The sequence below is a fragment of the Humulus lupulus genome, chromosome 1 (genome assembly GCF_963169125.1).
Source record: "Humulus lupulus chromosome 1, drHumLupu1.1, whole genome shotgun sequence".
Lineage (NCBI taxonomy): Eukaryota > Viridiplantae > Streptophyta > Magnoliopsida > Rosales > Cannabaceae > Humulus > Humulus lupulus.
Genome location: NC_084793.1, coordinates 89,529,723 through 89,673,901, shown reverse-complemented (window position 1 = coordinate 89,673,901; position 144,179 = coordinate 89,529,723).

Here is a 144,179-nt window from a genome sequence, read left to right as displayed (position 1 = left end):
AAATATTTGCCTTTCTTTCTGGCTTTTCCTAAGGCAGTGATCTGATAAAAAATGAGAGTAGCATGATCAACTTGGAGACCAGTCCCGACTTTGAACAGAAAGAAGGTTGTGTCAAAGGTAATGGTAGAGGTATGAGTGGTGGGAATCCAGTTGTTGATGAAAATTTGTGAAGCACGACACAGTAATGAGTAAGATCGGTCACCTTGAGAACCGAGTGTTGTTCCCAAGCCATATTCTGTCCCACCAACTCAGATAAAACCTTATCTTTGTTAAACTCCACAGCATCATTGATAACAGTAGAAGGTATATTGAGAACCTTGGAAATTTCAGCAGCACTAAACAAATACCAATGGCCCCGAACATAAACTTGATCAAACATAAAAGACTTGCTATCAAACAAATCATTATTAAGATTAGCATAGAATTCCCTAACAACCCGAGGAACAAAACCAACAAACCCAGTTAAAGAACCTAACCACCCTCGATCCTCAATATTCTTAAGGACCCCAAACACTCTATGGGAAAAGAAAGAAATTTTTTTCTCACAATTAACATCACGATGCACATAATGCTTCATATTTTTCTCATTGTCATTGAAACAGAAATTCAAAGAGTGATCTATAAAAGATGAACCTGAAGTGGCTTTAGGAACCACTGGTGATTTTGTGCGAATCTCAGGAATTTTCACAGCTTTCTTGCCCTTTGGAGAAACATAAGGGTCCTCTGATGGGTCAGATTCGGCTTCAGATACAACATCATCATCAATAGAGGCATTGTCTTCAAGGGGATCATCATCAGAGGGTACAAAAGCTTCAAATGGGTCAGTTTCAGAAGAGGAACAGGGTGGAGGAATCCTTCGTTCGAAACTTGGATAGAGGAGTGGAACCCACGGGAGAAGAGGCCTTTGGAGTGGAATCCGAAGGATTAGTACCTTTGGACCGAGGGAATTTTCGAGAAGAGGAAACCTGGAACCACCCTTTGTTTTTCTTCTTGGGTGCAAGAACATCAGGAGATTCGGTGGAGTCAGAATGGGTTTTGGTCGAAGCACCTTCATGATCAGAGACATCATCAGAGAGGATGCTTGGACCTTTTTCGAAGACCCAACAACAAAGGCGAGCGGAGCCGCCGTTGAAGGAGGTCCAAATGGTGCTTTGGGAGCTTCGAGGTCAGGAAAGATTGTAACGCCCTAAACTCCAGGGACCGTTACGGTGTGCAATTTGAACAGTGCTAAACTCGCTAATCGAGTCATTGGCCATAATCGTGTAACTAAGTATGATTAGCGGTTTAGGGATTAAATTTTTTTGTTATGATATAACGTTTCACTAAAACGTTTACTGTATACATTGGGATCCCAAAAATATAATTTAAAGGTTCATTACAAGAAAATATAATTTAAGCGGCAAAACAAGGTTTAATCCTAGTTCCTCTTTCAACCCTCGGCCGTGGCGGTCGAACAGCCGCATATGTACACGTCGTCACCTAAGCTCTCCAACTCAAGGATGGTCCATATATCTTTTTCCTTTACCTGCACCACATAGCACCCGTGAGCCGAAGCCCAGCAAGCAAACTCAATATGCTCATGAACAGTAATAACATGTCATCAAATCATAAAGTGTATGCCTAGCAATAACAGCCTTAATCACGCATGCAAATAAGTTCAGACAATGATGGGTATCCAGGATAAGGAATCCTGCCGTCCTGATAACTCTACAAAATAGAGTTATTTTACCACTTTTTATGTGCTAATTGTTGCTTAATTCTTGAGTTTTTAATTGATTTATTAAGTTTTAAAGTAATTTTGAATTTATTGGGTTTATTTTGATTTTATATATTTTTGTGTGTTTTTATAGTTATTTTGTTGTAAAATGTTGTAGTTAATTATTTAAATTATTGTGTCTAGTTAGAAGTAAAAAAACAAAATGTGTGTTTTATTGAAACTAAATGTTAAATTAAATTAAATTTTAATTAATATTTTTAATGAATTAATATGATTTATTGGATAATTGAAAATATTTAATTTTGATTTAATTTATGTTTATTTTGTTAGGGATTTTGGTGTATTTTTGCTCTTGAAAATCAAGAATAATGAAGGAAAAAAAGGGCATTTCAAGGAAAAGAAAGTAAAAATGTGGCATTTTCTCAAAGGCCCAACAGCAAGACAGCCATTTGCCATCTGCCCAGACCCAAGCTGAAGCCCACGCCTATGCCAGGCCCACGAAAACTGCCAGCAGCCCAGCCTTTGGGCCCAGCTCCTCCTGAAGCCATGCACCTCAACAAGCAGCAGCCTCCCGAAGCAATCACGCCCAGCCAATGCACTGCTACCTCACGCCTACCAGCTGCCCTCTTCAGCTAAAGCACCACGTTGCCTCCAATGCTGCCCCCTGCTCCAAGCAGCCGTGCCCTCCACTTGGGCAGAACCAACAGCCTGGGCCCATCTGCCAAAACAGCCACCAGCCACCAAAATGGATGCCATTTCCCCATTTTGAGCCCAACAATGTACCCTTCTCCCTTTGTCTCAAAATACAACTTTTTACTCAAACTTTTCTAAACATTTTACCCCAAAACATCATTATTACACCTTATAATTTACCCTTATTTTCCATATTATAATTAATTAAATTAATTTAATCAATTTAATTAATTTAAATTGATTATTTAATACCTCATTTTTGGCTATAAATAAGGGATTTGGTGTGCATATTTTAGGGAGGTTACCATACCACAAATTCTACACATTTCAAAACCTCTCTTTTCTCTTCATCTTCTTCTTCTTTTTGGTTATTTTTCTATGTATTTTTAGAGGAACAATTTGGGGGTTCATCCTCCAAATTTTCCTATTTATGTTTGTAATTTTTAGTTTGTATTTGCTATTCTAGTTATGAGTTTCTAATCTTTTTAAGATTATTAAGGTGATGATGAAACAATATGTAACTAGATAGTATTTATTTTGTATGTTGATTTCCCATTTTGTGCAACAAAGTTTATGGATTTTCTTCTTCAAATATCTTCTTTCATCTTAAATATCATGTATTTTGGATTGTTAGCACATATTTACACTTTGTTCTTCATTAATGCAAAAACATAATATTCTGTGTAAGATGTGTCATTAAATTGTACACATCCATGCTTAGAACAAAAATATTATGTTTTTCCTTATAAATAATGTTCATTGATTTATTTGTTATTTTATTAGATTGATTTACACTAAATGCTTTGAAATTATAATTTTAAAAGTGAAGATAAATCCTATATTTTTATAAAAACTTGTGCTTAAATAGAATATCTAATTTGAATAAGTGATGGTTTGATTAATTTCTACTATTACTAAAACTTGGGAATCAATGTACTTTTAAATATTATTGAACTTATATTTTGTAGATTCTATTATCTTAATAATCTTTCTTTTACCATCTTGATTTTTACTTTTAATTTATGTTTATATATTTGTCTTTAATATCTTTATTATTGTCTTTTATGTTATTTTTATTGTTACAAATTTTCATCAATCTTTGGAGCTAGGTTAGAATATATTAATTTTGATTTAAAATAGTTTTCTTTTCGATTTTAGACAACTCCTTTGGGTTCGATCTCGTGCTTACACGAACACTATATTCCATATACGATTCGTGCGCTTGCGAGTTATAAATATTTAAAAGATACCTGTTTTGGGTCCATCACCTCCTAAATGGATGACTATCAAGACAATCCTAATCAGATAATTGATTGATAAGCAAGTCACCAATGCAAACCAATCAAGTGACCATAGAGTCACTACTGTGGGTACCACTCCCTTAGCCATGTGACGAAACAGTCACCTAGGCCTTTGGCCCTGGCCCTGAGTAACTAGTCATAGACTAGACAAGTGCTTATAATTTTCATCGAACTTAGGGTTAGTCCAGCATTAACGCTCCATATGAGTCATTCAATGCAGATGGTCATCGAACTTAGGGTTGGTCCAACATTAATGCTCCATATGAGTCATTCAATGCAGATGGTCATCGAACTTAGGGTTGGTCCAACATTAATGCTCCATATGAGTCATTCAATGCCGATGTCGATTAGATCTAATCTTTTATCGGCTCTGCGTTCATGACGCATATGAAGCCTCTGACTCTTAGGTCAGTAACACACGACCAGTGCCCAGTACCGTTGTTGAACTTGACTAGTAAGTCACAGCTTCACACACGGATCTGACACCATTGCCGATTCTGATTAGTAAGTTAGTGCCACGCACAAGTAAGCAATGCTACTGGGCATATATCATATGTCAAATATCCAAATATAGGGCATTCAACATGCTTACTTAACACTTGCTAGCATAATTAGGATCATGCACAAACACAGAGACTCAAGCTCTGATCAATCTCATATTTAACATTCATGGTATGCCCTAACCACATGTTTCTCGTGCATCACATGCATCACATTTAAACACTCGATATGCCTCAATAATAACCATGCATGTCATATACAGGGTGCAATTTTCTTACCTCTTTTCCAAGCACAGGTTACAAATAAACAAGCCAAAAGCACGATCTTGATTCCAAGCCCCTAGTGATAACCTAGTCACAACCATAATATAAAACCTCATCAAAATGAGTAAATAAATACTTCCAAACCCAACCCAAGCCTCAGGGACGTCAAATCCCACTCAACACGGTAGTAGGATCGATCCCAGGCCCTTAGAGTTAAGTTCCCATGACAAAAACACAATTCTGGCAACTTTTTCCTTTAAGGGTCGCGGCCCTCCATGCACCATGCCGCGGCCCGCCCCCCTGACAAAGCCCTCCTCCTTCTTCAGCAAGCTTGGGCCGCGACGCCCTAGAACAGGGCCGCGGCCCAACCTCGAACCAGCCATTTTTCCTCATTTTCTCCTTTTTAAAACCTTCCAAAAACCTATCCAAACATCTCCAAACTCAAAAATCAAAGTTCCCAAACATCCCCATGATCCAAAACCAACAAAACTCAAGCTTCAATTCAACCAAAAACTCATCAAAACTCAAAGTCCAATTCAAGCTTAAAACTTTAAAAACTTGAACTTAAAACTTGGATTACATTCGATTTAGTTGTTTCCCAACTAAATCCTCATGCTAATAAGCTTCTAATCTTCCCTAGGATCGCTATGCCTTGATCCTCGCTTGAATCTGAGTCCTAGAACTCAAGTTTCCTTCGAAAATGCGATCGGGAGACAAAAATGGGACTTAGAGGGAGAGAGAACGTACTGAACGGTCTTTTTATTTCTTAAAAGGTTACTTCAAGCTTAAGTAGCCTCAAACAAATCTTAACTCCCGGGGTCCCGAAAACGTCCCTGGGGCAAAATAGTCAAAACCTCCAGAATTTCCCCCTGATCTTACTAACTCTCAATTTATCATCAAATATTTATTCCCATTACCCAATAACCCGGTAATGCACTAAATACCCCTTGACTCACTCCGAGTCAAGAATAAATCGCATTGTGACTTTCCCACTAGCTTACCTCCTAGGATCGTTTTGTACTGAGTAACCGTAGCATAACCAAATAATATAAAGCACCACACACATATCACATATATGCCAAATATGCCCGAAATGGCCAAAATATGAAAATCACCCAATTAATTAGAAATGGGTTCACATGCATATTTAATACACCTAAACATGCATATTATCATTTAATCACATAATAAATCAATTATGGCCCTCCTGACCTCCTAATCAAGGTCCTAAACCTTATTAGGAATTTTGGGGCATTACAATTATCCCCTCCTTACAGAAATTTCATCCTCGAAATTTATCTGAGCCGCCCAGAATATAAATTACGCACAACTGATTCTAGTTTCCCAGGTCGCTCCCTCAACCTCACTGCAACTGTAACATACATTAACCCAAGGTATAACTTTGTTACTGAGAACCTTATTCTTTCTGTCTCATATCTGGACTGGCTACTCCTTACAGGATAACTTAGCCTCAAATCCCCAGATTCTCATAACTCAACTCATGAGTTTCTTTTAACCCATGTCCTCAGCATGGAAATACATAATACACTATATACAACTGACAGTGCCAAAGATAAGGTCGATCCAAAGTCAACCTAACCAGTCCTATCCAGGACTCAAACTGTTATACTACTCTAGGGCTCAACTTGCCCTTAACTCCTCACCCTTTTCCATGGTGATACTTTCAGGAAGATACAATCTTCTAGTTGGAACTCCATGTTCCTGCTTTTCAATTTAGTAAAACTTTTCCATTTACTCTGAGAAGTAAGCATCCAAGCTCTAACCTCTAATAATCTCAATGAACCATTGAACCACCTAAGGATCCAGATATAGCATCTCACCCATCTCATTTCAATGAACGGGTGATAAACGTTCTCAAACATACCTCATCTCATAAGGTACCTTTCCAACACTGGACAACTCTCTTTCTCTCTCTGATTTACCATCAGTCTGAGAACAATGAATTGTACTGAATCCCATCTATATACTCATCACCTTCCTTAACCCTTCAAAAACCTGGAAGTAACAATAGAGTCTTCATCTGATAAGATAGACCTTGAATTCTCAAGAAGGCATACTTTCTCTCTCACAGAGAAAGCTAAATACTGATCAGCTGTATTACTTGTCCTTTCTGGTAGAAGTGGCTCACTTTAAATACTGGTCCATAATGACCCAATGCCAACTCATACTGACCCACTATCCTGGGCAGTCCCACCGCAAAACCCATCACGATGTTTCCTTATTTCCACCATGGAATACTCAAAGGCTACAATGGCCTTATTGATTTCTGATACTCTGTCTTGACCTGCTAACAGGTTAAGAACTTTACCACGCATTCCATTATGCTCCCCTTCATCTCAGGCCATCCATATAAAGCTTTCAAACTCTGATACACTATCACGATGCCTGAATGAAGAGAATAAGAGAGTAGCATGAGATTCATCCAGAATCTCCCAATTAATCTCAGTGTCGACCGGTGTTTACCGAGTTTTTCGGAAACGAATACAAACAGAATAATAAAAAGATAAGAACTGTAGAAGTGCTGAAATGTAACTAAACAAACAGTGTTTTTACGTGGTTCAGGCGTTAATAAGCCCTAGTCCACGAGTCGATGTTATTATACTTGGAAAGGGATACAGTAAGATGGCTGGTGTACAAGAACTTCACACACTCACAGTGTTTCTCTCGGGTTCTCTTGAAGAAGATGAAGCTAGAGAGATTTTTGTAGAGTTCTCGCTATGTGATCTGTTGGTTGTCCCCCTTATTGTAAAATGAGGGGGTCTTTATAGCTAGGGTTTTGGATTAGGGTTTTTCTCTACGTCCATGAGTCTTATTTACACCAGCCATAAATAGGGGATACAATTACTGTAGTAGCATGGATACCAGACTCTATGTGGGTATATTTACGTGAAAGTATGGGGAATACACAAAGTCAGTCGTCTTTTCCAAGTTGTCAGCAGAACAGTAGGCGAAAAGGTACCCTTAGGCGTGCTGGGATGTGTGCGGCTTTGACCTGTCGGGCGTGTCAGGCGGGATCCTGTGTCAGGTGGATATCATTCCAAATATGCCTCCTCCATGACTCGACCGCTTGGTTTTGTTCCGTGCGAGGCACGGAACTGTTTCCGCGAAGACCACTTGAAGAGCTTCTCCTGGAAGGGGCTTCCCCGAAGGATACCCCTTCGGGAGTCCGGGAGAGTTGACGAGTTTCCGTGTCGTGTTTGCTTGGAAGAGTAATCCGGACACTAAACGGGAGAGGCGAAGCCTTTCTGTCCATCCGCGAGCTCTGGTCACCTACCGTGAAAGACATTGGTAATTCTGCTTCCCCGAGGATATCAATCTAAACGCTATCCGGAAATCTGGATAACATTTACCCCCCAAGGTCACGGAGCTTTGAGAGATCCGGGAGCTTGTACAGTCCTCCGGGTATTTCGGTTTCTTAGATTAGGCGAGGGGCCACCTTCTGTGTTCCCGGAAGGGTTCCTTTTTCCCGCCTGAGTGTTAGTATGAAAAAGAAAGGGAATTTCTTCTGTTTGAACTCAAGTACTCAAGTGCGGCAAGGACCACGCGTCATGCTGGGGATGGTTCTGCGACCAAGACGTGTGCGTGAGGCGACTGGTTGAGTATGCGTGCGTCAGTCATCTGAGTAATGATTTGACGGTTTTTAATGGTACTCCGGGCCCGAGGTGGTATAATGATGGGAAATAAATACTTTATTCCCATCCGAGGAGTCATAAATAGGATCGTCGCTTCCTCTCCAACCGTTGGATCTGATGCACACGGAATGGGAAGATCGGGACCGTCCATTTGAGGAATTCGAAACGACTTCTTCCCTGCTATAAAAACGAGGGAACGGGCCTTTCTTCCTCTTTACGCTTTCAAATCCTCTATCTTTCGGATTTTCAGATTTCCAAACCTTCGAACTCTCAGGCTTCCAAGCTTCCGTTCCTTCGAACTTGCCACTTCTTTTGGTAAGGGATCTAGAAACTTTTCTTTTGATTTGGCAGTGGGCTTATTCGCCGAAGTTCATGGTTTGAATCGCCGTTCGTCTTTGCAGCTTTTACTTCTCGCGATCGTGCTGTGCAGTGATCCGGTTACTCCTTCAACCTCCAACTACCCGAATACCAGTAAGTATTTCTACTTTGCTCTTTCCTCCTAAACCTTAGGTTGTTGGTAGTTGTTAGAGTTGAGGTTTCTGCCATTATCGCCTATGTGCATGCGTGAATAGGGCTTTGGTAGGCATGTGATTGATGTGAGTCGATAAGTAGTCTTTTTTGCATGCTTTGACGATTTGCGTTTGGAAAGTCATTCCTTGTTTTGCTGTTTTAGGGCATAAGCATGAACGCCTTTAGGGTGTCTTTCTCTGGAAAAAACACTTCTTTTGGTGGGCTTAGGCTCGGAGTCTGAGTCTGGTTCCTTGCTGCCCTTCGGGTGGCATGGTGCCAACCCCTCGGCAAGCTCGGTGGGAGCCTCTCCAAGCAGTTTTCGGGGAGGGTCTCCCCGACGCCTTTGATACCACTAGGGTATGACAAGGGTGCTGACTGCTTAGAGTGTTTTCTTCTTTGTTTCTTTTGTTCAGTGACGAACATCTCAAAGGAACAACTCCTCGCTGTGGTGGAGGCTGATTCTGCCCAGGAGAAGGGTTCCCCTGTCGCTGGCGCAAAGGGGAAAGGAAAGGCAAAAGTGGTCGCGGCTAGCCCACCGACTTCCAATAGTTCAATCTGGGAGAATGGACCAGAAGCCGAACCTTTTCAGGAATTACGGCATGCTGGAGCTGTATTCCTCCGAGGCAGGCCTGAAGAACATCCCAGGTCTGATGTGGCACCGTCTGTCGGTGCTAGGCGAGTCGGCTAGCCAGAGTCACGAGGGTTTTGGTGCCTGGAGCTGGGCACACATAGTGTGTGGGGCGCACTTGCCCCTAAGAAGTTACTTTGCCAATTTCTGTGTGAAGGCGGGGATTGCCCCCTTCCAGTTGATTCCCCCCAGCTACAAGCTCCTAGCGGGGTGGTTCATCTTTTGCAAGTCCCGGAAACTGGAAGCTCCTACCTCGAGGAGGTGCTGTACTTCTACGGGTTGAAGTCTCAGCCTATGAGGGGTCATTCAGACAAGGTGGGGTTTTACAGGCTGGAAAGGCACCCGGACGTGATGTGTCCCACCTGTCATACCGCGAGGGTTCCAGACCTCCGGGAGTACTGGTTCCTGACGACTGGCTTCCCACTGAAGAGGGTGCCAGCCCTATCTTTGGTCTTCAAAATCCCTAGTAAGTGCTCCTTCCTCTCCTTTTCAACTTTGCTTCTTTGCGTTTGATTTGCCTTTCGGGAGAATCTCTAATGCTTGTATTTGAATTTTGCAGAAGTCGTTCCGCGGACACCTCGCTGTGCGGAGATGATAAGGAGGTCCAAGTTCTACGAAGGGCTTTCGGAGGAAGAGTTGAAAGTGGAGGGACTTGTGACCTTCGAATCTTTGAGGGAGTATGGGCTACTCGCCTCTTTCCAAAACATCGAGCCAGTGAGTGGCAGGGGGCAAAGTCAGGTGTCAGCTGACATCCGGGAGCAGATTGCCCTGGAGCTGTCCAAGGTGATCACCCAAGCAGCCCGGGACGAGAATACTTTATCTCCTAGTTGGGCAGAGAGGTTCCCCGACCCCCAGCTGGAGGAAGAGGAGATCGAGGCTCGCCACGCCGCGGCTTACCCTAACGAAGGGGCTCCGGGGGATAGTACCTCCAGGAGAGGTAAGACTAGTTTTCGATTGATCCACACCCCCAGCCTGTCTCAGGTTTCCCAGACCTCTCAGATGGGGTTCGATCCCCGCTTCCTTAGGCTAGATCCGCGTAGGATACCCTTTGACAGATATTGCGATAGGTTAGATGAGCTTCTCGGGTGTCTGAGTGACGGTAGTCTGCCAGAAGGTGTCATCATGGTTGACCCTTCTTCCCTCAGCATGTCATTCCCGGACTTCAAGGAGTACGGGAGCTTCCTGGAGCAGAAAGTGGTGTTTTGTTTTGCTCGGGGAAGGCCATCCACGTTTCTCGTGCATGGTCGTCCCTTTCAAACTTTTCTTTTTCTTGTTTCTTGTTCTCTGCTGGCCGACTTGCTTGTGCTTTTATGTTGTTGATTGTCTTGTCTTCCGCTTATCTTCTTTCTCATTGTTTGTTGGTTTGTTAACCTTGCTTCGTATGTTTCTTGCAGAGTATCCAGAAGCCAAGATGTTGGGGAGAGTTACTTTGCTCATTAAGAAGGCTACCACCAGCCAAGACCCGTCCACGAGGAAAGGACGGAAGACCAAGGCTGGTAGGGGGGGTAAAACTGCCACCCCCAAGAAGACAAGTGGCGAGGCGCAAGCGTCTCCGGGGGTAGAGAAGTCTCCTGCCGACGGGCCTTCTGAGACTATGATGGTCTCGAGTAGCAGCAGCGACGGGGAAGGGCTTGTGTTCCCCGTGAAAACAACTGGGGTGAGCAAGCGTCCCGGAGAAGATGCTGAGGGCGCTAAGAAGAAACGCCTTAGACACTCTTCTTCTGGTCGAAGGCAACAACGACAGCAACCACAACTACAACAACAGCAGCAACAAGAACAACAGAGACAATCACCAACGCCACAGCGGCAGCAACAACAACATCCAAACCAGCAGTAGCAACAAGGGCAATTACTTCCGCTGCCGCAGCGGCAAAAGCAAAAACAACAACAAAGGCATTCACCTCCGCCACCGCAGCAGCAAAAACAACAGATCGGGGCCTTAATACCCCGTCTGCCTCCTCCTCCAGCCCAAAGGGAGTCCACCCTTTCGAGGTCTCCTTCTTCTCAGCAAACAAGCCTTCCTCTGCCTGGCCTGAAGTTCCACTTCCCGCAGAAACCAACCCGTTTCCCCGCTGCCCTCCTGGAGGGTGTAAGATGGGCCGATAATTTTTTGAAGAGACGGTTGGAGGCTGAGAAGGCCATTACCCAGGGAAGGGCAGACAACTTGTCTGCCGTGAAGAGAGCTGAGTTGGCCGAGGGGGTGAGGTCTCTTCACCCGGCTGGAGCGGTTTTGGATGGCCCAGCCTTGGAGAAGAGGCTGGTGCCTAGGCTTGGACGTGCATTGGCGCCGTTCGGAGCGGAGATGATGGAGGACATGGCCCTGAGCTTGTGCGAGCTCAATTCTAAGAAATGGGCCATCAGTAGCAGTAAGGATCCGCTGTTGCTGACACATGCCGTGAAGCAGCAATTGTCCGGGGTAAGCCGTCAGTTGTTGTGTTTTAGGATCATCTGTCTTTTGGTCCGGCTTAACTCATTCTGTTGTCTTTCCTTGCAGGCCTCTATGATCGCGGAACGCTCGTTCCGGGAGGTTGGTGCAGTTCTGGTTCAGCTGGAGGAGAGCCAGCTGGCTCGCCAGGCCTTGGAGGCGGAGAAGCAGAAACTGACCCAACAGGCCTTGGAGGCTTCGGAGAAGATTGATCAGGTCCGGCGCACGGCTGAGGAAGAGGCGGAGAAGAAATATCTTGCCAAGTATCGAGAGTACCGGGCCAACGCAGAGAATGAGTTCAGACAGCGGTCGGATGAGATGAAGGCCGAAAACTCCCAGCTCCGGGAAGAGCTGTCCCAAGCCAGGGTGGAGAAGGATACCTTGGAAGCTCGCTTGCAATCAAAAAATGATCTCCTCCTTAAGCAGCAAGAGGAATATTCCACTCTTCAGAGTAAGCTGCACAAGGAGGAGCAATTTCATAAGAGGAGCAAGGATCTCGTGTCTATGCTGGAGTTGGGGCTCGCCGAGAAGGATAAAGAGATCGGGGCCTTGCAATTCACTGCCAGGGGGCATGTGACCGAGAAGCAATCCGTGCTGAGCCAAAATAGGGAGCAGCGCAAGGAGATTGATTCTCGTAAGGGAGAGTGGGATGCCTCCAAGGCCGAGATGGACAAACTAAGGGCTTAATTAGCTGTCGCGGAGGCACAGCTGGCAACCTCCGAGGCGGAGCGCTTGAAGGAGAAGGAGGATGCCGAGGTGATACTGAACAGGACGATTAATATATCGCATGTGGTCCTCATGCATCAACTCTGGAAAGTGAACCCGGAGGTACTAGGCTATCTGGGAGAGGATGCCGACACCATGAGGGAGAAGCTACAGGTGTGGGATCAAGGCCCAGAGGTGTACGTCCAAACTTACAACATTGACGAACGTGCTGGAGCCCCTGAGGCAGGAGATCCCGGAGAGGAGGGGACCTCTGAACCTTCTCGTGACGAAGTTCCGCCTTCCAATGAGCCGACTCCACCAGCCCCAGTTGGAACTGCCGACCTCGAGGCCTTGGACGCGGACACTACTGCCACCCCCAATGCTTGAAGGGGCACTATCTTTAATAATTTTTCATTTGAGTTTTTCTTTGGGGCGAAGCTCCTTGTACTCTTTTCTCATTGCCGACATATTTGCCATAATTATAGCATTCTCTTTTCTTTTCTGCCGAGTTCTTTATTTATCTTTGCGTTTAGGGTAGACTTTTATACGGTAGAAACTGTTGTAGGGGCTCATGAGGTTTTGGTTCCAACGGCCAGAACCTATGCACTTCCCACTTGAAGCTCTAACGGCTGATGTCTTTTCCCACGTAGTTTCTAGGTTACGAAGGTTTCCTGGTTCCAACGGCCAGACTCCTTTCACCGTATTTTAGCTTTCCTAAGGCAAATAGCCAATCCCGGGACTCGTAGTTATACTGTTCGCTGGGATTGCTAAGGTGAGCCGTTCCATGGCTCGGAACGGGCGTTCTTTTGGTGAGTGTCGCTAGACTTAAGGTTAGATCTTTGCGAAGCAAAACTAACTGTTGTTGCAAACCTCATGGTGGCTGACTTCAGGGACCTGGCATGGAGCCCTGCGAGGCAAGGCTCGTTGCTGTCGGGGAAATTGCCACGCCCACCAGGTGTGATCCCGGAGCAGGGGCTTTGCGAAGCAAGGCCTGCTGTGAGTGGGGGATCGACCATGTCTGCTCCTGGAGCTAATACTTGCAATGGTCGAGGAGCTCGCCATGCATTATTTTGTGAGATCCGAAGCTGGAGCCTGCGAAGCAAGGCTTACAACGGTCGCGGATCTTGCCATCTTTCGCCTTGCGGGACCCGGAGCTGGAGCTTGCGAAGCAAAGCTCTACAGCGATCGCGGAGTATTCTGCAAAGGACTTGTCAGGGAGTTGGGGGTGTTTCGGCGTAACTCTCTGAACGTGCCCCAACCCCCAGTCCTGTTCATCGCTGGGCTACACAGGAGATAATTTCCATGATACATAATGGCAGGCATTTCAATGGCAATTTTCACATAAGCACATAATGCACATATGACACGTAATGCAAGCATGTTCATGGCAACAAATTAACCTAAGCTTAACAATTTAAAAACTTCAAACACAATGCTAACACATAAGTGGTGTTCTGTGTACGTTTTGTTCAAGGGGCGTATGGCTAAGCCTTAGCCATGTATACCCCCCAAGTGAGCGTGGGGTCCGGACGTCTCCGGACCGCGTGGTCACTTGTTAAAACGCAGCTTTGAACATAGGGATAAAAAGTGCAGTAAAAGCGGAGTGAATCCCTCCGTGTTTCATTAAAATAGCCTGCTAGGCGTTAGTTTTACAACAGGGAGGATTATTTCCACATTTTTCACTTTTGTTATTTTCACCAAGGACTTCCAACTGGATGGTCCGGGGCCTACTGGTAGTAACGGCGGAGGTGCTCCGCGTTCCAGGCGCGCGGGACTTTAGATCCGTCGAGTCTCTTTAAGTGATACGTCCCATGGCCCACTTTTTCTTGGACTTCGTAGGGGCCTTCCCAGTTGGGTCCGAGGACTCCTACTCCCGGATCCTGCGTAGCAGGAAATACTCTCCGTAGGACAAGGTCCCCAACTTCGAATGCACGGCTCTGGACTCTCGTGTTAAAGTGTCGGGCTATCTTGCCTTGGTACATTTTTAGTTGGACCTGCGACTGCTCCCGGAGCTCTTCGATCATGTCTAAGGACTACTGGAGGAGGGCATGGTTCCGGGTAGGATCGTAGGTGTCTTGCCTGTGAGAGGGGATCATAGCTTCTACTGGGATGACGGCCTCGCAACCGAAGGTCATGGAATAAGGCGTGTGCCCCGTCGAAGTTCTCTCTGTTGTGCGATAAGCCCAAAGTACTCGCGGAAGTTCTTCCGGCCAGTGAGCCTTGCAGGCTTGGAGTTTTTTCTTCAACGTGGTCTTTAATATTTTGTTTACAGCTTCCACTTGTCCATTAGCCTGGGGTCTGGCGACTGCGGAAAAGCTTTTGATAATTCCATGCGAAGCACAGAAGTTCGTGAAGTGTTCACTGTCAAACTGCTTTCCGTTGTCGGACACAATTTTCCGTGGAAGCCCAAAACGACACACTATATTCCTGATGACAAAATCCAGTGCTTTTTTAGATGTGACCGTGTTCATAGGTTCAGCTTCAGCCCATTTGGTGAAGTAGTCTACCGCGACTATGGCGTACTTCACTCCACCCTTTCCAGTGGGGAGGGAACCTACTAGGTCAATGCCCCAAACGGCGAACGGCCAGGGGCTGGTCATTAGGGTAATTTCCGTAGGCGGCGCTTGCGGAACCTTGGCGTACCTCTGGCACTGCTCACACTTCCTGGCATAATCCACACAATCCTTCTTCATGGTTGGCCAGAAGTATCCTTGTCGAAGGATTTTTTTGGAGAGGCTCAGCCCGGAGGTATGATCACCACAGAAGCCTCCGTGAACCTCATGGATGATGGCGCTGACTTCGGTTCCGGCAACACACCTAAGGAAGGGTATGGACAACCCCCTGCGGTAAAGCTTTCCATCCATAACCACGTATCGGGGAGCTTGATATTGGAGCTTCCTTGCGTCAGCTTTATCAGTGGGGAGCTCTCTGGTGGTGAGAAATCTGAGGATGGGTCCTATCCAGGAGTGGGAATGGTCGATGATGGCATTTATCCTTTGTGTCTCAGTACTGGGGGCTTCTAAGTGCCCGATGGGGACTAGGCCATACTGTTCAATCTCCGGGTCCGTTGCAAGCTTGGCCAGCGTGTCCGCGAATGAGTTCTGGTCCCGGGGGACCTGGCGGATTTGGTAGCCTTTGAAATGCTGCAGTAGGCCGCGGGAGAGAGACACGTAGGCAGCCATTTTTTCGCCTTTCGTCTGGTATTCCCTAGATATTTGGTTTACCACAAGTAGGGAGTCGCTGTATACTTCAATTTTTTGGGCTCCTACTTCTCTGGCCAGTCGTAATCCAGCTAACATGGCTTCGTGTTCTGCCTCGTTGTTGGATGCTGGGAACGCAAAACGGATGGCGCTTTGGAGCTGATGCCCTTGAGGAGATATTAGGATGACCCCTGCTCCAGCTCCTTTTTCATTTGAGGCTCCGTCTACATAGACCTTCCATGTGGGAAGTTCGGGGACAGGATCTTCCGGGAGGTCATTCATTCCCGAGCATTCCACAATAAAGTCCGCGAGAGCTTGACCTTTTATGGAAACACGTGGTTGGTAGTGGACGTCGAACTGGCTCAGTTCCATGGCCCACTTAAGCAATCTGCCAGAAGACTCGGGTTTCTGCAAGACTTGTCGGAGAGGGTGGTTGGTGAGTACTTTGATGGTGTGCGCCTGGAAATATGGCCTTAGCTTCCGCGAAGCAATTAGCAAGCAGAGGGAGAGTTTTTCGATCATTGAATATCTGGACTCGGCGTCCAATAACCTCTTGCTTACGTAATACACAGGGAGCTGGATACGGCCATCTTCCCGGACGAGAGCGGCACTCACTGCGTGCTCAGTCACAGCTAAGTATAAGAACAACGCCTCTCCTTCGACAGGTTTGGACAGAATGGGAGCTCGGGTTAAATGTTCCTTGAGGTGTTGGAAGGCTGCTTCGCATTCGGGGGTCCACTCGAACTTCTTGTTTCCTCGCAACACGTTGAAGAAGGGGATACACTTGTCAGTGGCCTTGGATACGAAGCGGCTGAGAGCAGCTATCCTTCCGGTAACACTCTGGACATCCTTATGCTTCCGGGGGGAAGGCATATCTATGAACGCCTTAATTTTCTCAGGGTTGGCTTCCACTCCGCGGGAGCTGACAATGAAACCGAGGAACTTCCCAGACGAGACCCCGAAAGTACATTTCTTTGGATTCAGTTTCATTCCATACTTTCGGATCACGGCGAAAGCTTCCTCAAGGTCGTCACTGTGGTCCCCGGAGATCTTGGATTTTACCAACATGTCATCCACGTACACCTCCATGTTCCTCCCCAGTTGGTCCTTGAACATCCTGTTTACTAGACGCTGGTACGTCGCCCCAGCATTCTTCAAACCGAAAGGCATGACCACGTAACAGTAGACACCCTTGTCCGTGAGGAAGCTGGTGTGTTCCTGGTCCGCGACATGCATCTTGATCTGGTTGTATCCGGAGTACGCATCCATGAAGGATAAGAGTTCGTACCCGAAAGTAGCGTCTACCATCTGATCGATTCGCGGAAGAGGGAAACAATCTTTCAGGCAGGCTTTGTTTAGGTCCGTGAAATCAATGCACATTCTCCAGGACCCATCGGGTTTCGGGACCAGAACTGGGTTGGCCAACCACACGGGATAGTGTGACTCCTGGAGAAAGCCTATGGACATCAACTTGTCCACTTCGGCTTTAACGGCTTCGGCCCTCACTGGGTCTAACGGCCTCCTCTTTTGGCGAACTGGAGTTGCAGATGGGTCTATGTTGAGTGCGTGGCACGGAACATTAGGATTAATCCCCGTCATATCAGCGTGGCACCACGCCAGGATATCCTGATTATTCTTCACGGTGGCCACGATCTTATCTCGAATGGCCGACGGTAGGTTTTTCCCCACCTGAATGACTTTGGTGGGATCTCCCGGGTTGAGGATCACCTCTTCGATCTCCTCCATCGGCTCTATTGCTTTCTCGATCCCCACTATTGGGTCGAGTTCGTCAAAGTATGCCTCTTGAGCACCCCCAGTTTCTGGTAATTCTTCCGCCAAAGGAATGGCAGCAAACGTCTCCTGGACCGTGTAGACGGATCGGACGGAGACGTTATAACAGCTCCGTGCACTTCGTTGGTCTCCTCGGAGGGTGACTGGAAGTTGAATTTTGCCTAATGGCATGAGTGCATCCCCATTGAACCCTTGAAGCTGGATGGGGCATGGGGTCAGGTCTGTCTCGGTTAATCCGATCGCGTGGAAGGCCGCTTTGAAGAGGATGTTTACGGAGCTTCCGTTATCGACCAAGATCCGTGAGACCTTCTTATTGGCAATCTGGGCTTCCACCACGAGGGGATCGTTGTGGGGGAAGTGCACATGTCGAGCGTCGTCCTCCGTGAAGGTGATGGGAAGGTCCATCATTCGGGGACGTTGAGCAGGTGATTGAACCAAGGCGCACATCTCCCCGGTGTGTTCTAACTCCCTCAAGTACCTCTTCTGGGAGTTGCGGGTGCTTCCGGCAAGGTGCGGTCCTCCAGAAATGGTGGCTACGTGTCCGTCAACGGGTGGCGGAGCAAGGCCGAGTGGATATGGGTTGCCAGGTCCTAGAGCCAACAAGGCAATGGGTGCCTGAGCGGTTGGAGCAGGAAGCGCTGGGAACTGAGACCCGGGAGCTTGGGGGTGACCGGCTCCAGGAGCGCTAGCGGTCCCCCTCTGTCCCGGGGAATATGCAGCTCCGTGAACTACTCCCTGTCCGGGATAGATAATGGGTATCCTCACCCACTGACCGAGGTGTCCCGCTCTTGCCAGGGACTCGATCTCATCCTTCAGCTGAAGGCATCTCGTTCGTGGTGTGCCCCACGTCTCCGTGGAACTCACACCTCTTATTGGAGTCTCGCGGACGCCTTCCTCCGTGAGACACTTTCGGGGGCTTCCTGTAGTTGACCATGTTACAGGTCGCCCGATAGACATTCTCTCGCGAGTCTATCAAACTGGTATACTCCGTGAACTTGGGCTCATAGTCTTTCCGGGGTTTCTTTGAATGGTCTCCCCGGTTGGAGTTTCTTCCGCTTCGTTTGCTCCGCGATTGGCTCAAATTTCGTTCTGGGCCTTCCGCTTGTGGCTGCGGCATGCCAGGAGCGATACTACATCCGGTTTGTACAGCTCCGTACCCAGAGAAATGGGTTTGACTCGGCGTCTGAGCAGACGCGGAAGGCCCATACACACTTGGAGTGAATTGGGCTCCTGGAAGCGTGAGGGCTGGTGCGGGAGCTTGCGAAGCAAAGCTCGGCGCAGTCACGGAAGGCGTTGGAGCTGGGGGAACTCCAAAGGCCTGCTGGTAGGCATCCTCAAGGTTGATAATTACCTGAGCTTTTGACATGAATTCGGACAGCGTTTCTGCCCGTCTCCTTTGCATTTCCCCCCATAGCAGGGAGCCGACAGTAAGGCCCGATTGAAGGGCGATCAGCTTCATATCATCGCTGACCTTGGTCTTTGCAGCAGCTTCCTTCATTATCTGAATGAATGCTTTGAGGTTCTCATGGGGTAGCTGCTTGATGTTGGTTAAGGAACCAACCTCCATGTCGTGGTCGCGGGCAGCAATGAACTGCCTCCTGAATGCGGACTGTAGCTCCTTCCAACTGTGGATTGATCCGGGAGCTAATCTTTTCCACCAATCCTCCGCGGACTTGGTAAGGGTGAGTGAGAAGCACATGCATTTGGCGTCCTCACTGACGTGCGCCACTTGCATCATTTTTTTGTATTTAGCTAGGTGGGTACGCAGGTCTGTCCTCCCCTCATATAATTCTATGTGAGGCATTTTGAAGTTATCCGGGAGGGACGATTCCGCGATCCTCCGAATACATGGTTCCGGGTCTTCCTCCTCAGAGTCTGACAGGGCCCCACTTTGCTTCCGGACCAGCTTGGTCAAGGCAGCAATCTGTTCCTCGAGCCTCTTTGTATCACTCTCCGGGAGGTCACGTCCCCGGAGCTTGTCATTAATATGATTTCGGAGGTCATCTCCGCGAGTCCGGGCCTTTTCTCCTTTGGCCTTTTCATACTTGGCCTCCAACCTTCTTCTTAGGTCCATCGTGGACCAGCTATCTTCGGAGTGCGAGTTCGCAGCCCGACCGTCCTGGTTGACGGAATCACTGGGGCGGTTGTTCCTTCCCCTAGGCCTGGGTGCCTTAGCACCGGGCCCTTTAGGCACAGAGTGCCCCCTTGGGGCTGAAGGTCGTCTGGGCTTAGGAGCGCCAGAGACCTTCAGCGCCCGGGGGGGGGGGGGGGCAGTCGGCCTGGTGATTCACGCCTTTAGGAGGTGCAGGGGCGTCAGTGCGCACAGGCTCCCCAACTTTTTCTTTGCCCTTGTTAGGGGCGGCTTTGGATGGTTCAGCAGCGGCTGGATCCGGCATGGGGGCATCAGCACCACCTAGAACAGAGGCATCCTCGTCCGAGTCGCCTAGATCTCCGAACTTGCTTTGGAGGCGCTCCATCATGCGTTGCATTTTTTCGGAGATGCGTTCCTGCTCAGCAAGCTTGGCCTTAGTGACCACCAGTTCTTCGGCTACTTGGACCAGTTCTGGGTCCTTCTCATAGTAGCAGCCGTCTTTGTAGTAACCGTCTTGGACATACTCTTCTTCGTCTTCTAAGTATGTCGTATCTTCAGTACTGACCCGATCCTGGCGGGATGTCGGGTCTTCACCTTGGTAGTCCAAGGGTTCGTTTTGTACCGCATCTTCCATCATAGTATCGGGGTTGACCCTAGCATTTTTGTCAACCGCGGATTTTCTCGTAGTCACCATCTCTTTAGCACGAAGTGAATACAAAAAACGTACACAGAAAGAGAGCTGACTAACAACTTCCTACAGCTCTCAATGAAAGCACCAAAATGTTTACCGAGTTTTTCGGAAACGAATACAAACAGAATAATAAAAAGATAAGAACTGTAGAAGTGCTGAAATGTAACTAAACAAACAGTGTTTTTACGTGGTTCAGGCGTTAATAAGCCCTAGTCCACGAGTCGATGTTATTATACTTGGAAAGGGATACAGTAAGATGGCTGGTGTACAAGAACTTCACACACTCACAGTGTTTCTCTCGGGTTCTCTTGAAGAAGATGAAGCTAGAGAGATTTTTGTAGAGTTCTCGCTATGTGATCTGTTGGTTGTCCCCCTTATTGTAAAATGAGGGGGTCTTTATAGCTAGGGTTTTGGATTAGGGTTTTTCTCTACGTCCATGAGTCTTATTTACACCAGCCATAAATAGGGGATACAATTACTGTAGTAGCATGGCTACCAGACTCTATGTGGGTATATTTACGTGAAAGTATGGGGAATACACAAAGTCAGCCGTCTTTTCCAAGTTGTCAGCGGAACAGTAGGCGAAAAGGTACCCTTAGGCGTGCTGGGATGTGTGCGGCTTTTACCTGTCGGGCGTGTCAGGCGGGATCCTGTGCCAGGTGGATATCATTCCAAATATGCCTCCTCCATGACTCGACCGCTTGGTTTTGTTCTGTGCGAGGCACGGAACTGTTTCCGCGAAGACCACTTGAAGAGCTTCTCCTGGAAGGGGCTTCCCCGAAGGATACCCCTTCGGGAGTCCGGGAGAGTTGACAAGTTTCCGTGTCGTGTTTGCTTGGAAGAGTAATCCGGACACTAAACGGGAGAGGCGAAGCCTTTCTGTCCATCCGCGAGCTCTGGTCACCTACCGTGAAAGACATTGGTAATTCTGCTTCCCCGAGGATATCAATCTAAACGCTATCCGGAAATCTGGATAACAACCGGATTTCAAATCTGATCCTTATACCACAATAAATTCATATCTGACACTGTTTAATCCTTAGCTAATCTAGCTAAGAATTTCCACTCAATCCTTCCTATCCGTGGTTCACTTAATTGTTTTCCGTTTGATCCTTTCCAAAATGATAATCTCACGCATAAAACTGGCCACCTGGCCCACCCGAAACTCTACTCTAGTTCTGGTCAGATCCTTTAACCAACCTGTTGCATAAGCAATCACTTCTCCCTATCACTGAGGTATCATAACCACTTACAAATTGATTCTGATCTGCAAGAAGACTTAGAACTCTTTCACAAAGTACATATAATATCCTGCCTATCCAAGGAAACTCTTGCCTACCAAGGCACTCCTTGACCTTGGCAAATCTCCGGAAGAAATACATCACAATACCATCGTCCAAGACGATCACAAATCCCATTCAAATAATCCTTTGAATGCTCTGTCCATCTAATTCATCAAGACACTCAACATTAATCAAACTCTCAAACATAACTCAACACTCCCAATGCCCTTATCTTATATAAAAACAATCTTCTATATAACTTTCTCCCTGACCTCTAGCTGGTAATAACCAGATCAAAGATCCACCTTGTAGTATGCCATCTTACTCAATAACTGAACCTTTCATTCTTACAACTCTGCTGAGCCGTTCAAAACAGTGCCCTAGTCCTGAATCCATTCCTGGCACCAATCCAATCACCATTCTATCCTTTTTATGCAAACACAACCCTGACCGATCCCCTGGAAACCCATCCAGAAACTCACAGACTAATCCAGTTGTCATGTTCCCACTGGCACAATCTAAGTGGTATCCACCACACTAGCTAAGAGTTCTATCCATCCCCCTACAATAGATCCTTGGATCTAAATACATATGTCATCAACATACAAAATCCATGCACATTGCCAAATGTCACAAGGCTTTCCACTCTCAAGCCCAAGAGTTACTATCCTTTTCTTTCCATTTAACATTACCCCATAATTACTTAACCAATCCATATCCTGAATCATACCAAAGCCAGTAATAACCAGCTTTATCAAAATCACTGATGAGTCCTTTTTATCATAACCCTACTTATCTCTTAAATCACCAATACAATATTACATTCCCATCACAACATAACCATGTGATCTGCATATCATCTTTATGCTTCTCTATACGCAACAAACAAAGAAACAACATAGCACCAAAGCCAGTCAGCACAATACCAAATCAGAACTAAAATGCTGACCTGCCATCCCTGAGAAACTAGTCTCAGTCTCAATCTCTGACTGTATCGGAACAAACACTCGAGCTGGAGTCAAGCTGTCCATCCCCTTTTGCTCATCCTTTCTTAGCATTGGGCAATTCTTCTTACGATGCCCAAACATTCTACATAAGAAACATGCCCTTGCTTGGCATTCTCCCATATGATGCCTCTTGCACCGAGCGCATTCTGGGTAAGTCTTTCAGCTTTCATTATTGCTTGCTCCAATAAGTGGAGGTACCACTACCTGAGCTTCGTGCTCTCTAGCACTCTTCTTCTCATTTCTTATGCTCTCAACAGCAAGAGCCTTCCCTACCACCTGAGCATAGGTAGAGATTTCATGCACTGGGGCAACTCTAATACCATGAGCTACTCTGGGATTCAATCCCTGAATAAACCTTTCTTCCCCAGCTACATCTGTGGGTACCATGTCAAAAGAAAACTTGGCCAACCCATCAAATCTGTTAACATACTCAATTACTGTTGCATTTCCCTGAACAAGATTAAGAAACTCATTCATCTTAGAAGCCTTGGATGCATCACAATAATACTTCTCATTAAGTAGCTGCCTAAATTCTTTCCAATCCATCATAGCTGTGTCTCATGTTTGGGATACTACCTCCCACCATGTCTGGGCATCATCCCGTAATACATATGTAGCACAAATCACTCTATCGTGACTTACCAGCCTTCAAGAATGGAACTGATCATGCCCATCCATTGCTCAGCTCTAAATGGATCTAGGCCTCCCTCGAAGATTGGAGGGTAATACTCTTGGAATCTTCCACAGAGAAATTCCTATTTGCTCTCAACCCTAGGCTGAGCCAAAACTGGTTCCACTCCTAGCAAAACAAAGGAAGAGGTGTTCCCCAACAGATTTTGATGTTGCTTCAAACACCTAATCACTTCCTCTTGCCTTTGCAATCTCAATTGCAAATCTGTAAACATCTGCTGAAAATTCATAGGAGCAGATGAAGAACTAAAACCCTGGCTGTAACTCCCAGCCTCAGTATAACCACCACCAAGCCTCATTATCTACCTTGGATACATACCTGCTGATTGAATCTTCAGTCAATATCTTGACCCATTAATCATGATGAGCATATCAAGAGCTTTCACCACGGGAGAAATCTTACCATACCACATTCACAAATCCCTGCAGTGCTATAAACATGCCCATGGCTCTAATTCCAGCATGAAAATATCACACCATGCCTCCAATTCCAGCATGAAAATATCACAATTATATATTCATAGAGCAAGTAATCATATGATCACATTCATATATATATATATATTCATGGAGCATGTAATCATATAGTCAAGAGCCAGGCTCTATCAGAATCTCATGCTCCTTAATACAATGTGTAGGTAAAGCATTTACATTCTATTTAAGTAGTTAAGCGCATAACTATAGAAATAGTTACCATTCCCTTAGTGAAGCTATCTTCAGTGACGAGTGTACATGCCTAGCTTGTCTTCAGGAACCCATAAACCTTGGCTCACTCTAATACCAAGTTGTAACGCCCTAAACTCCAGGGACCGCTACGGTGTGCAATTTTAACAGTGCTAAACTTGCTAATCGAGTCATTTGGCCATAATCGTGTAACTAAGTATGATTAGCGGTTTAGGGATTAAAAAATTTGGTTATGATATAGAGTTTCACTAAAACGTTTACTGTATACTTTGGGATCCCAAAAATATAATTTAAAGGTTGATTACAAGAAAATATTTACAACCATCCCATCTAAGCGACAAAACAGGGTTTAACCCAAGTTCCTCTTTCAACCCTCGGCCATGGCAGTCGAGCAGCAGCATATGTACACGTCATCACCTAAGCTCTCCAACTCAAGGATGGTCCAACTTTCTTTTTCCTTTACCTGCACCACATAGCACCCGTGAGTCGAAGCCCAGCAAGAAAACTCAATATGCTCATGAATAGTAATAACATGTCATCAAATCATAAAGTGCATGCCTAGCAATAACAGCCTTAATCACGCATGCAAATAAGTTCAGACAATGATGGGTATCCAGGATAAGGAATCTTGCCCTCCAGAATGGATGACTATCAAGTCAATCCTAATCAGATAAGTGATTGATAAGCAAGTCACCAATGCAAATCAATCAAGTGACCATAGAGTCACTACTGTGGGTACCGCTCCCTTAGCCATGTGACGAAACAGTCACCTAGGCCTTTGGCCCTGGCCCTGAGTAACTAGTCATAGACTAGACAAGCGCTTATAATTTTCATCGAACTTAGGGTCGGTCCAGCATTAGTGCTCCATATGAGTCATTCAATGCAGATGGTCATCAAACTTAGGGTCGGTCCAACATTAATGCTCCATATGAGTCATTCAATGCCGATGTCAATTAGATATAATCTTTTATTGGCTCTGCGTTCATGACGCTTATGCCGCCGCTGACTCTTAGGTCCGTAATGCAGGAGCAGTGCTCAGTACCATTGTTGAACTTGACTAGTAAGTCACAGCTTCACACACGGATCTGACACCATTGCCGATTTTGACTAGTAAGTCAGTGCCACGTACAAGTAAGCAATTCTACCGGGCATATATCATATGTCAAATATCCAAATATAGGGCATTTAGCATGCTTACTTAACACTTGCTAGCATAATTAGGATCATGCACAAACACAGAGACTCAAGCTCTGATCAATCTCATATTTAACATTCATGGTATGCCCTAACCACATGTTTCTCAAGCATCACATTTAAACACTCGACATGACTCAATAATAACCATGCATGTCATATACGGGGTGCCGTTTTCTTACCTCTGGTCCAAGCACAGGTTACCAATAAACAAGCCACAAGCACGATCTTGATTCCAAGCCCCTAGTGATAACCTAGTCACAACCATAATATAAAACCTCATCAAAATGAGTAAATAAATACTTCCAAATCCAACCCAAGCCTCCGGGACATCAAATCCCACTCAACACGATAGTAGGATCGATCCCAGGCCCTTAGAATTAAGTTCCCATGACAAAAACACAATTCTGGAAAAATTTTCCCTTAAGGGCCGCGACCCTCCATGCACCATGCCGCGGCCTGCCCCCCTGGCAGAGCCCTCCTCCTTCTTCAGCAAGCTTGGGCCGCGACACCCTAGAACAGGGTCGCGGACCAACCTCGAACCAACCATTTTTCCTCGTTTTCTCCTTTTTAAAACCTTCCAAAAACCTATCCAAACATCTCCAAACTCAAAAATCAAAGTTCCCAAACATCCCCATGATCCAAAACCAACAAAACCCAAGCTTCAATTCAACCAAAAACTCACCAAAACACAATGTCCAATTCAATCTTAAAAACTTAGAACTTAAAACTTGGATTACCTCCGATTGAGTTGTTTCCCAACTAAATCCTCTGGCTAATAAGCTTCTAATCTTCCCTAGTATCGCTATGCCTCGATCCTCGCTTGAATCTGAGTCATAAAACTCAAGTTTCCTTCGAAAATGCGATCAGGAGAAAAAAATGGAACTTAGAGGGAGAGAGAGCGTACTGAACGGTCCTTTTATTTCTTAAAAGGTTACTTCAAGATTAAGTAGCCTCAAACAAATCCTAACGCCCGGGGTCCCGAAAACGTCCCTGGGGCAAAATAGTCAAAACCTCCAGAATTTCCCCCCTGATCTTATGTACTCCCAATTTATCATCAAATATTTCTTCCCATTACCCAATAACCTGGTAATGCACTAAATACCCCTTGACTCACTCCGAGTCAAGAATAAATCCCGTTATGACTTTCCCACTAGCTTACCTCATAGGATCGTCTCGTGCTGAGTAACCGTAGCATAACCAAATAATATAAAGCACCACACACATATCACATATATGCCAAATATGCCCGAAATGACCAAAATATGAAAATCACCCAATTAATTAGAAATGGGTTCACATGCATCTTTAATACACCTAAACATGAATATTATCATTTAATCACATAATAAATCAATTATGGCCCTCTCGGACTCCTAATCAAGGTCCTAAACCTTATTAGGAATTACCAAATGTACCAAAAATATCCCATTTTGATTTGTGCAGAAAGTCTTCGTGCCCTTGTTTGTGGAGAGAGAAACAATAATTAATTCAAAACAAACTTTTACTATAAGGTTAGAAAATATATTTAGTATAAATCATGCTTTTATTTTCAAAATAAAATAACATAAAATATTTACTCCTATCTCAAAAAAAAATATTTTATTCAAATCAATGAGTGTGTATGAGACTTACAAAATTTTTCAACAGTATTTCTTAAGCATTTGTGTGTGATTGTGAAAGCAGAGATCATTGCCCTGCATGGAAATTTTAGCCTTTTTCAGGGACATTGCCCTATGTGGCAATTTTTTAGCCTTTTTCTCAAAGTGTACCCAAATTAGACGCTTTCACACTACATTGAAGGCAGCCTTTATCAGTGGTAGAGTATATTCTACATAATTTTTGTTACATAGTTCCAACTTACTCAAAGATAGAAATTACACAACAGTGTAGCTAGCTCTATTCTAAGATGGAGCCTGAAAATACTTTTCAAGGATCAAATGCTCATACACTAAACACAAATTGATTTGGAAGAATATTAATTGGAGGGAATGTTTATTTTGATTTTATTTTTTATTTTTTAAAAATGTGCATGATATATATTAACTATAAATTCTAACCTGAAGAAAAAATATACTTTGACAAAATAATTGAGACTTTTTCGGAGGACAAGGACAAGAAGAAATTACGCAACTTGTTCTAGCACAGGAATATGGTACAATAGAAACAAGAATTAATTAGGACACACCCCAAAGGATTTCCTAAGGGAATCAAACCTGACTGTATCAAGTGCTTTTGTAAAAATATCTGCAATTTGTTTGTCCCTCTCAATATATTCTAAGATCAAAGTTTTATTTTCAACAAGTTCCCTGATAAATGATGACGAATGTCAATGTGTATAGTGCGAGAGTGTTGAACAATATTTTTTGAGATATTAATTGCATTAGTGTTATCACAAAAAATACTCAAGGTTTTAAGATCAAACCCATAATCTCTCATCATTTGTTTCATCCATAATAATTGAGTACAACAGCTTCCTGCAGCTATGTACTCAGCCTCAGCAGTTGACAAGGAGATTTAATTTTATTTCTTGCTATGCCAAGAAACTAGATTGTTTCCCAGTTAGAAACATCCACCACTTGTACTTTTTCTGTCATCTGCATTGCCTGCCCAGTCAGCATCACTACAACAAACAAGGTTAGAGTTTGTTTCCTTTGAGCACCAAATTCCATACTCCTGAGTGCCATTTACATAGCGAATGATTCTCTTTACAGATGTCATATGGGATTCCATAGGATCCCCTTGATACCGAGCACATACCTCAACACTGTAGCTAATGTCAGGATGACTGGCTGTGAGATACAGAAGACTTCCAATCATGCTTCTGTACAATGTTGGATCTACTTTTACATCATTTTCATCCTTGGTCAGTTTGACTGTGGTTCCCATTGGTGTTTTGGCATGTTTAGCAGACTCCATCCCAAATTTCTTGATAAGATTTTTTGCATACTTACTTTGAGAGATGAAGGTTCCATCTTCTGCCTATTTGACTTGCAATCCTAGAAAATAATTTAACTCACCTACCATGCTCATTTCAAACTCATCCGTCATTTGTTTGACAAATTCCTGCACTAAGGTGTTAGAAGTAGAGCCAAAAATAATATCATCAACATAGATTTGTGCAATAACAATATCATAATCAACATTTTTTATGAAAAGAGTTTTATCGACTCCTCCTCTTTTATAACCATTCAAAACAAGAAATTGAGTCAATCTTTCATACCAAGCTCTAGGAGCCTGTTTTAAACCGTAGAGAGCCTTTTTAAGTTAGAAAACATGATCAGGATTATGTGGATCTTCAAAACCTTTTGGTTGTTCAAAAAATGCTTCTTCATTCAAAATTCCATTTAAAAAGTCAGATTTAACATCCATTTGGAATAATTTGAAACCAACAATACAAGCAACAACCAATAGCAATCTTATTGACTCAAGTCTTGCGACAGGGGCAAAAGTTTCATCGAAGTCAACTCATTCAATTTGAGTATACCCCTGGGCAACTAGTCTAGCTTTATTTCTTATTATTGTACCAAATTTATCAGTTTTATTTTTGAAGATTCATTTGGTACCAATAACATTGGTATGATTTGGTCTAGGAACCAAAGTACATACCTCATTTCTTGTGAATTGTTCTAATTCCTCTTGCATTGCTTTTATCCATGACTCATCATTCAAAGCTTCTTTCACATTTTTTGGCTCAAAGCTAGATGTAAAGTAATCAAATTGAACCAAATTCACATACCTTTTTCTTGTCACCATACTTTCATCAATATCACCAAGGATGAGATCTGAAGGGTGATTCTTTTTAATTCTGGCATAAGGTTCTCTCTGTATTGAATCTGTGATGATTTCTGGCCCTTCCTTTGTTCGTCGTTCAGATGATGTTGGAATAATTCAGCTTCTGTTGCAACTTTTTCTGTATAAGAAGGCACAACATCACCTACTGTCACAGTAGGAGATTCTGTCTGAGAGGTTTCGGTAATGAACCTATCAATTTCGTCTTCATTGGAATATTAAGAAAAATCTTTTAAATCATCAACAACAACATTGGATGATTCCATAACAGTTTGAGTTCTCATGTTATAAACACGATAAGCTCTACTATTCATAGAATATCCGAGAAATACTCCTATATCACTCTTTGAATCAAATTTTCCGATATTCTCACAATCTCTAAGAATATAGCATATACACCCAAAAACATGAAAATAACTTACATTGGGTATTTTACCTTTCCAGATTTCGTAAAGAGTTTTGCAGGGACCTGGGCGAAGAAACACTCAATTGATTGTATAGCAAGCAGTGAATATTGCCTCTGCCCAAAATTGTTTGGAGAGTTTCTTACTGTTTAGCATTACTCTGGCAATTTCCTGCAAGGTTCTATTTTTTCTCTCAACAACCCCATTTTTTTTTCAGGAGTTTTGGGAGCTAAGAACTCATGAGAAATACCTAGAGATTTACAAAAATCATCATAAACAGTATTCTCAAATTCCTTACCATGATCACTTCTGATTCTCACAATCTTACCTATATTGCAATCCTTTTCAACTCTTAATTTTATGCAAATATTTTTAAAGGCATCAAAAGTGTCTGATTTTCCCCTTAAAAAGTCAATCCAAGTAAAACGAGAAAAATTATCAACACACACAAAGATGTACCTTTTTCCATTAATACTTTCAACTTGAATAAGACCCATAAGATCCATATGCAAAAGTTTAAGATCTTTTGAAGTACTAATTCCTGTAACACTTGTGTGGGAGTTTTTTAATTGTTTCCCCCAACTGACATGATTCACATTTACCTGCAGATTCTTTAACCAATTTGGGTAACCCACGAACTAACCCGGCACTTGCAATCTTTTTCAAACTTTTGAAATTTATATGACCTAGTTTTTCATGCCATAAGTCAGTGGTATTACCTATAGCCGAATGACATGTGAGAGTTGGTGAAAGTGTATAACAATTATCAATAGATCTATATCCTTTCAATACACTCATACCATTTTGATCAATAACATTGCATTCATCACGAGAAAAATTTACTTTGAAGCCTTGATCACAAATTTGACTTACACTAATTAGATTAGCCTTAAGGCCTTCAACAAGCAAACCATTTCTCAATGTTGGTAATCCGTCAAGACTTAGAGTACCTTTTCCAACAATATTACCTGACATACCATCACCAAAAGTTACAGAACCACATTTCAAATATTTGAAATTTGTGAATATATTTGCATCACCTGTCATAAGTCTAGAACATCCACTATCAAAATACCAAGAGTTAGATGCACGAGATTTATGACAAGTAAAAGCAGCAAGATAATTTGTTCTTGTTTTTACAATCCAAACACTTTTTGACGGTTTTTTCACAACCTGTTTTGTTTTACTATAATGATTGAATAATTGTTTTTGAAAAATTCATCATAGTAAAACATCTGGGCTGGATGTCCCCTTCCATTCCACAAAAATGACAAATTGGAATGAACCGATCTGTTTTATTTCTTTTGAGAAACTTGGTCTGTTTAACAGATGTGGAAACAGATTGTACTTTTGTAGCATCACCTGTCTGAGATGTACCTGCAGAGATGTTAGTGGTTGACCGAGAATGAATGTCAGATTTCACAAAAATGGTTTTGCCTTTCGATTTAAAACCATCAGATCCAAATCTAGAAAAATTACCAACTTTTTGTCCTGCACCAATAACATCATCCAAGATCCTAGAATTTGGATTAAGCATTTTAACACCTTTTACCATGTGATTGATTTCATTTGATAATATGTTAATTTCACAATCTTTGGCAATAACTTTTGTTATATTATTTTATAAAATAATGTAATATTATATTATATTATAATATAATGTTTTAGATTAAATAAGTGTGACAAAGAGTGTCATATATTGTAACATATAATAGAGAGTTGCAATATTTAGATATATGAGATATATCCAAATAATGTAACATATTTGGTGTTACAAATTTGTAACTTCAAAACATTACCCTTTATTGTGTAAATTTGGTGTTACACAATATTGAGATGAATTTCATAAAGCCATATGTGAAATGGCTGTTAGAAATATGATTTTAACCCCAATAATGTGTTTTGGGGGTTACAAAATCATTTGGGAGGGTTTGGAACCGTTTGGAAAAACAACACATTTTTAAGTGCTGAAAATGGCCAGTGGCCGCGGCCTGTGGGACAGAGAGTAGTGGCCGCGGCCACCAAAGTCTCTGGTCGCGGCCACAGGCCAAAACTGACCATTTTTTTTTTCAGTTTTTTCAATTTCGTTGAACGGTTCAAAAAACCCAAATAACTTCCAAATCTCATTTTTAATTCCATATTAATCCAATTAAACATTGGTAACAACCATGGGGGTTGGTGGAATTTGAAATTCAAAGGGTGTCTCTAAACTCTATAAATAGGAGCCTATAGCTCACTTGAAAGACACAACATTTCTATCCATTAGAGCACTTGGCTAGAAACACCTTGAGGCTTGATAATTCCATAAAGCATTTCCAAAATCTGAGAGAGATCCCTTAGTGCTTGAGTTAGGGGGAAATAAGCTTTTGGACAAAGGTTTCAAACCTTGTTCAAGTTGGTGATCCCCAACACTCTTCACTTTGGTTGTGTGAGTGAGAGTATCTTATTATTTTGTTCTTGTTCTTATTTTCTTCTATTGTTTTTCTTCTTATCATTCTTGTTATATTTACTTGTATCTTTGCTTAAGAGTTGTAATCTCATCTACATCTTTCTTTCTACTACCTCAAGTTTATTTGTATCTTTTTGTCAAAAGTTGTATTTTCTATTTCAATCCTCTTGTTCTTCTTTCTATATATTTATTTGTACTTTCAGTCATTGAGTTGTAACCTTATTTAATTAATCTATATTTATTTGTAATATATTGCCTAGAGTTGTAATATTCTTACCTATTTCCATTGAGGCAATCTATTTTTTCATAACATTCAAAAGCTTATCCCTTTGTTTATTTCAATGGAAGGTGAGACCATCAAGATAATGAATCAAGACCTAGTGAGGTTGGATAGGTTTGATAGATCCAATTTCACTAGGTGGCAAGACAAGGTGAGATTCCTCTTGACCACTCTCAAAATCGCCTACATTCTAGAATCCACTCTAGAACCTGTCCCAACGCCATCTGACAAGGACACTCCCGAGGAGGTGGAGAAAAGAAGGAAGAGGGAGGAGGACAATCTCCTTTGTAGGGGTCATATCCTCAATGCCCTATCTGATAGGCTCTATGACCTCTACACCGAGACCAAATCAGCCAAGGAGATATGGGATGCACTTGAGAAAAAGTTCAAGGCGGAAGAGGAAGGTACCAAAAAGTTTTTGATATCTCAATACTTTGAATTCAAATTTTTTGGTGATAAACCTATTCTTCCTCAAATTCTTGAATTATAAATAATTGTTAACAAACTAAATTTTTTAAAGATTGAGCTTCCCGATGCCTTTCAAGTTGGTGCTATAGTGGCTAAATTACCACCAACTTGGAAGAGCTATAGGAAAAGAATCATTCATAAAAATGAGGATTACTCTTTGGAGAAAATCCAAAAGCATATTCGAATAGAAGAGGAATCAGTATGTAGAGATAAACTTGTGGAGGGGTCTAATGGAGAGACTTCCAAAGCAAATGCGGTGTCACAACCAAAACATCCCAAAAACAATGGGAAAAAGGGTAACGAGAAACCTTTGGGTCCAAAAACCAACCCAAACAAGTTTAAGGGCGAGAAAGCTCCTTGCTTTGTGTGTGGGAAAAAGGGTCACTATGATAGAGAGTGTAGGCATTATTAAAAACCAACAAGGACCTAAGGTGAACGCAGCTCAAGAGGAAAACATAGTTGCTACCCTTAGTGAGGTGAATGCAGTCCAAGGCAAGGTGAAAGGGTGGTGGTATGATACATGTGCCACCGTCCATGTCACCTATGACAAATCATTGTTCAAGACCTTTGAAGAGTCAAAGGGCAACCATGAGATTCAAATGGGCAATGAGGGCAAATCCAAGGTACTTGGCAAATGTACCATCGAAGTCTTTTTCACATCCGGCAAGAAAGTTACATTAGTGAATGTACTATATGTTCCCGAAATGAGTAGAAACTTGGTAAGTGGTGATTTGCTTGGCAAGCCCGGCATTAAAGCCGTTTTTGAGTCTGGTAAACTTATACTTACCAAATCAAATGTATTTTTGGGAAAATGGTACTCTTGTGAGGGTATGGTTAAATTGTGCACCAATGATGTAACTTTCAATGTTATCAATAAAAATGTTAATTCTGCCTATATTATTGAGTATGATTCTTTATTTTTGTGGCATCTTAGACTATCGCATATAGGTTTTTCAACCATGAAAAGAGTAGTTAAATGTGGTATGATTGCATGCAATATTAAAACAATGGTAAATGTGAAACATGTGTTAAGGAAAAAATGATTAAGAAACCATTTCCTAGTGTAGAAAGATCATCTAATTTACTAGATTTAATCCATAGTGATCTTTGTGAATTAAATGGTGTTTTAACTAGAGGTGGTAAAATGTATTTTCTTACTTTTATAGATGATTTTAGTAGATATACCTATGTGTTTCTATTAAAGCATAAAGATGAAACTTTTGATGCTTTTAAATTGTATAAATTAGAAGTTGAAAATCAACTAAATAAAAAGATTAATGTGCTAAGAAGTGTTGCCGAAAGGAAAAGTAGGACTTATCTAGAGATGATAAATTCTATGTTGCTGTTTTCTAAGTTGAACTTCAACTTATGGGGAGAAGCGCTTTTAACCGCTTGTCACATTCTTAATCGAATACCGATGAAGAAAAAATGAGATATCTCCATATGAGTTATGGAAAGGAAGAAAACCCAACATAGGGTACTTCAAAGTGTGGGGGTGTCTTGCATATTGCAAGAAAAACAAACCTAATAGAGCAAAGTTAGGTTCAAGAGCCATAAAGTGTGCTTTTGTTGGTTATGCCAGCAATAGTAAAGCTTATAGGCTATTAGACTTAGAGTCTAATATTGTGATTGAATCTAGAGAAGTTGAATTTTTTGAGAATATGTTATGTGACAACAATTCTCAAGCTTCAACATCTCTAAAGGAGAATTTGTTATATGAGAACAATTCTCAAGCTTCTACATCCAAAGTTGATTCTCAAGAGGAGAATTCTCAAAAGGATGTAAAGCAACCCTTTGAACCTAGAAGAAGTCAAAGGCTAAAAAATCATAAGAGTCTAGTAGTGGATGAGATAGATTCTCAACGAATTTCATTCTACATGGTAAAAGGAAATAGAGAGGAAGTTATTAGGAAAATTCCTATTATACTTCTCGTTGAGGATGATCCTAAGACTTATAGAGAAGCTATGCAATCGAGAGATAGTGCATTTTGGAAAGAAGCCATCAATGATGAGATGGATTCCATTCATTCCAATAACACTTGGGAATTGGTAGACCTCCCACTGGGGTCTAAGCCAATTGGTTGTAAGTGAGTATTTAGGAGAAAATACCACATTGACGACACTATCCAAACCTTTAAAGCTAGATTAGTAGCTAAAGGGTTTAGGCAAAAAGAGGGTATCGATTATTTCGATACCTATGCGCCTGTTGCAAGAACAACTTATATAAGAATTTTGTTCACTTTAGCTTCTATACACAACTTGTATGTTCATCAAATGGATGTCAAAATGACATTCCTTAATGGTGACCTCAATGAGGAGGTCTATATGGAACAACCCGAAGTTTTTGTCCTACCAAAATATGAACATAAAGTATGTAGACTTGTAAAATCCTTATATGGATTGAAACAAGCTCCTAAGCAGTGGCATGAGAAATTTGATCAAGCCATAATGTCTAATGGGTTTAGACATAACAATGGACAAGTGTTTGTATTCCAAAACTTGTAAGGGATATGTGATCATTGTTTGCTTATATGTGGATGACATGCTTATTCTAAGTAATAGCATGAAAGGGATAGAAGAAACGAAGAGGTTTCTATCATCAACCTTCAAGATGAAAGATCTTGGAGAAGTTGACACCATACTTGGTATTAAAGTAAAGAAACATAGTGGGGGGTTTTGCGTTAGGGCAAGCCCACTATGTTGAGAAAGTATTGAACAAATTTAACTATCTCAAGGTTAAAGATGCCAATACTCCATTCGATCATAGTGTAAAACTAGAGAAGAATGAAGAAAGAGCGGTGGCTTAATTGGAGTACGCTAGTGCTATAGGGAGTCTAATGTATGTTGCCCAATGTACTAGACCTGATATAGCATTTGCGGTAAGTAAACTTAGTAGGTTTACAAGTAATCAAATTGTGGATCACTGGAAGGAAATTGGAAGAGTCCTAGGTTATCTCAAGAAAAACAAAGGACTAAGCCTTCACTACTCCAAATTTCCTTTAATTTTAGAAGGATATACAGATGCAAGTTGGATATCCAATCTTGGGGACGACTTGTCCACAACTGGTTGGGTATTTACACTTGGTGGAGGTGCAATTTCTTGGGGTTCCAAGAAACAAACCTGTATATCTCATTCCACTATGGAAGCAGATTTCATAGCTCTAGCTGCTACCGACAAAGAGGCCGAATGGTTAATGGATCTGTTGATAGAGATTCCCCTAATCAAAGAGAATGTATCTACTATATCGATACGTTGTGATAGCCAAGCGACATTGGCTAGAGCATACAGAGGAGTGTATAATGGGTAGTCTAGATATATTAGTCTAAGACATGGATATGTAAGAGAATTGATTCAAAGAGGAGTCATCTCAATATCCTATGTGAGAAGAAGTGAAAATATGGCGGATCCTTTCACTAAGCCACTAACGAGGGATTTAGTTGTTGAATCATCTCGAGGGATGGGACTTAAACTCCCTAAAGAGATTCACGATTGATGGTAACCTATCTTAACACTAGTTATTCAACTAGTGTTAGGTTCAATAGGTAACAACAAGTCAATCAAGTGAATATTAGTTGTACTCAAAACAAGTACCATCTGAGATATTGAGTACTTGTGTGTTACCAAGTTGAGGGTTAAAACCGAAAGGTTTTTTAATAGAATTCAGCCTTGTGAAGACAAGTATTTTTGGTAACAAAATACTGCAAGAATTCCACCTATATGGGCCTAGGGGTGGTGCCGCCTCTCATGAGAATTGGGAGTATTTCAAGAACATCCATGAATGGAAAGTGCACATGGCCATTAACGGTGAAAAGCGAGACATATAGGTCTCAAGTGAACATCGCAAAGATGTGTGTGTTATCACCGACTTGTTATCATGAAAAGATGGTTCAATGCCTAGTGCAACCAAATTTTCGAAAAATTTTGTGATAATTTCACTATAGTAAAGTTCAAGTTGAAAAACACTTTGCTTTATGCACTAATGCAATGACTCCTATATGAGAGAGTTCTTATTTAATCAAGTGGGGGATATGTTATATTTTAAAATATAATGATTGATTAAATAAGTGTTACAATAGATAACTATTTAATCTAGTGGGGGAATGTTATATTATTTTATAATATAATGTAATATTATATTATATTATAATATAATGTTTTAGATTAAATAAGTGTGACAAAGAGTGTCACATATTGTAACATATAATAGAGAGTTACAATATTTAGATATATGAGATATATCCAAATAATGTAACATATTTGGTGTTACAAATTTGTAACTTCCAAATATTACCCTTTATTGTGTAAATTTGGTGTTACACAATATTGAGATGAACTTCATAAAGCCATATGTGAAATGGTTGTTAGAGATATGATTTTAACCGCAATAATGTGTTTTGGGGGTTAAAAAATCATTTGGGAGGGTTTGGAACCGTTTGGAAAAACAACACATTTTTAAGTGCTGAAAATGGTCAGTGGCCGTGGCCTGTGGGACAAAGAGTAGTGGCTGTGGCCACAGGCCAAAACTGACCATTTTTTTTTTCTTCAGTTTTTTCAATCTTTGTTGAACGGCTCAAAAAACCCAAATAACTCCCAAATCTCATTTTTAATTCCATATTAATCCAATTAAACATTGGTAACAACCATGGAGGTTGGTGGAATTTGAAATTCAAAGGGTATCTGTAAAGCCCCGAATCCTCCGATGTTGTTTAATGGTGGGATTAATAGGCCGGGAGGGCCATACTTGCTTAATTATGCCATTAATTGTTATTATGCATGTATATGTGAATTATATTATAATATGATGTTAAATGCATGCATGTGGGTCCACATTTTAATTACAAGGGTGTGATGGTAATTTGGCCCATTGAGGGTATAATTGTATATTTGTATGCATGTTGATGATATATGTTGAGACCACATTATAATGTGGGTTTGTTCGAGCTATTCGGCATGAGACGATCTTGGAATATTGATTAGCGGTCTAGTCACAATAGGTTTAAGTTCGGGGCTCGAGATGAGTCTCGGGGTGATTTTAAGGATTAGAACGTTGCCGGGAATTAAAAGGTAACGGGATATGAATTATTGGTGTTTGAGATTATGGAGAATAGCGGGAATTGGAGAGCGTTAATTATGATTAACGAGATAGGTGGAAAATACCAATTTTGCCCTTGGGAGCCTTTAGAAACCTTGAATTGACCTAGGGGTATAATGGTCATTTCACCCCTAGGATAGATATATACCATTTTTGAACTGAGAAAGAGGTAGACAAACTGAGCAACTTGGAGAGCCTTCCCGTACCATCCTTTCCTTCATTTTCCTTTGAGATTTTTGAGCTATTCTTGAGGATTCAAGCTTGGGAAGTAAGCCTTGGGAGTTTGGGAGAGTGTTCCTCCATTGAAGAGCATCATAAGCTGAGCTTTGGGTAAGTTTATAACCATTGAAATCCCTGGTTTGCCCTATTTTAGTTCTGTTTTGCAGTTGTGATTTCTAGGTTGAATACTTGGTTTTGTTGGGAGTTTTGGCTAGGGTTCTTATGGTTGTGATGTTTGGGGTATGTTAGGATGGTTTTTGGGTTCATTTGGTATGGGAGAAGCTTCAATCTATGCTCTGTTTTCTCTTCTTTCTACAGCCTTCAATGGCTTACATCTATCCTAGGGGTAAAAAGACCAAAATACCCCTAGGTCTAATAAGGGTTTCTAAAGGCTCCCAAGGGCAAAAATGGTATTTCCCACCTATCTCATTAATCATAATTAACGCTCTCCAATTCCCACTATTCTCGATATTCTCAAACACCAATAATTCATATCCCGTTACCCTTTAATTCCCGGCAACGCTCTAATCATTAAAATCACCCCGAGACTCACCCCGAGCCTCGATCTTAAACCTGTTATGACTAGAACGTTAATCAATATCCCAAGATCGTCTCATGCCGAATAGCTTGAACAAACCCACATTATAATGTGGTCTCAATAATAGGTCACTGACATGCATACAAATATACAATTACGCCCTCAACGGGCCAAATTACCAAAACACCCCTGTAATGAAATGTGGACCCACATGCATGCATTTATCATCATATTATAATATAATTCACATAAACACGCATATAATCATTTAATGGCATAATTAAACAGTTATGGCCCTCCCGGCCTACTAATCCATCCATTAAACCACATTAGGGATTCCGGGGCATTACACATACTCTTCTGCGGTGATGAGGTTTACTGAGTGCCGGAGGGCACGATATCTTTTCACTCTCTCCTCCGTATGCTTCTGACACTTTGTTTTTCTTTCATCTTCTAGAGAGGGTTCTACAGTTCCATGTATCATCGAGACTTATTTTAATGTCTCTTGTGAGCTTGAAGAATTTACGGCTGTTGGGGTGGATGCAACCGATGTTATTGTAGTGAATACAATGATTACTGGTTGCGCAAAAGTAGTGGTGGCATATCCCTTGATGTATTGATTCAGTTAAACATTGCTCATTAGGGCTTAAATATAGTTTTAGAGATTATGACATTCAGAAATCGTATGTTTGTGATCTTTATGAAAAATGCAGAACCAATTTTTGTCCCGACGCTCAGGCGGAGTGATAATTTTATAAGGATCTCGCCATATTGGACGATCTTTATTTTCTTCATATATGAATTCTTGTGGAACGGTGAACTCGTACATAGTAAACAGTGAGGTGTCATTATGAGTTCTTGGCCTCTTATTTCCCATTTGAGCAGTGTTATCGCTGCTTTTTCATTTGTCTCTTTTGGCTGGCGGTGGAGGATTATATGGCGGAGGTTTTGAAATGAGTGCCAACTTCTTTTGTGCGCATTCTTACCCTTCAAAAACCCTGAAAGCACCTTCTGCACGGAGCTATATCTCTGTCATGTCATATGGGGGAATTAAAGTTAGGTTCTTATGTAAAACGCCCATTCTAAGTTCTTACTTAGTTATCTTCTTACAAAGCTTTGAGTTTTCCGACCTAACATCGTTGAAAAGTTCTCACCGTCAATAGTTTGGCGTTGTTTGTGGGAAGGACGGCTATCAAGCCGTTGTTCTTCCATCAATTTTGACAAGAAAAAATACAAGGGCGATCAAAATGCCTACGGGAATCTCATAATGTTCAGATCCACCTTGACAGAGGCCAACTAAAAGCCTCTAGAAGAGATCCTCCGCCACTTGAGAATGGAGGCATGCCAGAGGAACATTCAACCCCTGGAGAAGAGAAGGAGGCATCACTCCCAGCAATCCAACCTAGGGGAGGTCATCGTGAACCATCTATGACCCGGGTGGGTGGCCTAATTATGCACCCTCCTCCTCAACCACCGATTGCACCACGCTCCGACCATCGGGATCTATGCCCCTCTTTGCACAAGCTTGACAATAGTTTGCGGGTGCACTCCGTTAGTCCCAGCTCAAGAACTCTCCTTTACAAGAATGAGATACGCGAGTTGCGCATAAAAAATCAAAGGCAGGAAGCCACAATAGAGAACATGTAAGAGGTGTTGAATGACCTGCTCCAAGGAAGGTCAAGCATGCCCCTTCACCAGCATAGGAGAAAAGCATGCACAAGGGAAAACCACAATACTCGTGGACGATGACAAAATGCAACTCTACGCTTGTTGTACCCCTCGCCCAGAACGTGAGGAAGATTGTACACCAGTGGCAAAACCTGGCGCGAACCCCACCTACGAGAAGTGCGAATCCAAGACTACGCCCACAAGAGCTTCACCTGACTTGAGGGAGAAATTTAACTCGAGAGGGTTGGAGGTAAAAACCATACCCCCTGCAGCTCCCCCGGGGGACACAACAAAATCAAGGGTTCAGTCTGAGAACCCGCAAGACTCCTTAAGCAAAAAAAGGAGGGAACTAGACATTGAAACGGAAAGTTCTCGAGGCAAGATTATCACTACACCTAGGGGGCACAAAGATGATGAAGAATTTGACCATCAGTCGCCCTTCACAAGGGAGATCCAGGTTGAGCAACTCCCCACTTGCTTCCAAGAGCCTCGCATGACTCCGTACGAGGGTACTACGGATCCAAAGTATCACTTAGACTCCTTGAATAACTTGACGAGGTTAAGGGAGGTCAACAACAGAGCAAAGTGCCATTGGGTTGTCATTACATTTAAAGGAGTTGCGTACAAGTGGTTCAAGAGGTTAAGGCCAGGAACAATCAAGTCGTGGCAGCAATTCTCTGGCGAATTTCTTCAGCAACACCATCCAGTCTGTGATTATGTTATGCCAATTACCAACCTCGCTAACATAAAACAAGGCGAGAATGAAATTCTAAAGAGCTATATCCATAGGTTCAATATGGAAGCAAGAAAGCTGGGAAGTTCAACTAAATCAGAACTCAAGATGGCTATTACAGCCAGAGTTCTTCCAGGAAGCAAGTTTTGGGGTAGCATGCTCAAGAGAGAGGTTACAAACTTAGATGACTTCTTCGAAAGAGCACAGTAGTATATATGTGTAGGAGAAGGCCATAAGAACTTGCATGTTGAGGGAAGCAAACCTTCCTCCAATCACCCTTCCACCAATACATTTGAAGATTCTGTATAAAAGAGAACGTCATGATAGAGGAGTCGCTGATCAAGTTGAAAATTGGAAGAGGACTACAAAAAGGCTTCAAACAAGAAGCTAGTAGGATTCATCAAATCATCGTAATCGGCCCTCATAAAGATCCAGATAAGTCGCCTAGCTGATTCCAGAGATCTGGAATTGTCAAAGCATATCGATGAGAGCGAAAAACAAAGTAATTGGCAAGAAAGATCCGACAAAACCACTTAGGAGGTATTAGATCCGACCTCAACAGGCATCCAGCCTTGTGCAGAATATGTGTCTAGCCTCACGAGCGTCAACAGGCACCTAGCCATGTGCAAAATAGGTGCCTAGCCTCGCGAGCCTCAACGGGCATCCTGCCTTGTGCAAATTAGGTGTCCAACCTCATGAACCTCAACAGGCACCCAACCATGTGAAAAATAGGCGCCTAGCCTTACGAGCCTCAATAGGAACCTAGCCATGTGCAAAGTAGGTGCTTAGCCTCACGAGCCTCAATAGATGCTTGGCCAAGTGCGAAACAGACGTCTAGCCTTGTGACAATATATATATAAAACTACTTATAATACATATATGCGAGAGCGGTGAACCTTATGAGACAACATTTGAATCTATAAGGACTATCAACACTTATAGAATCTAAAAAAGTCAAAAGGTCCCTCAAAAGTGACCTCTTCACGAACAAACCCATCCTGCAAAGGGACCATGGTGTAGAAGATGAAAGAGGAGCCCAAAGAGATCCCCATGTCTAGATCGACTGAGTCGCCTTACCAAGGGAACAAGGCCTTGAAAATAGGTGTTCGCAAGGTTTCATAAAGACCATCTCCCTATAAGGAACTCGACCTGAGGGGAGATCACCTCAAAAACCAAAAAAGGTCTCAAAGAAGACGCTTGCAAAAATAGTAATATGCTTAATGACGAGTAGGACGCTTCTCGCAAAAAATAAAACGCATGCATAAAAATATATAAAAGGATAGCGAGAGCCCAAAGGGAAACATATCCATACAAGTAGTCAAGGTGCACCAACAAACAAGAATCGCACGAAGTAGAGAGGTCCCAAAGGGAACCCTTTCAAAATAAAGGGGTGCTAGTAAAAAGCTCGCGCGCATAAAGGCACGTGATAATGCTCTGTCACAAGATAAGCATAAGACGTAGCGGGAGTTGTTAAAAGTTCATCATGAAGAAAACACAAAATCCAGAAAAACCTCTTAGGTAAAATAAGTCAAGAAACATTACAACCAAATCAAAGTAAAAATAAAGAAGCTGCCCACACATGGGACCAAAAGATGGGGCAGGAGAAAACTTCATGGTTTCTCTTCGCGATCACTCCACTCGGCAAACTTAGCAACCTCGCGGTCACCGAATGAGGAGAAGTCGGGGCCAAGATTCTGTTCCATATAAGAACTATAGCTTTCACTCTTTTCTTACTCTTAGATGGAGATGAAGTCTACTCTACAACCGCTCCTATCTTGTGTATGGCCTCAACAGGCTGTTTCTCAAGTCCTCGAATCTTGGAAATAAGCCAATCATTCTCCGCCCCGGCCAAAGGTAGATGTTTTGTCTACATCACTTATACATCAAGGGTATCAATCGATGGGCAAGTACTGATAGACTTCCTGGTCTAGTTGACCCGTTGGTAAAAAAGAAGAAAGAATGGATAAAGCACTCTTCACTTTGAAATCTAACAAGCGCTAGATATGTGTAAAGCACCCAGGGTAATAGCTTAAGAGCACGACCCAACAAAAAACCTTGTCCGAGCGACCCTTCTTTGGCTCTTCGGGTAGAGTACCTCAAGCTTCTTCTTGTGGCCCGACATTTGTACAACAATGACACCATTAGGGTCTATATAATAGAATGATTGGCGTTAATTAAGCTTCAAAGGAGTCCTAAGGATCGCCACTCATGAAATATGTTTTTCCATATCTTGTAAATGGAGAAAAGCAATTGCACCATGAATGTTAAAAAGATGGAACAAAAGAGAGAGAGAGAGAGAGAGAGAGAGAGAGAGAGAGAAAGAAAGAGAAGAGTCTATAAGAATTCCTAAAGGCCTCCCTATAGATTGGGGGGCAAGTGTGGATGCCAAAAATCCACCGGAAAATAGGTCCGGTCCCTTATTGAAGTAAACGGCTAAAGGGCGCTGAAGGTGTCAAGTATGTGATAGAGGCAGATGGTTATTACGTGCCACCAAGAGGCCACGCATTTGTGAGGTTCCAGGCCTCATGAAGTCATTCCATGCCAATGGGAGGCAAGAATTTGTAACTGGTAAAAGATCCACATCACGTGTCTAAGGTCCCTTGAAGGTCCAAAGCAATAACATCTAAAGCCCTGTAAGGTCCACTCTGTTGATGAGTGAGGCCCTAGAGGCCCACTCGTATTGCAAGAATATCACACAAGGCATCAAGCGCCTCGCGCGCACCAATCACCTTGCACGTCCCTGGAGCCTCGCACACACCACGCATGTAATGCCCTGGTTTCCCCAAGACCGTTATGGTGAACGTTGAACCGTGAATTTAACTTGCTAATCGAGTTCTTTGGTTAAAATGTGCTTCTAGGTGTTATTAATAGGTTAAGGTGAAAAACCAATCAAAAGGGAAGGAAATATTTTATTTAAAACATAAAACTGTTCATGGGCCCATAAAAACATTTCCAAGTTGTTTACAATCCAGAATGGTCATTACAGTTTCAAATTTACAACCCGCCGACCTAAGCGACAAAAATAGGGTAAACCGCCTAGTTCCTCAGAGAACTCCTTGGCCGTGGTGGTCAAGCGGCCGCATATGTACATGTTGACGGTAAGAACTCGTCAACGATTGATGGTTAGAAAACTTCAATCTCTATACTGTAAGAAGCTATGAATTAGATAGAAAGAACTCTAAACAACAGGAGAAAACTCAGGCAAGCATGAGAACCAGAAGCATATATTTCATAAGTCTCCTTTTTACATTCAGTTTTTCCAACCCCTTAGCCTGAGGGGTTGGAGCCTATTTATAGGGGAGGCTCTATTGGCCCAGGATACAAACAAGTCCCAGACCACTAGGACGTACATAGGTACTCTGATAAAGTAGTGGCTCAGGGCGTAGTGGTGTCTACCCTGATGGTGTCAGAGTCGTGGCCTTGGACATAGTACTGTCGGCTCTGGCGCATGGTCGGGGGTGTCCAAGTGGTCTCACCACTCTTCGTACAGGTCCGTACCGCCACTACTCCTCAGACGCAGATCATAGGGCCGTGCCTTTGTTCTCTCCATAACTGTACACCCCGTGTCAGCGCACGTGTTCCGTACTCGGTGGTCCTCATCAATTCCCGTTCAATGCTCCATGTTCGTTTGGCATATCAACAAGATTCCCCTAAGTGATCTCATGCCTGTGCCAAGGAGGCTTCATCCTATGCATGTCCTGAGAAGTCAAGGTGCCAAGGGTCAGGGCCGGCTTATGCGGATCACATAGACACGAGGCTAGCAGCAAGAGCGCCGAGGCAAGGCTACACCCTCGCATAGCGAGGGTACCTCGCGTAGCGAGGCTGGTCTTTTTCCCTCCGGTATGGGCATGGCTCGGGCGTCGCAACAAGGTAGCACCCTCGCATGGCGAGGGTCCCTCGCATGGCGAGGGTCCCTCGCATGGCGAGGGTCCCTCGCATGGCGAGGGTCCCTCGCATGGCGAGGGTCCCTCGCATGGCGAGGGTCCCTCGCATGGCGAGGGTCCCTCGCATGGCGAGGGTCCCTCGCATGGCGAGGGTCCCTCGCATGGCGAGGGTCCCTCGCATGGCGAGGGTCCCTCGCATGGCGAGGGTCCCTCGCATGGCGAGGGTCCCTCGCATGGCGAGGGTCCCTCGCATGGCGAGGGTCCCTCGCATGGCGAGGGTCCCTCGCATGGCGAGGGTCCCTCGCATGGCGAGGGTCCCTCGCATGGCGAGGGTCCCTCGCATGGCGAGGGTCCCTCGCATGGCGAGGGTCCCTCGCATGGCGAGGGTCCCTCGCATGGCGAGGGTCCCTCGCATGGCGAGGGTCCCTCGCATGGCGAGGGTCCCTCGCATGGCGAGGGTCCCTCGCATAGCGAGGCTGCCTCTTCTCCTTCCGGGTGCAATGTCACGAGGCTAGGAGCACGGATGCCAAAACAAAGCCCTCACCCTCGCATAGCGAGGCTGACATCCTTCCTCCGAATGTAGGCGAGGCTTGTAGCCTAATGGAACGGGGCGCACGCGGAAGACCAGTTGGGGACCCTCGCATAGCGAGGGTGAAGTTCAGATGGGCAAGTGGATGAGGGCCCTCGCCTAGTGAGGGTGTCTTTCTTATCCCAACTTCCTCACCATCATGCGACGCCCTTTTAGGATGTCTCGTAGTATAGAGCTTCACCCGTGAATAGAATTCACAAGGAGAAATTTCCACATTTACACTTCCCCCCGAGTCTATAAGTACACTTTTAAGTGTGTTTGTAGACTCTTTCTATTTCTCTTGCCTGACATGTACGGCCAACCTTGGGGGACTTAGCCTTGGAAAGTTTCACAACGTCGCTCGAAGAAATACGAAGTGAGGCTTGGAGTTGTGTTTCTTTATAGTATCCAAAGAAACACAACAACCACCTAACACTTGAGGGATCCATGAAAATTCCTAAGATTGCATAAGGACCAATCATCCTCAATCGCAGATCCCGAGGTTACCCATACTCTTGATCTCCTCCTTTCATAGCGAGATAGATCCAATTGCTAGGGAGCATTGACTTTCCCTATGAATACCCCCAAGGCTTGAAGCCACTTCTTCTTTTTTTTTTTTTTTATCGAACTTAAGGGGCTCTGGTAAGTCCCTCTTATTATTGCTGTTCGTGAATTACATATTTTTCTCTGATCTGATGGCGATAATCTTTCTGGTGCACCTTGATTATACTTGTAAGGACACGTTAACCCGTTGGGCTGTTGAGATCCTTTTATATTCTTTGCGCGCGCTTTTTATTATTTTCTTTTTGCGAGAAGCGTCCCTCTCGTCATTAGGCATAGTACTATTTTAGCAAGCGTCTTCTTTGAGACCCTTTTTGCAAGCGTCTTCTTTGAGACCCTTTTTACAAGCGTCTACTTTGAGACCCTTTTTGCGAGCGTCTACGTTGAGACCCTTTTTGCAAGCGTCTACTTTGAGACCCTTTTTGCGAACGTCTACGTTGAGACCCTTTTTGCAAGCGTCTACTTTGAGACCCTTTTTGCAATTTTTTTTTTTTTTTAGGTGATCTGCCCTCATGTCGAGACTTATATGGCTAGGTGGTCCTCGTCCAATTTTAAACTTTGCCAGCGACCCTTCTAGCATGACGTCCCCTTCTATATTGACTCTTCAGAAGTATTAGCAATAGGGTGACTGGAGGAAGGTTCGCTTTCCTCAACATGCGAGTCGTTATGGCCCTCTTCCACACGTATGCACTTGTGTGCTCTATTCGACCCCTCATTGGCTGGGGACTTTACATGAGACTCGTTGTTTCCTGCCTTTAAGTTTGCATGGCCATCCTCCACGCGAATATACTTTTGCGCCCTCTCATAGAAGTCACCTAGGTCAGTGACTTCCCTCTTAAGCATGTTATCCCACAATTTGCTTCCCGGACGCACTCCGGCTGTGATGGCCATTTTTAATTCCCTGCGGGTCAAGCTCCCCACTTTGGCTGCCTCCATGTTAAACCTGTGGATGTAACCCTTCAGACTTTCATTTTCTCCTTGTTTTACATTGGCGAGGCTGGTGCCTGGCATTGTATAATCACGCACAGCGTGATGCTGCTGGAGAAATTCGTTTGAAAATTGTTGCCAAGACCTGACGGACCCCGGTCGAAGTCTCTTAAACCATTTGTATGCGGGCCCTTTCAACGTGACTGCGAAACAGTGGCATCTAGCCCCGCTACTTATCCCCCTCAGCTTCATTAAGTCATTGAATGCGTCTAGATGGTACTTGGGGTCGGTGCTTCCTTCATATGGGGTCATATGAGGCTCCTTGAAGTCGGTTGGGAGTCGAATGGCTTGGATCTCTTTGGTGAAAGGCGATTCATAGTCGAACTCTTCCTCAAGGCTCTGCCCTCCAGACACGGTGACAATCTTACTCCGCAGGCTCTTCATCTCCGTATCGAGGTCTTGCCTCCTCTTCTTCAGGGTGTCCCTCAACATGGATGGGTTGACATCTTCCTTTCCTTTGCCGTCCCGGGGGACAGTAGGAGGGGTAGTTCTCTTATTCGCCCTCTTCTTGTTGAGCTCCTCTCGTAGGTCTGAGGGCGTCCTCTTTGAGGTGACCTCGACGTCATTGCGAGGGCCACCATTGTTCCCTTGCTTTGGCTCCTGGGGTGGCCTCGATGGTCTAGGATGCTCTTGTGGCTTTTCCCTGGGGGTGTTACTGGTGGAGTGTCTGGTTCTTCCGTCGTCTACTGGGACAGTGGTTTCCCGACCCTTCTCTTTCCTCTTGGGCAGAGTCACGTTCGACTTACCTTGCAAGAGGCCATTTAGCACCTCCTGCATGTTCTCCATGGTGGTCTCCAGTCTTTGGTTTTTACGGTGCAGCTCACGAATCTCCTCTTCATAGAAACAAGATTTAGAACTCGAGCTCACGGAATGGACCCGGGGTTGTTTGCCATGTCTACACGTAGAGGGGCCCGGATCCTGCCGGCTGGAGTTCAGTACCTTCGGTGGTTTGGGAGGAGGGAACTCGTTGGCGTTCCCAGGTGGTGCAGTAGTTGTCCCTGGAGGATTCTCACCGGGCGAGATGGCCGGAGACGAGGCCTCCTTGTCATTCTGGTGAACCTCAGGGTCCCTTGGGGGGGTCTACGTCTCGGGGTGGAGGTGGATCCTTCATGGAGGCCTTCAGCTGGACTCCGGTAAGGTGGACCTCCACCTCTCGAGGCTCGTTGAGACGCTTCGAACGTCTAGGCATTTTTCCTTGCCGGAAGTAATGGCAGAACAGTAGCTTGGTGCTTACGTTCCCACAGACGGCGCCAAACTGTTGACGGTAAGAACTCGTCAACGATTGATGGTTAGAAAACTTCAATCTCTATACTGTAAGAAGCTATGAATTAGATAGAAAGAACTCTAAACAACAGGAGAAAACTCAGGCAAGCATGAGAACCAGAAGCATATATTTCATAAGTCTCCTTTTTACATTCAGTTTTTCCAACCCCTTAGCCTGAGGGGTTGGAGCCTATTTATAGGGGAGGCTCTATTGGCCCAGGATACAAACAAGTCCCAGACCACTAGGACGTACATAGGTACTCTGATAAAGTAGTGGCTCAGGGCGTAGTGGTGTCTACCCTGATGGTGTCAGAGTCGTGGCCTTGGACATAGTACTGTCGGCTCTGGCGCATGGTCGGGGGTGTCCAAGTGGTCTCACCACTCTTCGTACAGGTCCGTACCGCCACTACTCCTCAGACGCAGATCATAGGGCCGTGCCTTTGTTCTCTCCATAACTGTACACCCCGTGTCAGCGCACGTGTTCCGTACTCGGTGGTCCTCATCAATTCCCGTTCAATGCTCCATGTTCGTTTGGCATATCAACAAGATTCCCCTAAGTGATCTCATGCCTGTGCCAAGGAGGCTTCATCCTATGCATGTCCTGAGAAGTCAAGGGGCCAAGGGTCAGGGCCGGCTTATGCGGATCACATAGACACGAGGCTAGCAGCAAGAGCGCCGAGGCAAGGCTACACCCTCGCATAGCGAGGGTACCTCGCATAGCGAGGCTGGTCTTTTTCCCTCCGGTATGGGCATGGCTCGGGCGTCGCAACAAGGTAGCACCCTCGCATGGTGAGGGTCCCTCGCATAGCGAGGCTGCCTCTTCTCCTTCCGGGTGCAATGTCGCGAGGCTAGGAGCACGGATGCCAAAACAAAGCCCTCACCCTCGCATTGCGAGGCTGACATCCTTCCTCCGAGTGTAGGCGAGGCTTGTAGCCTAATGGAACGGGGCGCACGTGGAAGACCAGTTGGGGACCCTCGCATAGCGAGGGTGAAGTTCAGATGGGCAAGTGGATGAGGGCCCTCGCCTAGTGAGGGTGTCTTTCTTATCCCAACTTCCTCACCATCATGCGACGCCCTTTTAGGATGTCTCGTAGTATAGAGCTTCACCCGTGAATAGAATTCACAAGGAGAAATTTCCACATTTACAGTACACATCACCACCTAAGCTCTCCACTCAAGGTTGGGTGAGCTTTTCTTCCCCTTTACCTACACCACATAGCACCCATGAGCCAAATCCCAACAAGAAAACTCAATACTGCATGTATATAATATCAAATAGTGATCATGATAATCATACAGAGCTTATAGCCCTGAACAAATGAGTGATTTAACACTTGAGGTTCTGTTAATCATACTAAGGCTTATAGCCTTAATCAGATGAGTGACTGATGAGTAAGTCACTAGCTTAAACAGATGAGTGACTGATGAGTAAGTCACTATAGGGCTCGACACCCATAGCCATGTGACAATTCAGTCACTTGGATCTTCTGGCCCTGGCTCCAATCAAATAAGTGACTGATGGGTAAGTCACTCAGGCTCAACACCCATAGCCATGTGACTAAACCGTCACTTGGGCTCTCTGGCCCTGGCTCTAAGTGACTAGCCTTTGGCTAGACAAGAGCTTTTTAATATTCTTCGAGCTTGAGGTCGGTCAGACATTAAGGCTCATTTTAGTCATTTAATGCATATGTCAATTAGATCTAATCTTTGTAGGCTTGCATTAAACATGTTAAAATAGTCCTTGACTTATGAGTCAATGCCATGTGACCAGCGCTCAGTACTACTGCCGAACTTGACTAATGAGTCACAACTTCACAGTTAATACTGACACCATTTCCAAACTTGACTAATGAGTCAGTGCCATTCACAAGTAAGCAAGATTTGTTAAGCAGTTACAACTTGACTAATGAGTCACAACTTCACAGTTAATATGCCGAACTTCACAAACATGCCAAACTTGACTAATGAGTCAAAACTTCACAGTTAATACTGACACCATTGCCAAACCTGACTAATGAGTCAGTGCCATTCACAAGTAAGCACGATTTGTTAAGCATTTGATATGCAATCAATGTCCACATTTAATCATTCAACATGCCTCATGAATAACCATGCATGTCACATATGGGGTTTAGTTTTCTTACCTCTGGTTCGAGCGAGAATTAATAAAAGAATGACCCTTAAGAATGATCTGTCTTCTAGTTCCTTGGCGGTCAACTAGTCATAACCAATTGGAATCCATTAATAAAGTAAATCAATAAAAGTTCACAATCTAAACTCTCACTCCCGGGACCAATCCCACACTCTCGTGACTCTCAATCCACTCTAATGGGGTAAAGAAACCAACCCCCGAGCCTTAAAAACCACCCCGAGCCCTAAAAATGAGACTTTCTGAAGTTGGCCTAGTGCTAGGGCGCTGTCCCAAGGCAGAAGGGCCCAAATCCCTGCCCTGCATAGCGTTGGGGCGCCAACTTCAAACCAGAAAATTTTCTAGTTTTCCCTCCTTGCGATTTCCCTTGAAACCAACCCTCCAAACCAATCCCAAACATTACCAAAACATCCAATTCAACCCCTTAACTTCATCTACATCACACCCTCATCAAAACCCAAGAAACCAAACTAAAAAAGTTCCACTAATTCCCAACTATCCACATCAAAATCTATAAGCTGAAAACTATAAGAAAAAAAAAGCAAAGCTTAAAGTTAATGGATGATTTCTTACCTCAAGCTGGTTTTGAGTCCTCTTCAATGGATGAACTAAGATCCTAAGCCCAAAACTTTAATTTCCTAGCTTATTTCTTCAAGTTGGCTTCAAAAATTCCAAAGGAAGAAAGGAGAAAGTTGATGAACGTATGAAGAAGGAGAACTATGTTTTGGTTTTAGTTTTCTACAGGTTACTAGAGTCATATATATCCTAGGGGTGAAATGTCTATTTTGCCCCTTGGTCAATAAAATGTTTCTAAAGACTCCCAAGGGTAAAATCATCCTCTTCCACTTATTTCATTAATCATAATTAACGCTCTCCAATTCCCGCTATTCTCGATATTCTCAAATACCAAAAATTCACATCCTATTACCCTTTAAATCCCAACAACGTTATAATCATTAAAACATCCCGAGACTCACCCCGAGCCTCGAACTTAATCCCGTTATGACTAAACTTAATATTCAAAGAACGTCTCATGCCGAATAGCTCGAACAAATCCACATTATAATGTGGCCTCAACAATAAATCACCAACATGAATACAAATATACAATTACGCCCTCAACGAGCCAAATTACCAAAATATGCCTGTAATGAAATGTGGACTCACATGCATGCATTTAATATCATATTATAATATAATTCACATAAACATGCATGTAATAGTTTAATGGCATAATAAAGCAATTATGGCCCTCTCGGCCTACTAATCAAACCATTAAACTGCATTAGGGATATCAGGGCATTACAACTATCCCCTCCTTACAGAAATTTCATCCTCGAAACTTACCTGAACAGCTTGGGATACTGATTCTACATGTCCGACTCCAGCTCCCAGGTCACTTCCTCAACCTTGTTGTTCCTCCACAATACCTTAACCAAAGGTATCGTCTTGTTCCTGAGGACCTTGTCATTTCTGTCAAGTATCTGGACTGGCTGTTCTTCAAAGGAAAGATCTGCCTTAAGCTCCAGATATTCGTACCTCAAAACATGAGTCACATCAGACATATACCTCCGAAGAGCTGAAAGGTGAAACACGTTATGCACGGCCGACAATGCCGGTGGTAAGTCCAACCTGTAAGCTTCCTGACCAATCCTCTCCAGGATCTCAAATGGACCTACAAATCTAGGGCTCAGCTTGCCCTTCTTCCCAAACCTCCTCACCCCTTTCCATGGTGAGACTCTGAGAAAGACATAGTCTTTTACCTGGAACTCCACGTTCCTGCACTTGGGATCTGCATAACTCTTTTGTCTACTTTGAGAAGTGAGCATCCGAGCTCTAATCTTCTCAATGGCCTCTCTGGTCCTCTGAACTGCCTCAGGACCCAAGTATCTCCTTTCATCTGTCTTTTCCCAATGAATGGGAGATCTGCACTTCCTACCATACAGTTTCTCATAAGGTGCAGCCCCAATGGTAGACTGATAACTGTTGTTGTAGGAAAGCTCTATCAAAGGTAGATACTTACTTCAGGATCCACCAGAGTCCAACACACATGCTCGTAGCATGTCTTCCAATATCTGGATCGTCCTCTCAGATTGTCCATCTGCCTGAGGTTAATAAGTAGTATTGAACTTCAAATGTGTTCCCCCATGGCCTTTTGTAAACTCCCCCAGAACTTGGAAGTAAAAGTAGGGTCACGATCTGACACGATTAACCTCGGCGCTCCATGGAGGCGCACGATGTCTCTTACATAGAGATCTGCATACTAGTCAACTGTATATGTAGTCCTCACTGGCAAGAAGTGAGCTGAATTAGTATAGCGATCCACTATAACCCAAATAGAATCATGTTGACCAACTGTCCTGGGTAATCACACCACAAAATCCATCGTGATGTCCTGCCATTTCCACTTTGGGATATCCAGAGGCTGCAATAACCCTGCTGGCCTCTGATGCTCAGCCTTGACCTGTTGACATGTCAAGCACTTAGCCACATATTCAACTACATCCCTCTTCATCCCAGGCCACCAATACATCGATCTCACATCCTGATACATCTTCATGGTGCCTATATGCAAAGAGAAAGGAATAGTGTGAGATTCATCCAGAATCTCTCGCCTCAAAGCAGTGTCTAATGGAACACATATCTGACCCTTGTATCTCAACAAGCCCATTTCAGACACTGAATAATCTCTAGATGCTCCAGCCAAAACATCCTCCCAGATCTTGATCAGCTGAGGATCACTCAACTAACCCTCCTTGATTCTCTCCAACAGTGTAGACTGTAGCGTCATAATGGCCAACTGGCCCACCAACAACTCTATACCAGCTCTGGTCATATCATTTGCTAACTCTCTGGCTATCAGTCTCGCACCATAAATCTGTCTCGGACCCTTCTGGCTTAAAGCATCAGCTACCACGTTGGCCTTTCCTGGATGATGCAGAATCTCACAGTCATAATCTTTTACTAACTCTAGCCAACGCCTTTCTCTCATATTCAAATCTTTTTGCGTGAAGAAGTATCTCAGGCTCTTGTGGTCTATATAGATCTCACATTTCTCCCCATAAAGGTAATGCCTCCATACATTTAAAGCAAAATCCACACCCGCTAACTCCAAATCATGAGTGGGATATCTCTTTTTATACTCTTTCAGCTAGCGTGAGGCATAAGCAATCACCTTGCCTGACTGCATCAGAACACGGCCCAAACCCTGATGAGAAGCATCACAATAAATCATAAACTTCTCCTGATCTGTTGGAAGACTCAAAAATGGAGTTGTAATCAATCTCTTCTTTAGTTCCAGGAAGCTATTCTCACACCTGTCTGACCACACAAATTTCTGATTCTTGCGTGTCAGCTCAGTCAATGTAGTAGCAATCGTTGAGAACCCTTCCACGAACCGCCTGTAATAACCTACCAATCCAAGGAAACTTCTAACCTCAGAAGAATTCTTTGGCCTTGGCCAATCTCTAACTGTCTCGATCTTTGCTGGATCTACCTTAATCCATTCCTTACTGACAATATGCCCAAGAAAAGATACCTGAGACAACCAGAACTCACATTCTTGAACTTTGCAAACAGTCTATGCTCCCTTAGTCTCTGTAGAACTAACCTCAGATGTTGCTCATGTTCTGACTCTGACTGAGAATAAATCTAAATATCATCGAAGAAGAGGATCACTAATTGGTCCAGATAATCCTTGAACACTCTGTTCATCAGATCCATAAAAGCAGCATGGGCATTAGTCAATCTAAAGGACATGACTAAGAATTCATAATGCCCATACCTAGTACGAAAAGCAGTCTTCAGTATGTATCCTTCCTTAACCCTTAACTGATGATAACTAGAACGAAGATCTATCTTTGAAAATACCTTTTTGCCTTGCAACTGATCAAACAGATCATCTATCCTTGGCAAAGGATACTTGTTCTTAATTGTTAACTTATTCAGTTCTCTGTAATCAATGCACATCCTTAGAGAACAATATTTCTTTTTCACAAATAGAACTGGCGCTCCCCAAGGTGAGAAACTAGGTATGATAAAACCCAAGTCTAACAGTTCTTGCAATTGTACCTTCAATTCTTTCAACTCAGCTGGGGCCATTCTGTAAGGTGCTCTAGACACTGGCTCTGTTCCTGGTGCCAGTTCTATCACAAACTCAATTTCTCTGTGTGGTGGAAACCCTGGCAAATCTTCTGGAAACACATCCAGGAATTCACAAACAAGTCTGGTATCTTTTGGTCTCACTAGCATGACTTGAGTGGTGTCAGCCACACTAGCTAAGAATCCAATGCAACCTCCTTGTAATAGATATCTAACCCTCAATACAGAAATCATAGGTATGCGGGGTCCATACACAATACCAACAAACACAAAAGGATCCTCACTTTCAGGCTCAAAGGAGACCATCTTCCTTCTGCAATCAATGGTTGCCCCATACTTTGCTAACCAATCCATATCAAGAATCATGTCGAAGTCAGTCATAACTAGCTCTATGAAATCCACTGACAACTCTCTGCCCTCCACTGTCACTGGCAAAGATCTGACCCATCTCCTAGATACCACTAACTGTCCAGTGGGTAACAAGGTTCCAAACCCCACAACATAAAAATCACAAGGTCTACACAGTCTATCAATAATTCTACTAGAAACAAAAGAATGTGTAGCACCAGAATCAATCAAAATAGTGTAAGGGGTTCCAGCACTAAAAAGCTGAAATGTAACTACTGAGGGAGAAGCCTCAGCTTCTGCTTGTGTCAATGCGAACACTCGAGTTGGGGCCGAGCTGGGTTCTTCGTTTCTTGCCTTAGGGCAGTGTTTCTTGAAATGGCCCACTGCTCCACACAAAAAGTAAGCCTTTGCCCTACATTCTCCCAAATGATGCCTCTTGCATTTAGGGCATTCAGGACGAGTCTTCCAGGCTTCATTACCACCTTGACGACCCATTGAAATACCACGTGGTCACCTGTCAGGACCTGGAACTGGGAAGGTGTCAGGAACCTTCCTTTTCTGCTCAATGGGGCCTCCACCCCTACTAGAACCCACAAAAGGAGAACATGCTCTCCTAAACTCTTTTCTGGCTGCATTCTCTTGCCAGATCTTTTTCTCTGCACTCTCAGCTGTGAGTGCCTTCTCGACCACCTGTGCATAAGTAGTAACCCCAACCACAGTGGTAATGCGAACATCTCAGGCTAGTCTAGGTTGTAGCCCCTGGAGAAATCTCTCCCTCCAGGTCCCATCAGTGGGCACCAGCTCCATGGAAAACTTTGCCAATCGATCAAACTTCAGGGCATACTCAGTCACTGACAAACTTCCCTGAAGTAACCTGATGAATTCTTAAGCATTTGTTGCCCTGATGGCATCATTATAGTATTTTACATTGAACAGAGTCTGAAACTCTTCCCAACTCAGGGCATTAACATTTTTGGTCTGGGATATAACTTCCCACCAAATTCGGGCATCTTCCCAAAACATATAAGTGGCACAAGCCACCCTTTCATTACTAGTCACCCTCATGAAGTCTAGGATGGTGGTAATCATGCTCATCCACTGCTCAGCTTTAGCAGAATCTACACTGCCCTAAAAAACTAGAGGTTGTTGCTTCCTGATCCTTTCATAGAGAGGCTCCCATTTATTTCTAACCTCAGGCAGCAGCCCAGCTACTGGCACCAATATAGGAGGTGCCTCAGATACACTGGCTGCTGCAGGAACCTGTTGTTGTCTCAGGAGGCAGAGTTCTTCTCCCTGCCTCTCTATTGTAGCCTGCAACTCATTAAACAACTGTTGCCAATTCTCAAGTGCTGGCTGTGGAATCTGTCCTTGGTCATTCTCCTGACCTTGATTGTTATTATCCTGGCCTTGATCACCCTGGCCAGCTAAGGAATCTGTCTGTCCTGGATTCATTCTTATCAACTTGAACCTTGCTGAAATAGTCATTACGGCCAGTCAGATAGTAATAACTAAACCTCTTGCCGCCTCACGGTCCAAGAACAAACAGATAATTATCATATTCCACAGTTATACAAGTATACAGATGGATACATGATTACAGCATTTAGCACTTAACATGTATCAAATAATAATTCACAATGAACAATACTAATGAGTATGTTGCAGAAATATCAGTACTATTTAGCACACAGTTGCTGAAGATGCAGTATTCAAGGCATAGGCTTAACATGGTGTCTCATATAAACAGGTCAAGCATTTATACCATATTTAAGCAGTTAAATATATAACTACATAAGTAGTTACCAAACCATGAGTCGAGCTTGTCTTCAGTGGTGAGTGTACATGCCCAGCCAGTATACAGGAACCCTAAACCTTGGCACGCTCTGATACCAAGTTGTAACGCCCTGGTTACCCCAAGTCCATTATTGTTAACGTTGAACCGTGAATTTAACTCCCTAATCGAGTTCTTTGGTTAAAACGTGCTTCTAGGTGTTATTAATAGGTTAAGGTGGAAAACCAATCAAAAGGGAAGGATATATTTTATTTAAAACATAAAACTATTCATGGGCCCATAAAAACATTTCCAAGTTGTTTACAATCCATAATGTTCATTACAGTTTCAAATTTACAAACCCGCCGACCTAAGCGGCAAAAATAGGGTAAACCCCTTAGTTCCTCAGAGAACTCCTTGGCCGTGGTGGTCAAGCGGCCGCATATGTACACATCACCACCTAAGCTCTCCACTCAAGGTTGGGTGAGCTTTTCTTTCCCTTTACCTGCACCACATAGCACCCATGAGCCAAATCCCAACAAGAAAACTCAATACTGCATGTATATAATATCAAATGGTGATCATGATAATCATAAAGGGCTTATAGCCCTGAACAGATGAGTGATTTAACACTTGAGGTTATATTAATCATATTGAGGCTTATAGCCTTAATCAGATGAGTGACTGATGAGTAAGTCACTAGCTCAAACAGATGAGTGACTGAAGTCACTACAGGGCTCGACACCCATAGCCATGTGACAATTCAGTCACTTGGATCTTCTGGCCCTGGCTCCAATCAAATGAGTGACTGATGGGTAAGTCACTCAGGCTCAACACCCATAGCCATGTGACTAAGCCGTCACTTGGGCTCTCTGGCCCTGGCTCTAAGTGACTAGCCTTTGGCTAGACAAGCGCTTTTTAATATTCTTCGAGCTTGAGGTCGGTCAGACATTAATGCTCATTTTAGTCATTTAATGCATATGTCAATTAGATCTAATCTTTGTAGGCTTGCATTAAACATGCTAAAATAGTCCTTGACTTATGAGTCAATGCCATGTGACCAGTGCTTAGTACTACTGCCGAACTTGACTAATGAGTCACAACTTCACAGTTAATACTGAGACCATTGCCAAACCTGACTAATGAGTCAGTGCCATTCATAAGTAAGCAAGATTTGCTGAGCATTTGATATGCAATCAATGTCCACATTTAATCATTCAACATGCCTCATGAATAACCATGCATGTCACATATGTGGTGCAGTTTTGTTACCTCTGGTTCGAGCGAGAATCAATAAAAGAACGACCTTTGAGAACGATCTATCTTTTAGTTCCTTAGCGGTCACCTAGTCATAACAACTTAAAAATTCACAATCTAAAATCTCACTCCCGGGACCAATCCCACACTCTCGGGACCCTCAATCTACTCAAATGGGGTAAAGGAACCAACCCCCGAGCCTTAAAAACCATCCTGAGCCCTAAAAATGAAACTTTCTGAAGTTGGCCTAGCGCTGGGGCGCTGCCAAATGGCGATGGGGCGCTGTCCCAAGGCAGAGAGGCCCGAATCCCTGCCCTGCATAGTGCTGGGGCGCCAGCTTCAAACCAGAAAAATTTCTGGTTTTCCCTCCTTGCGATTTCCCTTGAAACCAACCCTCCAAACCAATCCCAAACATTACCAAACACATTCAATTCAACCCCTAAACTTCATCTACATCACACCCTCATCAAAACCCAAGCAACCATACTAAAAAACTTCCACTAATTCCCAACTATCCACATCAAAATCTATAAGCTGAAAACTATAAGAAAAACAAAGCAAAGCTTAAAGTTCATGGATGACTTCTTACCTCAAGATGTTTTTGAGCCCTCTTCAATGGACGAACCAAGATCCTAAGCTCAAACCTTTAATTTCCTAGCTTATTTCTTCAAGTTGGGTTCAAAAATTCCAAAGGAAGAAAGGAGAAAGTTGATGAACGTATGAAGAAGGAGAACTCTGTTTTGGTTTTAGTTTTCTACAGGTTACTAGAGTCATATATATCCTAGGGGTGAAATGTCTATTTTTCCCCTAGGTCAATTAAATGTTTCTAAAGACTCCTAAGGGTAAAATCGTCATCTTTCACTTATTTCGTTAATCATAATTAACGCTCTCAATTCCCGCTATTCTCAAATACCAAAAATTCACATCCCGTTACCCTTTAAATCCCGGAAACGTTCTAATCATTAAAACATCCCGAGACTCACCCCGAGCCTTGAACTTAATCCTGTTATGACTAAACTGCTACTTAATATTCAAAGATCATCTCATGTCGAATTGCTCGAACAAATCAACATTATAATGTGGCCTCAACAATATATCACCGACATGCATACAAATATACAATTACGCCCTCAATGGGCCAAGTTACCATAATATGCCTGTAATGAAATGTGGACTCACATGCATGCATTTAACATCATATTATAATATAATTCAGATAAACATGCACGCAATAGTTTAATGGCATAATAAAGTAGTTATGGCCCTCCCAGCCTACTCATCCAACCATTAAACCGCATTAGGGATTTCAGGGCATTACAAGGCGCCTCGCGCGCATCTAGCGTCTTGCGCGCATCAGTCGCTTCGCGAGCATCAGATGCGTTGTTCGCACTAGGTGCCTTGTACGCACCTGACACCTTGTGCGTACCAGTCGCCTAACGCGCATCATTCGCCTTGCTCGCATCAATTGCCTCGCTTGCTCTTGGCACCTCGCGAGCCCCTGGCGCCTCGAGCGCACCTAGCATCTCATGCGCATCAGTCGCCTATCACGCACCCGACGTTTGTATGTAGGTCATGTGACACCTCCACGCTGCCTGCAACGCACCTCAAAGGAGCAAAGGCCTCGCATAGTGAGGCCCAACTCGCCCAACTCACCCAGCTACCATGACACCTCCTTGATGCATGTAAGGACGCGAAAGCCCCTCGTGCCTTATGCCGCGAGCTCAACATAAGGACTCCCAACAAATGCCTCAATATAGGGGATACGGGGCTTGCATAAAGGGAACCCACACTATCCTATTGAAGAACCTATAAGTTCTTAAACACTTAGTAGAAAATAACAGTATTTATTGCAAGGACATATTTTTATGACCTAAGACCCACCACGTACAAGGTACCCGGATGAGTACGGGATGTACGACCCTGAGGAGGACAAAGGCATGACTCTGACATTCGTGCCTGGAAAGAAGTAGAAGTATGAGAAGTGGTGGCATGACCTGCATGTCTCTGACCACTAACAAGCATCGACACCACAATCCTCTACTCCACCATGTCATGTGCCACTACCATGACAGTGTACCTGCGTACCTTCTTGTCCCCTAGGACCACCTTGTATCAGGGGCCATTAGAGCCAAGCTATAAATAGACTTCCACCCCTCATACGAAGTGGTTGGAAAATTCATTGTATAATCAAGCTATTAAGCAATATACGAATGTTTACTCCATTTTTTATTTGCACTTATTTTTCCTGAAGTCCATTGTAAGTTCTTATTTAGTTATCTTCTTACTAAGCTTTGAGTTTTCTGACCTAGCATCGTTGACGAGTTCTCACCGTCACCTAGGCTCTCAGCCTACCAGCCCAAGCCCCGCGTGCGTCTGCTACTGCTTCCAACCCAATCCCTGTGTGTGCCCCCACGCTCCTTGAGCCCCAAGTGTGTGTCCCTGCGCTCCCCGAGCCCCTTCACGCGGTACACAGTGCCCAGCCTCCCTCGCGAGCGCTCCCCAAGCCTCGTGCGACTCTGCTGCCATCCCAACCTTCTTTCCCGATGCTCCTTAAGGGAATTTATGCCCTAGACACATCAATCCTAATTTTCATAGGATTAGGTTTGCTTAAAAAACCTAATTGGCAACAAATTATCCATTTAGACTTTTCACAAAGCCCATTAAAATTGTTTTATTTTGAATTAATTGTTTTAAGTCCAAATTCAAATTGGGTCTAATAACTTGTTGGGTTTTAAAACTCAAATTGAATTATCCTTAAAATATTTTAAGATAATTAAAAGTTATTTTAATTCAAAATTAAACTGGATAAAGGTGCAAGAGGACCAATATTATTGTGAATGCCCAAAGAATGAAGATAGAAGATCTCATTTAGGTCTTAGATAATATTTACATTTTTATTGTAAATTTTGCAAGAGTTGTAATCTTTCTAGAAATACCCAAAACACTTGGCTCGCATTTATTTATTGTGTTTATTTATTTAAATGTTTGAATGTATATTAAATATGTTTAATAACATAATCATGCATTATAACATGTCATTCATATTACCCACACAGTATATCTAATTGAATCATACATCTCATATCGAATAGAAATATGTTTGAACTAAGAATGCTCTTTTTGATTATATACATTAAATGAATCATATAATTAATTTAGATTGATATAGAACAAAGCGGTAAATTTATTTTAAGTGTTAATTTCAAGACCTATTTAATAATTAATTTTATGAGATTACAAATGATATTCTAAATAATGAGAACATTTGTTGACTAGATATTTAAGGGCCTATTTAGTAAGATGATTAAATCTTGTTTAATGGTTTAAATGCTTAATGAGATTAGTAATTATTAGAATATCATTTGGTAATTAGTTGGATTAATTTAATTAATTAAAAGTATTGGTTGTTTTGAGAAAACACATATTCTAAAATAGTGAATGGGAGAAGGGGCGATAACAATAACTCCTATGGTTCATTGTTAGTTAACACAAATGTTTCATGGAATGGGCCTCGAGGTGCCTTTGTTTGCATCCCCCTAAGGAATGTTTCTGACTGTGTTATTATTCAAGGTTAACTTCTATATAGAATAGATTTGATGATGTATTTCAAGTTTGACTGACCCTAAGACACAGTCTTGAGTTAAGTCATTAATCTAAAATAATGGGTTACGCTCACAAAGCTTAACTAGGCTTTCTAGCGGACTAGTAAATTTTGACCAAACTAGCTGCTGTTCGTAAGTCAAAAGAGAAAATAGTTGATTTTAAGTTTTCATTTATAAATTTGAGAAGTGTCTCAAAATTAATTTAAGATTAGTCTGACCTACCCTAAGGCTGGTCCATTAATTTTTAAATTAATTTATCGTAGTTTTATGTGTTATTTGAATTATTGTTGCTTTCATGCATCATATTTACTATTCCAAAAATTGTTGATATTCATAATATATGCTAAATTCTATTTTATTTATTTATTTATTTCATCAATGATGAATTCAAACCTTATTACTGCTTTACTTGCAAACGAGAAACTTACTGGTGATAATTTTATGAAATTGAAATCAAACATCAACATTGTTTTTATATGTGAAAACCACAAGTTTGTCTTTACCAAGGAAGGTCCTGAGGTTCCTGCTGCCACTGCTCCTAAAATTTCTAGGGAGAAGTATGATGCTTGGATTTTATCCAACAACAAGGCTAAGTGTTACATGCTTGCTAGTATGAGTGATGTACTTAGAAAGAAGCATGAAGACATGGAGATTTCCTATGAAATATGGAAATCTCTTCAAGCCATGTTTGGACAACAGTCCGATCAATGTAGACATGAGGCTACTAGAACCTACATGAACATGAAAATGAAGAAAGGAGTTTCTATCAGAGAACATGTTCTAAACATGATCAATACATGCATGATGTGGAAGTTCATGGAGCAACCATTGATGAGAGAACTCGAGTTAGTCTGATACTTGAATAACTCACTCCAGCTTTTTCCACATTTACTACCAACTATATTATGCATAAGTTGGAGTATAATATGAACCAACTGTTAAATGAGTTGCAGACTTTTGAATCACTCAATAAGAGTAATTCAAAAGTAGAAGAAACAAATGTTGCTGATTATAAACCTTCCTCTTCAAAAGGGAAAAATAAGAGAAAGAAATTCCATGACAAGGACAATGATAAACCGGAAAGAAAGCCTAAAAAGTCATCCAAAGGAAAGGACAACAAAGAGAACAAAGATAACAAAGCTTCCAAGAAAAAGCAACCCAAAGGGACATGCTTTCATTGTGGAGTTGAGAGTCATTTCTCAGACCTAATAGAAAAGAAGAAAGGTAAATATGATTTACTTATTTTAGAAGCATGTTTAGTGGAAGATGATACATCATCCTGGATTGTTGATTTTGGTACCACTAACCATGTTTGTTTTTCTTTACAGATTCTTAGTTCTTCAAGGGAACTTGCTGATAAAAAGGTGACTATGAGGGTTGGCAGTTGTCAGTTCGTCTCTACCAAAGCAGTTGGAACAACCCGTCTATAATTTGATAAAAATGAATTTCTTGTTTTGGACAATGTTTATTTTATTTTTGGATTTACTAGGAACTTAATTTCAGTTTCTATGTTGCATGAACAAGGTTTTAATATTTCTTTCAATATAATTCGATTGTTATCTCAATATCTAGTATTGAAATATGTTGCATGAACAAGATCTATAATTCGATTCTTTCATGCAAAATCCAATGATGGGTTGTATAAAATTAAGGAAAAAGAGCGATCTATATACAACTCTTAAATGTATAAAGTTGCAAACCCAAGATATATTAAACGTCCAAAAAAAGATTCTGACAGTGAAACATATCTATGAAATTTGAGATTAGGGCATATTGGTTTAGATAGAATAACAGACTAGTAAAGGAGTGACCTTTAAGAGAATTAAATGTTGGTTCTTTTCCAGTATGTGAATCCTGTCTGGAAGGAAACATGACCAAAAGAACTTTCTCTGCAAAAGGTTCAAGAGCCATAGAACCACTCTAACTTCTACACACTGATGTGTGTGGTCCACTTAACATACAAGCAAGAGGAGGGTTTAAATATTTTATCACCTTCATTGACGATTATTCTAGATATGGTTACCTATATTTGATGCAAAAGAATTCTTAAACTTTTGGAAAGTTTAAAGAATTCCAAGCTGAAGTTGAGAAGAAATTAAGTAAATCACTAAAAGTTCTTCGATCTAATCGAGGAGGAGAGTATCCGGATTATGAATTCGAGGACCACCTACGTGAGCATGGAATTCAATCCCTACTCACTGCACTAGGAATGCCACATCAGAATTGTGTTTCAGAAAGATGGAATAGGACGTTATTAGACATGGTTAAATCAATGATGAGTTATCCATCATTGCCACTATCATTTTGGGGCTATGCCATTCAATGTTCAATGTGCATATTGAATGTCGTTCCATCCAAGTCTATGAAGAAGACACCATTAAAATTATGGAATGGTACTAAACTTAGTTTACACCATTTTCGTATATGGGGGTGTCCAACACATGTCCTGAAAGGAAAGATTGGAAAGCTGGAATCTCACACTGAACTCTGCATGTTTGTGAGATATTCTAAAGACACTAGAGGTGGTATATTTTATAGTCCTAAAGAAAACAAAACATTTGTATCGACAAATGCTACTTTTCTTGAATATGACAGTATTAACAACCACAAACCTCGCAATAAGGTTATACTGGGGGAGATAGTCTCAGATCAAGTAATAAGATCACCAAATGTTTCTAATGAACAACGAAAAGAGGAAACCACAAGTTATAGTTAGAACAATAGAGAGCTTCGTCGTAGTGGGAGGGTTGTTAGGCAACAAACTCGCTATGAAAATGAAGTTTAGATGCTTGTGTTTTACACAAACAATGATGATTCATTGACATACAAAGATGCAATGGAAGATTCTAACAAAAAAAAAAATGGCAAGATGTCATGAACCTGGAAATGGAATCAATGCATTCCAATTCTGTCTGGACTCCTGAAGATCTTCCTAAAAATGTTAAACCTATTGGTTACAAATGAATATTCAAGAGAAAAAGAGGAGTAGATGGGAAAGTGGAAACTTTCAAAGCTAGGCTTGTGGCCAAGGGTTACACTCAGAGAGAAGGGGCAGATTATGAAGAAAAAATTTCTACTGTAGCCATGCTTAAATCCATCCGCATACTCTTGTCCATAGATGATTACATGGATTATGAGATATGGAAAATGGATGTTAAGACAACTTTTCTGAATGGCTATCTTGATGAAACCATTTATATGTCTAAACTAGGAGAGTTCATAATTAAAGGTCAAGAGGAAAAATTTTGCAAGCTTCTCAGATCCATTTATGGACTCAAACATGTTTCAAGATCTTGAAATCTGAGATTCGATGACACAACCAAAAGGTATGGTTTTGAACAAAACGTTGATGAACCTTCGGTCTACAAACATATCAAAGACGACATCGTGGTATTCCTAGTTCTTTACATTGATGACATCCTACTAATTGGTAATGAGGTGGGAACATTCACAAAGGTAAAGAAATTGATAGTCGAGCAATTCCAAATGAAAGATTTGGGAAATGCAAACTATGTTCTAAGCATAAATATCCTTCGGGATTGTCAGAACAAAGTTTTGGCTCTGTCTCAAGTGACTTATATAGATAAGGTTCTGGAGAGATTCAGTATGCAAAATTACAAGAAAGGTGATATGCCGACCCATCATGGAATTATCCTTTCTAAAGAGCAGTGTCCTAAAACACCTCAAGAAGAAGAGGATATTAGACAGTATCCCTACGCCTCTGTGGTAGGTAGTCTAATGTACGTCATGTTGTGTACGAGACCTAAAATTTGTTATGCAGTAGGGATAGTCAGTCGTTATCAATCCATTCCTTGATTGAGTCATTGGATTGCAGTAAAGAAAATTCTCAAGTATCTTCAGAAAACTAGAGAATATATGCTTGTATATTCAGGTGGTGACCTGAACCCCACTAAATACACTGATTCTAATTTTCAATCAGACAGAGATAGTCAAAAATCGACTTTTGGATCAGTTTCACACCTGGTGGAGGAGCTGTCGTCTGGCATAGTATTAAAAAAACCAATATCTCAGATTCTACCATGGAAGCCGAGTACATAGCGACTTGTATATATTGTGAAGAGTGTTTTATGAAATAAATAATTGAAATGAATTTTTGCATATATTGTTTGTTTATTATTATTATTAGAATAAAATTACATGAATATCATAAAATTCTCAAATTCGTTATTGTGACTACAATCTTGTATTGACACGAGAGTATTAATATTGTAGGGAACAAATTTAAACAGTTCCTAGTAAAAGAAAGTTATGTAGAATCTTTGGATTAAATACTGTAAGTACGGTTCACTAGTATTATGAATACATGTAATCTAGATCCGGATTACTGATGTAGAAGGACATCTTAGTAGAGGTACTTTGTATAAAGTGGTTATACATGACCAAGACCCAATATGTTATTAATATTTAATAATATTGTTTACTTTATAAGTGTTAATTAAACTTATCAATAAGATGATCATATACAAATTGATCTTAATATTGAAGTTATTATGAACTCCTGATTATGTCATATGAGTTATTTGATTCATTCATTATTGTTTGTTAGAATGATCATGCTGAAAACTTATGTTTTGAGAACTCATTGATGTAACTGGCATAGGACATAATATACAGATATGAAATCTATACCTTTTTTAGAGGATTTGAATAATGGTTCTCTTAAGGTTGGCTTTTGGAGCTGAAAGGTTATTGAGCTCAAATTCATAAATTAATTTATGAATTAACCTTCTCTAGTAAAGTTAATAGTACTTAAGGAAACAAGGTATAATTAAAGAGTTGAAACAGTAATTAATTTCTAATTTTATTATGAACCAGTAATAGAGAATTGAATTGTATGTAGTGATTAAATCGATTGACACTTTTTATATGTTTAAAAGTAGTCAATAAATAAATGTCTATAATTACAAGAGTGCAATCTCATATTTTTAGTGGAATAATATTGACATTAATAATTTAAGGTTATTATATTAAAGAATTTTAATTAATAATCTAAAATTATTACAGCTTGAAATCATGGGTCCATAGGTCTCTGAGATGGCTCTATCAACACTATTCAAGGTAAGAGTTGAAATTAGGAAAAATCAGAAAAAATACATATTTGGAAGAAATTTGTTCTTCAAGATCAAATATGTAATTGAGACAAATTAATTAATTAGTAATTTAATTTTCAAAATTAATAAATAAATTAATTATATTTTTCAAAAATTATTTTGGTATTTTCGAAGATAGCATTTAAATAATTAAGACAATTAATTTTTGAATCAATTAGCTTGATTTATTTAAATAACGTGAAAAAGATATTTATGATAATTCAAATTGGATTTGAATTTGAAATGATATTTATTCTTTATATAATCTGATAAATAAGTTATTAGGTTTAGATATTTTTGAATGAATAATTATTAAATAATAATTGAAAGAAAATGGTTGGAACACATCCCTGATTTAGGGATGTGTTATACACCAACTACAGTGTATGCACTGTAGTTGGCGTGTAACAAGGTCGAAGAATGAGTCTTGAATAATTCTTTTATTTATTTAATTATTTAATAATTGATTTATAATTTGAATTTATAATTTTAAATATTTAATTAATTATTTTATAAATCTATCAGATGAAAATAGTTTCATAATATTTCAGAATAAGCTTTTCACAGAGAAAAAATAGATCGTATTATTTTTCTCTATCCCTGAAAACTGTCTCAGACTTAATATTCCAAGATCTCATGTTTTGGGAATATCTTGTGAATAAAAAAATTTCCCTGCCATTACTCTACGTTCCCACATAGTTCTTGAGGTGTAGAGATATATCGTTGAAGATCTTGGTCTGAGTATTTGAATTATTGCTTTGGATTTGATGTTTGTTGGATATACAAAAAGATAGCGATGATTCTTGATAGTTCTTCAACAGATAAATCCTAACATTTAATTTCTATATGATTAATGAATTGCTTGCTAATGGATACTATTATTTAATGTTTGTTTAAGTAAAATTATTTTGAAATATCTGGGTCCAACACCTCGTGCTTTCTGCTGTGCACTTGGTAAACCAGTTACCAACAAGTTGGAGCTATGTTTGTGTTCGGCATACCAGACCCATTCCTACTATCAAGTTGATGTCGCTTAACCTCTATGACGGCGGGGTATGCCCTGTGTTCTTCCAAGAACGGGTTTTTGTGCATCCCAACTAGTTTCGCTTTATAATATGATGACTTGGGTAGTGAACAAGTCGATGATGGTGTTCTGGTTGGCTGAGTTCTAGTTTTATTTTTTTAGATTCCATCGTCGAGCAATTCAACTGCGATGTCAGTGGCCGCTGCTTTCTCAATTTTTGGGTTGATTTTCTCTTGATTTTTTCGTAATTCAGCATTCTCTTTCTTCAACTCAGCGATTTCTGCCTCCATCTTAGTTTTTTCGTATTTTAATGTTTTGATAGCCTTATCAAATTGATGCTGACTTGCCTCCATCAATCGACACATCTTGTCGACTTGCTCATTGATGTCGATAGTAGTTGACACTGTTGTTCTATTGGTTTATGGTGGCATGGCTTCTCATTCAATCAATTCTGTGTCTAAATGAGCTTCGTTCGTCGAAAAGATTGGTCTCTATTGAACAGAATATTGAGATCAGTAATTGATTCTTGTTTCCAAGTGTTCCCTACAGAAAGCGCCAGTTGTTGATGTCTAAAATATTATCTTTCTATTTTCTAGTAATATTCCTTCTTGAGCTGGCAACTTATCATTCTTCTCCAATCAAGTCCTTAGATCTCTGATGAAAGCTAAGTTGGCTGGGGTTTTGTGCAAGAAATATGTTAGATTTTATGCCCTTAAGCATGTAAAAAAACATTTTATTGATCTAAATAAAAGTATAATTTTATTATATTTGAATGTTATAATTATTTTTTGAATAATTTATATAAATATAAAGAAATTAAATATTCATTTATGAGGATATGATCTTGTATTAGCACGAGAGAATTAAGATCATATACAATGAATAAAATAGTCAGCAAGATATTAAAGTATAGAAACTTTAATGGATGGTTACTAGTAAGGTTTACTATGCATACATGATCCAAGTAGTCTAGATTCAGATTATTGATGTTGATATACATCTTGGTAAATGTGGTGTATATAATAGTGATTATATATGACATGACCGATATGAATTAACTACCTTTATAAACTTAACGTTTCTCATGAAGATTTAATTCTTATCATAATAGATGATCATTTGTAGATTAGTCTAAATCCCGAGTTATCATGAACTCCTGTTTGTGATTATTAGATCTTTTGATTCATTCGTTAAGGTCTCTTAGTATGATGAGACTAGGGACATTTATTTTGGAGATTTAATATCATGCATGGCTGGGAACATGATTTCACAATAATGGAATCCATGCTTTCCTAACGGATCGAATATTGGTTCCCTTAAGGGTTAATTCTTGAATTGAATAGCTATTGAGCTCAAATCTATAATTTGATTATAGAACAATTATTCGTTAGAGAATTAATGGTACATAAGGTACAAGAGGTAACTAGAAGGGTAAAATGGTAATTTTGACCAACTCTAATTAATGAACAATTAATTGGAGGACAAAACTACATTTATTGATTATATTAATGGACTACAAGAGAAAACTCTGTAAATATAATTCTATAAATACTTAGACTGCAATTCCATATTTATAGTGAAGTAACCATGTAATTAATAATAAGATTATTGAATTAAAGAGTTTAATTAATCATCTGGTTTATTGAAGCTTCGTATTATAGGTCCATGGTCCCCAGGTCACCTCTGTCCTACACTGTCAAGGGTAAGGATGTCACAAGGAAGATTTATAGAGAGAATGATATATTGCAAAATAATCAATTTTCCACGGCAAGGAAATAATTATGTGATAATTAGAGCAATTGATTAATTGTGAATTAATTAATTAATTAACTATATAGTTTTTATTTTGAAAAACTTTATGTTAAAATAAATATTAATGATGTTTGGATTAATATTTGAGAGAGTTTAATTATTATCTTATTATAAGATAATTTATTTAAAACTGATAGTTTTTAAGGTAAAGTTAATTTTGAATTAACTAATATTTATTTTGGGATAAATATCTTGTCTTAAAATTAATTAAACAAACAAATGAGAAAATGAGGGATATACCCTTGTGGCTCACACCACTCACTGTGCCAGATAGTGAGTGGCACCACATGTAGATATTTCTCATCTCTGAGATTTGAATTTTGAATTTAAAATTAAAATTTTTATTTAATTATTCATTTTTAGATATGATTTAAGTTAAAGAATTAAAAAGGTTGCAGCTGATCAATTTCTATTTTAATTAAATAAAGATTAATTTATCAGTTAATTTTCTTTATAAACCTGAAAAGAAGCGATTCTCTAAGTCAGTTGTTTCTAGGGTATCATACTTTCTCAAAATGAAAGAAATGATAGAATTTTCTAACCAGAAATTCTAGAAGTTTCTATAGCCTCTCTCTTCTCAAACTTCTCTAGATCTCATGTGTTGAGTACATCTAGAGAGCCTAAAAATCAACCTGTAAATCCTACGTGCCCACACACATCCTTATGTGTTAAAGGAACGACTAGGAAGGCTAAGGTGTGAGCTTTCATAAGGATAGGAAGATCATTGATTTTACAAAAAGACTCTAGGACACTTGATAGGCTACAAGAGATAATCTCTATTTCTTATATGTGCTATTTAATATATCTATATATTTATGATCCTGGCTGGTATAAATAATTTTTTGAAACCTCCTTTCCTACACATTCCGCTATGTATTTTGACATTTTTCTAATTTAATACCAAAAATTGGTAGCAGGGCAGTCTACATATATATATATATATATTAAATGTTGTGTGGGTTCCTTGCATTTTTTATATGTATTTTGATATGTATATTGAATGGATGGATATGCTTTTTTAAATGTAAAAAATTCTGGACACAAGAAGAAAAAGGGACCCGAGCCTAATGGCCCGAGCCAACTGCACACGCCAAGACCTTGCGGTCCAGCCACCACGGCATGCCCCTGCATCCCGCGCACGTCCCTCCTAGCGTGCCCCTACGCCTCGCGTGCGCCACCTAGTTGCACCTCTGCTCGTGCATGCCAGCTGCCTGGCAGCAATCACAATCCCTTTCCGAGTCCTTAGGGCTCACCACTAAAAGTCAGCCTTAACCCTAGGGCACCATTCATGGTACCCAACAAAATCCCTATTTTTCTGTTGATTATCTTTTAGTTAACTTATTTTTTAAATTGTTTGAATTTGAAAATTTAACTATCCTATTTTATTTTTATTAGTCAAATAAAATATCTTTTAGTTGGTTAAGATCTTATCTTAAGTTTAAATAATTATTTGTGTTGTCCATGTTCTCACCAGAGGACATGTGGCATTCATTTTAGGAGTAATTAAGCTCCTCGAGTGCTAGTAAGGTTTCATACTATGATCTGGCCAGATGTGGATGTCTCCAAGTGAGGCCACATCCTGAGGTCTGTCCTCGAGGCACGAATGTCTCCAAGCGAGGCCATGTCCCATGACCCGTCTCCAAGGCGTAGATGTCTCCAAGTAAGGTCATGACCAGAGGACCTTTCAGATGGTCCTCACTCTCTTCACTTGCCAATCCTACAAGTCTAGGATTCTTGTCCTCAGACATAGAGTAGCTGCCAGGTTTCAATCCCTGCAGCAGTGGCCCACCAGAAGATCATTTGACAACCTTTGGCGAGCCTTGATTAGTGGTGTTGAGTTTGCACCCTCGAAAATCGACATTTCCAACAACGTCGTTTGACATGGGTAAACGTGCATTATATCCTAACACAATCATTAATGACCCAAGCCTCTATAAATAGCGTTGGGGTGTCTTCCTTGTGGGGGGTTCAGAATTTTTGCTAGTTAAGCATTGTAAACTCAGAGCAATATATGTGTTGCTTGAGACTCCATTGAAGCTTGCTTAAACAAGCTTCATACTCACTAATACCAAAGACTCATGGACTAGAGCTCTTTTATAGCATAAACCACTTAAAATCTCTGTCTTATTTTCTTCTAGTTTCTGTCAAGTTCGTAGATTAGGTCGATAGTGAAAAAGACAGTCAACTTTTTGGTGTTTTCATCGAGAGCCTGAAGAAAAACGACCATGGTGACCACTAAACAGAATGCACCAGACAATGTAGCTCCTCCCACCAGAGCTGAGGGTGGGGAAACTAGCTATCCAGGAGGATTACGACAAAAACGCCAATTATGACGGCATAGACAACGGTGGCAAGAATTGATATTATGAGGAGGAATATCCTCAGCCCATGGACGCAGAGGACCCACCAGAAGTGGTCGTGCTTCGCGACTAGGTGGCTACCCAGCAGAAAAATCTCAATGCCCAGGGGGGAAATATTGCCGCCCAACAAGAGATGGTTAACGCCATGAGGGCCACTTTGGCGGCCCAAGCGCTATGAGTGGACCCACATGGAAAAGTACCGTCTAGGCAGCCAGGTGATGTGCCACCGGTGCACCCAGCTGCAGTGCCACCTGTTAACGTTGCAGGTGTGCCTCCCGAGCTCTCTGCTGATGTGCCACAAGATCCACCAGCTAGTGTTTCGCTTACGCACCCAGCTGAAGCTGGAGACCCACCTATGTCGCAGGAGCATGGCAAGGGTAGAGTCAATGAAAATCCTCCTTCGGGGCAAAATAAGGTTCGTCTAGTCCCTGAACACAACAAGGCCCCGAGGCTAGCAAGCAAGAAGAAGGGGCAAGAAGCCCAAGGACATTGTCAGGCTGCCAGCGCCCATGGTGCCACAGGCGTTCAACCTAGGCACACCGAGACGGACCTCGCTAGGCCTGGAGGAGGTGCCCCCCATCACCTCACCAGCCTTACAGAACCCTTGGCCTGGGGGCCAACCGGAGGAATGTCTCCATAAACTAAGACCAAGGCCTCAACATCTCCTTTAATAACAAAAACATCGAGTCCGACGAGGAGACCGAAGTAAGGTATCCCGACAATAGTGGTTGCCACCAAGGTCAACCAGACCTACGAGATGGCTTAAATGCTTGTAGGGGTATAGTAGCCTCCAGGAGCAACCCCGGGAGGAAAGGTCAACCAAATCCTCAAGATGTTAATGCTTGGAAGAGAGAACATCTAGCATAGAGTGCCAATAAAGATCCTGACCTTCTCCGCGTGGAATTGGAGAGCTCCAAAATGATTATGCTCAGGATAGCTCGAAGACAAGGTCAAGACTAGGACTCAGAGGATGAGGATAGGTAGCCGTGTGCTCCCCACATAGTGGAAGCCCCATTTCCACGAGCCTTCAAGATGCCCACCATCACCTCTTATGATGGGAGCATAGATCCCACCCACCATCTATCAAAGTTCAACCGATAGATGTCGGTGATGCATGTCTTCGAGGATGCAAAGTGCCGCGTGTTCCCGTTTACCTTGACGAGACAGGCAGACGAGTGGTTCAAGAAGCACAAAACAGGGTCCATTCACTCATGGCACCAACTATCCTCCTCATTCCGAAGACAACATATAGCGGCTAGGAAGGTGAGCTTTGAGCTCAACGCCATGGCTAACATAAAGCAAGAAACCCTCAAGGCCTACATCAAGCACTTTCAGAAGGAAGGCGCTAAGACCAAGACGGTTGACAATGGCTAACAGTTGATGGCCTTGCAGGCAGGCATCCAAGCAGGAACTCCATTGTGGGATGACCTCCAGCAGAGGGGATAGTGCACGCTATACGACTTCATTCATTGAGCACAAGAGTATATAAATTGGGAGGATTCCTAGATTGCAGCGTTTGGCAGACCCGTCGCTTTCCCCCTTACACTCCTGTCCAACATAGTGTGGTGGGCAACCCATAGTTCAGCTAAGCTATCCAGTCAGTTAGATTTAGTACCATGCCTCCTGCTTGCTTCAAAGCTAATCCGACACAATATGGAGCCACACCCACTGGATACAGTGCTTCTCAGCCTGCGTTCAGTGTTGGAACGGAGGCTCTAGCCGAGTCAGCTACACCATGTAGGACCCCTAGTGGAAGTAGGTGCGGGGGCAAAGGCAGGGGCAGAAAGCCCAAGAGAACTAGGGCAGTGTCTATAACACCCTAATTCCTTAGAGTCGTTAGCATGTGATTTTAAAACGAGCAATTAGCTCGCTAATTGAGGTTTTAGGTCAAAAAATGTGATTCAAATAGGGTAAGGACTCATTTATTGAAAATTAAGTATAAACAGTTTGGACATTTACTAAACTCATGAAAATGATACAATGGGATCCCAAAATACTGTTTCAAAATGTATTACAATTCAAGAGTTAAGATACAGTGGACCTAAGCGACAAAACCAACTATTTACAACATATTCCTCAAAACATGCTTCTCCACGCTCTCAAACACATGGTTAATCAACCTTTCCTTTGCCCTTAATTGCACCATAGAGCTCCCGTGAGCCAAGGCCCAACAAGAAAACTCAACACATAACATATAACAACTCAATCCAGTAATACACAACTTGAACAGATAGCAGATTAAACACATAGCGACCTACGCAGGCCTAGGTGCTTTACCAGGCACTAGGTTCATGGTCTTCACCGAGGAAGTGAGTACAACACTCTTAGAGGGTCTCACCCTAGCAGCCTATATTCAGCATGCTTAAAGCCGATCCCGACCTTTGTCGTTCTCCGCCTTCGCCGATCATTCACAATCATACAAGCATGGCATAAAAAATCATAAGCATTCACATAAAGCATTAAACATAGATAATCGAGCCATGCCCTACTCTACGGGCACAAACAATTTCCTTACCTATGTCCTAAGCTAACTGTGTAGTGTGAACCTGAGCGCGGTCCCCTAAACCCGAGCCTTGGCGGAAAAACCTAGTCACAACGCGATAATAATAACATCCATCAAGCCCTAAACCAATTAAGAGCTTCGAAATAGTATTCTAGCCTCCAGGACCTTGAATTCTACTAAACCAGGTTGTAGGATCCTTCCCGAGGCCTATGATTTGGGTTCCCGAGCTTAAAACCCTATTTTGGTCATTTTCCCTAATTTGCCAAGGCCCACCCCCTTGGGTCGCGGCCCGTTGCAAGTCAGAGAGTCTTGGCTCTCTCATTTGGAAACACGGGCCGCAACGCGCCCTGCCTGTGCAACGACGCTTGGGCAAAATTAGAGGCTTCCCAGGCCTCTTCATACACACGGGCCGCAACCCCTGAAGAATAAGGTCGCGGTTATGGCCAAAAACCCATAAATCCTCATACATTTTTACGAGCTGAATTCTCCAGAATCCACCCAAATCAACGCTTAGACTTAGAATTCAGTTTATAGTTCATATCCAAACAACTTATCTGGTCAAAACATCCCAAAATCTAACCCTTAGCCCCACCAATAACCAAAATTAGACTTAAGGTATGAAACTAAAAAAAGCTTAAATCACTACAGTAAAATTCAACATAAATTAGACTAAATCCTTACCTTTACTGATCATCCAACCCTAAGCTAAACCCAATTACTTCTAGCTTCAATCCCCTTTGAATTCCAAGCCTTCTCTCTTGAATTTCAGCAACAAAATGTCTTTAGCCTTTTGAGAGAGAGAGTGTGTCCAGATAGAGAGAGATGAGCTTGAAAGAGTGTGTTTTCTTTCTGATTAGTTCTAGTATCTCACTCAAGTCTATCCTTTAAAAAAATGACCAAAACACCCCTAAGTAAATCCTTAGTCCTTTAATGCCTCCAAGGGCAATCCCGTCATTTGCTACTTCCTGCTAATTCCTCGAATAGTCATATACACCCTCACTTAACCCCAACATACCCAAATAATAGCTAAGTCACTACCTGTTACCCGGTAATCTCGAACACGTACTACATTCTTAAAATACCCCTAGGCTCACCCCGAGTCGGGTATTCGACCCCGTTGTGACTATTCTACTCCCTAGAACCGTCTCGGATCTCACACCACAAATATATCTCCCCAATCCTATGGTCTCAGTCATAACATACACATAATCACATTTACGCCCTCAATGGGCCAAAATTACAAATATGGCCTTATTAACATGAACGGGTCCACATGCATATTTAATTCACCTAAACATGAATTTCTAATCACATAATCATTTAATTCAAGTAATCACACAATTAAATCAATTATTTCCCTCCTGACATGCTAATAAGCGCGCTAAGCCTTATTGGCAGATTTGGGACGCTACAACTATCCCATCCTTACAAAAATTTCATCCTCCAAATTTATTTGAATAACTTGAGATATCGATGGCGCATATCAGAATCAAGCTCCCAAGTTTCCTGTTCTACCTTGTTGTTTCTCCACAACGCTTTCACCAAGGCAATGGTCTTGTTCCGCACGACTTTATGTTTTCGGTCAGAATCTGAACCGGTTTCTCCTCAGAAGAAAAATCTTGATCCAACTCCAGGTTTTCATAACTCAGTTAATGCGTAGAATCAGATACGTACTTCCAGAGCATGGACACATGAAATACATTATGAACCCCTAATAAAGCTGGAGGCATAGAAATCTGTAAGATACCTCTCCAACCCATTCTAGAATCTCAAAGGGGCCAACAAACCTAGGACTTAACTTGCCTTTCACTCCAAATCGCTTCACTCCTCTCAAAGGAGCAACTTTGAGGAGCACAAGAACACCGACTTGAAACTCTACACTGTTGTGTCTAAAGTCTGAGTAACTCTTGTGTCGACTCTAGGAGGCAAGCATCCAAGCACTAATCTTTTCAATCGCCTCATTGTTCCTTTGAACAACTTCAGGACCTAAGTATTTTCTCTCACCTGTCTCATCCCATTGGATGGGAGATTTGAACTTCCTCCCATAGTCACCCTGATAGTCGCCTGATAGTTGTTATTATATGAAAACTCAATCAAAGAGAGATACTTACTCCAAGATCCCCCAAAATCCAACACACAGGCCCACAACATATCCTCCAGTATCTGAATAGTCCTCTCAGACTGTCCATTCATCTGAGGAAGATAGGCAGTACTAAACCACAACTGTGTGCACATAGCCTTCTGCACGCTCTCCCAAAGCTTAGAGGTGAAGGTTGGGTCCCTGTCGGATACTATCGACCTCGGAGCCCCATGGAGTCACACAATCTCCTTTACATACAACTTTGTGTACTGCACCACTATATAAGTTGTCTTAACATGCAAAAACTGGGCTGATTTGGTATACCTATCCGCAATCACCCACATAGGATCATATTGTCCCACTGTCTTTAGTAATCCAACCCCAAATTCCATGGTGCTATCCTCCCATTTCCAATTAAGAATCCCTAAAGGCTGCAGCAACCCTGTTGGCCTTTGATGTTCAGCTTTCACCTGCTGTCAGGTTAAACACTTGGCCACATAATCCACGACGTCCTTCTTCATCCCGGCCACTAATACAGAGTCCTTAGATCTTGGTACATCTTCATCTTACCTAGATTTAAGGAGTAGGGAGTGGTATGAGACTCATCTAGAATCTCTCGTCTGATACCAGAATCCAACGGAGCACAAATCCGACCTTTATACCTCAGTAAACCCACCTCTGAGATAGAAAAGTCTTTAGCCACTCCGAATAAGACATCCTCCTTGTGTTTCCTCAACTGTGGGTCCTCCTTCTGCGATTCCCTGATCCTCTCAAGGAGTGTGGACTGTAGAGTGATATTGGCTAGCTAACAAACTACCAATAATTTCCGCTTTGCTCGTATCTTCAACTAACTTTTCAGATATTTGTCTCGAATTGAATAATTTCCCTGGGCCCTTTTGACTCAATGCATCGACCACCACATTGGCCTTTCTTGGATGGTACAAAATATCACAATTGTAATCCTTCACCAACTCCAGCCAACGCCTTTGGCGCAAATTCAGATCCTTATGAGTAAAGAAGTACTTTAAACTTTTATGGTCGGTGTATATTTCACATTTCTCTCCATACAGATAGTGCCTCCATACCTTCAGTGCGAACAACACCGTTGCTAGTTCCAGTTCGTGAGTGGGATACCTCTGCTCAAACTCCTTCAAATGTCTAGATGCGTAGCGTATCACCTTTCCAGCTTGCATCAATACACACCAAATAGTACCCAAAAATCCTCATGCATTTTTACAATCTGAACTCTCCAAAATCAACCTAAATCAAAGCTTAGATGCAGAATTCAATTTATAGTTCATATCCAAGCTACTTAACTGGTCTAAACATCCCAAAAACTAACTATTCACCCTATCAAAAAGCAAAATCAGACTTAAGGTTTGAAACTAAACAAGGGTTAAATCACAACAATAAAATTCAATAGAAATTAGACTAAGTCCTTACCTTTACTAATGATCCAACCTCGAGCTAAACCCAATTAATTCTAGCTTCAATCCCCTTTGAATTCCAAGCCTTCTTTCTTGAATTTCAGCAACAAGACTCCCTTTGCCTTTTGTGAGAGAGAGAGTGTGTGTCGAGAGAAAGAGAGAGAGAGAGAGATGAACTTGAGAGTGTGTGTTTTCTTTCTGATTAGTTCTAGTATCTCACTCAAGTCTATCCTCTAAAAAAATGACCGAAATGCCCCTAAGTAAATCCTTAGTCCCTTAATGCCTCCAAGGGCGATCCCATCATTTTCCACATCCCGCTAATTCCTCAAATAGTCCTATAAATACTCACTTAACCCCAACATACCCAAATAATTGTTAAGTCACTACCCGTTACCCGGTATTCCCGAACACGTACTACATTCCCAAAATACCCCTAGGCTCACCCCGAGCCGGGTATTCGACCCCATTGTGACTATTCCGCTCCCTAGAACCGTCTCGGACCACACATCTCAAATATATCTCCACAATCCTGTCGTCTCAATCATAACATACACATAATCACATTTACACCCTCAACGGGCCAAAATTACAAATATGCCCTTATTAACATGAACGGGCCCATATGCATATTTAATTCACCTAAACATGCATTTATAATCATATAATCATTTAATTCAAGTAGTCGCATAATTAAATCAATTATTGCCCTCTTGGCACATTAACCAAGGTGTTAAGCCTTATTGGAAGATTTGGGATGCTACTGCATCGGCAGGAAAAGTAACAACCGCCAAGGAGAAGTATGTCTCGTAGTACTCTTAGTAAATGGACTTGGTGGAATCTCAAGAGAACATCTTCTTAGACAAATATCAGCACGTCCACTACCGAAAACCACAACCCATCCTGAGGGACACAGAGAGAGAGAGATCCCAACAATTTTTGTCAGTTCCATAATGACTCGGGGCACCACACCAATGAGTACCGAAAACTCAAAGATGAGATTCAAATCCTCATCAAGCTAGGACATCTGCACTAGTATGCTCGAGGTGGAATATGCTTGGTTCAGGTCTTGGCCGCAGGAGTGCCTCTGTAGCAGGCAACTCCCCAGGCTTTGGGCGCAGTACCCGCAGCCCCACAACAATAGGTAGTCCATGAGCCTCCCCTAGTGACTGGAAGGGTGGGAACTATCTTTGGAGGACCCCACTTGGGGGCACATTCTGGGGCTCCTAGAATAGATATGCGCAAGCCTTGAATCATGATGCTCGGAGGGTCCATTTTCCCAACCACGATCCTTTAGTTGTCGAGAGTTAGATTTCCAATATGATGGTGGCTCGAATCCTAGTGGACATTGGGAGTTCGGTGAACATCCTATTTAAGTCAGCCTACAAGAAGATTGGGTTGACCACGAGAGACCTGTCCCTGTGCACCTTGACTCTATACGGGTTCTCAGGGGAACGACTCATTCTGATGGGGAAAATCAAGCTGCCCGTGACACTTGGAGAAGTGCCTCATCAAGCCTTCAAATATTGTACCTTCGTCATTGTGTAATACTCCTCGGCATATATCGCCATCTTGGGGTGTCCAGCATTGGTAGAATTTGGAGGGGTCACTTCAGTTCTCCACATGTGCATGAAGTTCCCCATAGAGGCAGGAATCAACACCGTTCGAGGAGACCAGAAGGAGGCTAAGCAATGCTACGACGTGTCCCTCAAGCAACCGGTAATGGTGATTGAGGCAGCAGTCTCTGAGTAGCCTCTCCCCAAGGAGAATGAGGTACAAGCTGATCAAGCAGAAGAGTCCAATGAGTTGGACCCTAGAGTTCAAGAAGAGAAGGCTATTGAGCCCATGGAGGAGGTCGAGGAGCTAACTCTTGATGGCTCCCTCACCAACAGGAAAACCAAGGTTGGGAAGAACCTCAAGGGGGAGGTGCGAGAAGTGCTGGTGAGAATTCTCCGAGACAACCAAGATGTATTTGCTTGGTCTCACTCTGACTTGGCAGGAATTAGCCTGAATATCATATGCCATGCCTTGAACATTGATCCCAACGTCGCTCCAATTCGGTAGAAGCATAAGACTATCGACCCAAACCGGGCACTAGCTAAAAGGCCGAGGTGGACAAACTTCTCACGAATGGGTACACCCGAGAGACTCAGTATCCAAAATGGTTATCTAATATGGTCCTAATACCCAAGCCAAATGGCATCTGGAGGACCTGGATTGCTTTCTCCAACCTCAACAAGGCCTACCCAAAAAACGGTTTTCCTCTACTCAAGATAGATCAGATGGTCGATGCCACCTCCGGATACGAACTCTTGTCCTTTATGGATGCATACTCGGGGTACAACCAGATTTCCATGCAACTGCAACCTATCATAGATTTCCCAACCAGCTTCTGAAATGACAAATTAGTGTATTGCTACAAAATGATGCTCTTCAGGCTCAAGAGCACAAGTGCAACCTATCGGAGATTCGTAAATCGTATGTTCAAAAACTAGCTGGGTAGGAACATGGAGGTTTATGGGGATGACATGCTGATCAAATTTAGGATGGCCCATGACCAAGTGAAAGACCCGGTGGAAGTGTTTTCGGTACTTCGTAGGTTCAGGATGAAGTTGAATCCCAAAAACTGCACTTTTGGATTTGCCTCCAGGAAGTTCCCGGGTTTCATTGTCAGCGCTTGGAGAATAGAGGAAAACCTTAAGAATATCAATGCTTTGGTCGATATGCCATCCCCCTAGAAGCAAAAATATGTGTAGAGCCTCACTGGGAGGATAGCAGCCCTAAGCCGCTTTTTCTCCAAGGCAACTGATAAGTTCATACCATTCTTCAACATACCTTGAGGAGGTCAAAGGTTCGAATGGACAGAGGAGTGTGAGCAGGAGTTCAAGCAGTTAAAGGTGCACATGGCTGACCCATCGATTAGCTGTGTCAAAGGGTGCCATTAGTGCCGCCTTGGTGCGCGAGGAAGGTCGTGTCTAGCAACTCGTGTACTATACAAGTAACAGGATCCTCGAGGCGAAATCTAGATACCCGCTTATGGAGAAGTTAACCTTTTTCCTAATGGTTGCCTCTTATTATTTAAGGCCCTATTTCTAGGCACATCCCATCAAGGTTCTCACTACCCATCCCTTGCGGAAGGTCCTTCAGAAGTCGGAGTCATCTGGGAGACTCCTCAAATGGGTGGTCGAACTGAGTCAGTTCGGCATCACTTATAACCTGAGAATTTCCATCAAAGGGCATGCATGGTAGAGTTCATCGCCGAGTGAACAGGAAACCATGAGAGACTTGGGGATGCCCCAGCGGTCAGGCCTACATGGAAGTTGTATGTAGAAGGATCTTCCAATGAGAACAAAGCTAAAGTGGGCCTGATCTTTGTATCCCATAAAGGACACAGGGTCAACAATGCCTAGAGGTTTGGGTTCGATGCTTCCAACAATGACGCTGATATGAAGCTCTTATTGTTGGGATCCAAGTAGCCTTAGGGGTCAAGGCCAAGGACCTCGAGATCTTTATCTACTCGCAATTGGTAGTCAATCAGGTACTCAGAGAGTACCAGGCCCAGGGGACAAAGATGGTCACTTATCTGGTGAAAGCCTAAAAAATGCTGCACAACTTCAACAAAATTTACCATACGCAAGTGCCACGGCAACAAAATTCTAATGTCGATGCCCTGGCTAAGCTTGCTACCACCAAGGACATTGAATTAAAAACATAGTCCCTATTGAATACTTGGCTTCTCTAAGCATCTCAGCCCCCAAGGAGGTAGAAGCGGTCCAGCCCTAGCGTGGCTAGATAGAGCCCATTGTGAAGTATCTTGTCTCCGGGGAGTTACCGCAGGACAAGAAGGCAACTCAGAAGCTGCTTTACTAGGCACCTCGGTATTTGATCATGGATAGTAAGTTGTACATGTGAGGCTATTAATTTCCCTTACTCCGATGTGTGTCCAAGCAAGAGGCCGATCTTAAACTCCAGGAAATGCATGAAGACTTTTGTGGGGACCACGCTGGGGGCAGAGCCTCGCCAAGAAAATCTTTGGACAAAGATACTTTTGGCCCACTATGAATGGTGATGTGATGGACTGCATCAAGTAGTTTTACAAGTGCCTACGTTTCGCCAACATACCCTGAGCTCCTCCAAATGATCTCACTTAGATGACAAGTCTATGGCCCTTGGCAGTCTGGGGCATTGACCTTAGTGGGTACTTGGCCACGGGGAAGGGGGAGTGAAATATGCAATTGTGGCGGTCTACTACACAAAAAAGTGGGTTGAGGTTGAACCTCTTGCTACCATCACCTCCAAGAAGGCGCTGGACTTTGTCATCAAGAATATAGTTTGCTGCTACGGGCTCCCAAGGAAGATAGTCTCCGACAATCGCCTACAATTCAATAGTGGGTTGTTCACAGATTTTTGTCAAAGGCATGGAATGGTGAAGAGATTCTCCTCCATAGCTCACCCACAGGAAATTTGACAGATGGAAGGAGTCAACAAGACACTTAAAGCCAACTTGATGAAAAGATTGGGACAGGCGAAAGGTGCTTGGCCCGAGAAGCTGCCTAAGGAATTGTGGAGTTACTGCACCACTGCCAAGAGCTCCATCGCCTACAGGTATAAAGCCATGCTTCCAGTTGAGGCAACAATCTGCACGCACTGAAGAGATATGTATGATGCAACCACAAATCACACTTTATTATGAGAGTCTCTGGACCTTGTGGAGGAGCTTCGTGAAGCTTCTTAGCTTCGAGTAGTGTCATACAAGCCTTAGGCAGGGACTTACAAGCTTGCCTGACCGAGTAAGGAGTTGTACCCCACGCCTGGAATGCTGATCATCTCCGCCGGTATTACTAGTATGTGACAATTGTACTTTTGTTAAATTATGTAATCATTTTGTAGCCTCCGAGCACAAGTAATGGAAACCATGTAGACAACACGCGATAGATAATTTAAAAGAATCTGGGTATATTTTAGTTTCCTTTTTATTCTATTTGTACTAGTCATAGAGAGCCCGCTCGCTGGCCTGGACAAGTGAACGTAGACTAGTCTTCAATCACTTGGGGGAATAGGGTTAGAGTGGCATCAGAGTATAGTGTCTCACAGAGGATGACCTAGGAAACTAAGCTTGTCATGAGAGGAGTAAGCCTAGTGTCAATATCCAAAGAAGAGAAAAATCTAGGGAACCATGCAAAGTATGGGGAAGTCCATGACTCAAAGATCCTAGTACCACTAGAGAGAACTTGGGTTATCTCCCGAGGACATTAAGCCCGATGAGCCATGACCAAGTTCTTAGATCTCGAGATGGAACAGAATCCCGAGTCATCTGTAATTGGGCCTAAAGACCTAGAAAACTAATCTTTTCATGAGCAGAGTAGGACTAGTGTCATGGGACTTCGAATATTAAAAAAATTCTTGAATCACGATAGCGAACTTAGGTTACCTCCTGTGGAAATCAAGCCCAAGGATCTTTGACTAAGTTCCTAAATCTCAAAATGTGAATGGAAGCCCGAGTCATCCACACTCAGGCTCGAATCCTCAAGTTGCCAAAATTTGAGCTCCATAAGGATAATCCTAGCAATAGAACTCAATGACCTGGGAAGCTAAGCTAGTCAACGACCGAAGTAACCTTGGGACCCCTAAGCTAAGACCTGGGAAAATTCCTAGCGTCGAAAAAATTAAAGTAATGCGAGGATAGACCTGACGTATTCTCCCTGAGGAACGAAAACCACGTCCCAATCCTTGAGATATGAATGGAGTCTCGAGTCATTTGTACTTAGTCACAACCGCAAAACAATCACCCAAGCGATGAGAAATCCAAGTAACGCAAGTATTGAATCGAGGTGTGAACGAAAATCTAACATCACGAGGCCTGGCCTAAGGACGTGAAACTCAGTTGCTTCCTCCAGGGACTTAGAGCCCACGGACAACGAGTTCATGACTTCCACGTGGCAAAGGTCCAAGTAACCGTACTCGGGGGCCGGGCAGAACGCCCAAACTAGCATTTCGAGAACAATGCGCCCTGGGGCACGATTATCTCAGTACATTTGACCTCCCAGAGCCAGAGTGATTGGCACTCAAGGATATCAGATGGTGTTAAAGTTACTCTTGAGGAAAAAGAGCCTAGGAAGCAACACTAAATGCCCAAAGTGTCAATTCTGATATAGGAAACCTAGAACCCTATAGTGGAATGGACCTCTTAAGGCCTGAGTTATAGAGACTTAAGAGCATTGGACCATTAAGTGTTCCACTTGACAAGGCGTTAAAGTTAATCCCGATGACTGCATGCCTGGGAGATAACACTAAACACCCAAAGCGTCTAAACACTAAAAGGAAGATCTTCAAGCTCTAAGTACAATGGACGACCTAGGCACTGTGTTGTTGGGACTCAGGGACATAGGATTGCGTTAAGTGTTCCTACTTGACATCACACTAAGAGTTAGTCCCGAGGACTGCAAGCCTGGGAAACAACACAAAGTGCCTAGATCTATCCAAATACTAAGAGAAGTTGATTGAGACTCGAGTCACCAATATTTGAGCGCAAGACCTAAGTCTCTACGACTTGAGGCCCACAAAATGTGGACGGATTGATGTTTTGGACTCTCGTGGCATTACATTACATTGAGTGGCATGAAATCCTAGCCAAATTAAAAAGACTAAATTGTGTAATTACTTAGTGTGAGCATGTTAGTAAGAAATCAACAATGTCAAGAAAAGTAGTGCAAGTTGCATAAAGGTTAAGAGGTATTTACAATTGAGCTCGGGGGCTTGAGCATTTAATTGTGTATGCCCCAATAAACAAAGGCACACAGGCCTACTTAATAAAACAAAGAAAAGAAAAGTAAAATCACTTCGGGCCCTTGCCCAGAGGAACTTTCGCCACCACCTCGATGACAAGATCCGCTTCGGGAGCACAACCAGCCGCCACGACTTCCTTTTCCTGGACTACCTTGGCCTCCTAGGCCAAAAGGTGCTCCTCGAAAATCATCTGTATGTGGCGGCTCCTCAGTGAATGACAGTTCCATGCCCATGTTACTCTGCCATGCCACAAAATATGTGTCATCTGCCATCACATTGAGATCCCTCTCTAGCTCCTCTGCTTGAAGCCATAGGTTCTCGTTCTCCTGGGCAAGGTTCTCTGCGCGAGAGGCAATGTACACAACTTCTTCTTTAATCTTAGCGAGCTCCTCCTGCACTCTGGCCATCTCGGAGGCGCGACATGAAGACTCCCCGTAGCTCAAGCGGAGAACCTTCGGCTTCAGGCAGAGCTCCTTCCGAACAACAGTGAGGTTCATCGACAACTTGTCATTCCCCTCCTCCACGGTTCGGGTCTGGTCCACTGGATCTTCTAGCAACTTTTCAAAATTATCCTCGAGAAATGACAACTTTGACTGCTCCGTGGCCATCTAGGTCTCCAACTCTAAGGCAAGGGCCTTTAGATCCTCCAAGTCCTTTTGGAGTAGCTAGTGCTCCGACAACGGGACTGCAGTCTCTTTAAGTTATGCCATTTCCTCCCGAAGCTCCTTCAGCTCGAAGGATCTCATGGTAATGATGTCCCCAAGCTGTTGGTTGAAGTCCGCACCCTCACCAAAACAATATTTGTTAGCTCGATGAAGAACTTAAATAAAAATGAGAGTTGAAGATTCGAGACTTATTGTCAGGGTGAAGTGGTGGCTGGCAACTATCAGGGAGATCTCGTTATCACTATCGCAGCGAGCAAAGTTGCGAAAGGGCATGTCACACACGGACCCTGCCAATCTCTGAAGCAGCTTCGCCACAAGTAGAGCCATCCTTTCTCCAACCCTCCCCGTGAGGAGAGTCTCCAGCTCCTCGCGGTTAAGAGGGGGGACTGGACCCTACGGTCTATCTTCCAGCAGGTACTCCGCGGTGACTTTGAAATCCTGATTGCCTTCACTAAGATGGGCGTCGAAGTACTCAACCACCCGTCTGTGCCTTTCTAAGTCTTCTCCTTTGAAGTTCTTGGAAAAGACCACCAGGAGAGGTGTCCTGACCGAAGGACAGTCAGACACCCTAGAAGGCATTTCCTTTCCCTTCTGAGAGGTCACCTCATCTCGAGGAAGAAAGACCTCGAGGTCAATGACCTCATCGGTAACCATTTTCTGCAAAGGAGTACCAATGGAGCAGCTTCCAGAACTACATGAGCCACTTGTGCACCTTGAGAGCGTGTCTCCTAAGAGGACCCATAAAGACTTCAATATCTAAAGGTAAAAACCTAAGTATAACTCAAAGAGATCATACAGGTATGAAGCATGTACGGGGTATGACCCTTAAGACCCCGTATGTCTGATCCTAATATACACGCCAGACAAGTAGTGGTCGTATGAGTGAGGTACATGTTATGGTCCTCACCAACCAATTTCTGACACTCATACTAAGCAAGTAGTGGAGGCACATTCAAGTACTAAAGTGGAGGCGCTCCCACAGACTCTGACCATGTATTGAAGCCGACACCACAACCTTCTGCTCCACTATGACCTGTGCCACAACCCTGACAATGTACATACGTACAATCTTGTCCCTTGGGACCACAATGTATCCAGAGCCATTAGAGCCCCACTATAAATGGATATTCTCCTCTCCATCTAAGGGGTTGGAAAATTCTTGTAATATCAAACTATTCTAAGAACCATATACGAGTTTTTCTTCCATTGTTCACTTGCAATTTTCCTCTAAATTTCTACAAGTTCTTTTGCATTCATTAAGTTCTGATTAATTTTTTGAGTTTTCCATCCATATTTTGTTGACGAGTTTCTGCCATCAACAGTTTGGCGCCGTCTGTGGGAAGGATAAGTGCCAAGCCACTATTCTTCCGTTGATTCTGGTAGGAAAAGATGTTGAGACACTCTAAGCGACTAAAGAGCCACGAGGGGGGGAGGTCCACCTCAACGGAGATCAGCTAAAAACCTCCATGAAAAATCCTCCGCCACCCAAAAATGTGGATGCACCAAAGGGGCCCATGGTTCCTGGAGATGAAAGGGAGGCGTCATCCTCAGCTGTCCAGCCTGATGAGAACCATCCACGATCCGCAACTGCTCCTGCGAGAGAAGCCAGAGAGCTTCTGCCCCCAAGGATGCAACCGGTGCCGAACTCCGGCCGGCAAGATTCGGGTCCATCAATGCGCAGGCCGGACAAGAGTCACCAAGTGCATCCAATAAACTCGTGCTCTAGGTCTCAATTTTATGAAGAGGAGATACGCGAGTTATACCAAAAGAACCAAAGGCTAGAAACCACCTTAGAAAATAAGCAAGAGGTGTTGAACGACCTGCTACAAGGAAAATCAAGCGTGCACCTTCCTAGACAAAAGGAAAAAGGCCAAGAGGGTGGAGAAACCACGATCCCTGTGGATGATGGGAGGACTCGGCTCTCCCCCAGTAATACCCCTCGGACAAAGCAGCGTGAACATCCTGGGAAGGCAAAGCAGCCCTAGAGGCCAGAGCAGAAGAACCACGCTAACCCTCATAATGAAGCCGAAGTCACCTCTAGGGAGGCACCGCCTGACCTCAGAGAAAAGCTTAATAGAAGGAGGTCAGAAGTAAGGACAACACCTCATGTGGCCCTTCTGAAGGGTATAGAAAAGAGAAAGACCGACCCTATCGAGCTGAGGGAGTCCTTGAATAGGAGGTAACAGGAGCTAGATGCCGAGATGAGGAGCCTTCGGAGCAAGATCATCACAGCGTCTTGGGGGTACATTACCGATGAAGAGTTTGACTACGAGTCACCCTTCACTCGAGAAAGTCAGTTGGAACGACTGCCGTCTAACTTTAAAGAACCTCATATGACCCCTTATGAGGGAAATACGGACCCCAAATACCATTTAGACGCGTTCAATAACCTAATGAAATTGAGAGGAATTGATAGCAGAGCCAGGTGCCACTGCCTCGCTATCACGTTAAAAGGACCTGCGTACAAATGGTTAAAAAGACTCCGACTAGGGTCTATTAGGTCATGGCAGCAAATTTCTGACAAGTTTCTCCAACACCATCATGCCGTAGGCGATTATACTCTTCCGGGCACTAGCCTCGTTAATATAAAGCAAGGTGAAGGAGAGAGCTTGAAAAGCTACATCCACATGTTCAACATGGAGGCGGCGAAAGTGGGAAGCCTGACCAAGGGAGAACTCAAGATGGCGATCACGGCCGGAGTGCGCCCAGGCAGTAAGCGTTGGGATAATATGCTCAAAAGGGAGGTCACAGACTTAGACGATTTCTACGAGCGGGCATAAAAGAACATTCTTGTCGAAGATGACCATGAGAACTTGAAGCCATCACTTGTCAAGCCCTCAGCTGCTGAAAGTTCGAATCATGCATAAAAGAAAAGGTTGTACGAAGGCCCAAAAGATGACCATTAAAGGAAGCACAAACACGGAGGTAATCCTAGGCAAACATCCCACACTTTCTACACTGACCTGACACATACTAAGGAGCATATCTTCATAGAAAACGAGAATCAAGTCCCCTTCAAGAGACCCCCACCAATGAAGTGAGATCGGTCGAAGAGAGACCCTAGAAAGTACTGTGAGTATCATAAAGACATTGGCCACATCACCGCAGAATGCACTCATTTAAAGGTTAAAATAGAGGAACTCATACGCAGGGGACACTTGGGGTAGACACATCTGAAGAGAAAATGAAGGACCAGATGATAGACCACCCTCACCACGAGCGCGAGATGTAGCCCCAGAACTGCAAGGAGAGGTGAGGACGATCTTCGGAGGACCAGGATTTAGAGGAGAATCGCGAAAAGGGCGAGATAAGTACGCCAAGGAATAGAGACGAAGCCCACCCTCATGCATGCTAAGCTTAGAACAACGACCCCCAAAAAACATTAAAGGGGAAAATGACTCAGTAACCTTCAGCAAAGAAGACGCGCGGGATGTGCATTTCCCTCACAATGACCCCTTGGTGTTGACTGTTCAACTTGCAAACATGAGGGTACATCGGGTCCTGGTGGACAATGGAAACTCCGTAGACGTCTTATATCACCCGACCTTAGAGAAGATAGGGTTAGGTATTAGGAACCTAAAGCCCTATAACACCTCCCTGAGAGAATTGAAGGCGATAACCTTAGTATACCACTTGGCCATAAAATTCCAAACTCCTGGGGGCGGCGAGTGTGAAAGGGGAACAAAAAGAAGCAAGGGAATGTTATAACACATCCCTTCGAACAGCCATGAGACCGCCAAAACTTATGGCGATGGTAGTCCATGGGAGCACAAACCCGAGAGAGTTCAACCCCAAAGTCACTGAGGAGATTAGAATCGATGGTTGTGCATATGCGCCTATGGAGGAACATCGAGTAAAGCTCCACTTTTAGTATGATAAATCAAAAGGGTTACCATAGTTAGCGCCCCCCCCCCCCCCCCCCCCCAACAACTATGGATTAGAGGGGTAACTTAGATGCCCTGATATTATAGTAAGAACATCGTCACCACAAATACATATGTACTCTCCTTATTTTTAATGAATATGTTTTTTATTGGCATGTCACACTTCTCATTTACGTGAGCACATATCTAACTCTAGTATACATATCACCAATTGGAATTATCAAAGTGCATGAGCAAAATGATCAAAGTGCTCGACGAGATAAATCTCGCCAACCACTTCGAGGGCAGGATGCACAGCCAAAAATGGTTCTAAAAGAAACCTGTTATCCAGATTTCCGGATAGCGTTTAGATTGATGACCTCGGGGAAGCAGAATTATCGATGTCTTTCACGGAGGGTGACCAGAGCTCGCGGATGGACAGAAAGGCTTCGCCTCTCCTGTCTAGTATCCGGATTACTCTTCCAAACAACACAACACGGAAACTCGTCAACTCTCCCGGACTCTCGAAGGATACCCCTCGGGGAGGCCCCTTCCAGGAGAGGCTCTTCAAGTGGTCTCCGCGGAAACAGTTCCGTGCCCCGCACAGAACAAAACCGAACGGTCGAGTCCGGGAGAAGGCATATTTGGAATGATATCCGTCTGACACAGGATCCCGCCTGACACGCCCGTCAGGTCAAAGCCGCACACATCCCAGCACGCCTAAGGGTACCTTTTCGCCTACTGTTCCGCTGACAACTTGGAAAAGACGGCTGACTTTGTGTGTTCCCCATACTTTCACGTAAATATACCCACATAGAGTCTGGTAGCCATGCTACTACAGTAATTGTATCCCCTATTTATGGCTGGTGTAATTAAGACTCATGTACGTAGAGAAAAACCCTAATCCGAAACCCTAGCTATAAAGACTCCTTCCTTTTACAAGAAGGAGGGGAGAGAGATCAGATAGCAAAAGACTCTACCAAAATCTCTCTAGCTTCATCTTCTTCAAGAGAACCCGAGAGAAACATTGTGAGTGTGTGAAGTTCTTATGCACCAGCCATCTTACTGTAATCTTTTCCAAGTATAATAACATCGACTCGTGGACTAGGGCTTGTTAACGCCTGAACCACGTAAAAACACTGTTTGTTTAGTTACATTTCAGTATTTCTACAGTTCTTTTCTTTTTATTATTCTGTTAGTTATTCGTTTCCGAAAAACTCGGTAAACATTTTGGTGCTTTCATTGAGAGCTGTAGGAAGTTGTTAGTCAGCTCTTTTTCTGTGTACGTTTTTTGTATTCACTTCGTACTAAAGAGATGGTGACTACGCGAAAATCCGCTGTTGACAAAAATGCTACGGTCAACCCCGATACCGTGATGGAAGATGTGGTGCAGAGCGAACCCTTAGACTACCGAGGTGAAGACCCGACATCCCGCCAGGATCAGGTCAGTACCGAAGATACAACATACTTAGAAGACGAAGAAGAGTATGTCCAAGACGGTTATTACAAGGACGGCTGCTACTATGAGAAGGACCCAGAACTGGTCCAAGTAGCCGAAGAACTGGTGGCCACTAAGGCCAAGCTTGCTGAGCAGGAGCGCGTCTCCGAAAGAATGCAACGCATGATGGAACGCCTCCAAAGTAAGTTCGGAGATCTAGGCGACTCGGACGAGGATACCTCTGTTCGAGGTGGTGCTGATGCCCCCATGCCGGATCCAGCCGCTGCTGGACCATCCAAAGCCGCCCCTAACAAGGGCAAAGAAAAAGTTGGAGAGCCTGTGCGCGCTGACGCCCCTGCACCTCCTAAAGGCGTGAATCACCAGGCCAACTGCCCCCCCCCGCGCGCAGAAGGTCTCTGGCGCTCCTAAGCCCAGACGCCCTTCAGCCCCAAGGGGGCACTCTGTGCCTAAAGGGCCCGGTGCTAAGGCACCCAGGCCTAGGGGAAGGAACAACCGCCCCAGTGATTCCGTCAATCAGGACGGTCGGGCTGCGAACTCGCACTCCGAAGATAGCTGGTCCACGGTGGACCTAAGAAGAAGGTTGGAGGCCAAGTATGAGAAGGCCAAAGGGGAAAAAGCCCGGCCTCGCGGAGATGACCTCCGAAATCATATTAATGACAAGCTCCGGGGACGTGACCTCCCGGAAAGTGATACGAAGAGGCTCGAGGAACAGATTGCTGCCTTGACCAAGCTGGTCCGGAAGCAAAGTGGGGCCCTGTCAGATTCTGAGGAGGAAGACCCGGAACCATGTATTAGGAGGATCGCGGAAACGTCCCTCCCGGATAACTTCAAAATGCCTCACATAGAATTATATGATGGGAGGACAGACCCGCGTACCCACCTAGCTAAATACAATAAAATGATGCAAGTGGCGCGCGTCAGTGAGGACGCCAAATGCATGTGCTTCTCACTCACCCTTACCAAGTCTGCGGAGGACTGGTGGAAAAGATTAGCTCCCGGATCAATCCACAGTTGGAAGGAGCTACAGTCCGCGTTTAGGAGGCAGTTTATTGCTGCCCGCGACCACGACATGGAGGTTGGTTCCTTAACCAACATCAAACAGCAACCCACTGAGAACCTCAAAGCTTTCATTCAGAGAATGATGGAAGCTGCTGCAAAAACCAAGGTCAGCGATGACATGAAGCTGATCGCCCTTCAATCGGGCCTTACTGTCGGCTCCCTGCTATGGGGGGAAATGCAAAGGAGACGGGCAGAAACCCTGTCCGAATTCATGTCAAAAGCTCAGGGAATCATCAACCTTGAGGATGCCTACCAGCAAGCCTTTGGAGTTCCCCCGGCTCCAACCCCTTCCGTGACTGCGCCGAGCTTTGCTTCGCAAGCTCCCGCACCAGTCCTCACGCTTCCAGGAGCCCGATTCACTCCGAGTGTGTATGGGCCTTCCGCGTCTGCTCAGACGCCGGGTCAAACCTATTTCTCTGGGTATGGAGCAGTACAAACTGGATGTAGTATCGCTCCTAGCATGCCGCAGCCGCAAGCGGAAGCCCCGGAACGAAGTTTGAGCCAATCGCGGAGCAAGCGAAGCGGAAAAAACTCCAACCGGGGAGACCATTCAAAGAAACCCCGAAAGGATTATGAGCCCAAGTTCACGGAATATACCAGTTTGATAGACTCGCGAGAGAATGTCTATCGGGCGACCTGTAATATGGTCAACTACAGGAAGCCCCCGAAAGTGTCTCACGGAGGAAGGCGTCCGCGAGACTCCAATAAGAGGTGTGAGTTCCACGGAGACGTGGGGCACACCACGAATGAGTGCCTTCAGCTGAAGGATGAGATCGAGTCCCTGGCAAGAGCGGGACACCTCGGTCAGTGGGTGAGAATACCCATAATCTATCCCGGACAGGGGGTAGTTCACGGAGCTGCATATTCACCGGGACAGAGGGGGGCCGCTAGCGCTCCTGGAGCCGGTCACCCCCAAGCTCCCGGTTCTCAGTTCCCAGCACTTCCTCCTCCACCTGCTCCGGCGCCCATTGCCTTGTTGGCTCCAGGGCCAGGCAACCCATATCCGCCCGGCCTTGCTCCGCCACCCGTTGACGGACACGTCGCCACCATTTCAGGAGGACCACACCTTGCCGGAAGCACCCGCAATTCCCAGAAGAGGTACTTGAGGGAGTTAGAGCACGCCGAGGAGATGTGCGCCTTGGTCCAATCACCTGCTCAACGTCCCCGAATGATGGATCTTCCCATCACCTTCACGGAGGACGATGCTCGACATGTGCACTTCCCCCACAACGATCCCCTCGTGGTGGAAGCCCAGATTGCCAATAAGAAGGTCTCACGGGTCTTGATCGATGACGGAAGCTCCGTGAACATCCTCTTCAAAGCGGCCTTCCACGCGATCGGATTGACCGAGACGGACCTGGCCCCATGCCCCATCCAGCTTCAAGGTTTCAATGGGGACGCACTCATGCCATTAGGCAAAATTCAACTTCCGGTCACCGTCAGAGGAGAAAGCGACGCTTGTGCCTTCAAGCATAGCACATTCGTGGTGGTCGACTGCCCCACGGCGTATAATGCCATCTTAGGCCGACCGGTCCTGATCGATTGTGGGGCCATAACCTCGATACGTCACTTATGCTTGAAGTTTCCCTGCGACGATGGGCGTATTGGCACCCTCCGAGGAGACCAGAGAAGTGCACGGAGCTGTTATAACGTCTCCGTCCGAGCCGTCTACACGGTCCGAGAGACGTTTGCTGCCATTCCTTTGGCGGAAGTATTGCCAGAAACTAGGGATGCTCAGGAGGCATACTTTGACGAACTCGACCCAAGAGTGGGAATCGAGAAAGCAATAGAGCCGATGGAGGAAGTCGAAGAGGTGATCCTCAATCCGGGAGAACCCACCAAGGTCATTCAGGTGGGGAAAAACCTGCCGTCGGCCGTTCGAGATAAGATCGTGGCCACTGTGAAGGATAATCAGGATATCCTGGCATGGTGCCACGCTGATATGACGGGGATTAATCCCAATGTTGCGTGCCACGCACTCAACATAGACCCAGCTGCAACTCCAATTCGCCAAAAGAGGAGGCCGCTGGACCCAGTGAGAGCCGAAGCCGTCAAAGCTGAAGTGGACAAATTGATGTCCATAGGCTTTCTCCAGGAGTTGCACTATCCCGTGTGGTTGGCCAACCCAGTTCTGGTCCCGAAACCCGATGGGTCCTGGAGAATGTGCATTGACTTCACGGACCTAAACAAGGCCTGCCCGAAAGATTGTTTCCCTCTCCCGCGAATCGATCAGATGGTGGACGCTACTTCCGGGTACGAACTCTTATCCTTCATGGATGCGTACTCCGGATACAACCAGATCAAGATGCATGTCGCGGACCAGGAACACACCAGCTTCCTCACGGATAAGGGTGTCTACTGTTACGTGGTCATGCCTTTCGGTTTGAAGAATGCTGGGGCGACTTACCAGCGTCTGGTAAACAGAATGTTCAAGGACCAACTGGGGAGGAACATGGAGGTGTACGTGGACGACATGTTGGTAAAGTCCAAGACCTCCGGGGACCACAGTAACGACCTTGAGGAAGCTTTCGCCGTGATCCGAAAGTACGGGATGAAACTAAATCCAAAGAAATGTACTTTCGGGGTCTCGTCTGGGAAGTTCCTCGGTTTTATTGTCAGCTCCCGCGGCGTGGAAGCCAACCCTGAGAAAATAAAGGCGTTCATAGATATGCCTTCCCCCCGGAAGCATAAGGATGTCCAAAGCGTCACCGGAAGGATAGCTGCTCTCAGTCGCTTCGTATCCAAGGCCACCGACAAGTGTATCCCCTTCTTCAATGTTCTGCGAGGGAACAAGAAGTTCGAGTGGACCCCCGAATGCGAAGCGGCCTTCCAACACCTCAAAGAACATCTAACCCGAGCCCCCATTCTGTCCAAGCCGGTCGAAGGAGAGGCGTTGTTCTTATACCTAGCTGTGACTGAGCACGCAGTAAGTGCCGCTCTCGTCCGGGAAGATGGCCGTATCCAGCTCCCTGTGTATTACGTAAGCAAGAGGTTATTGGACGCCGAGTCCAGATATTCGATGATCGAGAAACTCTCCCTCTGCTTGTTGATCGCTTCACGGAAGCTGAGGCCATATTTCCAGGTGCACACCATCAAAGTACTCACCAACCACCCTCTCCGACAAGTCCTGCAGAAGCCCGAGTCTTCTGGCAGATTGCTTAAGTGGGCCATGGAACTAAGCCAGTTCGACGTCCACTACCAACCGCGTGTTTCCATAAAAGGTCAAGCTCTCGCGGACTTTATTGTGGAGTGCTCGGGAATGAATGACCTCCCAGAAGATCCTGTCCCGGAACTTCCCACCTGGAAGGTCTACGTAGACGGAGCCTCAAATGAAAAAGGAGCTGGAGCGGGGGTTATCCTAATATCTCCCCAAGGGCATCAGCTCCAGAGCGCCATCCGTTTCGCATTCCCAGCATCCAACAACGAGGCAGAACACGAAGCCATGTTAGCTAGGTTACGACTGGCCAGAGAAGTCGGAGCCCAAAAAATCGAAGTGTACAGCGACTCCCTACTTGTGGTAAACCAAATATCCGGGGAATACCAGACGAAAGGCGAAAGGATGGCTGCCTACGTGTCTCTCTCCCGCGACCTACTGCAGCATTTCAAAGGCTACAAAATCCGCCAGGTCCCCCGGGACCAGAACTCACTCGCAGACACGCTGGCCAAGCTTGCAACGGACCCGGAGATTGAACAGTATGGCTTAGTCCCCATCGGGCACTTAGAAGCCCCCAGTACTGAGACGCGAAGGATAAACGCCATCATCGACCATTCCCACTCCTGGATAGGACCCATCCTCATATTTCTCACCACCGGAGAACTCCCCACCGATAAAGCTGACGCAAGGAAGCTCCAGTATCAAGCTCCCCGATACGTGGTTATGGATGGAAAGCTTTACCGCAGGGGGTTGTCCATACCCTTCCTTAGGTGTGTTGTCGGAACCGAAGTCAGCACCATCATCCATGAGATTCACGAAGGCTTCTGTGGCGATCATACCTCCGGGCTGAGCCTCTCCAAAAAAATCCTTCGACAAGGATACTTCTGGCCAACCATGAAGAAGGATTGTGTGGATTATGTCAAGAAGTGTGAGCAGTGCCAGAGGTACGCCAAGGTTCCGCAAGCGCCGCCTACGGAAATTACCCTAATGACCAGCCCCTGGCCGTTCGCCGTTTGGGGCATTGACCTAGTAGGTTCCCTCCCCACTGGAAAGGGTGGAGTGAAGTACGCCATAGTCGCGGTAGACTACTTCACCAAATGGGCTGAAGCTGAACCTATGAACACGGTCACATCTAAAAAAGCACTGGATTTTGTCATCAGGAATATAGTGTGTCGTTTTGGGCTTCCACGGAAAATTGTGTCCGACAACGGAAAGCAGTTTGACAGTGAACACTTCACGAACTTCTGTGCTTTGCATGGAATTATCAAAAGCTTTTCCGCAGTCGCCAGACCCCAGGCTAATGGACAAGTGGAAGCTGTAAACAAAATATTAAAGACCACGTTGAAGAAAAAACTCCAAGCCTGCAAGGCTCACTGGCCGGAAGAACTTCCGCGAGTACTTTGGGCTTATCGCACAACAGAGAGAACTTTGACGGGGCACACGCCTTATTCCATGACCTTCGGTTGCGAGGCCGTCATCCCAGTAGAAGCTATGATCCCCTCTCACAGGCAAGACACCTACGATCCTACCCGGAACCATGCCCTCCTCCAGTAGTCCTTAGACATGATCGAAGAGCTCCGGGAGCAGTCGCAGGTCCAACTAAAAATGTACCAAGGCAAGATAGCCCGACACTTTAACACGAGAGTCCAGAGCCGTGCATTCGAAGTTGGGGACCTTGTCCTACGGAGAGTATTTCCTGCTACGCAGGATCCGGGAGTAGGAGTCCTCGGACCCAACTGGGAAGGCCCCTACGAAGTCCAAGAAAAAGTGGGCCATGGGACGTATCACTTAAAGAGACTCGACGGATCTAAAGTCCCGCGCGCCTGGAACGCGGAGCACCTCCGCCGTTACTACCAGTAGGCCCCGGACCATCCAGTCGGAAGTCCTTGGTGAAAATAACAAAAGTGAAAAATGTGGAAATAATCCTCCCTGTTGTAAAACTAACGCCTAGCAGGCTATTTTAATGAAACACGGAGGGATTCACTCCGCTTTTACTGCACTTTTTATCCCTATGTTCAAAGCTGCGTTTTAACAAGTGACCACGCGGTCCGGAGACGTCCGGACCCCACGCTCACTTGGGGGGTATACATGGCTAAGGCTTAGCCATACGCCCCTTGAAAAAAACGTACACAGAACACCACTTATGTGTTAGCATTGTGTTTGAAGTTTTTAAATTGTTTCGCTCTAATTGTTAAGCTTAGGTTTATTTGTTGCCATGAACATGCTTGCATTACGTGTCATATGTGGATTATGTGCTTAAGTGAAAATTGCCACAGAAATGCCTGCCATTATGTATCATGAGAATTATCTCTTGTGTAGCCCAGCGATGGACGGGACTGGGGGTTGAGGCACGTTCATAGAGCTACGCCAAAACACCCCCAACTCCTTGACAAGTCCTTTGCAGAATTCTCCGCGAGCTCTGAAAAGCTTTGCTTCGCAAGCTCCAGCTCCGGGTCCCGCAAGACGAAAGATGGCAAGATCCGCGAGCGCTGTAAAGCTTTGCTTCGCATGCTCCAGCTCCGGATCCCGCAAGGCGAAAGATGGCAAGATCCGCGAGCGCTGAAGAGCTTTGCTTCGCAAGCTCCAGCTCCGGGTCCCGCAAGACGAAAAATGGCAAGATCCGCGAGCGCTGTAAAGCTTTGCTTCGCATGCTCCAGCTCCGGATCCCGCAAGGCAAAAGATGGCAAGATCCGCGAGCGCTCTAAAGCTTTGCTTCGCGCGGATCTAGCCTCGCAGGGCTCCATGCCAGGTCCCTGAAGCCAGCCACCATGAGGTTCGCAACAACAGTTAGTTTTGCTTCGCAAAGATCTAACCTTAAGTCTAGCGACGCTCACCAAAAGAACTCCCGTTCCAAACAATAGAACGACTCACCTTAGCAATCCCAGCGAACAGTATAACTACAAGTCCCGGGATTGGCTATTTGCCTCAGGAAAGAGAAAGTACGGTGAAAGGAGCCTGGCCGTTGGAACCAGAAAACCTTCGTAACCTAGAAACTACGTGGGGAAAGACATCATCCGTTAAAGCTTCAACTGGGAAGTGCATAAGTTTTGGCCGTTGGAACCAAAACCCCATACGCCCCTACAACAGTTTCTACCGTATAAATGTCTACCCTAAGCGCAAAGATAAATAAAGAACTCGGCAGAAAAATAAAGGAGAATGCTATGATTATGGCAAAATTGTCCGCGATGAAAAACTCAAAATGAAAAACAATTAAAGATAAAACCCCTTCAAGCATTGGGGGTAACTACAGCGTCCACGACCGCAGCTTCGGGGGCATCTGTTTCAGCTGAGGCTGGCGGAGTCGGCTCATTGGAAGGAGGGATTTGGTCATGAGAAGGTTCAGAGGTCCCCGCCTCTCCGGGATCTCCCGCCTCAGGAGCTTCAGCACGTTCGTCAATGTTATAAGTTTGGACGTACGCCTCTGGGCCCTGATCCCACACGAGTAGCTTCTCCCTCATGGCTTCGGCATCATCTCCCAGATAGCCTAACACCTCCGGGTTCACTTTCCAGAGTTGATGCATGAGGACCACATGCGATATATTAATAGTCCTGTTCAGTATCACCTCAGCATCCTCCTTCTCCTTCAACCGCTCCGCCTCGGAGGTTGCCAGCTGTGCTTCCGCGGCAGTTAGTTGGGCCCTCAATTTTTCCATTTCGGCCTTGGAGGCATCCCGCTCCCCCTTAAGAGAATCAATCGCCTTGCGCTGCTCCCTATTTTGGTTCAGCACGGATTGCTTCTCGGTCACATGCCCCCTGGCAGTGAATTGCAAAGCCCCGATCTCTTTATCCTTCTCGGCGAGCCCCAACTGAAGCATAGACACGAGATCCCTGCTCCTCTTATGGAGTTGCTCCTCGTCGTGCAGCTTACTCTGAAGAGTGGAATATTCCTCTTGCCACTTAAGGAGGAGATCGTTCTTTGATTGCAAGCGGGCTTCCAAGGTATCTTTCTCCACCTTGGCTTGGGACAGCTCTTCCCGGAGCTTGGAGTTTTCGGTCTTAATCCCATCCGACCGCTGTCTAAACTCATTCTCTGCCTTGGCCCGGTACTCTTGATATTTGGCAAGATATTTCTTCTCCGCCTCTTCTTCAGCCGTGCGCCGGGCCTGATCAATCTTCTCCGAAGCCCCCAAGGCCTGTTGGGTCAGTTTCTGTTTCTCCGCTTCCAAGGCCTAGCGAGCCAGTTGGCTCTCCTCCAGCTGAACCAGAGCTGCACCAACCTCCCGGAACGAGCGTTCCACGATCATAGAGGCCTGCAAGGAAAGACAACAGAGTGAGCTAAAGCAGGACCAAAAGACAGGTGGTCCCAAAAAACTAACAACTGACGGCTTACCCCGGACAGTTGCTGCTTCACAGCGTGTGTCAGCAACAGCGGATCCTTGCTGCTGCTGATGGCCCATTTCTCAGAATTGAGCTCGCATAAGCTCAGGGCCATGTCCTCCATCATCTCAGCTCCGAACGACGCCAATGCACGTCCGAGCCTAGGCACCAGCCTCTTCTCCAAGGCTGGACCATCCAGAACCGCTCCGGCTGGGTGAGGAGATCTCACCCCCTCGGCCAGCTCAGCCCTCTTCACGGCAGACAAGTTATCTGCCCTTCCCTGAGTAACGGCCTTCTCCGCCTCTAGCCGCCTCTTCAAAAAACTATCGGCCCGTCTTACACCCTCCAGGAGGGCAGCGGGAAAACTGGTCGGCTTCCGCGGAAAGTGGAACTTCAGGCCAGGCAGGGGAAGATTGGTTGTCTGAGAAGACGGAGACCCCGGAAGGGTGGACCCCCTTTGGGCTGGAGGAGGAGGCAGCCGGGGTATTAAGGCCCCGGTCTGTTGCTTTTGTTGCTGCGGTAGCAGAAGTAATTGCCCTTGTTGCTGCTGCTGGTTTGGATGTTGCTGTTCCTGCTGCTGCGGCGTTGGTGATTGTCTCTCTTGTTCCTGTTGCTGCTGTTGTTGTAGTTGTGATTGCTGTCGTTGCTGTTGTTGTTGCCTTCGACCGGGAGAAGAGTGTCTAAGGCGTTTGTTCTTAGCACCCTCAGCATCTTCTCCGGGACGCTTGCTCACCCCAGTTGTCCTCACGGGGAACACAAGCCCTTCCCCGTCGCTACTGCTACTCGAGACCATCATAGTCTCGGAAGGCCCTTCAGCAGGGGACTTCTCTACCCTCGGAGACGCTTGCGCCTCGCCACTTGTCTTCTTGGGGGAGGCAGCCTTACCTCCCCTACCAGCCTTGGTCTTCCGTCCTTTCCCCGTGGGCGGGTCTTGGCTGGTGGCAGCCTTCTTAATAAGCAAAGTAACCCTCCCCAACATCTTGGCTTCGGGATACTCTGCAAGAAACGTACAAAGCAAGGTTAACGAACCAACAAGAAATGAGAAAGAAGATAAGCGGAAGACAAGACAATCAGCAACATAAAAGTACAAGCAAGCCCGCCAGCAGGGAACAAGAAACCAGAAAAAGAAAAGTTTGAAAGGGACGACCATGCACGAGAAACGTGGATGGCCTTCCCCGAGCAAAACAAAACATCGCCTCCTGCTCCAGGAAGCTCCCGTACTCCTTGAAGTCCGGGAAGAACATGCTGAGAGAAGAAGGGTCAACCATGATGACACCTTCTGGCAGACTACCATCACTCAGACACCAGAGGAGCTCATCTACCCTATCACAGTACCTGTCGAAAGGTATCCTACGCGGATCTAGCCTAAGGAAACGAGGATCAAACCCCATCTGAGAGGTTTGGGAAACTTCAGACAGGCTGGGGGTGTGGATCAATCGAAAACTAGTCTTACCTCTCCCGGAGGAACTAGCCCCCGGAGCCCCTTCGTTAGGGTAAGCCGCGGCGTGGCGAGCCTCGATCTCCTCTCCCTCCGGCTGGGGGTCGGGGAACCTCTCCGCCCAACTAGGAGATAGAGTATTTTCGTCCCGAGCGGCTTGGGTGATCACCTTAGACAGCTCCAGGGCAATCTGCTCCCGGATGTCAGCCGACACCTGAGTCTGCCCCCTACCACTTACTGGCTCGATATTTTGGAAGGAGGCGAGTAACCCATACTCCCTCAACGATTCGAAGGTCACAAGTCCCTCCACTCTCAACTCTTCCTCAGAAAGCCCTTCGTAGAACTTGGACCTCCTTATCATCTCCGCGCAGCGAGGTGTCCGCGGAACGACTTCTGCAAAAATCAAATACAAGCGTTAGAGATCCTCCCAAAAGGCAAATCAAATACAAAGAAACAAAGTTGAAAAGGAAAAGAGGAAACACTTACCAGGGATTTTGAAGTCCAAAGATAGAGCTGGCACCCTCTTCAGCGGGAAGCCCGTCGTCAGGAACCAGTATTCCCGGAGGTCTGGAACCCTCGCGGTATGACAAGTGGGGCACATCACATCCGGGTGCCTTTCTAGCCTGTAAAACCCCACCTTGTCTGAGTGACCCCTCATAGGCTGAGACTTCAACCCATAAAAGTACAGCACCTCCTCCGGGGTAGGAGCTTCCAGTCTCCGGGACTTGCAAAAGATGAACCACCCCGCTAAGAGCTTGTAGCTGGGAGGAATTAACTGGAAGGGGGCAATCCCCGCCTTCACACAGAAATTGGCGAAGTAACTCCTTAGGGGCAAGTGCGCTCCGCACACTATGTGTGCCCAGCTCCAGGCACCAAAGCCCTCGTGGCTCTGGCTAGCTGACTCGCCCAGCACCGACAGACGGTGCCACATCAGACCTGGGATGTTCTTCAGGCCTGCCTCAGAGGAATACAGCTCCAGCATGCCATAATTCCTGAAAAGGTTCGGTTTTTGGTCCATCTCCCAGATGGAACTATTGGAGGTTGGTGGGCTAGCCGCGACCGCTTTCGCCTTTCCTTTCCCCTTTCCACCAGCGATAGGAGAGCCCTTCTCTTGGGCAGATTCAGCCTCCCCCGCAGCAAGGAGTTGTTCCTTCGAGATGTTCGTCACTGGACAAAAGAAAAGAAAGAAGAAAACACTCTAAGCAGTCAGCACCCTTGTCATACCCTAGTGGTATCAAAGGCGTCGGGGAGACCCTCCCCGAAAACTGCTTGGAGAGGCTCCCACCGAGCTTGCCGAGGGATTGGCACCATGCCACCCGAAGGACAGCAAGGAACCAGACTCAGACCCCGAGCCTAAGCCCACCAAAAGAAGTGTTTTTCCAGAGAAAGACACCCTAAAGGCGTTCATGCTTATGCCCTAAAACAGCAAAACAAGGGACGACTTTCCAAACGCAAATCGCCAAAACACGCAGAAAAAGCTACTTATCGACTCACAATCAATCACATGCCTACCAAATCCCTATTCACACATGCACATAAGCAATAATGGCAGAAACCTCTACTCTAAAACCTACCAACAACCTAAGGTTTGGGAGGAAAGAGCAAAGTAGAAACACTTACTGATATTCGGGTAGGTGGAGGTTGAAGGAGTAACTGGATCACTGCACAGCACGATCGCGAGAAGTAAAAGCTGCAAAGATGAACGGCGATTCAAACCAGGAACTTCGGGGAATAAACCCACTGCCAAATCAAAAAGAAAAGTTTCCAGATACTTACCAAAAGAAATGGCAAGTTCGGAGGAACGTAAGCTGGGAAGCCTGAGAGTTCGGAGGTTTGGAAATCTGAAAATCCTAAAGATGGAGAATCTGAAAGCGTAAAGAGGAAGAAAGGTCCTTTCCCTCGTTTTTATAGCAGGGAAGAAGCCGTTTCGAATTCCTCGAGTGGACGGTCCCGATCTTCCCATTCCATGTGCGTCAGATCCAACGGCTGGAGAGGAAGCGACGATCCTATTTATGACTCCTAGGATGGGAATAAAGTATTTATTTCCCATCATTACACCACCTCGGGCCCTGAGTACCATTAAAAACCGTCAAATAGTCAGATGACTGACGCACGCATCCTCAACCAGTCGCCTCACGCACACGTCTTGGTCGCAGAACCATTCCCAGAATGACACGTGATCCTTGCCGCACTTGAGTACTTGATCTCAAACAGAAGAAATTCCTTTTTCTCTTTCATACTTATACTCAGGCGGGAAAAAGGAACCCTTCCGGGAACACAGAAGGTGCCCCCTCGCCTAGTCTAAGAAACCGATTGTACAAGCTCCCGGATCTCTCAAAGCTCCGCGACCTTGGGGGGTAAATGTTATCCAGATTTCCGGATAGCGTTTAGATTGATGACCTCGGGGAAGCAGAATTATCGATGTCTTTCACGGAGGGTGACCAGAGCTCGCGGATGGACAGAAAGGCTTCGCCTCTCCTGTCTAGTATCCGGATTACTCTTCCAAACAAGCACAACACGGAAACTCGTCAACTCTCCCGGACTCCCGAAGGATACCCCTCGGGGAGGCCCCTTCCAGGAGAGGCTCTTCAAGTGGTCTCCGCGGAAACAGGTCCGTGCCCCGCACAGAACAAAACCGAACGGTCGAGTCCGGGAGAAGGCATATTTGGAATGATATCCGTCTGACACAGGATCCCGCCTGACACGCCCGTCAGGTCAAAGCCGCACACATCCCAGCACGCCTAAGGGTACCTTTTCGCCTACTGTTCCGCTGACAACTTGGAAAAGACGGCTGACTTTGTGTGTTCCCCATACTTTCACGTAAATATACCCACATAGAGTCTGGTAGCCATGCTACTACAGTAATTGTATCCCCTATTTATGGCTGGTGTAATTAAGACTCATGTACGTAGAGAAAAACCCTAATCCGAAACCCTAGCTATAAAGACTCCTTCCTTTTACAAGAAGGAGGGGAGAGAGATCAGATAGCAAAAGACTCTACCAAAATCTCTCTAGCTTCATCTTCTTCAAGAGAACCCGAGAGAAACATTGTGAGTGTGTGAAGTTCTTATGCACCAGCCATCTTACTGTAATCTTTTCCAAGTATAATAACATCGACTCGTGGACTAGGGCTTGTTAACGCCTGAACCACGTAAAAACACTGTTTGTTTAGTTACATTTCAGTATTTCTACAGTTCTTATCTTTTTATTATTCTGTTAGTTATTCGTTTCCGAAAAACTCGGTAAACAAAACCCTTATAAAAAAAAATAAGGAAGAAAACCTTGCAAGGCATCTCTCGAGTTCACAAAGATTAGCTACCATTATGAACATCAAGAGGGTCAAAAATTCCTACAGAAAGATCCTCCTAATAAAGGATGATACCTCCACAAGAGGAAAAGCCTCAGAAAGAGCCTCCTAACAAAGGCTGATACATCCACGAGAGGAATGGCCCCAGGAAGAGCCTCCTAGTAAAGGCTGATACTTATACGAGAGGAAAGGCCTCAAGAAGAGCCTCCTAGTAAAGGTTGATGCCTCCACGAGAGGAAAGACCTTAGGAAGAGCATCCACCAATAAGCCTAGAGCGGTCACCAAGCCGTCTAGCCAAAAAGGGTCCTAAAGAGATCCTTGCAAAAATAGTACTATGCATAATGATGAGAAGGACGCTTCTCATAAGAAGTAATAAGCACGCACAAAAGTATATAAAAGGATGACTAGAACCCAAAGGGTCAATATATCCATATAGATACAATCAAGGTGCACCAAAGAGAGACCTATCGAACCCCTTCCATTGGGCTCAAAAGGACCTTAAGCATAAAAAATAAAAATAAAAAAGACCTATCGAAAACCTTTTTTCGGGCTCAAAAGGACCCCAAACATAGAGAAACAAAAGCAAATGATCACATATACATATATATATATATAAAGAAGGGGTTGCAATAATGTGGCAGGACTTAGAAAAGTTCCAACAAAAAAAAACAATAGGCTCAAATGAGCATAGAGCCAAATCGAATCAAATAATAAAAATTGCAGAAGAAAAATCTCAAGGCCTCCCAGCATGAGCATTCCACTCGGCCACCTTGGCGACGGCATGCTCACCAAAGGAGGAGAAATCCATGTTAGGATTTTGCCTACACATTCCATAGAGGGTGCGCTCTATGGAATTGTATTCAATCTAAGACAAATTAACCTCTAGGCGAGTGACCCTCTCCTGCAACATTGCAACCGTGGCTTCTGCTCCCTCAAGATTGGCTTCCAGGCGAGTGACCGTCTCCTGCAACATCATGTCCTTAGCTTCTGCTCTCCTATTACTTTTGACGACGAAGAGGCCTTCGCCAAGGCCTTCTCAAGCTTAAGCTTTGTGTTAGTGAGTTCCCTCTCAAGCTCCTTAACCATGACCGTTAGACGGTCCCTTTTCGTGTTCGACAAAGAAAGGTCCTGCGCCAAGTCGGCGAATCGTTGAGCCACCAGAGAAGCCTACAAGAAAAAAAAAATGATGATGATGAGCAAGCAAAGAACCCAAAACAAAAAAACAAAAAAGAGGAAAGAGTAAGACCAATGTGAAATGAATGAACTCACCCAAGTTGTGGAGTGCACAAGAGTCTCCCCAAGCTCCGACATGGCGAAATTTCCAAGACCTCTCCACTCGGTCTCAGGAATACCCTCGGTGACCCGAGTATACCTTTGGCCATAAGAGGCTGCCATACGACCCACTCAGGGTGTCCCCTCCAAATCAGGGGCACCCGACTGAGCAAGGACGGATGACCCACTCACCGAAGGAGGAGGAGGCGCAAGAACACCGGAAAAATGTGGCACCGACGGACCAAGATTGATGGGAGCATGAGGAAGAGTATCATATTCCTAATAAAAGGGCACAACAAAGCACCCTGGCATGGCCTTCAGATCTCAGGAATGAGAGGCCATGTCACGGTCCATAGAGACCAAAGGAGGGCACCCCTTGGGAAAAGGAGATGACCGGAGTGGGCGTCTAGATTCTGGGGAAACCTCTTCAGGCACCCAATCCGCATTACCCCCGTCTGAGTGAGGCTCGACTAAAGTCACCTTCTTCCTTCGTTCAGAAATATGCCACAATGAATCGGGATACAACACTGTGGATAAACCATAACGGTTAAGGTTGGCCACGGTGAAGAGACAGGCGGCCATCTTTTTAGCAGGGTCAGCATCGAGAAAGGTGTCCACCAGTGCTGCCTCCGACTCAGGAATGTCGGGGACACCCCATTTCTCTGTACAATCAACATAGTTACCAATATGAGCATAAGTTCCAAAATAAAAAATTTAAGGTAAATGGAAGAAAACGTTGAAGTACTTAGTTAGGGACGAGCGAAAGTGTTCACGTACAAAAAAGGGATCTTTCACGAAGAAAAAGTCCTGCTTCTAGGACTCCGGGTTGGATATAGAGCCCTCTATGAGGGAAACCTGGGAATTGGCTTTTTGTAGAAAATAAAAGCCTTTGGATTTAGGGGTTGGGATGAGGTTGTACATAAAGTGCACCTCTTGAGCCGTAGGAGCGCAGCAGTTGAGATCGATGAACGCCATGTATAGGTAGCTTAAGGTCAGTCAGCTACTAGGTGCCAGTTGGAGCGGAGCAAGGTCAAAATGGTTAAGGATCATGACAAAGAATGGGTGTAAAGGAATGGTCCCACCCACCTTGAGGATATGCTCACTCATGGCCACGTATCCATAGGGGGGATTATCAGCCCAACACTTGTTGGAAGGAACATACAACTTCTACTCCTTGCCAATATGGTATTTCTCGGATAACTCCAACAGCCGGTTCTCAGTCACGTTGGACACAATAGAAGACGCCAATGGAGGGCTAGAATCTGGCCCCTCGGGAGATACCTGTCGCCACACTTTCTTCGACATATTGGCAAAATCCAAAGAAAAAGGTGAGGTCAAAACAAGGCACTTTACCCTCCATTTTTTATTTCTAGCAAGAGTTTTCCACCGAGTCGCTGAGAGTGGAAGCACTGAGCAAGGATGAATCAAAGACAAGGGTTGAGGGGAACCCGGGGTGACCTCGTGACAACTACAAGGGGTGAACGGGACAGGATGTTCAGGTGGAAGGTTTCCCTCCATGAACTCCAACTCCATTTGTATATCTAAAGGGTTCACTCTAAGGTTTGCAATGTGGTCACTAAGGTCAAAGGAGAAAGGAACTCCATCACCCATCAAAACTGAATCTATTTCGCTCTCCACCACCCAGATTTTACATCTAAGTTCAGCCATGTGCTCAAGGTGACGTATACGGGTCTGCCTCAGAGTGTCATAGTCTTGGTAATTGTCATTTTCGGGGGACTCCGAGTCTGAAGATAAGTTTACAAACAAGTGTAGGTAAAGGGGGTGCTGCAAAACACAAAGGAATAGGCTCAAAACCTCTAGACATAGGCGCTCTAAAAGACCAACTATGGGGTCCAAGCAAGGGCATGTGTGTAGATAAGCTCACAAGGAGCTCCAGCCAAGGCGACACATCCTGAGTAGTGCTAATTTAGACCCAATGAACATAGGAAAGAAAGAAACTATACCTTGAGTAAGTAAAATCGAGCACCGTCACAGTCGAAAGGAGGCCAAGGGTCGAAAGTACCTTCATGGTCGAAAAGAGGCCAGGGGTCAAAAGCACCGTTGCTGTCAAAAAAAGGCAAAGGGTTGAAGTTATGCGTCTGCAAAAGTGAAGGAGAAAGGTGTTTTAGTCTCCAAGCTCCTATGTCGGTATTGGCATAAAATAAATAAATTTAAATAATAAAAGGGAAAGACAACCAAAATGAGTTTGTGAGGAGTCAAACCTCTTACCTCTTGGAGGAAGTGAAGACACTAAAACCACCAAGCTAAGAAGATAAAAAGTAAATATTATGCTTGAGATGAAGATCTATTTATAAGAACCATAAGCTCATCTTAGCCATTGGATTCGATGCTTGATCAATGGTTAAGAAGGGGGATTAGCACTTGCCTTGGGATCCGCAAAGCACAATGATAGGCTCACATTAATTCTCAAAATCTCATAATATCCTCCAACAACAAAGTGTGTTTTTCTATAATGTCAAAATGAAGAAGCAAGCTAATACCTCAAGGGCATCCCAAAAACATCGCACGTTGAAGTCTACCAAAGAGCCTGAAGACGGGCCTCGCGACCCTGTCTCGCCATGCGATACGCCCACGTGCGTATCAGCCTATGGTCTTGTGTCCAGCACCCATGCAAGATGCCCCTCGCGACCCTGTCACGCGCATCACGTCACGAGACGCCCACGGCCTCGCCGAGCGAGATGCCCTCAAGCGCATTAGCCTGAGGTAAAGCACGCATCACCCATGCGAGACTCCCTCGTGTCCAGCCCACGGTCTCGCGCACATCACTCACGTGAGACGCCTTCGCACACATCACATCTCGAGACACCCACGGTCTCACCACGAGAGACGCCCTCACGCGCAGCCCACGGTCACGTGCACTGCACCCACACGAGACGCCCTCACATCGTGCACCTTGAGAGCATGTCTCCTAAGAGGGCCCATAAAGACTTTAATATATAAATGTGAAAATATAAGTATAACTCAAAGAGATCATACAAGTATAAAGCATGTACGGGGTACGACCCTTAAGACCTCGAGTGTCTGATCCTAATATACACGCCAGACAAGTAGTGGTCGTACGAGTGAGGTACATGTTGTGGTCCTCACTAGACAATCTCTAACACTCCTACTAAGCAAGTAGTGGAGGCACTCCCACAGACTCTGACCATGTATTGAAGCAGACACCACAACCTTCTGCTCCACTATGACCCGTGCCACGACCCTCACAATGTACATACGTACATTCTTGCTCCCTGAGACCACAATGTATCAGGAGCCATTAGAGCCTCACTATAAATGGATCTTCTTCTCTCCATCTAAGGGGTTCGAAAATTCTTGTAATATCAGACTATTCTAAGAACCATATACGAGTTTTTCGTCTATTGTTCACTTGCAATTTTCCTCCAAATTTCTACAAATTATTTTGCATTCATTAAGTTCTGATTAATTATTTGAGATTTCCATCCATATTTCATTGACAAGTTTCTGTCGTCAATAGTATGCTTCATCAAATTATAGTACCTGTCCCGCTCATCCTTCTCCGGGCATGGTCGGAAGCTGTAGATGTACAATATCACAGCTGGAGAAGGAACGGGACAGTTCTGCCTCTTGTAAATAACAAATAGGTCCGCCAGCACCTGATAGCCATTCGGGGACAGCTGGAATGGAGCTATGCCAACGAACATCAAAAGGTCAACATAGTACTGGTGCAGTGGCAGGGTTGCACCAGCTTGTAGATGAGACGCACTTCAGGCCCCGAGGTCATGGACGCTCTCATGCGCTCTCTCGTCCTCTCGCGACAAGCCAACCCACATGTCACAGGTATCCACCTCATGGTGGGTTATGATCCTCTCTAGAGCTCCTCACTGTCTGAGCTTGCTTGAGGTCACCTCTGCCTCAAAACCCACAACGGTACAGGTTTTTTTCGACGGCAAGGGGCCCATGTTCGCCTCTTCATCTGAGAAGTGGTGTCAAAGGGGCCTCTCAGCCGCTGGGGGTGATCTTCCCTTACCACGAGAGCCTGCCTACTCTTTGCTTGCTTTCTCTTCTCGGGAAGTCTTTCTTCCTCTTGGGCCATCTTCAATATCTCGGAGTTGAACGCGTAGAATGCATGTTGGTGTAGTTGTTGAAGCTCCTCGGACATCTGAAACAAGAAACCAAGCAGTTAGCGTCATGAGCCGAAGAAAGATAGGTAAAGCATAATAACCCCTAAGACAACTGCTTGGGATGACGAGAAGGAATATTTCTAAAAGACTAGAGAGTATCTGGGGCCAAAGGATGGCCGTCGGAGGGCATTATCAAAAACTATGAACATCGTAAACCCGAAAAATCACATACATAGTGTAAGGGGCAATTTTGACCGTTTTTAACTTTCAAAATGTGCCCTAAGGAGACACTTTCTTAGTTAAGTCACGAATTCTGAAATAATGGGTTACATTTACAAAGATGCAATTAAGCTTTTGTTGTGGGTAATTGTATCTTAACCGAACTGATGGTACTTCATTTTTACAAGAGAAAATATGAGTTATTTTAAGTTTTAAATAATAAAGATAATATTTTCTTATAGGATATCTGAATTTAATTTAATCAATCATAAGGTGACACTTTATTAGTTGGGTAGTTTTATCATGGAATAGTAAATACTAAATTTATGTGTTTTAATTGTTGCATTCCTGCATCATATTTACTTTTCGAGTCATTCATATTTTTTCAAATCATAATATTTTTGTATTTTATTCAGTTAAATGTCTACACATAAAAATGTTATTATAACTCAATTCAATTGTTATAAATTCAATGATGATAATGATTCTCTCTGATTGACAAACTTAGGACTTGTTCAATGTTTTCGAGATTGTAAAAATGAATTATGTGAGAAATGTCCTCACGAACGTAAACCAATGTAATCCCTGAAGGTTACAAACAAGTATTTTAATTGGATTAGATCTAATGATATTGTTTGTTGCTACATACCCCAGAACATGGGTGATGCGCATAGACAATTGTTCAAAAGATAGAAATCTGCATGTCAAATACGGAATTCTATACATAATATGTATAGAGATATGAGAGATTTCTGAAAAGAAAGGAACACAGGGGAACTTTCTTCTCGTGTGGAGTTGATGGTCACTGAAAAGAAGAGAAAATGTGATAAGTATCTCATGGACCTTAAGAAGAAAAGGATGGTAAATTAGATTTACTTGTCTTTTAAGCTTGCGTAGTGAAAGACGATATGTCATCCTGGATTTTAGATTCAGAAGCCACTAACCTTGTTTATTCTTCTTTACAAATACTTAAGTCATCAAGGGAGCTTGCTGATGGCAAGATGATGACGAGGGTTGGATGTGGAGCACTCATTTCAACAAGAGCATTGGGAACAGTATGTTTATATTTTGGGAACAATTTTTCTTATTTTGAATAATGTTTATTTTATTCCTGGATTTTTAAGAAACTTAGTTTCTTTTTCTATGTTGCATGAACAATGTTTTGATATTTCTTTTGATAATAATGCGATTGTGTATTTCAAAGAGTGGTTTTAAAACTTGTGAAGCGGAACAAACAAATGGACTATATATGCCCAATCCTAATGAACGATCGCTAAATAACTCATAATTATTTAAAGTGGCTAAACTGAAAGGTAACAAAAGACTAAAGGTTTCAAATGAGGATGACACATATCTTTGGCATCTTAGATGGGGTCATATCGGTTGAGACAGAATAAACCGGTTAACAAAATATGGACCATTGAGAGAACTAACTGTTGGAACTCTTCTGGTTTGTGAGTCTTGTCTAGAAGGGAAAATGACTAAATGTCCTTTCTCAGCAAAAGGCAATAGAGATAAAGAGCCATTAGAGCTTGTACACAGCAATGGCTGTGGTTCAATCAACGTACAAGCTAGAGGTGGTTATGAGTACTTCGTCACTTTCATTGACGACTACTCAAGATATGGTCATACTTACCTAATGCTTAGGAAATCAGAAACCTTTGGCAAGTTTCAAGACTTCAAAGCCAAGGCTGAGAAGCAGTTAGGTAAGAATCTAAAACACTTTGATTAGATCGAGGTGGTGAATATTTGGATTTAGAATTCAAAGATTTCATGTTGGAGCATGATATTCCATCCCAACTCACAGCACCTAGAACACCACAACAAAATAGTGTTTCAGAAAGAAGAAACAAGACCTTGTTGGACATGATGATGTCTATGTTAAGCTACTCTTCGCTTCCTCTCTCAATCTGGGGATATGCACTTCAAAGGATGACTTACATTTTGAATGTAGTCCCATCTTAGACCATAAGAAAAACACCACTGGAACTGTGGAATGGTAACAAACCTCGTTGCAGTGAATGAGTAAAACACAATTGAAAGTGAAAAAATCTCTAGATCAGTGTATTGATTTGAGTGTATCTTGTATTATATAAAGCCTGAGTTGATACAAGAAGAAGATGAGTTACAGAGAGGTTACAACGGAAAGTAACAGAATACTAGAATTACAATTGTAACTAACTAAGTCTAACTAACTCAACAAACAAGCTACTGAAGTCATCTAACAGCCCCCCTCAAATTGACGGTTCTAGGGAGAACAATCAATTTGCTACAAAGAGTTGAGTATCTATTTTCCAACAGATGCTTTGTGAGGATGTCTGCAATTTGTGCTCGGATGAAACATGCTGAACCAGAACTTGCTTGCGAGTAACCATATCACGAATGAAGTGAAAATCAATCTCTATATGCTTTGTGCGAGCATGAAAGATGGGATTGACAGCAAGATGAGTGGCGGATATGTTGTCACACCAGATAACCGAAGTTAAAGCAATGGGAAGTTTGAGTTCAGATAATAGCTGCTTGTACCATGTGAGTTCAGCTGCTGCATTGGCCAAGGCACGATATTCTGATTCGGTGCTGCTCCGAGAGACTACTTTTTGTTTTGCCAAAGACCATGAGACAAGGTTGTTACCAAGAAAGACGCAATAGCCTCCTGTGCTTCTGCGGTCGTCAAGACTTGAAGCCCAATCAGAATCTGTAAATGCAGCAATATGCAGAGGGTTCACAGCAGTAAGGGTTATACCATGAGATTGAGTACCATGAAGGTACCTAAGGATTTGTTTGACCACAAGCCAATGTGAAGTTGTTGGAGCATGCATAAATTGACAAGCTCTATTGACAACAAAGGCTATATCAGGACGGGTCATGGTAACATATTGAAGTGACCCGACCACTTTCCTGTAGTCTGTTGGGTTTTCTAGAGGTACTCCATCATATTGCGAATGTGGTTTGCCTACTGTACCTAGTGTTGGAGCAGACTTGCACTCTAACATATCTGTCATAATGAGGAGATCCTTCACATATTTTTGTTGGCACAAGTGCAGCTGTCCAGGAGCATGAGTGACTTCTATGCCGAGGAAGTAGTGCAAGGAACCTAGATCTCGAATAGAAAATTTTTGATGAAGAGTGTGAACAAAAGTATCCAAAGCAGTAGGCGAACTTGCTGTCAAAATGATGTCATCTACATAAACTAAGAGGTATATCACCAAATCAGATTTATGTAGAACAAATAAGGAGCTGTCATTTTTAGAACAAACGAAACCCCAGTGAACCAAAGCTGAACTGAGTTTACAAAACCAAGCCCGAGGAGCTTATTTTAGGCCATAGAGAGCTTTGGACAGCATGCAAACATGAGTAGGATGATTAGGATCAACAAATCCTGGTGGTTGTGTCATGAAAACATCTTCAAGTAAGTCTCCATTCAAAAAGGCATTGTGCACATCAACTTGGCGAATTGGCCAGCCTTTGGACAAGGCTAGAGTGAGGATGACTCTTATAGTGCCTGGCTTAACAACGGGAGAGAAGTGTCAAAATAGTCAACCCCCTCGGTTTGAGTAAATCCATGGGCTACCAAATGGGCTTTGTGTCTATCTATAGTACCATCTGCTTTATACTTCAATTTGAACAGCCACTTGCAGTCGACTATGTTTGTATTTGGAGGACATGGTACTAGTTGCCAAGTGTTGTTTCTTGTAAGAGCAACTATCTCAGAGTCCATGGCTGCTTTCCAAGGAGGAATAAGCATGGCTTTCTTGTAAGTTGTAGGAGGTAGAGTTGTAGCTGTCTTTGTTGCAATCAAGGCCCTCAATTTATGTATGCCATTCTTGGATCTTGTAACCATGGGATGAGTATTAGTACCTATAGGAACCTGCACAACAGAAGCTTCAATGACATTATATTGCTCAACTATAGGAGGGGGTGGGATTGGGACTATAGGAGAGGATATTGGAGATGGTGTAGGGACTGTGTTTGTGACAGGTGACATAGCGGAAGAGGTAAGAGAGGGAGAATTATGAGAATAGGTGGGAAGATGAGGGAGGAGAGGAGGGAACAGGGAAGAAGGTAGGGGATGGGCTGGAAAAGAGATAATGGCAGGTGTTGTGGATGCATTAGATGATAATACAGATGAGGAAGAGGCAGATGTGTATACAGGAAAAGAAGTCTCATCAAAGACTACATGTCGAGTAGTATAGATGCGATGAGTTGGGGGATCTAAGCAGAGATATCCCTTATGACTAGTGCTGTATCCAAGAAATATACAAGGAGTAGATCGATATTGCAGTTTATGTTGGTTATAGGGACGGAAGCATGGAAAACATAGACAACCAAAGGATCTCAATAAAGAGTAGTCAGGAGTTTTGTGATACAAGACCTGAAATGGTGTGCGAGAGTTGAGTAGTTTTGTTGGATGTCTGTTTATGGTGTATACAGCTGCACGAAAAGCATAAAGCTAATAATGAAGAGGTAATGAGGCATGAGCTAACAAAGCTAAACCAGTTTCAACAACATGCCTATGCTTACGTTCAACTCATCCATTTTGGGCAGAGGTATATGGGCATGAAAACCGGTGTTGAATACCATTAGAGTTAAGATAGGAAAGAAATGATTTATATTCCCCACCTTTGTCAGATTGCAGCATCTTTATGGATGAATGAAACTGATTTTCCACTAGAAGTTTAAATTGTTTAAAAATTGCTAATGCTTGATCTTTAGTATGTAAAGCATATAGCCAAGTGAATCTAGAATGATCATCAACGAATAAGATAACATATCTTGAGCCATCAGTGGCTGATATGGGTGAGGGACCCCATAAATCTGTATGTATAAGTTCTAATTGGGCAGAGGCATGAGATTCAGAGATAGAAAATGGTAATTTGTGACTCTTGGCAAGTTGACATGAGGAACAAATATGGTGTTTATTATATTTGAATGATATATTACATTGATGAAGAACAGAGTTTACAATATAGCATGGACATGACCTAATCTAGCATGCCATATAGCAGCTGGAGAAAGAGTTACATGTTGGAAATGAATTGAACTAGTAAAAGCAGTTTTTGGGGAAAGAGTGGTGGCAAGAAGAGCACATTTGTTATGTGAGGCAGAGTTGGTTTGCAAATGTCGTGCAGCTTGTAAAGTGTATAGACCGTGCTCAAGTGTGCCTTGGTGCAGCTGAGTCTTCGTGGCAAGATCCTTGATCTTGTAATGGTCAAAATAAAATTCAACAAAGACATTGTTGTCATGACAGAAACGAGAAACAGACAAGAGATTAGTTGCAAGTTTAGGAACATGATAAACTTTGGATAAAGAGAAAGACTTATTAGAAGTATGCAATAAAGATTGGCCAATAGAAGTGATAAGGACAGTGTTACCATTGCCTACTGTGACAGAATCAGTACCGGCGTAAGAAGAAGCATGGTCAAGATTGTGGACATTTGGGGTTAAGTGGTGGGAAGCTCCTGAGTCAAGTAACCATGTATCATCAGAGAGAGTGTGAGGTGTGGCCATCATTGCAGAAACTGTGGAATTATTCGATGGAGCTGTTGTTCCTGGTGCAGGAAGATTTGGATCAAATCGCCTATAGCAATGAAAGGCATTGTGTTCCGGGTGGAGGCAAAGTTGGCAAGTGACCCGAGAGCCTGGCACATTGGAGTTGTGAGGGGCATTGTTGTTGCGACCACTGTTTGTTGAAGAGGCAGTATGAGAAGGGCCACGATATTGATGAGACCGAGGACCATAAGACATTCTTGAATTTGTAGGGTACCGAAAGGCAACGTCGGCAGCAATTGGTGTGGCTTCATCAACAGAGTTTTGCTGGTCAAGTCTGGATTCATGAGCTAATAGTAGACTAGTGACTTGTTCAAACGAAACTCCCTTTGATTTTGACGTAATTGAAACAACAAAGGAGTTGTACTCAGCATTAAGGCCAACAAGAAGGTATAGAACCTGATCATGCTCCGAGACCTTTTTCGAAGTAGCCGTGAGTTGAGCAACCAAACTCTTGACCTTGAGAACATATTCAATCATTGGTAGAGCACCCTTCTTGATTGTTTGAAGTTGAAGCCTGAGTTGCATGATCCTAGCATTTGATGTGGATGAATAAATTTGGCGCAGAGCAGTCCAGGCAGCGGCGCTAGTAGATTGCCCAACAATTTGGGACATGGTTTCTTGAGATAGTGAGGAAAAGATCCAGGTTAGGATCAAACGATCCTTTCTTCTCCAGGTAAGGAATTCTGGATTAGGATCAGTAGTATTTTCAATTGTTTGAGGAGGTGGAATGGAAAAGCCATCCAAAAAGTCTTCGATTCCATTTGCGAACACAATATTTTCCATCTGCGCGTGCCAAAGCAAGAAATTACTCCGATCAACTTTCATGGGAAGGGTATGGTTTAGGGCCTGAGAGAGAACCATAAACTGTTGTTGTTGAGCGGAAATGGCTGTGAATGTAGAAGAAGTTTCAACTGGGACAGCGGAGGTGGCCGGAGCAATGGAGGAATCTTGGGAAGTGTCGGTCGCCATTGAAGAAACAAGAAAAGGGTAGAAGAAGAAAGTGAAGATTGGTTTTGGCCTGATACCAAGTGAATGAGTAAAACACAATTGAAAGTGAAAAAATCTCTAGATCAGTGTATTGATCTGAGTATATCTTGTATTATATAAAGCTTGAGTTGATACAAGAAGAAGATGAGTTACAGAGAGGTTACAACGGAAAGTGACAGAATACTAGAATTACAACTGTAACTAACTAAGTCTAACTAACTCAACAAACAAGCTACTGAAGTCATCTAACAGTTGCATCATTTTCGCATTTGTGGTTGTCCTACTATGTTCTTAGACCTAAGTCAAGGAAACTTGACTCAAGGTCTGATGTGTGCATATTCGTGGTCTATGCTCCTGAGACAGGAGGTGGTTATTTCTATAGTCTTAAGGACCAAAAGTTATTTTGTTTCCGTAAATGCGGCCTTCCTTGAACACGAATATATGCCTAACTATAAACCTTGGAGCAAGGTCGTTTTGGGGGAACTCGTAGCTGATAAGATTTCATCACCTTCATCATCATCATTAAATGATAAACGACAAACCAAGGAAACCAAAATTCCTGAAAATGAAACCCCAGTACAACGTCGTAGTGGGAGGATTGTGAGAAAACCTGTACACTATGAACATGAGCCATATGTCCTTGTTTATGATACAGACAAGGACAACCCATTGACCTTGAAAGAGGCAATGGATGATCCTGAAAAAGGAAACATGGAAAGAGGCCATGAACCAAGAAATAGAATTGATATATTTCAATTCTGTCTGGGAACTTGTAGACCCACCTGAAGATTTCAGGCCCATTGGGTGTAAATGGATCTTTAAGAATAAAAGAGGTTTAGATAGGAAAGTAGAGACTTTCAAAGTGACACTAGTAGCCAAAGGTTACACTCAGAGAGAGAGTGTGGATTTTGAAGAAACATTTTCTCATGTGGCCATGCTAAAGTACATTCGCATCCTCTAATCCATTGTTGCCACCTATGATTATGAGATATGGCACATGGACGTCAAGACAACTTTCCCCAATGACTATCTTGATGAAAGTATCTATATGGTATAACTAGAAGGGTTCGTTAAGAAAGGGGAAGATCATAAGATATGCAAGTTCCTAAATCCATGTATGGATTGAAGCAAGCATCTAGATCTTGGAATATTAACTTTGATGAGACAATTAAAATATATGGCTTTGAACAAAATGTCAACGAAGCATGTGTGTATAAATATGTCAATGGTAAAGTGATGGTTTTCTTAGTTCTTTACATGGATGACATTCTCCGCATCGACAATGATGTAGAGAAAGTGTCAAACGTGAAGAAGTGGTTAGCTGAAAGTTCCAAATGAAAGATTTGGGCAAAGTGAGCTACATTAAATCCTAAGGGATAGGAAGAACAAGCTCTTGGCACTTTCTCAGGCTAATTATATAGATAAGGTGTTTGGAAGGTTCTCTATGGAGAATTCCAAGAAAGGTCAGTTACTAACTAGACATGAAATTACTCTTTCCAAAAAGCAATGTCCAAAGACACCTCAGGAAGAAGAGGAAATGAGAAGGTATCCCTATGCTTCAGTAGTTGGGAGTCTAATGTATGCTATGTTGTGTACTAGGCCTGACATATGATATGCAATAGGGATTGTAAGTTGTTATCAATCAAATCCTGGTTTTGAAAAATGGATTGCAGTAAAGCACATTCTCAAGTATCTTAGGAGAACGAGAGAATATATGCTTGTATATTCAGGGAGTGAGTTAAACCCTACTGGATACACTGATTCTAATTTCCAATCAGACAAAGACAGTCGAAAGTCAACGTCTGGGTCAGTGTTCACTCATGGTGGAGGAGTTGTAGTCTGGAGAAGTATTAAAAAATCTAGCATTATAGATTCAACCATGGAAGTCGTGTATATAGCAGCTTGTGAAGTATCTAAGGAAGGAGTTTTACTTAGAAAGTTCTATACTGTTCTAGACGTAATTCCAGATATGGAGAAGCCAATAATCCTGTACTGTGACAACAGTGAAGCAATAGTTGTAATGCCTTACTAATCCAGGATCGTTACACTGTGTGTTTAAAATAGTTCTTAACTCGTTAAGCGAGTCATTTATACTTTAAATGTGTCATTAAAGTTAAGAAACGATTTAGGTATTAAACGTGTCATTAAAGCGAGTCAGGGGCGCCACAATGCGAACCCAAAATTTTGGGTTTCCTTTTCTGCGTTTTCTCCAACCCCAAATCACCCAAAACTGACCTAAGCCTCCAAAATATCACCAAATCCATTTTTCTATCCATATTTTGACCCTATATCATCTCATACTATTTGTAAGACAAAACCCAAACCTCAAAGTACTAAGAATGCAGTCAAGAACACCCCAAAATTCACAAATACACGTTGAGCTTTGATTTTTTAGAACTTACCCCAATCTGTGCTGCCAAGAAAAAATTATGAGTTTCCACTTTAGTTTCAGGTCTAGAATAGCTAGGAATAAAGTTCCCATCCAAAGTAACACCACTGAAATTCAAAAATTAGTCTAAAGCTCAAAATTACCCCAACAACACCAAGCTTGAAGAAGAAATCTAAAAATAGAGTAGCTTACCTCTGTAAGAACGAAATCAAGTGCTTGTTGAGGATGATTACAGCTGCTAACCTGCCTTGAACCCTTAACTTCCTCAAAAATCTTCCAACCACACTTAAGAATAACTAAGGCTAAGTGTTGTCCTCTAAACCCCTCAAAGAAGGAAACCGAGAGAGAAGGATAGGAATGAACGTGAATGAGATAAAGTCCAACACTTGGTTCAGTTTTTCTACTTTAATGGTCAAAAGACCATTTTGCCCCTAGCTCAACTTAATTTCAAAATCAAACCCAAGGGCATTTTGGTCATTTTTCCTAAATCACAACGAAACCTCAAAGTGTACCACTAACTCCAAATTTAATCCACCAATCAAAATATTTCTCCCAATTAATTCCAATTACCAATAAATCTCGGTAATTTACCAAATTACAAAAATACCCCTAGGCTTATCCCGAGTCGGGTATTTATTCTTGTTGTAACTTTTCCGCTAATTTTCTCAAAAGGATCAACTTGTGCCGAATATCTCAAATATATCTACATAATAATGTGTTCTCCAACACATAGCATATAAAATTACTGTTATACGTAAATATGAAAATGCCCATTTTTAACAAAAGCGGGCCTTTAAACACATTTAATATACGTAAATATGCTTAAGCAATCATATCATAATATAACTCACATAATTACAAATATAGCCAATTAAATTCACATAATCCACAATTATTTCCAATTATGCCCTCCAAGCGCACTAACCAAGGTACTAAACCCCATTAGGAGTTTTGGGATTTTACAATAGCTAACTCTAAGGAACCTAGAAGCCACAAGAGAGGAAAGTATATAGAAAGGAAATAGCATATGGTAAGAGAAATAGTGCACCGAGGTGATGTGACCGTTATGAAGATAGTGTCGGAACAAAACCTATCAGACCCATTTACCAAGACACTTCCTGCAAAGTCGTTTATGGGTCATGTACGCAACATGGGATTAAGTGAAATGTCTCACTTGATTTAAGCGAAAGTGGGAGATTGTTAGGGTTTATGCCCTCAAAGCACGTAAAAAGACATTTTATTGATTTAAATAAAAGTACAATTTTATTATATTTGAATGTTATATTTATTATTTGAATAATTTATATAAATATCAAGAAAATTTCATATTCAGTTATGAAGATATGATCTTGCATTAGTACGAGAGAATTAAAATCATACACAATGAAGAAAATAGTCAGTAACATATTAAATTATGGAATCTTTACTAAATGGTTACTAGTACGGTTTACTAAGCATACGTGATAGAAGTAGTCTAGATTTGGATTACTGGTGTGGATAGACTTCTTGGTAAAATGTGTTGTATATAATACTGATTATATATGACAGGAATGACATGAATTAACTATCTTTAATTTTTATCATGATAGATGATAATTTGTAGATCAGTCTAAATCTTGAGCGATCATGAACTCCAGTTAGTGTTTATTGGATCTTTTGATTAATTATGGTCTCTTGATATAATGAGGCTTGTGTCTTTTGTTTTGGAGATTCAATATCATGAATGGCTGGGAACATGATTTTACAATAATGGAATCCACACATTCCTAACAAAATGAATATTGGTTCCCTTAAGGGTTAATTTTGCAACTAAATAATTATTGAGCTCAAATCTATAATTTGATCATAGATTAATTATTCGCTAGTGAATTAATGGTACTTAAGGAAAAAGAGATAATTATAAGGTTAAAATGGTAAGTTTGACCAAATCTAATTAACAAACCAATAAATAGTGGACAAAAATACATTTATTGATTATATCAATGGACTACAAGAGAAAGCTCTGTAAATATAATTCTATAAATACTTAGAGTGCAATTCTATATTTATAGTGGAGTAAACATGGAATTAATAAATAAGATTATTGAATTAAAGAGTTTAATTAATAATCTGGTTTATTGGAACTTCGTATTATAAGTCCATGGTCCCCAGGTCGCCTCTGTCCTACACTGTCAAGGGTAAGGATGTCACAGGGAAGATTTATAGAGAGAATGACTAAATTACAAATGAATTAATTTTCCAGAGCAAGGAAATAATTATGGGAAATTGATTAATTGTGAATTAATTAATTAACTATACAGTTTTTAGTTTGAAAAACTTCATGTTAAAATAAATATTAGTCATGTTTGGATTAATATTTGGGACAATTTAATTATTATCTTATTATAAGATAACTTATTTAAAACTGATAGTTTTTAAGATAAAGTTAATTTTGAATTAACTGATATTTATTTTTGGATAAATATCTTGTCTTAAAATTAATTAAACAAACAAATGAGAAAAGGAGGGATATACCCTTTTGGCTCACGCCACTCATTGTGCCAGACAGTGAGTGGCACCACATGTAGATATCGGGAGACATAATATCTTGGCGTAGTATTGTTTGGGGACACACTCTTCTCTCTAAAGGCTTACGTCACCAAGTAGAGAATGATGAACATATTTTTGAGTTTAAAGTTCCTTGGTTGCCTCGTCCTCCATCCTTTATTCCTTACTCTAAAGATATGTCGAATTCTAATCTACTGACCAAACATCTTATTTTAGAGGATAGAGTTGGGTGGATTATGTCCCTTGTCGAAGATTTTTTTAATATGCCTGATCAGGAATGTATTCTTTCCAGTCCTCTGGGTAAGTTTGCTAAATCTGATAGCTGGTTATGGCTATTCACAAGTGATGGTCAATATTCAGTTAAAAGTGGATACAATGTGGCTACGAACTTAGCTTCTTCCTCCCCTTCTCCCTATAAATAATTATTTTCTATTTGGTGGAAGAAATTTTGGAAATTACACCTACCAAAGAAGATTTTACATTTTTTCTGGCAAGGATTTCATGAAATCTTACCTACCTAAGTTGGGTTTTATAAACGTAAGGTGCTCCATAATGGAAATTGTTCTCTATGTGGTTATTCTCAAGAAACTAATAGCCATGCATGCAATCTTTTGGTGTTTGGATTTTTGGAAATTAGTAGGTTTCAATTTTCTCCATACAACTCTTGTCAATATCTCTTTCCAACAAGTCATTTTAAAGGCTTCTAAAGTGCTTCAACTATCAAAGTTTAAATTATTTCTTCAACTATCAAAGTTTAAATATTACTCATGGTCGAGCGGCCAAAGCTCCAACTATTGTGGTTTCAAGGATTAGATCGTTATATGATGAGCACAATCAGGCTTAGCATTCAAGGATTCATAGAGCATCAATGGTTTGTCAATCTACTGAGTATTGGCTTTCTCCTTTAGTGGGTCACAATAAGTTAAATGTTGATGCATCAGTGAATGTTTCTTCCAATAATATAGGTTTTGGAGCGATTATTCCGAATTTATGTGGAGATGTCCTTGCTTGTCTTTCCAAATCACTTTTAGGTAGTATTATTTTTTTATGTTATGCTTTCCAACCTGAAGTAATGTTAACCACTTCAGGTTGTTTAGTTTTGGTTATTAACAAATAGAGGCTTGACTTCATTTTATGTTTTTCTATTTTGATTAATTTGTTTTATTAATGTTGTGTTTTGTATGTTGTTTTGTTTTGTAGGTCGCTCTTCAGTGACACGGGCGGAGTGTGTAGCTGTAATGGTAGCACTGGATTGGAGCCTAATGCTAAGTCTTCCTTTGATTTTTGTTGAATCAGATTGTTTAGCAGTTGTGACTGCTTTTTGCAATCGATCCTCTTTTTGCAATGATTTAGGTTCTTTGTTAGAGGATATTGCAAGTTTGTTGTCTAATTTTCCAGGAGTGTCCATGATCCATGTCCGTCGTACATCCAATAAGGTTGCGCATGGATTGGCAGTGTATGATCTTAGATTGGATGACGAATTTGTATGGCTAGAATATTTTTCTTCCTTTCTTCAAAGCTATTTAGTCTTATAGACTGTATGACATTATAAACTTTTTCAATTAATATATTTCATTGCGACAAAAAAATATATATGTAAGTACTGTGTGTTTGTTAGTTTATGATTTAGATTTATTTAGTTTAGTAATTAATATATATATATATAAAAGAAATAAGAAACTATTCAATAATTTCATAAAATAAAATAAATTAAAGACATATGTTATCCCTATTTCCACCTTCAACACGTGGCATAACCCAACGGATCCATGGGCCCTCTTAAGAGATCCGGGCCCATCCTGAGCCCAATAAACAGGGAAGGAGGAAACCATGGTAGCCCTAACACTATCGAGCCCAACAACACTCAATGAGCACGATCATAATGAAGGAACCAGGACTGAGATTCAGGCCCAACTCATCTCCCGTCCACGACCAACCTACATCTTCTGAGATGCTAATTAAGGTAGCATACTAACTGCTCACTGGAGACGGACTTAATCAAGAATCAAGGGGAGATCTCCGGCACCACGATGTTCACTTTGGAAAATGAACCCGAGTCCTAGTGAACGAACCAAGACTCTGGTAAATGAACCAGGACATTAGTAAACGAACCCGGACCAGACGTCCAGATAGGGCAAGCCTAGTTTTCCCTGATGATGACGTGTTCCCACGAAATCCGGCAGTTGGTCTCCTCAACTAACCTACAGAAGAGGGTACACACGGAACGTACACTATTCCTAGGAAAAAATACTACCACTACTCTGATAGATCTTGTCCCCAAGATCCCCTTAGTAGCCCACCCGGACCAGATCGTGCTAACGTACAATGGGCAGCTATTAGGCTTGGCGAGGCCTAAGCGAGCCCAATGTGTAATGCCCTACTTCCTTAGAGCCGTTACCAAGTGAGTTTTAAGACAAAACAATGTGCAATGAACTCGCTAACCGAGGTTTTTAAAACAAAAGTGTGACTAAACAAAAGTTAAGGCTGTAATCCTTAAAAATGCTTGGTTTCATTGAAAACTTCTATTATTTAACATTTGGGATCCCAAAACAAGGTTTGAAAACTATTTACAACTTAAAATAAGTTTACAGTTGATCCATTATTAAAATCACAGGTTATTACAGCCATTTCTCGAAAATACCCCCAACCAAAGCAGTCGGGCAGGCCAAACATGTACGCGTCGCTTCATGCTCTCCGTACTCATGGCTGGTCGACTCAATCTTTGCCCTTACCTGCAACACAGAGCACCCGTGAGCCAAAGCCCAGCAAGAAAACTCATGCAGTTCATAACATATGCAAATTATACAGTTAATCATATCAGATAGTCCACAGATAAACAGGTCAACCAATAGACTTAAGTGACCCGGCCATGCCGCCCCAGAAGCCTTACCAAAGCCTGGGGTCTCGGTCCTCACCGTAAGGATATCACATGTATCCATGGGGTCCCACCCTGACTACAAGCACTTCACGTGCTAAGTGGTACTTCCGGCCCCACTGCCGTTCTCGGCCTTTCGCCGTTCTCGGCTCCAATGCCGTTCTCGGCTCCTCGCCGTTTCATTCAACTATAATCACAGATAGTCTAACTCAAATAACATTTGAACATATATCAATTCAATCAAGTTTGCACCCTAACATGTAATGCAATATAGGGCCGTGCCCTGTGATCACACTATGGGCCCATGCCCTGTCCTATGGGTGCTATAGTTTTCTTACCTGTCAATTTGATAGCTTTCAACACTTGACTCCTTGAGCACGATCCCACTTGAGCCTTAGCGCACACCTAAACACAGCCATAGGTCAAAGTCAACACCTAACCCCAAGTCCGAAAACCTAGCCTCGGGACCAATCCCGAGCCCCCCGGGAAGTCCTAGACCCACAAAACAAGATGGTGGAATCGAACCCCGAACCCTAGGTCAAAATCCCTCACAAATAGCCTGAAAACCCCTTTCTGGGCATAGGGTAGCGCTACAGCACTCAAAAGAGAGCGCTATAGCGCTACAAGCAGAAACAGCACCACCCCAGAAACAGGGCCTAGCGCTACAGCGCCTAAAGACTAGCGCTGTAGCGCTAGTTGCAGGCAGACAACACCAGTTTTTCTTTTTCAGCAATTTCTTTGAGCCAATCTCAACCCAAACTTCCCCAAATCTTTACCAAACTCAAAATCAAGCTTATAAACACTCTCCACTCATCCCAAGCATCCCAAATCTTCAAACCCAAGCACATTCATCCCAAATCTCAAAATTTACCATGATTAACCCTAAACCCAGAAATTCAGTCAAACAACAAAGTTAAAGGCTTAGAATTCATACCATTGATGCAATTTCGACCTTGATTCATTTCCTAGACCTCCTTAGCTTGCTCTTCCCCAAAGCTTGCCCAGAAATTCCTAAAGTTCCCATCAACTCAGCTCAAAACACAGCTCAAACCAGCCAAACCCTTAAAACTGAAATTTCTAAAAACTTACCTCAAAAGTTGATGTGTTCTTGCTAATCCTTGCCAAATCTTTAAGTATAACCTTAAGATCCTTGATGCTCAGCCTATCCTAGCTCTCCACTGAGCTTTGCTCCAAGAAAAATGGAGAGAAATGGTGCAAGAATGCACAAACCGCCCCTTTTGGAAAACCCCTCTGTTTTCTCTCTTTTCTTTTCCTTCCTTTTTCTTTCTTTTCCACAACCATATAACTCTCTCTATCAATCCCACTAAGTATATAAAGCCTCAATTAATCTATCTCTAAAAATTCAATTGACCAAAATGCCCTCCCTATTAACTCTAAACCTTTTTGTCCAAGTAGGGCCATTTTAGTCATTTTACCCAATTCCCGCTAATCCTCAAGTGTCTCTAATATTTTCCCGCTTGCTTCCCAATACCTGATAAATCACCAAATATGTATTCCTCATTATCAAAGTTAACCTCAATATATTCCCTAAATTTCCTTCTTATACCCCCAGGCTTAACCCGAGCCGGGTATAAATTTCCTCCTTGACTTTCCGCTAATCTGCTCTCTGGGATCGTCTCGAGTCACAAGTCACAGATACATCCACATACCAATGTGGTCTCAACAATCATCATATATCAATACAGTTATGCCCAAAATGGCCAAAATTACAATTATGCCCTTCTAACACAATCAAGGCCTACATGCATACTAATACACATAGTCATGCATCTCAAATAGTCAAATAGTCATATAACATGCTTTAAATCATAATCATGCATTTTACTCATTACAATCAAACATAAATTCCATTATGCCCTCCAGGCACACTACTCAAGGCCCTTAAGCCTTAATAGCGATTTTGGGTCGTTACACAATGGGCCCTAATTATCAACTTTTAGTTATCTCACATTCTTTGTATTATGGCTCCATTAGAGAGCAAACTATAATTATAGCCCTATTTGGTTCGAATTAGTCCGCCCCGAGTTACTCAACTGCCTATTAATAGGGTCAGTTGTGCACTGTAGAAGGGATCTCGAAATTTCTCTTGTAAGCAAAAACTTTGTTAAAACTTGTAGAAAAACTCCATTGTTAAAACTCTTTAAAGCCTAATACTAGTGACTCGTTGACTAAGGCTCATTAACACATCAACCACGTAAAAATTGTGATTGTCTATCTTTTATCCTTTCTTTCCAGCACTTACTTCATAACGTATTTCTAGTTTCCAAAGACCTCGGTAAACATTTTGGTGCTTTCGTTGAACACCAGGCATACCGTGTTTGATCCTGCTCACCAATTACAAGACAATGAAGAACCATTGCCCAATCAACCAAATCCTCAAGACCAACCCGAGGATACGCCTTATCAGGGGCCTCTGGCCAATGACTCCCAGAACTTCGAGGATGGGAGTGACTATGATGAAGGCTATTACGAGGAGGATGAAGGGGAGTATAAGGATCACGAGGCCAAAAACCCCGTTGATCCTGATGAGAAATATATGGATCCTGAACAGGCAGATCCAGAGGTGGTCCGTTTGAGACAACAGGTCCTGGATCAAGAAGCCAAGATGGCTTAAAAATAGGAGGCCACCCGCCAGATGCAAGAGTCCCTCTTGGCTATTCAGGCCTTTATCACTGCCCAAGGATTAGATGCCAATCCTCCAGCCATTCCTCCCCCAGGAACACAGCCGCCTGTCCCACTTGTAAGGACAAGCATACCTAACGACACTACCCCTATTCCTCCTCTGGGACCATCCCCACATCCCGGATCTAGCCCGTCGAACCCTGTTCAGGAAAAAAGGAAAGCTAAAATGGATGATCCCATTGAAAAAAAAAACCCCCAAAAGAAAGCTCATCCGGTTCCTAAAACTTGGGCTCACCCGGGGCAATTCCCTTGGAAAGAACTGATGAATCCCATCCTAGGACGGAATCATCCAAATGATTTGCAAGGGAAGCGCCCACAGGGTACTAAGCCCTAGAACGTCCCTAGACAGGACGAACAGGAACGATGCTTTTATTCTAGTGCCTTCGTGAACAAGGATCACAGAGGATGTAAATGCAGAGAAGAGCTAGAACCAATCAGTTTGAGAGACGACACTTCCCAAGTGGACTTGCGTGACGACTTTAATGCCCGAAAAGAGTGGGCCCGCAAAGAAAAGATTCGCCCCCGAGGAGATGACTTGAGGAATAACCTCAAAGACAGGAGGAACGAGAGAGTCCCCCTGGATGATGGAATGGCTAGATAGTTCATGGAAAAACTGGCCACTCTTAAAAAGGTTGTGGACCGCCTGGTCCAGAAACAAGAAGGCGGAGGTTCCGATTCTGAAGAAGAGGAAAAGGAGCCATGTGCCAAGCACATACTGAACGTTGTGCAACCAATGGGGTTCAAGATGCTGGATATACTCGCCTATACCAGGAACACGGACCCTGGAGATTACTTATCTCGCTCCAATCGCCTGATAACTGTAGCTCACGCCTGTGACAACGACAAGTGCCTATGTTTTTCAATCACTCAAGTTGGACCTGCAAAAGAGTAGTGGAAGAGACTTAAGACGAGATCAATCCAGTGTTGGTCCAAATTGCAGTCAACTTTGTGTAAACAGTTCGTGTCCGCCATAAAGCTGGACATGGAAGTCAGTGTGTTGGCCAACATCAAATATCATCCCATAGAGACCCATAGGGCATACATCCAACGCTTCATGGAAGAAGCCTCAAAAACTAAGGTGGATGACAGACAGCGCCTGGTGGTTCTCCAGTCCAAAATCAAAGTTGGGTCCCTTCTTTGGGACAACTTGCAATGCAACAAGGCGACCACCCTTGAAGAATTCATCAGGAAGGCTCAAGGTTTCATCAATTGGGAAGAGGCTCGAATCCAAGCCTTTGGGTGGCGGCCAACAACCTAGTCGACAACACAAACCTTCCCAGATACGGAGCGTAGTATCCAACAAATATCTATCCGGCACCTCCAGTGACATCCGGATCCGTTGGAAACCTTGGATTACCATTCATGACCCCAACGGTCTATGGGCCCACTTCGACAACATATGCTCCATCTACCTCGTCCCCATTCTCTGGGTACGAAGTGGCACCCACCGAGTACAGCGCCGCTCCAAGTGGTGCCCAACCGCCTCAGGTCGAATCAGTTGAAGCAAGCATAAACCCTCCCGGGGAAAAAGATCAAGCAAAAATTAGAACTGATTTGAGCCATCAAAGAAGGGGAAGATGGGGTACGAGCCCCAATACACAGAGTATACTAACTTGGTGGACACACGGGAAAACATCTACCTTGCAACGGGAAATGTAACGCCCTGGATAGCCAAGACCGTTACACTGTGTACTTTTAAAGGTGCAGGACTTGCTAATCAAGTCATTAATTTGAAAACGTGTCACTAAACATGTAAAAGCTAAGGTTAAAAAAGTTTTGGTCACAAAAGACTCACTTCATATATTTAAACTGTAGTAAACATGGGATCCCATATGAAAACAAAGTTTGAACAAGTTACAGACTCCCAAAAATACATGGATATCCACTAGCCATACTAAGGCAAAACAGACAGTCTTTAGGTTCCATGTCCTTGCTTAGATCTCAACCGTGGCGGCCGAGCACCTGGCTATGTACATTCTGCTCGCTGAGCTCTCCAATCAGGGCTGATCTAACTTGCCCTTGCCTTTACCTGCACCACGTAGCACCCGTGAGCCAGAGCCCAGCAAGAAAACATCATAAACAACTCAAACAATAATAACGGACAAATAATTCAATATGCATGTATTCCCATCAGATAAACCTCAGCAGGTATTCAGCATATACAATCCAATTCAAGATATATTCTACCACAAATAATATTCATATCACATAATATTCAGGGCCGACGACTTAGGCCGCACCCTCTGTTTAACCCACTGACTCCGGCCCGCTTAAACCATGCTCAGTGCATAATAAGTTGTCCTCGGCTACCAGTGGCCGAGCCGCGCCCTGTGCGCTAGTGTAACCCTTGGCACCCTTAGGCCGTTGGTTCACCAAATGGCTTGCATGGCATAATACCATCTTTTCAAGAATTTACAATAAGGAGCCCTTAGTCCCGTCACATATATTCAACCAGGTGCAGTTTTCTTACCTTTAGTGTGCGCAGTTATTGAATTACGAGCAACGCCTCTCAAGCATGATCCGTTCCCGAGCCTATGTCTTTGTCACCTAGTCACAACCAAAGTTTAGGGTTCCATTAATACTCCAATATAGGTTTCCAATTACAAAACTAACTCCCAGGATTCCAAATTCCACCAAGCACGGTGGTGAAACCAAACCCGAGCACACTATACCACCTTCCCGTCCCTAAAACCCTCAAAAACTCATGTGTGCAACCAAGGGCTGCGGCCCCTGAAGCCTAGCCGCAGCCCTTCCCCAAAACAGAACCAACACCCATGCTAAACCACACATGCACCGCGGCCCTTGCCTTGGGCGCCGCAGCGCTCTCCCTTGGTCGAGCCTTCTTTGCTCTTTTGCATGCTAGGGCCGCAGCGCTCTAGAACAGAGCCGCGGCCCTCCCTTTCGAACCCAGAATTTATACCATTTCTAAGCCTGAAACCTCACCTTAAACGATCCCAAAACTTCCCAACTCCTTTAGCATGATCTAAACAACATAATTCCTGAGAAAACACAGCCTAGCACACTCTAATTCTCTCTTTTCCATTTCTGAAACCCAAGAGTATAAACACTCAAACCAGCCATTCAAACCCAATTTAAAGCCTCTAAACCAGGAGTTAAAACTCACCTTTGCTGTTGAATCACTTCACCAAGCCATAGCCAAGCTAAGTTCCCAAATTCCCTTCTTAATTCTGCCTTAAAACATCAAAACCATATTTGTTTCAACACTTAACCGAAACCCAGCTAGAACCCAGAATTCAACCACAGAAAATAGAATTAGATGCTTACCTTAAGCCCTGTTTTAGTTCTTGATTTACTCCTTAGCTAAACCTCCCAATCCTCACCACAAATCCCAGAAATTCCAGCTTGTTCCCCTATTTTCTGTGTTTTCTTTCCTTTGTTTTCCTTTGAGCGTGAAAGAGAGCTGAGACAAGAGTGTTTAGTCGGTTTGTGTTTTTCTTCTATAAGCTTCTTTATGTCTAACTTATTTGTTAAGTTAATCCCGAGGCTCGGGGTGCCGGAACCGTCCCCGAGGCCAAAATGGTAAAATCCCCCAATATTCCCGCCTAGACATCCTAACCTCAAATATATCTCCATATATTTATTTTCATGACCCAATAGTCCAGATCACTAACCGCTATCTAAAAATACTCCCGACTTATCCAAAGTCATATCTTAAGTCGTTGTGACTTTCCCCACTATCTGACCCTAGAATCGTCTTGAGTCGTGCTCTGCGAACCTGTCCACATAATAATGTGGTTCTCACATATATCACATATTTATTTCAGATCATATTACCACATAATATAATCAATTATCATATAAACATTATTAAACATATAATTACTCATTGAATCACAATTATTCCACTAATGCCCTCCTGGCACACTAATCAAGGCCCTTAAGCCTTATTAGCGAATTTGGGTCGTTACAGGAAATGTAGTCCATTACTGGAAACCAAGCCCCATGCTTAAAGAGGGAAAGAATTCCAGGGACACCAACAAAATTTGTGCCAACCATAAAGACGTGGACCACACAACCGTAGAGTGTCGTCAGCTGAAGCACGAGATCTAGAATATGACCAAACTGGGACATCTCCACGAATGTGTCAGCATGCCAACAGGAGTTCTGGGATCTCCGGCAGCTCCCGGATATCCTTTGTCCTTGGATGCGTCGGGATCGTACCAAGCTCCTCAGGGAGAGTACGCTCCAGGTTCAGGAGCAGAGGCCCCTCAGGGGACCCCAATAGTGTAATCTCTTGGAGGCCTATTGGCCCCTGGGCCCAGAATGCCATATCCTCCCGAGACTGCGCCTCCTCGAGTTGATGGCCACATGGACACAATATCAGGGGACCCATATCTGGGAGGACCATTCTGGAACGATCACAAAATGTACCTCAGCAAGCTCGATCACGACCATGATGTGTGCGCCTTGGTCCGAACTCCGGCCCAATGCCCGAAATTGATGAACATGCCCATCACGTTCACGAAAGAGGATGCTCAGAATGTTCATTTCCCGCATCATGACCCCTTGGTCATTAATGCCCAAATCGCCAACAAAAGGGTATTCCAAGGGTTGGTAGATGACGGGAGCTCCGTCAATTTCCTATTCAAGTCGGCATTCACAACGATTGGCCTAATAGAGGCAGATCTTGCTTCCTGCCCAACGCAGATCTACGACTTCAATGGGGATTCATTACTCCTGATGGGCAAGATCCAGCTACCCGTGACATTGGGGAACAAGGTTCAGGGCTTATTCAAGTATTGCACTTTTGTAGTGGTGGACTGCCCAACTGCATACAATGTGATCTTCGGTCATCCTGCTTTAGTCGACTTTGGTGCCATCACCTCCATCTGCCACCTTTGCATGAAGTTTCCTTGCGATAATGGAAGAGTGGGAACTATACAAGGAGACCACAAGAGCGCCTGAAAGTGCTATCACATTTTCACCTGACCAATCTTCATGGTCCACGAAGAACCCATCGAAGAGGAAGACATGGATCAAGTTCCACCTCCGCGGCCAGCACGGAGAATAATCTGGGTAGACGATGAACTGGATTCGCGAATAGAAGTAAATAGGGCTTTGAGCCCATGGACGAGGTGGAGGAGGAGTGCATCGATGACACCGACCTGACAAAAGTGATCCAAGTCAGGAGAAACCTAAACTCAGAGGTCAGGGATGCCATAATCACCCGGGTGAAAGAGAACCAGGATGTCTTGTCCTAGTCTCATTCATATATGACTAGGATTGATCGCAACGTCATATGTAACGCCCAGAACATTGACGAAAATGCAACTCTTGTCCAGCAGAAGCGGAGGCCCCTAGGGGTGGAGAGGGTAGAGGCCCCTCAAGTTAGAATTCGAGAAGTTGTCCTCGATCAACTTCATCTGGTAAGCCCTATATCTCATTTGGCTAGCCAATCCTGTGCTGGTGCCAAAGCCAAATGGAACGTGGAGAACTTGCATTGACTTCATGGACCTAAACAAGGCTTGTGTGAAGGATTGCTTCCTTCTGCCCTGGATTGACCAGATGGTGGATGCTACATCCAGGTATGAGTTGTTGAGCTTCATGGATGCCTACTCCGGCTACAACCAGATTTCAATGCATGTAGCAGGCTAGGAACACACCAGCTTCCAGATGAACAAGGGTGTATACTACTACATCATCATGCCCTCCGGGCTTAAGAATACTAGGGACACCTATCAAAGGCTAGTCAACAGGATGTTCTGGAACCAACTGGGGAGGACACATGGAAGTCTAAATAGACGACATGTTGGTCAAGTCCAAGACCTCGACCCAACACGCAGACGACCTCACAAAAGCATTTGCCATTATCCGGAAGTATGGGATGAAGCTGAACCCCAAAAAATGCACTTTTTGTGTAGCATCTGGGAAGTTTCTGGGCTTCATAGTAAGCTCAAGAGGAATAGAAGCCAACCTGGAAAAAATCAGAGTGTTGATCGAGATGCCATCACCAAAAAAGCACAATGACGTTCAAATCTTGACGGGAAGAATAGAAGCTTTGAGTTACTTCATCTCGAAGTCCACAGACAAGTGCATCCTGTTCTTCAAATACTTCGCAAAAAGCAAAGGATTGAATGGACGGTCGAATGTGAAGAGACCTTCCAAAAATTGAAGGAACATTTGGCCCAAGCGCCAATCTTGTTGAAACCAGTGGATATGGAGCCATTGTACCTATACTTGGCAGTGTCAGAACACGCCATCAGCTCCGCTTTTGTGCGAGAAGAGGGAAAGGACCAGCTCCTGGTCTATTACGTAAGCAAAAGGTTGCTGGGCGCGGAGTCCAGATAACCCTTGATCAAGAAGTTGACATTTTTCTTACTAACCGCCTCTAGGAAGCTAAGACCTTACTTTCATGCCCACGCCATCAAGGTATTGACGAACCATCCCCTACGACAAGTACTAATCCAAATCATCAGGAAGACTTTTGAAGTGGGCCATGGAGCTCAGCCAGTTCGATATTGCGTATGTCCCCAGGATTTTTATCAAGGGACAGGCCATGGCTGACTTCATCCTAGAATGCACCGGGATAACCGAAGATGAAGAACCCGTCGACCCCATAATTCCATTGTGGAATATCTTTGTAGATGGAGCTTACAATGAGCATGGGGCTGGGATCGTGATCATCTTGATATCCCCACAAGGTCACCGGTTGCAAAGCGCCCTATGCTTCCAGCTCGAAGCATCAAACAACAAGGCTGAGCACGAGGCCATGCTGGCCGAATTACACTTGGCCCAGGAGGTGGGGGCAGCAAATATTAAAGTCCACAGCGACTCCCAACTGGTGGTAATTCATATTTTGGGGGAATACCAAACAAAGGGAGAGAAGATGGCTGCCTACGTTGCACGAACCTGAGAGTTACTCCAATCTTTTAAGAAATACTTCATCAACCAAATCCCCAAGGATCATAATGTGTTTGTAGACACATTGGCAAAATTGGCCACAGATGTTGAAGCGGAACTTTTCGGAGTGGTCCCGATCGACCTTCTACCCGCGCCCAGTACTCAAAACCCCGCAATCATCAATGCCATTGATTACTCCACGTCTTGGAAGATCCCTCTAATCTAGCACCTAATCACTAGGGAATTGCCCGTGGATAGGGCTGCCACCAGGAAACTTCAGTACCAGTCTCCCAGATACGTCATGATCGATGGAAAAATCTATAGCAGGGGGTTTTCCATGCCCTATCTTCAATGCATATCCGGGACAGAGATAAGTGTAATCATGCACGAACTGCGCGAAGGTTTTTGTGGAGATCACACAGCCAGACTTAGCTTGTCCAAGAAAATCCTAAGGCAAGGATATTTCTGGGCAACGATGAAGAAGGTTTGTGTTGATTACATCCGCAAATGTGAACAGTGCCAAAGGTACGCGAAAATCCCGTGAGCCCCTCCAACAGAGATAACCTTGATGACCACTCCCTGGCCTTTTGCAGTTTGGAGAATCAATTTAGTAGGGTCCCCCCAAACCAGGAAGAGTGGAGCAAAATATGCCATTGTAGTCGTCGGCTATTACACCAAGTGGGTCAGCGCAGAACCAATGAGCACCATCAACTCCAAAAAGGCCCTGGACTTCATCATCAACAACATTGTATGCCGATATGTCCTCCCTCAAAAAATCGTGTCTGGAACGGGAAGAAATTTGATAGCATCCACTTCACTAACTTTTGTGAAAGAAATGGCATCATCAAAAGCTTCTCTGCGGTCGCAAGGCCTCAAACAAATGGGAAAACAGAGGTCGTGAACAAGTTTTTGAAGGGAACATTAAAGAAAAAGCTACAAGCCTGCAAGAGCAAATGGCCAGAAGAGTTGCCCCGCGTCCTATGGGCCTACCGGACCACAGAAAGAAAGTCAACCAGACATACTCCTTATTCAATGGTGTATGGATGTGAAAAAGTCATCCTAGTAGAAACGGCAGTCCCATCTCACAGACGGGATACATACGATCTCGTCTAGAACAATGCCTTACTCCAAGAATCCCTAGATCTCATCGAAGAGATCTGGGAGGAATCACAGGTGCAACTGAAGATGTATAAGGGAAAGTTCGCCAGACACTTTAACTCTAATGTTAAGAGCCAGAGGTTTGAAACCGAAAATCTAGTCTTTAGAAGAGTCTTCTCTACATCTCAAGATCCAGGAGTGGGGGTTCTGGGACCAAACTAGGAAGGACCCAATGAAATCCAAAATGAAGTGTCTCTGAGAACGTATCGCTTAAGGCGACTAGACAGAACGATGGTCCCAAGGGCCTAGAACGCAAAGCACTTCTACCGGTACTATCAGTAGTTGGGAGGATTTAAGTATGCTATTTTCTAACATTTTTTATTTCCAGCAATGTACGCCCCAAGGCAATTTCTGGTTTAATGGAAATGGTGTGCACAAAACACCATAAGAAATGTTGTAAGGAAAGAAAAAGCTCACGTCCATCTTTAATTTTACAAGTGACCTAAGACTACACTCTTTGGTCACTTGGGGGTAAAGCCATTTGTACAAGTCCAGGATTAAAAACAAAAAAGGATGCAAAGCTCGGAGCTTAGTCTAGATCCAAATTTGTATAGACTAGGGGTTCAAAACCCAAAAGGATGCAAGGCTCAAGGCCCAGTCCTAACTCGGACCCACATTGTCCAGGGGGTTTAAAACCTAACTCCCAACAAGAAGGATACAAGGCTAAAAGCCCAGCCCTACCCAGACCCATATTGACTGAGGGGTTCAAAACCCAAAAGAATGCAGGGCTCAAAGCCTAGTCCTAACCCAGACCCACCTGGGCTAACAGGTTCGCAGCAAGCGAGGTTGTGTCGTGCCCCAACTTAGGCCTAAACCCGATCTCTGCTACCAAGCGGTCCACGATTGGTTTAGGAGCATTGAAGGGCTCCGAATGATCGACATGCTCCACCCTCCGTCGGATGAGCAGGACCCGGGAAACCTCGTTACGTTGGTCCCGACCTTCATCCAAAGCCCAGGACACCATCTTCATCCTCTCTTCCTGGAGGATCAAGTCCCTTTCCTCGGGAAAGGCTGGGTTAGTGGGAAGCTTGGGAGCCTCTGAAACCTCCAGCGTGACGATGAGGCTCTCCCTAGAGGAATGTTCCTCAACCAAGGCAAGATCCTTGGTCTTGGCCCGCTTTGGGGGCTCCGCGGCGACTGAGTCCGCCTTCCTCTTGTCTGCCCCTCCTCCTTCAAAAGGCTCCTGCTCCAAGTTAATAACATGGAAAGGAGAAGCTTGGGGTGGATTTTGCTCGATGAGCACCATCGGAGTGGGGACTGCAACTGATACTCCCTTAGAAGCCTCCGGGACTGGCTCTGAGTCCTCGAGTATCAACTCGATGATATTCTTTTTGGCCTGGCCGTTGGCAGCTCTCTTTCCTGAAGCCTTGGCCGCAACCACTCTGGCCTCGATCATCTCCTTCATTTTGGCCACTAGATTGGACATATCCGGGTCACCTGAGACAGAAAGAAAAAAGAAAACTAATCAGTAAAGTAAAGGAATGGAGGTAACAGACAAAAATAAAGGAAATATTTAAGCCTAAAGTCCTCCAAGACCAACCCTCATCCATGGAATGGGCCTGACTCAACTCTCCTAGTGCAAAAGAATAAATTTGGTCCCCCATGTCATCCGGGTCCAAAAAGCTACCGTACTGGAGGAACCAGGACGAATGCATGAGGGTCAGCACGTCCACAGCAATGGGGTAAGGAAGCCCCACGTTGCTAACAATCCCGACCAGATAATGTCGGTACCGTTGCCTATTCCTAACAATGCCCTCAATATGGGGGGCCATAAGTTAAAATCGAAGGCGTTTTACCTTGCCCCGAAATGCTAGCCCTGGGAGCTCCAGTGTTAGGCTACTTCCCCTTGAGAAGGGCATCTAGTTCATTTGATTTGACCCTTTCTGCTTGATAGGCCTGCTCCTTTTTCATCTTCTCCGTGTCTGCCTTAGCCGCGGCCTCCACTGCCTTGATGTGGATAAGGGCCAACTCCTCCTTCAGGGTAGGATCCCTCTCGCATTGAAACCCTCGGAAGCAAGGGACATCTATCGGCTGGTTCACAGCAATCAACTTCACTAGCCGAAGGTTCTCCGTAGTCATGAAGCCCCTCACATCCAGCTCATCAACACTAAGAGTGGCATAGTACTTTTTTCGATCCATGATTGATTTACTGAGCCGAGTTTGAGCATATGGACCTGTTTTCCAGGATCGTGAGTGTCTAGTAAACAAAATTAAGGGCTAGATAAAAAATGAAGAAGGACGACTTACCCACACGCTGGAAGTCCAATGCCAAGGTGGGGTTCTTCTCCAGGTGGAACCCGAATGTTATGAACCAGCAATGCCCGACATCCGGAGGGTGCTTCCACGTACTGAATGGAGCCGGACTAATGCCATGGACCTTCAGTTTATAAAACCCATCCCGCATCTTGTCTTTAGACTTAAGTTGCAGCTCCAGCTTGTAAAAGTATAACACCTCTGCGGGGGTGGGCGTCGGGATCTCCTTCGAAGCGCAAATTATGCGCCATCCCGCAAGAAACTTATACGCTTGAGGTAGAAGCAAGAAAGGCGCGATCCCCACAAACTTGACGAACCGTGCGAAGTAGTCGTGGAGCGAGAGAGTATCTCCCGCACAGATGTGGCCTATGCTTCAGGCCCCGAACATGCCTACGCTGGTATGAGCTTTCTGCTCCTTCCGAGCCAGTCGGTTATAAAGCAGCCCTGGAGTCAACTCTACTCCAAGGGCCTTCTCTAGCTGATGTAGCATCCGGTAATTCCATAATCGTTCTTTTCCCCGTCCATTTCTCACGTGTTGCCAGAAGGAAGCTTGGTCCCCTCCAGAACTACGAGGCCATCTTGAACAATGTCCTCCACGTACATAGTAACACCGCGACTCATGATCAGGGACCTGGAAGCGACAAGGAAAATGAGAACCAAGTAGTTAGCACCAAAACCAAGGAAAACTGGTTAACGAACGGGATTCTCCTAAAACTGCTTGGAGAGGTCCCCTCCGGACTCAGATCCGAGACCAATAGAGATCTCAGGAACTTAAGTCGGGAACTAAATGCCAAGGGTTTTTCTAATTAACCCCAAACAGTCTTGAGGCATGTGAATTGATCCGGGACAACCAGACTAGGATAAGGTGTCACCCAAAAATTCTACGGCTCATATCTACCACTATCCTACCTAGAACCACCCTAGACGCTGGTCACGACCCTAACAGTTTTATAGTCACAGAAATAGCATGACAATGAAAAAAACCAAACAGGAATAAAAAGAGGAGAAAATGACCAGAAAACTCACTTTGGGATATTGGATTTGAGATTTGTAGAGTCTCAGGCAACAACATCAGCATAATCTCAGTCTTGAACCTGAGAAGAAGATGTAGCAGTTCGTCGGCACTTCCAGATGTGTGAACCGGGACAAAATTGTGTACTGGTTGAGTGGGAAGAAGGGTAGTCAGAAACAAATGAACATGATGGTGAATTAATCGCCGGAGAATCTTGTCGGCAATGTTGGACATATAAAGCTTTCTTCTCTTCTCTCCAGTTTGAATATATGGGATGAGTAAAGTGTGAAAATATTTATAGGGTAAAAATCCACTATTTGATCCAACGGTCCGCAGTGGGGATCCCAAGATTATCCCCATCCTACGGTCCCAGACGATGCAGGGGCATTAATTAGCCCAATCGAGCACTAAATCGTGGATTCGTCAATCCATGATCCGCACCCACCTCATCCAACGGTCCATATAAAAAATCTCAAGACTATCCTCATCCAATGGTTCTTGATTATGTAGAAATATTAAACAACTCACTCGAGTACCCAATAAACCTTTTTCGTACAGAAGGGACGTTTCGAGAATTGCGCTGACACCCATCGGTCACCTGGATAATCAAAAGATTCTTTTTGGATTTTTAGGGTGCGAGTGGAGAAAACGCACCATCAACACGGGGATCGACCAAACCTCAAATCCAAGACCTAGCCTCGGGACCAATCCCGAGCCCTCGGGAAGCCCTAATTCCACCAAACGGGGTGGTGGAATCAAACCCCGAACCCCCGGGCAAAAACCCTTGAAAATAACCCAAAAACCCCTTTCTGGAAATAGGGTAGTGCTACAGCGCCCTAAGGAGAGCGCTATAGTGCTACAAACAGAGCCAAAAGGCTCAGGAACTTCAGGGCCTAGCGCTACAGCGCCCAATGACTAGCACTGTAGCGTTAGTCACAACACAACCCAGCACAGATTTTCCCCTTCAAATTTTCCCGAGCCAAATCTTTCCAAAACTCAACCAAACTTCAAAACAAGCCTCCCAACATCCTCAAATCATCCCATAAGTCCCAGTCACAAGAAATTCAATCAAATGCACCCCAAAACACAAAATCCACCAGGGCTGAACCTAAAGCTCAAAATCTCAGAAAAACCACAGAAATCACAAAGCTTAAACCAGAGTTTCTTACCTTTGATGGATGAGCTCAACTTAGGTTATCCTCCACACTATCTTAGCCTTCACCTCCTCAAAGCTTTAGCCTCAACTCCCTAGAATTCCCACAGAATTCTGCTTAGAAAACCAATTCAACACCAATACCAAGAACTGAATATTAACCTCAAAATCTTACCTCAATTGATGAGCAATCTCAGTTAGTTTCCCCAACCTGATCAAGACCCTAAGTACACAATATCTCAACCTAAAGCTCCTTTGGATTTTAGCCCCAAATCTCCAAAAGTGATGGAGAAGACCCAAACCGTTCTTGAAAAATTGCCTTGCTTTTCCCTTCTTTCCTTTTCCTTCCTTTCCTTCTTTCTTTTCTTCTTCTTTTCTTTTAACTTCCTTCAAATTCTAGACTTTCCACTAAGGCATAAAGCTATTTTACTCTTATTCCTTATAAGCCAAATGACCAAAATACCCTCCCATTAAAATTTAAGCCCTTAATCCATCCAAGGGCACTCTGGTCATTTATTCTCAATTCCCACTAATTCCTCGAGTGTCTCTAATATTTACTGCTTACTTCCCCACACCTAACTAATCACCAACTATATTCCCCAATATCAAAATAGACTCCAATATATTCTCTAAATTCCCATAAATACCCCCATGCTCATCCCTAGCCGGGTATAAATCCCTGCCATGACTTTTTCGTTGAACCACTCACTACGATCGTCTCGAGTCACAGATTACAAATATATCCACATAATAATGTGGTCTCGACAGTTTATCACAAATATATATACGGTTATGCCCTCAACGGGCCAAAATTACTATTATTCCCTTCTAACCTAATCAAGGCCTACATGCATACTTTTACAAATAGTCATGCGTCACAGATATTCAAATAATCATATAACATGATTTTAATCATTAAATCACATATAATCCAGTTATGCTCTCTCGACACACTAATCAAGGCCCTTGAGCCTTAATAGTAAATTTGGGCCGTTACAACTATCCCTCCTAATGAGAATTTCGTCCTCGAAATTTACCTGAATAACTCGGGATACTGATGCCGCATCGCTGTCTCAAGCTCCCAGGTCGCTTCTTCGACCCTACTATTCCTCCACAACACCTTAACAAGAGGAATCGTCTTATTTCGTAGTACTTTATCTTTCCGGTCCAAAATCTAAACTGGTTGATCCTCATAAGCCAAATTTGTTTGCAACTCCAAGTCTTCATACCTCAACACATGAGTCGCATCCGAGACGTACTTCCGGAGCATAGAAACATGGAATACGTCATGGACTCCTGACAATGATGGTGGCAGGGCTAACATGTAAGCCACCTGACCGATCCTTTCCAGGATCTCAAAAGGTCCAATGAACCTAGGGCTTAGCTTGCCCTTCTTTCCAAATCTCCTCACCCCTCACAATGGTGAAACTCGGAGAAACACGTGGTCCCCAACTTGGAACTCCACGTCCCTACGCTTGGGATCAGTGCAACTTTTCTGTCTGCTCTAAGAGGCGAGTATCCTAACTCGAATCTTCTCTATCGCTTCACTTGTCCTCTGAACCATATCTGGCACCAAATACTTTCTCTCAACCATCTCATCCCAATGAATGGGTGATCTACACTTCCTTCCATATAACATCTCATAGGGAGCTACTCCAATCGTTGATTGATAACTATTGTTATACGAGAATTCAATCAACGGGAGATACTTACTCCATGATCCTTCAAAGTCGAGCACACTTGCTCTGAGCATATCTTCCAACATCTGAATCGTCCTCTCAGACTGTCCATCAGTCTGAGGATGAAAGGCTATGCTGAACTTTAGCTGAGTCCCCATAGTCTTCTGCATACCACCCCAAAACTTGGAGGTAAAGATAGGATCCCGATCTGACACTATAGACTTAGGAACCTCATAGAGACGTACGATCTCCCTCACGTACAACTTAGCATACTGATCCACAGTATATGTCGACTTCACTGGAAGAAAATGGGCTGACTTGGTGTATCTGTCCACTATCACCCACACCGAGTCATGAAGCCCTACAGTTCTGGGTAAACCTCCCTCAAAATCCATCGTAATATCCTCTCATTTCCACTAGGGAATACCCAAAGGCTGAAGCAACCCTGTTGGTCGCTGATGCTCTACTTTCACCTGCTAACAGGTTAAACATCTGGCTACGTACTCCACCATGTCCTTCTTCATCCCGGGCCACCAATATATCATCCGTAGATCCTGGTACATCTTCGTGGTACCTAGATGAAGTGAGTACGGTGTCGTATGAGACTCATCTAGTATTTCTCATATGATCCCCTCATCATCTGGAACACAAATCTGTCCCTGATACCGAAGCAAACCAACCTCAGAAATAGAATAGTCCTTAGCTACTCCCGCTAAGACATTCTCTCTAACCTCCTGTAACTGAGCGTTTACCAATTGCTCTTCTCTAATCCGCTCTAGCAAGGTCGACTGCAGAGTAATATTGGTGAATCGGCCTACCACCAATTTTATCCCCGCTCTGACCATCTCATCAACTAACTCTCTTGAGATCTGGGTGGAACTGTATAACTGACCTGGGCCTCTCCGGCTCAATGCATCCGCCACTATGTTGGCTTTCCCTGGATGGTAGAGAATATCACAATCATAATCTTTCACCAACTCTAGCCAACGCCTCTGTTTCATGTTAAGGTCCTTTTGTGTAACGAAATACTTCAGAATCTTATGGTCAGTGTATACCTCGCACTTCTCCCCATAAAAATAATGTCGCCAAATCTTCAGTGCGAATACCACCGCTGCTAGCTCCAAATCATGGGTTGGACACCGTTGCTCATACTCCTTCAGCTGTCGTGATGCATAAGCTATGACCTTCTCATTCTGCATCAACACACAGCCTAAACCCAACCTTGATGCCTCACAATAGACAACAAACTTCCCTACCCCCGAAGGAAGACTCAACACAGGTGCAGTAATAAGTCATCGCTTCAGCTCTTAGAAACTGTCCTCACACCTGTCTGACCAAATAAACTTCAAACTCTTCCGTGTCAATTCCGTCATCGGTGCCGCTATCTTCGAGAAGCCTTCCACAAACCGTCTATAATAACCCGCTAGACCAAGAAAGCCCCGCACCTCCTAGGCGTTCCTTGGCCTCGGCCAATCCCTAACTGCCTCTACCTTAGATGGATTTACCTTAATCCCATCTGCACCCACGATATGTCCAAGGAATGTCTCTTCAGGTAAACAAAATTCACATTTCTTAAACATGGCATACAACTGATGCTCCCTCAACCTCTAAAGAACCTGTCGAAGATGAATCTCGTGCTTTGTCTCTAAACTGGAGTACACTAAAATGTCGTTGATGAAGACAATAACGAACTAATCCAGAAAGTCCTTGAACACCCTGTTCATTAGGTCCATAAAGGCTGCTGGGGCATTAGTCAAACCAAACGACATGACCAGAAACTCATAGTGCTCGTACTTCATTCGGAAGGTCTTCTTCGGTATGTCCTCGTCCTTGATCCTCAGCTGGTGATAACCACATCGAAGATCAATTTTCGAGAACACTGTCTTACCCTGCAGCTGATCGAACAAGTCGTCAATCCTTGGTAGGGGTACTTATTCTTGATAGTCAACTTGTTCAATTCCCTGTAGTCTATACGCATTCTCAAAGTTGCGTCCTTCTTCTTCACAAATAGAACTGGAGCAGCCCATGGCGAGTAACTAGGCCTGATGAACCCCAAATCCAGAAGCTCATGCAACTGTATCGTCAATTCTTTCTGTTATGCCATTGCCATCCTATACTGTGCCCTCGATACTGGCTCAATTCCTAGCGCCAACTCAATGACAAACTGAATCTCTCTACGCGGTGGCAACCCCGACAAGTCCTCAGGAAACACATCCAAGAACTCGCAAACCAATCTGGTCTCTTCCGGTCCTGCTGGCGAAACCTTGGTGGTATCCACCACACTAGCCACAAAACCTATACACCCTCCTTATAACAAATCCCTGGCTCTCAGCGCCGATATCCTGGGTACGCGGGGTCCATGCACCGCTCCCACAAAAACAAAGGGATCCTCGCCCTCTGGTTCAAAGGTCACCATCTTCTTCCTGCAGTCAATGGTAGCTCCATATCTAACCAGCCAATCCATACCTAAAATCATATCAAAGTCCTCCATACTCAACTCAATCAAATCTACTGATAACTCTCTACCATCAACTATCACTGGCAGTGCTCTAATCCACCTCCTAGATACTACCAGTTCCCCTGTAGGCAAAATAGTCCCAATCCCTGAAGTACAATACTCACTAGGTTTACACAGTCTATCAATCACCTTACTAGAAACAAACGAATGTGTAGCACCAAAGTCAATCAATACAGTAAAAGGAGAGCCAGCACTAGAAAGCTGACCTGTCACTACCGAGGGACTATCCTCGGCCTCGGCCTCGGCCTCTGCCTGTGTCAGCGTGAACACTCGAGCTGGAGTCAAGCTATCCACCTTCCTCGCATCTCCCTTCTTCACTATCGGGAAATCTTTCTTGAGGTGTCCCACCACCCAACACACATAATAGGCCCTAGCCCGGACGGCATCTTCTGCACCTCGTGCACTCGGGGTAAGTTCTCCATGCATCACCGCCTCCCTGACGGCCACCCTGAGTACCCCGACCTCTCCTATCAGAACCAGGAGCGATCGAAGCATCAGGGGTCTTCCTGTTTAAATCACTTGGGCCTCCACCCCTACCAGATCCAGAATATGGAGGCACCGCCCTGCGGCCCTCCCGCCTTGATGCACTCTCTCTCCATATCTTATTCTTTGCTTCCTCAGCGGTAAGAGCCTTCTCTACAGTCTGGGCATAAGTCGTCCCTCTAGGTACTGTTGTAATCCTCACATCTCGGGCTATCATAACATTAAGCCCTCTAATAAATCTGCCCTGCCTAGCTGCATCAGTAGGCACAAGGTCAGGTGCGAATTTCGCAAGTCTGTCAAACTTTAGGGCATACTCTATAACTGTCATGTTTCCCTGAACCAGCCCCATGAACAGATTTACTTTCGCTGCCTTGATGGCAACATTATAGTACTTCTGTCTGAATAGGTCCATGAATCCTTCCCAAGTCAAGGTAGTAACATCCCTGGCCTGTGATGCCACCTCCCACCAGATTTGGGCATCCTCTCTCAGCATATATGTGGCACAGGCAACTCTATCATGTCCCTCTACCCTCATAAAGTCCAGAATGGTAGTAATCAAGGTCATCCACTGTTCAGCCTTCAGTGGATCAGGTCCTCCCTCAAACATCGTGGGCTGCTGTTTCCTGAACCTCTCATACAATGGCTCCCATCTATTCCCAACCTCTACTAGCTGTACAACAGGTACCACTGCAGGTGGCACAATAGGGGCAACACTCCCTGATGGAGCCTACTGCCGCAGAATTCAGATCTGTTCATCCTGACTCTGTAGCCAAGCTTGCATGTCTGCCATAAGCTGCTGCCAGTTCTCAGGGACTGGCAGAGGGGTCTGGCCCTGGTCATCATCTCTAGTCTCAGACCTATTGTCGACTAGTCGCGTAGATTTTTTTGGA